This window comes from Lepidochelys kempii, chromosome 7 (assembly GCF_965140285.1).
Source record: "Lepidochelys kempii isolate rLepKem1 chromosome 7, rLepKem1.hap1, whole genome shotgun sequence".
Taxonomy (NCBI): domain Eukaryota; kingdom Metazoa; phylum Chordata; order Testudines; family Cheloniidae; genus Lepidochelys; species Lepidochelys kempii.
In genome coordinates this window covers 52,473,983-52,618,161 of record NC_136386.1, presented here as the reverse complement: position 1 = coordinate 52,618,161, position 144,179 = coordinate 52,473,983, and the positions used below count along the sequence as shown (strand labels likewise).

The following is a 144,179-nucleotide window of genomic DNA, read 5'->3' as shown; positions in this document are numbered from 1 at the left end:
GTTCTGGTCTCTAAGGCTAGATTGCAGCACACAGGATCTTCCCAAATGGAACATTCCCAATAAAGTTCAGAGTGAGGCCCCTCTAGGAAAGGGGACCTACATAAGCATAACGGGAGTTGCTGTGTGCTTGTCACTTTTGAAAATCTGACTCTTATGCAGGTACCTAAATGGGAACTTATAATATTTGAAAATCTGCCCCCTAATTGTTTAGAGCTATTTTCTGGTTTCAGAGTAACAGCCGTGTTAGTCTGTATTCGCAAAAAGAAAAGGAGTACTTGTGGCACCTTAGAGACTAACCAATTTATTTGAGCATGAGCTTTCGTGAGCTACAGCTCACTTCATCGGATGCATGCCGTGGAAACTGCAGCAGGCTTTATTTATACACAGAGAATATGAAAAAATACCTCCTCCCACCCCACTGTCCTGCTGGTAATAGCTTATCTAAAGTGATCATCAGGTGGGCCATTTTCTGGTGCAGTCTCTTCATCTAAACCTGCAGGAACTTGGGTTGTTTGGATAAAATGAAGTCTCAAATCAAACTAATTCTGATTTTGAAAAACCAAAGCACAATTAACCACGGTTTTGAAAAACCAAACCCATGTTCATGTACGGGGACCCTTGGCTCCTTACTAAAACTCAGTGAGGTTTTTTTTTAGGTTGGCTAGCTCCCAGTACCAAAAGAAAGGGGAAGGGTTGTTGGGAAATCAGGACCCTGAGACTGACAATCCCCAGGGGCAATGGGGAGAGGCCAGTGCTCCAGGTCAGCCTGATTGATAGGGCAGGCAGGCTAGTGAGGAAGTCAGGAGTCCAGGGGATGGGGGGTGAGGTCCTGTCCTCCTCTGTGTGAGCTGGAATTGCCTGAAACAGCCTGAAATTGAGCTAAGGAGAGAGCAGGGGCCTGAGTAGGATGGCCAGGTTTGGTTGGACATTTTCCTGGAGGTTTCATCACATGACATAATTGTTAATTAAAGATTAATCTTTAATTCCCTGGAGACTCCAGGACAATCCTAGTGGGTTGGCAAATCCCTGGGCCTGAGAGAGAGAGTGAGCCAGAAAAGCAGCCCAGGAAGCAGATCTATGCTGGGATGTGAGCTGCAGCAACCAGAGCCAGAAGTGCCAGAGAAGTAGCCCAGGGAGCCACACTGGGAGCAGAGCAGCAGTGGCAGAGTGGAGACACAGTGGAACTGGAGCTGGGGCTGGAGCAGTCTGGAGTCAGGTGCAGTGAGCAGCTGGGGAGAATGAGGGAGGGATCCTGGGCAGAGGGCTTAGCACAGTGAGACGCCCCAACCAAGATTTGGAGGGGGATCATAACCCTAACTGGGAGGGTGGGGGGAAGGGGCTGACGCTGGGAAGAAGAGTCCTACCAGCCACCTAGAGCCTGAGGGCGTGTGGCCATTGCCAGAGCAAGTGTTCGACCTGCAGCATCCCTGCAGCACAGACACGGCCTGAGGAGGCCTGGGATGTGTGAGGAAGAGACTGTGAACTGCCCTTACATTCCAGAGACAGCTGTTTGTGATGTCCCCATGCCACAGAACGGGGTTATAAGAACATAAGAACGGCCATACTGGGTCAGACCAAAGGTCAATCTAGCCAGTATCCTGTCTTCCACCAGTGGCCAGTGCCAGGTGCCCCAGAGGGAATGAACAGAGCAGGTAATCATCAAGTGATCCATCCCCTGATGCCCATTCCCAGCTTCTGGCAAACAGAGGCTAGGGGAACCATCCTGGCTAATAGCCATTGATGGGCCTATCCTCCATTAACTTATCTAGTTCTTTTTTGAACCCTGTTATAGTCTTGGCCTTCACAAAATCCTCTGGCAAAGAGTTCCACATACTGAATGTGTGTTGTGTGAAAAAATACCTCCTTTTGTTTGTTTTAAACCTGCTGCCTATTAATTTCATTTGGTGACCCCTAGTTCTTGTGTTATGAGAAGGATTAAATAACACTTCCTTATTTACTTTTTCCACACCTGTCATGATGTTATAGACCTCAATTATATCCCCCCTTAGTCATCTTTTCCAAGCTGAAAAGTCCCAGTCTTATTAATCGCTCCTTGTACAGAAGCCGTTCTATACCCCTAATAATTTTTGTTGCCCTTTTCTGAACCTTTTCCAATTCCAATATACCTTTTTTGAGATGGGGTGACCACATCTGCACACAGTATTCAAGATGTGGGTGTAGCATGGATTTATTTAGAGGCAATATGATATTTTCTGTCTTATTATCTACCCCTTTCTTAATGATTCCCAACATTCTGTTCGCTTTTTTGACTGCCGCTGCACATTGAGTGGATGTTTTCAGAGAACTATCCACAATGATGCCAAGATCTCTTTCTTGAGTGATAACATCTAATATAGACCCCATCGTTTTGTATGTATAGTTGGGATTATGTTTTCCAATGTGCATTACTTTGCATTTATCATCATTGAATTTCATCTGCCATTTTGTTGCCCAGTCACCCAGTTTTGTGAGATCCTTTTGTAGCTCTTCGCACTCTGCCTGGGTCTTAACTATCATGAGTAGTTTTGTAACATCTGCAAATTTTGCCACCTCACTGTTTACCCCTTTTCCCAGATCATTTATGAATATGTTGACTAGGACTGGTCCCAGTACAGACCCCTGGGAGAAAACACTATTTACCTCTCTCCATACTGAAAACTGACCATTTATTCCTACCCCTTGTTTCCTACCTTTTAACCAGTTACCTATCCATGAGAAGACCTTCCCTCTTACCCCATGACAGCTTACTTTGCTTAAGAGTCTTTGGTGAGGGACCTTGTCAAAGGCTTTCTGAAAATCTAAGTATGCTATATCCACTGAATCCCCCTTGTCCACATGCTTGTTGACCCCCTCAAAGAATTCTAGCAGATTGGTCAGCGTGGATTTGATTTAAATCAAATTGATTTAAATCACTAATCAGGAAGACTCGATTTAATCATGGTTTTCTACATAAAAATGCATTCTTGTTGGTTGTTATAACCTTAATACATATTCTTCACATCTCAGATATAGATGTAGGTTTCATTTTTAGAAGGTACATGCTATACATTTTTAAACAGTGATTTACTTTGAAAACTTTTCAGATTAGTTTTACAGTTATATCAGAAAATGAATGATTGTTTGGCTATTTCATTTACCAAAAGTAATTGAAGCAGATATTTATGAAGTCATTGGGAGGTGAACTATCTCCAATTGAACAGGTTAATCATTAATATTTGGAAGATTTTCTTGCCATGCTGTATTAGGAGGAGAACATCACCAGACAGACATTTAAATTGTCTTAATTTAATTTAATTTAATTAAGTTAACTAAAACAACAATGTTAAGTGTTCTGGATCTTTTTATTCAACGGCAAACATATAATATTTTAACAAAACAAGCATATGTCCCTCGCCTCTGACATTTATCTCCAGACTTCTTCTCCTTGTCCCAATCTATTCTGCCCCCAGCAATCTTCTATTCACTGAACTTTTTGAAACTTTGCACTTTTAGAGAAAGGTAAGGGATTGACTCTGGGTACACAAATTTGCAGAGGGACAATAGAGTTGAGGTCTGTTATTTCTCACCTCTTATATATTATTTATTTATTTAAAAACATTTTTTTGCGGTTAACAAGCATGAAGTCAGAACATTAGGGACAAAGTGAGAAAGGCCAAAAGCCATGTAGAGTTGGACCTTGCAAAGGGAATTAAAACCAATAGTACAAGATTCTATAGCCATATAAATAAGAAGAAAATAAAGAAAGAAGAAGTGGGACCGCTAAACACTGAGGATGGAGTGGAGGTTAAGGATAATCTAGGCATGGCCCAATATCTAAACAAATACTTTGCCTCAGTCTTTAATGAGGCTAATGAGGAGCTTAGGGATAATGGTAGGATGACAAATGGGAATGACGATATGGAGGTAGATATTACCACTTCTGAGGTAGAAGCCAAACTTGAACAGCTTAATGCGACTAAATCGGAGGACCCATCCAAGAATATTGAAGGAACTGGCACATGAAATTGTAAGCCCACTAGCAAGAATTTTTAATGAATCTGTAAACTCAGGTGTTGTACCGTATGACTGGAGAATTGCTAACATAGTTCCTATTTTTAAGAAAGGAAAAAAAAGTGATCTGGATAACTACAGGCCTGTTAGTGTGACATCTGTAGTATGCAAGGTCTTGGAAAAATTTTTGAAGGAGAAAGTAGTTAAGGACATTGAGGTTAATGGTAATTGGGACAAAGTACAACATGATTTTACAAAAGGTAGATCATGCCAAACCAACCTGATCTTCTTCTTTAAGAAGTTAACAGATTTTTTAGACAAAGGAAACGCAGTGGATCTAATTTACCTCAATTTGATATGGTTCCACATGGAGAATTATTGCTAAATTGGAAAAGATGGGGATCAATATGAAAACTGAAAGGTGGATAAGGAACTGGTTAAAGAAGAGACTACAACGGGTCATTCTGAAAGGTGAACTGTCAGGCTGGAAGGAGGTTACTAGTGGAGTTCCTCAGGGATTGGTTTTGGGAGCAATCTTACTTAATCTTTTTATTACTGACCTTGGCACAAAAAGTGGGAATGTGCTAATAAAGTTTGCAGATGACACGAAGCTGGGAGGTATTGCCAATACAGAGGGGGACAGGGATATCATTTTACAAGATCTGGATGACCTTGTTAACTGGAGTAATAGTAATAGGATGAAATTTAAGAGTGAAAAGTGCAAGGTCATGCATTTAGGGATTCATAACAAGAATTTTTGTTATAAACTGGGGACGCATCACTTGGAAATAACAGAGGAGGAGAAGGACCTCTGAGTATTGGTTGATCACAGAATGACTATGAGCTGCCAATGTGATATGGCTGTGAAAAAAGCTAATGCAGTCTTGGGATGCATCATGCGAGGTATTTCCAGTCAAGATAAGGAGATGTTAGTACCGTTATACGAGGCACTGGTGAGACCTCATCTGGAATATTGTGTGCAGTTCTGGTCTCCCATGTTTAAGAAGGATGAATTCAAACTGGAACAGGTACAGAGAAGGGCTACTAGGATGACCTGAGGAATGGAAAACCTGTCTTACGAAAGGAGACTCAAAGAGCTTGGCTTGTTTAGCCTAACCAAAAGAAGGTTGAGGGGAGATATGACTGCTCTCAATAAATATATCAGAGGGATAAATACCAGGGAGGGAGAGGAATTATTTAAGCTTAGTACCAATGTGGACACAAAAACAAATGGATATAAACTGGCCATCAGGAAGTTTAGACTTGAAATTAGATGAAGGTTTCTAACCATCAGAGGAGTGAAGTTCTGGAATAGCCTTCCAAGGGGAGCAATGGAGACAAAAGGCATATCTGGCTTCAGGAATAAGCTTGATAAGTTTATGGAGGTGTGGAAGTATAACATTGTATAAGTATAACGTTGTATAAGGGGACATGCTGGATACATTGTATACGAGAGGGCATGCCAAAACATGTTACAAAGTATCTGAGGGAGCACACGTAGGGACAGTTAGCTTTTGAATGGAGAAGCAATTAAGATAGAGCCAGCACGTCTAAGAAGCAGGCATCAGAATGGAAGGTGTGAAGGGCAATTAGTTAAGTTAACTGGAAGCTGTTAAAGGAGATTGTTAAGGGTGGCAGGTAATTGAAGATACGTGACTGGTCTCAGGGATCTCAAAGGGTGGTGACTAAAATCTTTTTCTTCTTTTGTCTGTAACTTCTCTGTAACTTGTTCTCCAGCAAGCTGTATAAATTAAGAGACACAAGCCCCACTCGGGGGGCTCACTTCTAAATGTATTAGCAGAGCAGCTTTGCTAATAAAACAGAGTGGTCTGATAAATTGTGAGTCTGAGTCAAACTTTGACAGAGGGGATGATATGATGGGATAGCCTAATTTTGGCAATTAATTGATCTTTGACTATTAGCAGTAAATATGTCCAATGGCCTGTGATGGGACGCTAGATAGGGTGGGATCTGAGTTACTACAGAGAATTCTTTCCTGGGTGTCTGGTTGGTGAGTCTTCCCCACATGCTCAGGGTTTAGCTGATCGCCATATTTGGGGTTGGGAAGGAATTTTCCTCCAGGATGGAGTGGCAGAGGCCCTGGGGGTTTTTCGCCTTCCTCTGTAGCATGGGGCATGGGTCACTAGCTGGAGGATTCTCTGCACCTTGAAGTCTTTAAACCATGATTTGAGGACTTCAATAGCTCAGACATAGGTCAGAGGTTTGTCACAGGAGTGGGTGCGTGAGATTCTGTGGCCTGCATTGTGCAGGAGGTCAGACTAGACGATCATAATGGTCCCTTCTGACCTTAAAGTCTATGATTCTATGGTTCTGTTACCTCTGGAGACACAAATCCACAGTTTGAGAACTGCAAAACTAAGCATCTCTGATGGTATCTTCTAGACTGAGCACTGAGTCCAATTGGGTAGATAGAAAGATTAACCTAAATAATCGATACAGAAGCCTGTGGAACCCCATAAGATTGGGTCCCTAATCCATGAATTATTGGAACTCATTTACAAAACTTTTCTTAAACATTACATGAATATTTTGTCTCATACTGTAGAATTAGAATTTAGAATCCCTATTCCATGATGAGATATCTTTGAGCTATAATGTACCTTAATTAAAACTAGATAGGTTTTTTTCCTCAAAAAGCATTATATATATAAAAAATCTGGTTTAAATTTAAAAAATCAGATTTTTTTAAAAAAATCATTGATTTTTATCCACCCTGAAATTGGTGAGGCATGATTTCCGTTTACAAAAACCATGTTGACTCTTCCCCAACAAATTATATTAATCTATGTGTCTGACAATTTTGTTCTTTACTATAGTTTTTAATATGTGTTTTCCTTTAACCTTTTCCATTTTTTCCTTATTTTTTTAAAAATTGATTGCTCTTGAATACATTGCATTTGCTTTGAACTGTAAGTAATGATCAGTAGGTCAGGGAAGTGTCCAGTGTAAAGAAAGCACCCCAGAGTGGGGACACCTTAGCCCCTGTCCTAAGTGATCATGACAAGGTTGGGGTTGAGCACCCCAGGAATCTTGGGCCCAGTCTTGTTGGAATTACGAGGACTTAGCCCAACACAGGAGAGTGGAAGGGGAGCCCTCAAGATCAGGCAGGTCTCTGGGTAAAGGAAGTGGGAGCGAGGACTGAGATCTTTTCGCTAGCCCATTTCACTGGGGTAATTTATAAGCCAGAAACGTTCCCCAATTTCGGGACCATTCCCCCCACTTACATTCATCTTCTCTTTCACTGTCCTTTGCCTTAGAACCAAAGAACTGGGAGTGAGGAAACGGTACTAGTGCAATTGCAAATCATTGAGAGTCAAAGCTGGGTCATTTGCAGGTCAATATTTTCTCTCTCTTTTTTTTTAAAGCATTGCCAGGAATTGTTTTGGAAGGCACTAAAGGAAGCTGTCCTGATGCAAATCCAGTTTAAAATACCACATATTTCAATTTCTTGTTATTTATTTTTTAAGTTGACACAGGAAAAGTGGCTGCCTTGAACATAGCAGTTATCTTATTGGCAGTGAATTTGGGTCACCTTGTAGGATCAATCTGTCACACCGACTATTTGTGTGCTACAGTGTTGTGGCACTGTGTTTGTGTATCACAAGGCAACGTCGTGCAGTGTTGCTTGTTCTTTTGGGATGTGTAAGTATCTCACCAGATGTGCATGTAAAATGGGTTTTTGGCATGAGTGAACTGGGAAGAGCCCAGAACAATCAGGATGAGTGGCAGCCCTAAATTAATAAGCACAATTAAGTTTAAACTAGAATAGCACAAACTGTCCCACTATTCCTACAGGAAATAGAACTATAAACCTAACTGCGCGCTGTTTTTCTAAGTAGAAGTTCGGAAGCACTATCAAGATGAGAGATCATACAGGACCAGATCTTAAAGCCTTTGAAGTCAGCGGGAGTTTTTCCCTTGCTTCACTGAGCTTTGCGTCAGGCCTGAATTGAGGGGCCAGCATTACTGATGCTAAGCTAAACCTGGCCCCTGAGAAGCCCCAGATGGTGGAAGCCATAATGTTACTTGATGACGAGCTAGCCAGGTTCCTTGGTTACATTGTTATGTGACAGGTTTCCCAATGCAACTCACATTGTTGTATTTACTGTACACTATCAACCCTCGTTTCCTAGTTTTTTTAATAGTGGATATATACCACTATAAGCCCCTAAGTCGGAGACAGTAAGTAGATCTACAAATACTGAAAGTAAGAGAATTAATAGTCCAATTAGGGTGAACTCTTAGCCCCATTAGAAGTCGATTGGAGTTTTGTCATTAATTTGGGCTTCACCCCGAGTCTCAGGTGATCAGTTATTAAACAATCACTATGACAATATCTTGCTATCATGATCCAATGTTCAGGAAATGTTTAGTTTACTCAAATCCAGTTAAGTTGCTACATAAGAAAAATATTTAGTTTTACTGATCTGTGTCCATGAGCTCAAGGGATAGCAATGCAAACTGGCCACAAGCTCATTCATTGGAATTTGTACTGCTTATTGGGCTATGCTCTGATGATGGGCTCATCTTTAGCATATCTGTGTGTACCAGACCTAATCTATCTTCTCCAAATGGTGAAACATGCAAAAGAAGATTCCCAAACAGAAACCGCATAATCTATAATTGGACAATTGAGGGAGAGTTTGCTAAATCGTGAAGTCTTAAATGGCATTTCCAACAAAACTATGCCTGCGATGTTCAAGCGGTAAAAAGCAAAGTAAAGGGTGTGCCCAGATACTTATATACTCCAACTTCTGTCTAATTGCAACTAATCTATTGAAATGTAAAAGTCAGACTCCACCCATCCCCTTTCACCAGTGCTGCAACCTCATTAAAACAATTTGTGGAGCTAAAGAATGGGAGAGAAACCAGAAGACTACATTAACCCTATACAGGCAGGGTAGTCTAATGGCTAGGATGCCTGGGTTCTATTACTGGGCTCTGCCACTGACCTCAGTGTGACCCTGAGCAAGTCACTTCTGCTCTGCTTCCCTTCCCCCACCCTTTGCGAATTAGCTCATATACTCTTTGGGGCAGGGGCTGTTGATTAATATATATTAGTGCAGTACTTAGTACCAGCGCTTTTCTAGGTGCTACAGTAATAACATGTTCACAGTGAGGGAAACATAAAAAGGAGAGTGAAGAGGATATTTTGGGGTGGGTAGATCAGGGAGCTGCCACTATGCAAGTCATTTTAAAGAATTCCTTCCTCTCAGGTACTGCTAGACAGTTATTATAGTTCCTTTGTCAGCTTTTCCCTAGTGATGGCATGGCAGGCTCCTTTATCCTCTCCTCACATCCTCTGACCCTTTCAGCATCTCGGTCAGATGCCATTGGCTTCCCATCTCATCCCAGCCTCCTGTTAATAACACTGAGCCACAGAGGTGTATGTAGTGTCTCCAGCATGGCCTGGCCAAGGCTCTGTAGAGGGGAATTATTATTATTTCTCCTGTTTTACACATGACACTGTCTATTGAGGTTCTATACTGTGCTCTCACCAGGGTGTCTGAGCACCTTCCTCCCTACCCTCCGTAGGTACATTCCATGCAGCAAATCACTCTTCTCTCAAAGACCTGACATGTAAGAGGCAGCCATATTTATTCTTTCAGACAGGAGGGGGTGTTTCAAAGGAGGTCCTCAGCTGCCCTTGAACTTCAGTGGGGGCTGGGCACCAACTCCCAGCTGCCCCTTTTGAAAATCCCAGCTGTGGTTTGCACACACTGCGCCTGTCTCTCAGTGCCAGGGGCAGCAGTAATTCACTTTTGAAGCACATTTGACAGGGAATATGCACTGTTCCCAGTCTATCCCCAAACCACCTTTGCAGCCTACAAACACTGTATGAGGCTCCCCAGTCAGCCACTCAGGCCCACTGAGGCCACCCCTCAGAAATAGCTTGGATAGGTAATTAGGTGTGTAACAGTACGTCTCCATTGCAATAAAAACACGCGGTTTCACATTTCAGAGCCCGAGTCAGCTGCCCTGGGCCAGCCGCAGCTGTGCCGTGGGGCTTTTACTGTAGTGCAGACATAGCCTTCCATGCTCTGAAGTTGCCAGACCAGGTGTCTGTCTAACCCAAATGCACAGAACAAAACCGTGATTTACAATGTCAGCCTGGGCTACTTGTACACATTGCAGCTGTAAGCTGCAGAGGCCAGGCTTCATCTTGCCTTAAGGCCTGTTTTGCTTTTAGGTTAGCTGCTACTACACTTTAACTGGGATTAAGAGCAGAGCAGGAAGGTTTCTGGGGCTCTGGTGTGCTTCACATTTGCTGCTGATACTGGCTGTCAGGAGATAACCATGGCTCAACAGTCACCTGCACAAAGAATCCCTCTGGTCAGAGTGCCGTGCGGCTATGATTTCCCTAGGATTAGCAGGCTGCCTGGTCTGTCTTTACCCCTGAGGATTAATAAGAGGACAGTTTGAGGGAAAATTCTCCCTGTGTTAGGCCCAGAGTCCACCCTCAGTAGTGGGGTGGAGGGGAGGTCTCTGAAAAGGGTCATGGGAGATGGCTGGGGGTTTAGTGGTCACACTGGTGTGCTGGAGGCAAGTTAGGATGTAATGGGCAGCTGTTGTGTAGGCCTAGGAGGCTGGAGTGGCTCGCACAGAGTAAATGCTTAGCATATCTATGAGGGATGGACTATTGTCCCTTTGTTTGTTTGTTAAGTTCTGTTTGGATGCACCAATAAGCCACCGGTGACCGAGGCAATGAGTATGACCAGCTCATTTCCTGCTAAACTGGAGCATCACCACAGCTACACATTATAATTAGAGCTGTGGAAGGCAGGGCCCTAAAGCATAAAGGTAAAGAGCTTAAAAGAAAAAAGTAGACACTTGTCTGAATAAGAGCAGCAGTTGCAGTCGCCCCGGTGAGGTTAGCATTATAAGGGCTATCAAGCTCAGAGTTCATAGAAACAGAGCTGGGGCAGAGAACAGACATTCCATTTCATAGAGGGGTTTGAGAGTTTGACGTTTATTTTTGTTCCAATGATGAATGAAATCTGAACATTTTGAAATTCTCTGCAAAAGAAAATTCCAGAAAAAAAAATTAGTTTCAGGTTGATCATAATGTTTCAGCAACAGCATTTCATTTCAAGTTCAGCGCCTTCATTTATATGTTAGAATACAAAAGTAAAACCAGTTTGAAATGAAAAGGTATTTCAAAAGGAAAGATCAAAACATGATGTCTGAAAATGTCACCATTTCACTATTGTCTCAGGCACTTTTGAAGAGCCCAATAAATGTCTAGCTGCATCTTTAAGTGCCTAAGTAACTTTAAAAATCTGGCCCTAAGTACTCGTTCCATTGATTTCAATGGCAGAACTCCCATCCGCATCAACAGGGACAGGATTCGTGCTCTTCTGAAAGGAGATCATGTCATGGACAAGGAAGGTGAGAGATTGGGTCAGAGGGCACCTGCTGAACAATAATCCATGCATTTATTTTATACCAGAAGCATGTTGAGAAATTGGTGAAAACCTGGAGAAGAACAAAAGGAAAAAATGCAAGGAGGACTTGACTGATGAGGAAAATGTATGTACAGTGCAGTGGTGGGAGAAGGTATTGCAAAGCAACAATAACTGTTCTCCCAGATCTGAAGGGTACAAACCTCCAGTTTTAAATTAATCCCAGAGCAGGCAATGGAGCTTTGCTGATCTCCACCATCTGAAAACCTCATCCATTGACTCTAGATAGAGACTAGAGGCCTCATTCCCCCACTCTATTATGGCAGTTTTAGGCCAGTAACAATCACTAGGGAGTTATAGTGGTACAAATCTGGAGGGATGGAGTGAAGAATCAGGCCTTAGGGATAGCTACTTGGGAGCATTAGAAATTGCACACAGGGAGCATAATTATGGTGCTACCTGCAGAAGCCGCTGTTTGCAAGGCAGGGAAAACACACACGTTTTACAATCAACTTGTTTCAACTCTTCAATTGCTCAAAGCTGTTCAGTATGGCATCTGACATGGAAACTGTCACATGGCAACGTGGGAATGCATGTATGCTCATACCATTCTCTATTGATTAAGATGGATCTGTCATTAGGCTTTTCTGGTAGAATCTTTTAAAAAGGTGGATTTAGCAGATCTTTTTAATGTAACCCTTCTGCCCGTCAGAGTTGGCAGCAACAAGGGCCAGGTTCAATATCTAGGGGATCCATTCCAATAACACAATGCAAAACCGGCTTGAGCCCCCACCCAGTGACCTGGGACAAATATATACCATCCCCACTGGGCGCCTCCAAGAGGCAATACTTCCCCTCTCGCAAGCACAGAGTCTGAGTGTAGCAAAAAGCCTTTTAATAACAGAGAGAAACAATGTGGCATTATGTTGGGGAAACACCACCAACAGGATTCATAACACAACCCATCAGCAAAAAAACCACCCCAAGCAAATTGGGTCGTGTCCTTTCCCTTTGGTTCTTGAGTCCAGCAACCCCAAATCACCCAAAGTCCCAAAAGTCCAATGACCCAAAAGTCTCTGTCCCTGGTCAGGGCAGCCCCAGAGTTTGAAAGTTTATCTGCGGAGCTTTACCTCCCAACCTGGGTGGAGATCAGGTGCGGGAAGAGAGGTAAGGGGCACCTTACATGATCTGACGCTGACTGCCCCGCAGCTCCATAGGGCTCCACCAGCTCCGTGTCCCACAAGCAGCTCCCGTCATCCCACAAACTGCTCCACCAGCCGGTCCACGAACTGCTCCGCTCCGCGTCCCACAAGCAGCTCCCACCGTCCCACGAACTGCTCCACCAGCCTGTCCACAAGGCACTCCAGCCGTCCTGCAAACTGCTCCACAATATATCTTCTGGCTCCTCCACTACTTAACACAACGCTCAGTGATTTCAGCTCTTAGGTGAATTCAGCTTGTAGTAGGGGAGCCTCAGTGCTGGTGCACCATTAGCCCAAAGTGAGCTCAGCAGCCTGTAACTAGACTCCTAATAGAATCAAAATTAGCTCTGATATACCACAGTGGAAAGAGAAGGCAGTATATAAGACCTTCACCAAGGGACCCATATCACTAAGTATTAATACTTGTCCCCAGTCTCTCTCAATTCACAGACTTTTGGAACCCATGACCCTTGCCTAGCGAGTGCTCTTTAGTTGATGGTGAGTCTCTCCATCATAACAAAAGGCCAAGTACAGTTCCAAGCACAGTTCCCATAATCAGGGTAATAACAATTTATTCTTCCTGCCCCAATAACAGAGACACTGGGGATCCCACAGCAGCCAAAGTGACCATTTGGGCAGCTATGGCCTCATTCTAGGTGGGGTGGGTGTGCCCATGCAAATGAGATCAGCCCCTGAAGTTCTTTTCCACAACTTGCCACACCTCACCACCAGATATCAGGGTGGAGCTCATCCTGACTCTGCTTACATTAACAAGGATCAGACTGGAAATCACTGATGGAATAACCCCTAATACTGAAAAGACTTTCAGGTTCAGATCCATCTACACTGACTCTTGTAAATATCCAAGAAACATGCTTCATGGAGCACTTCAAGGCTGTCTATAGAGCTGCTTATTCCACATTCATGAAGCAGCTCTCAGTCTTCAAGCAAGTTATATCCCAATCTAGGACTCTTTCAGTGCTTCGACAGGGTTTTTTGACCAATGTAACCAACCAAGCATTTCTCTGTACCTTGCATTTATTTCCAGGCCAAACATTCTGGAAAACTCAACTGTGATCAAATTTGCTGATGACTCTAAAATTGCTTGGGAGTGGCAAATGCACAGGGAGGACAGAACTAGTCTGCAAAGTGATCTGGAGAGAGTAGAGCCAAGGGATGCAGGCAGGTGAGTGGAACTTCAGCCCTAACAAATGTAAAGTCCTAGACTCAAGAGGAAATAAACATCACAAATACAAAACAGAGGGGCTCCAATTATAGCCAGTACTGATGGCTACAGAAGAAGGCTTCAGCCCATGATGGATCGAACTGTAATATGTGGCTGGAAAATTCCTTTCTGACCCCCAGCGTGGTGGTCAACTAGGACCCTGAAACATCTTGGTGGAGATCCTTTGTAGTTTTTATCCTAGCTAATGTAACGGCAAATAATATTCTCATCCCTTTCATGTTTCTCAAAGTATCAGATATGTTCAGGAAATGTATCTCTCTTGGAATCCAAACGCACCTGGTACATCACAACCTTCCCCTTATTCAAATGGATGTTCTATATGTAACCCTTCTGCCCACTGGAATTGGCAGCAACAAGGGCCGGGTTCAATATCTGTGGGTTTCTCTTCAACACTACAACACAAAACCAGCCCCCAGCCGGTAACTTGGGACAATTACATACCACCCCTTGGATGCCTCTAAGAGGCAATACATCCCCTCTGGCAAGCAAGTCTGAGTGTAGAAAAGAAACTTTTAATAAAAGGAGGGAAGTAACCCAGCATTAATTTGGGAAAACACTGCAAACAGCGTTAATAAACACAAACCATGAGCAACAGACCCACTCCCAAGTAAGTTGGGCAGTGTCTTTTTCCTCAGGTTCTTAAGTCCAGCAACCAAAAGTCCCTTTAATATGCCTGTCCCTTCTTTGCACCCCACTCACAGTCATTGTCCTTGGTCAGTGCAGACCCAGAGTCCAGAGGGGCATCTGCAGAGTTCACCTCCCACCCTGGGTAGAGGGGGGAGGTAAGAAGGCACTTTACTCACTCCACTGCCTGGGCACGCACTTGCTGTTCCCCTTCGCCAGCTGATTGGTGCTCCACACCTCTTCACCGGCCACCCTGCTAGCCCATCAGCACTTCACTTCTCTTCACCAGCTGCCCTACTGGCCGATCATCACACCTCCCTGCCAGCCACCCTGCTGACCAACCACTGCACCTCTCCACCATCCAATCTCTACACCTCTCTGCTGGCTGCCCTGCTAGCTGCTCAACAATCTGCTAGGATTATCTTCAGGTCCCACCATTTAACACAGCTCTCAGTGATTTCAGATGTTAGTAGGGGGAGCCTTACTGGTGGTGCACAGAGCACTCTCTCTTGTATCAGAGACACTGTCCCAAAGCAGGTCTAACACTTATACCTAGGTATCAGTGATTTCAGCTCTGTGGTGTGTAACAAGATTCTCAATTGAGTCTAAATTAGTTCTGTTATTAAACAGTGGACAAAGAAAGAGTCAAATCACATCTAGTGCCCTAAAACAACTCCCACACCACCAGGTACAAGTACCTACCTTCCTCACTCTCAACTTTGGAACCCATATCCCCTGCCTAGTCAGTGCCCTTTAGTTGAGGGTGAGTCCCTCAATTGGGCTATGCCAAGTACAGTTCTGCTGTCCTGGATTCACACAACAAGGATAACAACCCTTTATTACTCCTGCCAAATAACAAGGAGGCTGGGGCTCCAACACCAGCCAAAAGTGATTGTTTGGGCAAGCAATCCCATTGTGCTGAGCCCCTAGGCAGGGTGGGTGTTCCCATGCAAATGAGATCAGCTCCTGAAGTCCTCTTCCACAGTTCATCACTAGATGTAAGGGGAAAGCTCATTCAGACTCTGCTTACATATATATACACAATGACATAGTCTAGGAGGTGCCACTGTTTTGAGCAGGGGTGTTGCCAAGTTGTTTGTACTTGTTGCTTTGCCTGAAGATTGTGTTTGCGATCATAGGTGTGTGTATGGGGTGTGCCAGTGTGCCCAGGCACACCCTAATGCAGGGGTCGGCAACCTATGGCACGCGTGCCAAAGATGGCATGCAAGCCGATTTTTAATGGCGCGCTCCTGCCTGCTGGGTCCCAGCTGCCGGCCCTGCTCAGCCTGCTGCCGAACCCAGGCTGGCAGCAGGCTGAGTGGGACCTGCAGCTGGGACCCTGGCAGGCAGCAGCATGCCATTAAAAATCCTGCCCGCCCCAGCCTGCTCTTCTCCGCCTTCCCCCCCCCATGGGGGCAGGGTGAAGAAGCTTGGTCCTGCTGGCTGCTGCTGCAGGGCAGGCAAGCTCCCCCCACCCCCACCTCTTCCCCCATCGTGCTGGGTTCCTGCCTCTCCTCCTCTCCCTCCCTGCTGCCGATCTGCTGATGGCCTTTGCGAGGGAGGGGGAGAAGCGGAGCCTCAGCATGCTCGCTGCTCCGGGGAGGAGGTGGAGAAGAGGTGGGGACAGCGCCTTGGGGAAGAGGAGTGGAATCAGGGCATATCCCCTCCAGCCCCCTGCTGTGAGCAATGTTCCCACTAAGTTTTGACAGGCTGCGTGCGCAAAAAATTTCTTCTGTGCAAATAGTTGTGCTTCTGTGCAAATTTTTGTGTGCTGTGTTTCGCTGTGTGCACGGGGTTTAGGATCTGTGTGCGTGTGCACATGCGCACAGCTTAGAGGGAACACTGGCCGTGGGCCACTCTGGACAGGGGGCTGGGAGCACCCCCATGACCCTAGCCCACACCCCCAGCCCTCTGCCCTGACCCCTGCACCCCCCCACACATTCCAGCCCACCTGCCCGACCCCTGCACCCCCCACACACTCCCAGCCCTTTGCCCTGATCCCCCCCACACCCCCAGCCCTCTGCCCTGACCCCTGAACCTCCCTTACACACTCAGCCCTCTGCCCTGATCCCTGCACCCCCCCACGACCCCAGCCCTGACTCCAGCACCCCCCCACATACCCAGCCCCCCCACCCCATGCTCTGACTCTTGCACTCCCCACATTCCCACCCCCATTCTGAGCAGCGAACAGGAGCTCCTGTACCCCCCCCCGCCACATTCCCACCTGCACCCCTCGCACCAAATGGGAGCTGCCCAGGTAAGCACTCCACACCCAAACCTCCTGCCCCAACCCTGAGCCCCCTCCCTCATTCTAGTTCCTGGCCAGACCCTGCAGCCCAACCCCCAGCCAGCTCCTTCACCCCCAGCCCTGTGCTCACTGCACTCCCACCCTCAGCTCAGTGCAGAGAGAGAGGAACAGAATGGGCTAGAACCAGGATGAAGGTAGGTACCCACTCCATGTGGGCAGGGCCGGGACCCCAGACCGGCAGGGAGCTGAGCGGGGCTGGCAGCCGGGACCCTGGCAGGCAGGAGCCGGCGGCCAGAACCCCAGACCGGCAGCAGGCTGAGCGGGCTGGCGGCGTAAGATCAGCATTTTAATTTAATTTTAAATGAAGCTTCCTAAACATTTTGAAAACCTTGTTTACTTTACATACGACAATAGTTTAGTTATATAATATACAGACTTAGAGAAAGAGTCCTTCTACAAAATGTTAAAATGTATTACTGGCATGTGAAACCTTACATTAAAGTGAATAAATGAAGACTTGGCACACCTCTACAGAAAGGTTGCTGACCCCTGCCCATATGTCTAAAAAAAAAGTGGCTTTGCGTTTTAATTTAATCGCATGATATGCTCTTTTAGTTTTAAAGTATGGATTGTTGTATTGTGCAATAAGCGCCAAATTGTGTAATATAGAAGCTGTAGAAATGTATAGAAAGCCCACGTTCATTCGCAGCATGCGTCCCCACTACTGCGGCACTGAATTACCATTGGTGCTCCCCTCCCCCTCCAACTACTACTCTAGAAAATTCTTTGACCTATATAAGCGGCCGCATCAGGCGTGCACAGTGCAGTGTCTACAGTGTTTGTAATCTTTGTCATGTGTATTCAACTGAAATAGCATAACAAGCCTGTGGCTTTACGTTTTAATTCAATCATATGATACCCCCTTTTAATTTTAAAATATGGATTGGTTCGTTGTTAAAATAAGAAAAGGAGCAGACAAACTGAATTATAATGAATGTGCTGATAGTAGTGCAAATACCTCGGACTCCTAGGTTAAGAACTTACATGAAGATAATGCCCCCATCAGTTCCAGTGCATGCAATAAACTGAGTAATGACCAACAGAAACATATTTGTCTCTCAGCCCTGGTCTACACTAGGACTTTAGGTCGAATTTAGCAGCATTAAATCGATGTAAACCTGCACCCGTCCACACGATGAAGCCCTTTATTTCGACTTAAAGGGCTCTTAATATTGATTTCCTTACTTCACCTCTGACAAGTGGATTAGCGATTAAATCGGCCTTGCCGGCTCAAATTTGGAGTACTGTGGACACAATTCGATGGTATTGGCGTCCGGGAGCTATCCCAGAGTGCTTCATTGTGACCGCTCTGGACAGCACTCTCAACTCAGATGCGCTGGCCAAACAGGAAATGAGATTCAAAAGTTCGCGGTTCTTTTCCTGTCTACCTGGCCAGTGCATCTGAGTGCATCTGGCAAGCTGCAGGTGACCATGCAGAGCTCATCAGCAGAGGTGACCATGATAGAGTCCCAGAATCACAAAAGAGCTCCAGCATGGACCGAACGGGAGGTACGGGATCTGATCGCTGTATGGCGAGAGGAATCCGTGCTATCAGAACTCTGTTCCAGTTTTCGAAATGCCAAAACCTTTGTCAAAATCTCCCAGGGCATGAAGGACAGAGGCCATAACAGGGACCTGAACCAGTGCCGCGTGAAACTTAAGGAGCTGAGGCAAGCCTACCAGAAAACCGGAGAGACGAACGGCCTCTCCGGGTCAGAGCCCCAGACATGCTGCTTCTATGATGAGCTGCATGCCATTTTAGGGGGTTCAGCCACCACTACCCCAGCCGTGTTGTTTGACTCCTTCAATGGAGATGGAGGCAACACGGAAGCAGGTTTTGGGGACGAAGAAGATGATGATGACGATGATGAGGTTGTAGATAGCTCACAGCAAGCAAGGGGAGAAACCACTTTTCCCGACAGCCAGGAACTGTTTCCCACCCTGGACCTGGAGCCAGTATGCCCCGAACCCACCCAAGGCTGCCTCCTGGACCCGGCAGGCGGAGAAGGGACCTCCGGTGAGTGTACCTTTTAAAATACTATACATGGTTTAAAAGAAAGCATGTGAAAGGATTAATTTGCCCTGGCATTTGCGGCTCTCCTGGATGTACTCCCAAAGCCTTCACAAAAGGTTTCTGGGGAGGGCAGCCTTATTGCGTCCTCCATGGTAGGACACTTTACCACTCCAGCCAGTAACACGTACTCGGGAATCATTGTACAATAAAGCATTGCAGTGTATGTTTGCTGGCGTTCAAACAACGTCCATTCTTTATCTCTCTGTGTTATTCTCAAGAGAGTGAGATATCATTCATGGTCATCTGGTTGAAATAGGGTGCTTTTCTTCAGGGGACACTCAGAGGAGCCCGTTCCTGCTGGGCTGTTTGCCTGTGGCTGAACAGAAATGTTCCCCGCTGTTAACCACGGGGAGGGGGGAGGGTTGAGGGGGTAGCCACGCGGTGGGAGGAGGCAAAATGCGACCTTGTAACGAAAGCACATGTGCTATGTATGTAATGTTAACAGCAAGGTTTACCCTGAAAGAGTGTAGCCACTGTTTTATAAAATGTGTCTTTTTAAATACTGCTGTCCCTTTTTTTTCTCCACCAGCTGCATGTGTTTCAATGATCACAGAATCTTCTCCTTCCCAGAGGCTAGTGAAGATTAGAAAGAAAAAAAAACGCACTCGTGATGAAATATTCTCTCAGCTCATGCTGTCTACCCACACTGACAGAGCACACACGAATGCGTGGAGGCAAATAATGTCAGAGTGCAGGAAAGCACAAAATGACCGGGAGGAGAGGTGACAGGTTGAAGAGAGTAAGTGGCGGGCTGAAGACAGGGCTGAAGCTCAAATGTGGCGGCAGCGTGATGAGAGGAGGCAGGATTCAATGCTGAGGCTGCTGGAGGATCAAACCAGTATGCTCCAGTGTATGGCTGAGCTGCAGCAAAGGCAGCTGGAGCACAGACTGCCACTACAGCCCCTGTGTAACCAACTGCCCTCCTCCTCAAGTTCCATAGCCTCCACACCCAGATGCCCAAGAACGCAGTGGGGGGGCCACCGGCCAACCAGCCACTCTGCCACAGAGGATTGCCCAAAAAAAAAGAAGGCTGGCATTCAATAAATTTTAAAGTTGTAAACTTTTAAAGTGCTGTGTGGCCTTGTCCTTCCCTCCTCCACCACCCCTCCTGATGCTTCTCTCCTCCACCACCCCTCCTGGGCTACTTTGGTAGTTATCCCCCTATTTGTGTGACGAATTAATAAAGAATGCATGAATGTGAAGCAACAATGACTTTATTGCCTCTGCAAGCGGTGATCGAAGGGAGGAGGGGAGGGTAGTTAGCTTACAGGGAAGTAGAGTGAACCAAGGGGTGGGGGGTTTCATCAAGGAGAAACAAAGAGAACTTTCACACCATAGCCTGGCCAGTCATGAAACTGGTTTTCAAAGCTTCTCTGATGCATACCACGCCCTCCTGTGCTCTTCTAACCACCCTGGTGTCTGGCTGCGCGTAACCAGCAGCCAGGCAATTTGCCTCAACCTCCCACCCCGCCATAAACGTCTCCCCCTTACTCTCACAGATATTGTGGAGCACACAGCAAGCAGTAATAACAGTGGGAATATTGGTTTCGCTGAGGTCTAAGTGAGTCAGTAAACTGCGCCAGCGCGCCTTTAAACATCCAAATGCACATTCTACCACCATTCTGCACTTGCTCAGCCTGTAGTTGAACAGCTCCTGACTACTGTCCAGGCTGCCTGTGTACGGCTTCATGAGCCATGGCATTAAGGGGTAGGCTGGGTCCCCAAGGATACATATAGGCATTTCAACATCCCCAACAGTTATTTTCTGGTCTGGGAAGAAAGTCCCTTCCTGCCGCTTTTGAAACAGACCAGAGTTCCTGAAGATGCGAGCATCATGTACCTTTCCCGGCCATCCCACGTTGATGTTGGTGAAACGTCCGTTGTGATCCACCAGAGCTTGCAGCACTATTGAAAAGTACCCCTTGCGGTTTATGTAGTCGCCGGCTTGGTGCTCTGGTGCCAAGATAGGGATATGGGTTCCGTCTATGGCCCCACGACATTTAGGGAATCCCATTGCAGCAAAGCCATCCACTATGACCTGCACATTTCCCAGGGTCACCCTTGATATCAGCAGATCTTTGATTGCGTGGGCTACTTGCATCACAGCAGCCCCCACAGTAGATTTGCCCACTCCAAATTGATTCCCAACTGACCGGTAGCTGTCTGGCGTTGCAAGCTTCCACAGGGCTATCACCACTCGCTTCTCAACTGTGAGAGCTGCTCTCATCTTGGTATTCATGCGCTTCAGGGCAGGGGAAAGCAAGTCACAAAGTTCCATGAAAGTGCCCTTACACATGCGAAAGTTTCGCAGCCACTGGGAATTGTCCCAGACCTGCAACACTATGCGGTCCCACCAGTCTGTACTTGTTTCCCGAGCCCAGAATCGGCGTTCCACAGCATGAACTTGCCCCATTAGCACCAGCATGGATTCACCAAGGGAAGGTCATGCCTGACTAATCTAATCGCCTTTTATGATGAGATTACTGGTTCTGTGGATGAAGGGAAAGCAGTGGATGTATTGTTTCTTGACTTTAGCAAAGCTTTTGACACGGTCTCCCACAGTATTCTTGTCAGCAAGTTAAGGAAGTATGGGCTGGATGAATGCACTATAAGGTGGGTAGAAAGCTGGCTAGATTGTCGGGCTCAATGGGTAGTGATCAATGGCTCCATTTCTAGTTGGCAGCCGGTATCAAGTGGAGTGCCCCAAGGGTCGGTCCTGGGGCCGGTTTTGTTCAATATCTTCACAAATGGAGGATGCTGTGGATTGCACTCTCAGCAAATTTGCGGATGATACTAAACTGGGAGGAGTGGTAGATACGCTGGAGGGGAGGGATAGGATACAGAAGGACCTAGACAAATTGGAGGATTGGGCCAAAAGAAATCTGATGAGGTTCAACAAGGACAAGTGCAGGGTCCTGCACTTAGGATGGAAGAATCCAATGCACCGCTACAGACTAGGGACCGAATGGCTCGGCAGCAGTTCTGCGGAAAAGGACCTAGGGGTGACAGTGGACGAGAAGCTGGATATGAGTCAGCAGTGTGCCCTTGTTGCCAAGAAGGCCAATGGCATTTTGGGATGTATAAGTAGGGGCATAGCCAGCAGATCGAGGGACGTGATCGTCCCCCTCTATTCGACATTGGTGAGGCCTCATCTGGAGTACTGTGTCCAGTTTTGGGCCCCACACTACAAGAAGGATGTGGATAAATTGGAGAGAGTCCAGCGAAGGGCAACAAAAATGATTAGGGGTCTGGAACACATGACTTGTGAGGAGAGGCTGAGGGAACTGGGATTGTTTAGTCTGCAGAAGAGAAGAATGAGGGGGGATTTGATAGCTGCTTTCAACTACCTGAGAGGTGGTTCCAGAGAGGATGGTTCTAGACTGTTCTCAATGGTAGCAGATGACAGAACGAGGAGTAATGGTCTCAAGTTGCAGTGGGGGAGGTTTAGATTGGATATTAGGAAAAACTTTTTCACTAAGAGGGTGGTGAAACACTGGAATGCGTTACCTAGGGAGGTGGTAGAATCTCCTTCCTTAGAGGTTTTTAAGGTCAGGCTTGACAAAGCCCTGGCTGGGATGATTTAACTGGGAAGTGGTCCTGCTTCGAGCGGGGGGTTGGACTAGATGACCTTCAGGGGTCCCTTCCAACCCTGATATTCTATGATTCTATGATGCATGCATTGGCAGGGCCCATGCTTTCAGAGAAATCTGTGTCCATGTCCTGATCACTCACGTGACTGCGCTGACGTCGCCTCCTCGCCCGGTATTGCTCTGCCAGGTTCTGGTGCTGCATATACTGCTGGATAATGCATGTGGTGTTTAATGTGCTCCTCATTGCCAAAGTGAGCTGAGCGGCCTCCATGCTTGCCTTGGTATGGTGTCTGCACAGAAAAAAGGCGCGGAACGATTGTCTGCCATTGCTCTGACGGAGGGAGGGGCGACTGACGACATGGCGTACAGGGTTGACTTACAGGGAATTAAAATCAACAAAGGGGGTGGCTTTACATCAAGGAGTATTTCAGGCAGGACTTCACGGAGGGTTCCAATAAGAAATGGTGCACCTAAGTAATTGTTCTTATTGGAACAAGCAGGTTGGTCTGGCCTCTGATTGATACATGGGTAGATTTACCTCGCTGCACCTTCTCTGTGAGTGACTGCAGTGTGACCTAGAGGAATGAGTCCCCTAGACGGGGAAGGAGGGGAAGCAAATGAGTACAAAACAAATCTGGTCTATTTCTTGTTTTGATCCACTCCATCTATCTTTTACATCTTTGGCTGGCAGTAGACGGTGCAGAAGGACTGCAAGCCATCCACATCTCATGGCTGCCCGGCAGAAGATGATGCAATAGGACTGCTAGCAATCCATATCGCCTGCCTGCTCACCATAAGACGGTTCAATAGGACTGACTGCAGGACTAAAGAGAATGACCTGGTCAAGTCACTCCAAATTTAGTCCCTGCGCCCATGTCTGCCCAGGCGCTCCTGGCCGACGTGGCCAGGAGCACCTCGGACATGACAATGACGGCTACCAGTCATACTGTACCGTCTGCTGCCACAAGGCAATGGGTTGCTGCTACTGTGTAGCAATGCAGTACCATGTCTGCCAGCACCCAGGAGACATACGGTGATGGTTATCTGAGCGGGCTCCATGCTTGCCGTGGTATGGCGTCTGCACAGGTAATTCAGGAAAAAAGGCGCGAAACAATTGTCTACCCTTGGTTTCACGGAGGGAGGGAGGGAATGGGGGCCTGACGATATGTACCCAGAACCACCCGCGACAATGTTTTAGCCCCATCAGAGTGCTCCATTGTGACAGCTCTGGACAGCACTCTCAACTCAGATGCACGATTGTTTGCCGTTGCTCTGAGGCAGGGAGGGGCGACTGACGACACAGCTTACAGGGTTGGCTTCAGGGAGCTAAAATCAACAAAGGGGGTGGCTTTACATCAAGGAGTATTTCAGGCAGGACTTCACGGAGGGTTCCAATAAGAAATGGTGCACCTAAGTTATTGTTCTTATTGGAACAAGGAGGTTAGTCTGGCCTCTGATTGATACATGGCTAGATTTACCTCGCTGCACCTTCTCTGTGAGTGACTGCAGTGTGACCTAGAGGAATGAGTCCCCTAGACGGGGGGCGGGTTTGCAAATGAGTACAAAACAAATCTGGTCTATTTCTTGTTTTGATCCACTCCATCTATCTTTTACATCTTTGGCTGGCAGCAGACAGTGCAGAAGGACTGCATGCCATCCACATCTCATGGCTGCTCGGCAGAAGATGGTGCAATAGGACTGTTAGCCATCCTCATCTCTTGCCTGCCCGGCAGAAGATGATGCAATAGGACTGCTAGCAATCCGTATCACCTGCCTGCTCACCATAAGACGGTTCAATAGGACTGACTGCAGGACTAAAGAGAATGACTTGATCAAGTCACTCCAAATTTAGTCCCTGCGCCCATGTCTGCGCAGCCACTCCTGATCAACCTCACACAGGCGACCAGGAGCACCTCGGACATGATGATGACGGCTACCAGTCATATTGCACCATCTGCTGCCACAAGGCAATGGGTTGATGCTGCTGTGTAGCAATGCCGTACCGCGTCTGCCAGCACCCAGGAGACATAGGGTGACGGTTACCTGAGCGGGCTCCATGCTTGCCGTGGTATGGCGTCTGCACAGATAACTCAGGAAAAAAGGCGCGAAACGATTGTCTGCCCTTGCTTTCATGGAGGGAGGGAGGGAACGGGGGCCTGACGATATGTACCCAGAAGCACCCGCGACAATGTTTTAGCCCCATCAGGCGTTGGGATCTCAACCCAGAATTCCAATGGGCAGCGGAGACTGCAGGAACTGTGGGATAGCCACCCACAGTGCAACACTCCAGAAGTCGACCCTAGCCTTGGTACTGTGGAAGCACTCCGCCGAGTTAATGCACTTAGAGCATTTTCTGTGGGGACACACACACTCGAATATATAAAACCCATTTCTAAAAAACCGAATTCTATAAATTCGACCTAATTTCGTAGTGTAGACATACCCTCAGTTCAGGTCAGTGTAGTTCCTATTCAAAGCCATCAAACATTCCATCTGATGACCCGGTCTGTGCTATTCCAAAAAATAGATTAGAACGCCAGTCTCAATTATCTAGAGGTCCTTATCAGCCTAGATTGAGTATTTTTCCTAGAAGTAAAATAGGGAATAAACAAAGAAGTTTTCAGTCCAATTGGTATGAAAAGTATAGGTGGTTAGAATATAGCCCATCAAAGGATGCAGCATTTTGCTTTTACTGCCATTTCTTCTTCTCTAATGATGCAGCAAACAAAGGTCACACTGATCCAGCATTTATTGATAAGGGATTCAGAAACTGGCATAGGGCTAACAAATGTTTTAAAAACCACCGTCAAAATCTCATGTGTTGAGCTGTTCTTCATGGTCAAGTTTTAATGAAGGGAAACCTATTGATGTATTGTTGGATGAGGGCAAGCAGGCTTATCTGTCTAAACAAGAAGAAGAACGGTGCCATAACTGAAGTGTAATGGAGCAACTCATTGACATTGTTCTGTGTTTGGTGAAAGGTGGGAGACCATTCAGGGGTCACAATGAAAAAGCTGACAGTTTTGAGAAAGGTTTATTTCTAAATCTTGTCAATATGCTCCAAAAATATGATCCCATAATGGCAAAGCATGTGCGACAATCTCCTCGAAACACTACCTATCTGAGTAATCGCATCCAAAATGATTTAATTGTAGCCTTGCACAACGTTGTGCAACAAAAGATTGTGTCTTCACTAAACGGAAAAATGGTCTCAATAATTGCCGACGACACTACTGACTGTGGACACCATGAACAGATGTCCATTGTGGTGCGGTATTTTGACAATGAAAAACATAGTCCAGCTGAACATTTTGTGTCTGTTCAGAGACTATTAACAGTTGATGCTCAGTCTATTTTTGACCAGTTAAATGACGAAATTGGCATTCTTAACATTGACTGGTCATCAGTGATGTCTGTCTGTTTTGATGGTGCATCTACTATGTCTGGATGTACTGCAGGAGTTCAAATGAAATGTAAAGAAAGAAACAGTGAAATACTCTATGTACACTGCTATGCGCATTGCTTGAACCTCGTCCTAGAAGATGCATGCACTTCAAGTAAACAAAACAGAACTGTTTTTGATATTTTTGGTGTTATTCAGGCTCTTTATGCCTTCATGGAGGGGAGTCCTGTGCGACATGCAGTAATGGAGAAGATTTCACAAGAAGTAGGATCCCAGTTGAAGACTTTGAAGTCCCTGTCAAACGTAAGATGGGCATGCAGAGCAGAAGCAGTGGCTGCTGTAAAACAAAACTATTCCGTCATTTTACAAGCTTTACAAGAGATTATCAAAACAACTCGCCTTGCTGATGCTAAAATAAAAGCCAGGGGCCTTATCCATGAACTAAATTCATTCAAGTTAATCTTTGCCCTTCACATGATGCACCCTATTCTCCAGATGGTGGTAAAAGTGAGTAAGGCTCTTCAAGCTCCAGATCTCAACTTACTTACTGCAATGACAGGGGTGAAAAGCTTGTGTAACTCTTTGACTGTGATGAGAAGTGGCCCAGAATATTTTCAATCTATTTTCAATGACAGTGTGAAAATGTGTGTAGTGAATGATATATCGATTTCCCCAGTTAAGAAGAGAAAAACGTCCACTCATATTGATGACATGTTTGAGTCCCAGCATCACTTTGATACAAAAGAGGAGCAGGAGAGAATAACTTTATTTTACCACTCCTAGACTCAATGATTACTGGCATTGACCAGCGATTTGAACAGGAGACTTGTAAAATTGTGACTGCAATGGGAAAACTGCTGAGCTTAGACTTGGCAGGGACGATATGAGAATCATTGCCAACAAATTTAAAGTGTCCATGGATGAGTTGGAAGCTGAAGTCTGATTGTTGCGGGGTTATGACGGATCCGTTCCTAAAGGTAGCACTACGAACACCACCAGAGAGTGGCTTGATTGGCTAAAGGAATCGGATCGGTCTTCCATGTTCCAGGCCTTTTACAAATCTATGCAATTCTTTGCGGTCTTACCTGTTACAAGCTGTTCATGTGAAAGAGCCTTTTCGAAACTAGCACATGTAAAAAACAAACTAAGAAGTACAATGTCCCAACAGCGCCTCGACTCACTCATGATTTTGTACATTGAACAAGAATTGGCTTCGTCACTTAATTACAATGATGTGATTGAGGAATTTAAGTCCGTAACACCTGGTGAGCAATGTCTCATTCTCTAGGACAGGAAGATGAAGAAACCTAAATCTGTTTTTGTCAATTTGGGTTATCTCATTATCTGGTTAAAGATAAAGATCATGAAAATTGACTGTATCTTTGTATACGCCTGGTTATCACTCAACAAAAGTTTGGTATTTTGTGTCTCATTTTTTAAGTTTGTATTTTTTAGTAAAGTTTAGTTGTTAATTTTAAAAAAAGTTTAGTTAAGTTTTAGTTTCTTTCATTTGTTTGATGAATAAAAATAATGCCCTTTATGACTGAGTATTCAGTAAATGTTCGCCTTTGGAAAAAAAAAATTCCCTGGATGCGCACCCTCATGGAATGTGCTGCACACACCTATGTTTGTGGCCACAAACACTCACCAGTGGAGAAAGGAAACAGGGAGGCCAAAAGAAACGCTTTAAAGACACCTTCAGGATAAACATCGAGAGATGTGGCATCGACACTGCACACGGGGAGACAGCAGTCCAGGATAGGGATAACGGGCCAAGACTTGTCAGAGAGGGAACGTCCATTTTTGAGGAAAACCACCTTGCCCTGATCACAGAAAAATGCCAGAAAAGAAAGAAAAGACAATGGTCACGTAGCAATTGGGGCCCAACCCTGTCTTCCAACACCACCTGCAATGTCTGCCAATGAGCCTTTGGCTCAAGGATCGGACTCTTCAGTCACCAAAGGACCCATGAAAAATAAAACCTGTGAAAGAGATCATCCTCGACCTCGAGAGATTGCCGCCGCCAAAATATATTATAGTGACTAGGAATAGGGAAGTATTCCTCTAAGCAGGGGTTCTCAAACTGGGGGTTGGGACCCCTCAGGGAGTCAAGAGGTTATTATGTGGGGGGTCATGAGCTGTCAGCTTCTACCCCAAACCCCGCTTTGCCTCCAGCATTTATAATGGTGTTAAATATATAAAAAAGTGTTTTTAATTCATAAGTGGGGGGGTCGCAATCAGAGGCTTGCTATGTGAAAGGGGTCACCGGTACAAAAGTTTGAGAATCACTGCTCTAAGTCATGGGTGGGCAAACTTTTTGGCCTGAGGACCACATCTGGGTATAGAAATTGTATGGCGGGCCATGAATGCTCACAAAATTGGGGGTCGGGCTGTGTGGGGGGGTGAGGGCTCCAGCTGGGGGAGTGAGCTCTAGGGCGGGGCTTGGGATGAGGGATTTAGGGAGCAGGAAGGTGCTCCAGGCTGGGATGGAGGGGTTTGGAAGGCGAGAGGGGGGATCAGGGCTGGGGCAGGGGGCTGGGGTGTAGGGGGAGTTGAGGGCTCCAGCTGGGGAAGCAAGCTCTGGGGTGGGGATGAGGGGTTTGAGGTGTGAGAGGGTGCTCTGGGCTGGGACCAAGGGGTTCCAAGTGGGGGAGGGAGATCAGGGCTGGGGTAGATGGTTGGGGTGCAGGGGATGGGGGCTCAGGGGTGCAGGCTCCAAGAGTTGCTGAACCTCAAGCAGCTCCCAGAAGCAGGAGCATGTCCCCCCTCCGGCTCCTACACAGAGGTGCGGCACCAGCCAGGCAGTTCTGCACGCTGCCCTGTCCGCAGGTGCCGGCCCTGCAGCTCCCATTGGTCATGGTTCCCAGCCAATGGGAGCTGTGGGGGGTGGCACTTGGGGAGGGGGCAGCGTGCGGAGCCCCCTGGCTTCCCCTATGCATAGGAGCCGGAGGAGGGGCATGCCGCTGATTCCGGGAGCTGTGCTGAAAGCCCCTGACCCCGCTGCCCAGTGGGAGCTTGAGAGCTGGATTAAAAGTTCTGATGGGCCGGATGCGGCCCACAGGCCATAGTTTGCCCACCTCCGCTCTATGTTGTTTGTGAGCCCTCTAATGGTGCTTACTATGTTCTTTGTTCCAGAAACCAGCCAGAGCAGCAGTGTGTGTCTATTGTTAAGTCTTGTCTGTTGTATATATTTGGTAAGAATGGTTATTTGGATCCCTTATATAAATAGCAAAAGACACCATACATTGATTGAGACATGTAGAAATGAAGGGGTTAATGCTTTACAGCTACCAGACCTGAGATACTCACAGAAATCCCAGTGCTCTATTTTTTGCACTGTAAGTGGTTTGTAATAGAACAAACCTTCACCTAGGCATACTTTACAGTTGTGAGCCACTGCCAAGTTAGCAAGAGAACTAGTCCACAGGAAACCAATGTCTTCTGGAAACCTTTTGTTTACAGGAATGAATCCTCATTTTATTTCCTCTACAATTTTTTTTGGAAGTTGATCTTTGAGAGAGGCCACATGTCACCGCTCTGCCAAGCTCAATTGTTAGCTGAAGATATTTACAGTCATCCTGAGCTTTTTTTCCTAGATGCCCAATGGAGATTGCAGCTCCACTGCACTGGGCACTGTACGTACACATAGCGAGAGACAGTCCCTGCCCCAGAGAGATCACCATCTAAATAGACAAGACAGACAAAGGGTGGAGTGGATATGGGCACAGAGAGGGGAAGAGACTTGCCCAAGGTCACACAGCAGTTCAGTGGCAGAGCAAGTAAATGAAACAAAGTCTTTTACATCCCACTTCAGTGCTCCTTCCATCGGACTATACTGCATCTCTAGATCTATCATACATGCTTCACACTGAATGTGCTCAAAGAGTAGTTACCAGTGTTTCACTGTCAAACTGGAAAGGCATATCTAGTGGAATCTGGTCTGGTGCTGCCTCTGGTACTATTCAATATTTCCATTAATGACTTGGATAATGGAGTGTAGAGTATGCTTACAGAATCTGCAGATTTCACTAAGCTGGGAGAAGGTGGTTTGAAATCAACACTGAAATTAAACAAAGACAGGTGTAAAGTATTATACTTAGGCAGGAAAAATCAAATGTACATTTACAAAATGAGGAATAACTGGCTAGATGGTGGTACTGCTGAAAAGAATCTGGGGTTATAGTGGATCACAAATTGAATACGAGCCAATAATATGAAGCAGTTGTGAAAAAAGGCGGATACCATTCTGGAGTATATGAAGAGGAGTGTTGTGTGTAAGACATGGAGGGTAATTGTCCTGCTGTACTTGGCACTGGTGAGGCCTCAGACAGAGTACTGTGTCGGTTCTGGACACCACACTTTAGGAAAGACATGCACATATTGGAGAGAATCCAGAGGAGAGCAATAAAAATGATAAAAGGGTTAGAAAACTTGACCTTGGAGGAAGGTTAAAAAAAAACCTGGTATTTTTAGCCTTGAGAAAAGGAGACTGAGGGAAGACCTGAGAATAGTCTTCAGATATGTTAAGGGCTGTTATAATGAGGCTGAGGATGATTAATTGTTCTCTATGTCCACTGAAGGTAGGACAAGAAGCAATTGGCTTAATCTGCAGCAAGGGAGCAATAGGTTAGGCATTAGGAAAAACTTTCTAACTAACAGTAGTTAAGCTCTGGAACAGGCTTCCAAATGAGGTTGTAAGACCCCCCATTTTTAAGAAGAGGTTGGACAAACACCAGTCAGGGATGGTCTCAGGTTCTTTGGTCCTGCCTCAGTGCAGGGGGCTGGACTAGGTGACCTTTCCCTTCCATTCCTACATTTCTATGATTTCAATGACCTGCCACTACTGCATTCCCCACAGAAATCAATGAGCCATTATTGGCATGACAAACTGTACAGATGTTGTCAACATGTAAGAAAGAGACTGACCCCATCAGGTATTTGTCAGAGGCAGGTACAGCTGGCCCACAATGGAGTTACACAATGTTTGATCTCCCGTGTCTGTCCACTGCTGTCCATTCCCAGTCCTGTGGCAGGTTGCTCCATAACGTGATGTTGTCTCTGCCTTCTCTCATGTCAGGCATCATACTGATCCAAATTTAACAGTCTCATACAGAAGGCAGCTTTGCCTCGGGAAGAGGTTTTTGAGCAGAATGGTGAGAACACGTGTACAAGTTGAGTGGCTATGTAACAGACATATTGCTCTGAGTCACTCTCTCAGCCAGACCTTTACATTGCTCTGACCCATCACCCCCTGGGCTGGCCACAAAACTTTCAAAATAAAATTACTTCAAACACGAAATCTTGATAGTGAAAGTCTTTTCGGCCAGTATTCTTCTAGGAAGTGGGGGTGTTCCATTCCTCTGCTGAAGCCTGGGAAGGGGCCTCCCAGTCAGCCCTTTGGTCCCAGGGCCCACTGACAAACGTCCTTTGCTATTTCCCTCTCTTCTTGCAGAGTGTGAGCAAGGAGATCTTTGTGCTGTTTTTCCCCCAAGGGATTTTTATTGATTGATTGATGGGCAAGGCTCCCCTCTGTCCCAGCCCTACACTACAAGGTTTCTGGCTCTTAAAGAAATGGTTGTCTCTTCTCTCTGAGATAAGACTTCTCCTGGGACCATTTCCTCACTCCCACACCTGCCCACCCCTACTGTCCCCAGGGTCCTCATTCTGCTCAGACTACTTGGAATAGGGTAGCCTGGACCCCCGCCCCTCTTTTCCTTAAAAGATCAGTATACCCCATTATAGGTTGGTTGTCTATTGTGTTCAGGCTCCTTTATGACATGCTGGTGAAGTACAAAAACCAGCAGAAATGGCTCTTGGGGAATGCTCCTGCCTAAATCCTCTGGCACCCACAAGAGAGCTCAGCTCCAGCACAGGTACAAACCAGGTGCTAAGGCCCCCCGTGGTAAGTCCACCAAGAGAAGGGTACAGCTGTGCAAGCTGCCCATAAATCCAGTTCCACGAGATGAAGTGTGGCAAGCAGAGGTGACGTGAGTTGTCCAAGTGACTTGCACAGCGCACGACAGTGGTAGAAGCCCTTAGCCCACACTAGTAATGCTATATAAGTGTGGCTTTCCTACCATTACCATACAACAGGGCCCTGGGGCTTTTTCAAAGTGTAGACCACATTTTAATTCAGAGATTGTCCTGGATCACCCACCCTCATGTTTACAACTGTATAGCAGCCCTGTGGAAACAGCAATTGCCTGAACGGAAAAGCTTCAGGAAATAGTTAGCCATCCTCCTGCAGCGTAGACGATTGGAAAAAGGCAAATATAGTGCCCATCTTTAAAAAAGGGAAGAAGGAGAACCCGGGGAACTACAGACCGGTCAGCCTCACCTCAGTCCCCGGCAAAATCATGGAGCAGGTCCTCAAGGAATCCATTTTGAAGCACTTGGAGGAGAGGAAGATGATCAGGAACAGTCAACATGGATTTACCAAGGGCAAGTCATGCCTGACCAACCTGATTGCTTTCTGTGATGAGATAACTGGCTCTGTGGATATGGCGAAAGTGGTGGATGTGATATATCTTGACTTTAGCAAAGCTTTTGTATGGTCTCCCACAGTATTCTTGCCAGCAAGTTAAAAAGTATGGACTGGATGAATGGACTATAAGGTGGATAGAAAGCTGGCTAGATTGTTGGGCTCAATGGGTAGTGATCAACGGCTCGATGTCTAGATGGCAGCCGGTATCAAGTGGAGTGCACCAGGGGTTGGTCCTGGGGCTGGTTTTGTTCAAAACCATTAATGATCTGGACAATGGGATGGATTGCACCTTCAGCAAATTCACAGATGACACAAAGCTTGGGGGAGAGGTAGATATGCTGGAGGGTAGGGATAGGATCCAGAGTGACCTAGATAAATTGGAGGATTGGGCCATGGAGAAAGGCTGAGACTCAGCGGTGTGGCACCTCCAGCTGGTTGTCCTGGGAATTGGCTCTCCAGCCTCTGGAGCACCCTCTGCAGGCCAGTGTCCCACTTGCCTCAGGCCCGCACATCCCTCCTGGACCCCAGTGCCCCTTCCCTCAGGGTTCTGCCCTCTGCAGTCTCCGGGTCTCCCCGCCCCAGGGAATCCCCACCCTCTATCCCCACCTTGCCTCAGCAGCTACTGCCAGTCCTCATCTAGCCCCCGCACACTGTGGCAGACTGCAGTCTGTACCACTCATCATCTTCAAGGAGAGTTTGGACCTGCTGCCTTTGCCTAATCTTGGGCTGCCCCTCTGTAATCCCAGTACCTGCCTTAGGCCTTCAGGTTAGGCCTGAAGGGGGTTCCAAAGAAGATGGAGCTCGACTGTTCTCAGTGGTGGCAGATGACAGAACAAGAAGCAATGGTCTCAAGTTGCGGCGGGGGCGGTCTAGGTTGGATATTAGGAAACACTATTTCACTAGGAGGGTGGTGAAGCACTGAAATGGGTTACCCAGGGAGGTGGTGGACTCTCTAACCTTAGAGGTTTTTAAGACCCGGCTTGACAAAGCCCTGGCTGGGATGATTTAGTTGGGGATTGGTCCTGCTTTGAGCAGGGTGTTGGACTAGATGACCTCCTGAGGTCTCTTCCAATCCTAATCTTGTATGATTCTATGTAGGAGCTGGGAATAAGGAGGAACCTGCAGCAAGGCCTACATTTTCCAAAGTGGACACTAAAGTTAGATGCTTCATTTTTTGGATGCCCAGCTTGAGCCACCTTTGGGCCTGTGTAATATTGCTGGTTCTGGTGGGACCCAGCTGAGAGTGCCAGTTCAGGACCAGTTGCTTAAAGCAGGGCAGTTACTGCCCAAGGCTCGGGTTTTTCCACCTCTAAGGCAAACCAAACCAACCAAACAGAGAGGACTTTGGTTTTCCCCCCTGGCTAACCACAAGTCACACAAGCAATTCTCTTAGACACTCCAGTTTCCCAGGATCACCACCAGTGCCACTCGTTATGGGGATGAATGGTTATGAAAAGCAATACCCCAGTAAAAGAAAAAAGGTTCTCTTGATCCCAGAGGACCAAGCCCCAGATCCAGGTCAATATACAAATCAGATCTTACCCACAAATCATGCTGTTGCCAATCCTTTAGAATCTAAAATCTAAAGGTTTATTCATAAAAGGAAAAAGATATAGATGAGAGCTAAAATTGGTTAAATGGAAACAATTACATACAGTAATGGCAAAGTTCTTGGTTCAGGCTTGTAGCAGTGATGGAATAAGCTGCAGGTTCAAATCAAGTCTCTGGAGTACATCCACAAATGGGATGGGTCATCCGTTCTTTGTGTAGAGCTTCCCTTTGTAACAAAGTCCATCCAGAGGTAAGAAGCAGGATTGAAGACAAGATGGAGGAGCTGCAGCAGCTTTTTATAGTCTCTTGCCATGTGGTCTCTGCTTTCTTTGTCCCAAGGACAAGCTGTCCATAGGCATGTCCCTGCACACCTTGCTGAGTCACAAGGTGTGTCTGCCTTCTCTCAATGGGTCAGTTGTATAGCTGATGGTCCTTAATGGGCCATCAAGCAGGCTAGGCAGAGCTGACACCAACATGTCTGGGGTGTCACCCAGAAGCATAGCATAAGTTTGAAATACAGACGGTATAGAGCCAATATTCATAACTTCAACTACAAAAATGATACACATATACAGATAGCATAATCATAACCAGAAAACCATAATCTTGTCTTAGACACCTTATTTGACCCACTTTATACAAGATTTGGTGCCACTACAGGACTTTGGTTGCAACAATGATCTATACGGTTTCAGATTCTGTCAATAACGTTACAGTCTGATTTTCAGGTGTGCTGAGCACCCAAAAGGCCTATTAAAGTCAGCCAAAGCTGCAAGTGCTCCCTGCACCTCTGAAAATGAGGCCCAAAATTTTCAAATTGGGCACCCAAAACCCAAGGCACCCCATATTATAGCCGACTTTGGAAACCTTGGGTCTATGTGACTTGCCAGCTCTTTGCAGAACCCCAGCTAATGCTCCAAGGAGTACAGGCTGAGAATCCCTGCCAAAGAGGGTGTTTTATTTAAGTAGGGAAGTTTTGACTTCAGGAATGTCTGCTCTTGTGCTTGCTCCGTACTTGCCCCAAGTCACACAAAGGTGAAGAGAACAAGAGGATGCAGCTGTATACACAGGGGATACAGGAACACAACAATCTTCCGTGTTCAGTGGCCTCTCTGGGTGGAGGGCTTTCCCATGGCAGAGGAAACTGATGCATTCATCAGAAGTGCAGCAGGAGCTGACTAAGGTTTTTCCTCTTCCTGTTACATCCTGTGAGATCTAAGAGTGAATTTCCTGCCTGCTGTGGCATTCACAGAATTCATCAGCCAGCTATAGTCCAGAGGCTATGAAAGGAAAATATTTTAGGCTCAAGACCTGCTCTTACTAGTAGGAGCTCACTGGGAGTGGGATCTGGGAAAAAACAGTAGTGAGTTTACTCACCAGTATGTTCTAGTAACTGCAGCATGCTCTCTAAGTGGTTGGAAACTTGGCCACGTTCCTTAGCCAGCAGTTGACACCCTCTTGGGACCATCAGCTCAGGTAACTTCGTGCCCCTTATTGCTCTTTCTTGAGCAATCATTACATTCTCTTACCCTATGCACACCAATGTGTAAAGTTATGTTTACTTGCAGTGTATTACTCTACCACCAGATGTCGATATGTGTTGTGAAGAGTTTCAGGCGCAGTGTGGTGCCTGGGCAACAAAGAAAACAAAGCTGGGACTCAAAATGTGTGGGAACCTGTTTGTGTATATAGTTGTAGCTGTATCCCTTAATAAACACCTCAAGCTTCAGGAGATCTGTGATTCAAAAAATCATGGAATATTAGGGTTGGAAGAGACCTCAGGAGGTCATCCAGTCCAACCCCCTGCTCAAAGCAGGACCAACACCAACTAAATCATCCCAGACAGGGCTTTGTCAAGCCGGGCCTTAAAAACTTCTAAGGAAGGAGATTCCACCACCTTCCTAGGTAACCCATTCCAGTGCTTCACCACCCTCCTAGTGAAATAGTCTTTACTAATATACAACCTAGACCTCCCCCACTGCAACTTGAGACCATTGCTTCTTGTTCTGTCATCTGCCACCACTGAGAACAGCCTAGCTCCATCCTCTTTGGAACCCCTCTTCAGGTAGTTGAAGGCTGCTATCAAATCCCCCCTCATTCTTCTCTGCTGCAGACTAAACAATCCCAGTTCCCTCAGCCTCTCCTCATAAATCATGTGCCCCAGCCTCCTAATCATTTCCGTTGCCCTCCACTGGATTTGCTCCAATTTGTCCACATCCCTTCTGTAGTGGGGGGCCCAAAACTGGAAGCAATACTCCAGGTGTGGCCACACCAGTGCCGAACAGAGGGGAATAATCACTTCCCTCCATCTGCTGGCAATACTCCTTCTAATACAGCCCAATATGCCGTTGGCCTTGGCAACAAGGGCACACTGTTGACTCATATCCAGCTTCTTGTCCACTGTAATTCCCAGGTCCTTTTTCCCAGGTTTTCCCAGGTGCTGAATGAACTGTCCTGGAGAGGGAAGCTTTCCCTATGTTGTATGTGGATCTGTGTTATCAGAGGTTTGGTTACAGAGATGCTGTTGGGAGACTAAACAATAATGGACCAGATTGTGCTTCTTAGGATTGGAGGAGAGATGGAGCTGCCCCACAGGGAGCTATGGGACAGCACCAGTGCCTCAGGCACACACACCTCTCCAGCTCCTGGAAAATGCAGTGCCTCTGCAGCCCTAGAGGGGTGAACATTGTCTTCCCCACTTAGCTACATGGTTATGTTGTGACCCCACCTCCTTCTCTGCCTATACCAGTCCTTTTGCATTGGACAGCAGCACCCAGTGGAGCAGTAGGAAGGAGTGGGCCCTGGACTAAGAAGAGTGCAAGAACTGCAACTATGCCTTCCCTCTACAGTATTGCCAAACTCAAGTGTTTGAAAATCATGAGGCAGGCCCTGAAAATTATGAGATTTCATTCAAATAATAAATGTTTCCTTTTGATCTGCCTCCTGCGATTTAAGCCTTTAAGTGAACTTGTCTCTAGTGCTGGTTGGAAAATTGCTTGTCAAAATTTTCCACAGGAAAATAAACTTTTTAAAAAAAATTTCCTCAACATTTTCCAGGGAAAATTTTGAGTTTTCATCAGTATTTGTTGGCCAAAAGTGAAATATTTCAGCCAAATAATGATACTTTTTGGATGAAATATTGAAGGGTTTTTGGTTTTTTACAGAAAGCAGACACGCTTTGCAAAAAACCCAATTTTCTACTGAAAAACATTTTTTGATGGAAATTTTTCAACCACCTGTATATGCTTCAACATTTCCAGCTTTTCTCTGCAGCCAGGAGGGCTCAAAACTTGCCTTTAAAAAAAAATGAAAACAGATTCTCATGCAATCTCTTGAGTCTGGCAGCTTGTGCTTTAAGAAAACAAGCAATTATTGCAAAAGTCATAAAAAATTGTGGGACTCGGCAATACTATCTTTGCAAGGTTGTTGCACCACACCTCCCACTCCCTTGCAAAGACTGGCCCCATATATTTTATTACAAACCAGAAAGCACCTTTCCCAAAGTCAAGGACACCCGCAATGATTAAAAATGAAAGAATTTTTAATAATCTTTCTTTTTTGCACTTTACTCAACTTTGAAAAGAGGCAAGTCACCTTCAAGTTTGTTTGTAGGCTGTTTAGTTAAGAGCTGGACTCAGGACTTGTCTTCTACACTTAAAAGTTTTGGTCGTACCAGCATGGTTAAACCTAGTGTGGATGCAGTCGTGCCAGTATAAAGCTTAGAATGGTATAGATTATTCTGGTTTGGGAACCAAAAGTAGCTATATCAGTTTAAAGCTCCTTTATACTGGTGTAACCATGACTATATTAGGTCTATTATAGGTATAACTATGCCAGAAAAAAAATCACACTCCTACTTTGACCAATGTTGCACAGTATGTGCCAATAGATGGTGCTATTTATATTAAAGATCTTCATTTACACATACAGTAGGACTCAGAGTTATGAATACCAGAGTTACAAACTGACCAGTCAACCACACACCTCATTTGGAACTGGAAATGCACAATCAGGCAGCAGCAGAGAAAAAATAATAATAAAAAGCAAATACAGTACAGTACTGTGTTAAACATAAACTACTAAAAAAATAAAGGGAAAGCAGCATTTTTCTTCTGCCTAGTAAAGTTTCAAAGCTGTATTAAGTCAATGTTCAGTGGTAAACTTTTGAAAGAACAACCGTAACGTTTTGTTCAGAGTTTCAAACAACCTCCATTCCTGAGGTGTTTCTACCTGTGAGGTTCTACTGTGCATGTACCTTGGATATAAAACACTCCTGATAGTGTCTACGCATTTTCACTTTCAGGTTCGTATGCACTAGGTTAATGCTGAATTGTGTGGGTGGTCAGCACTGCAGAGAAATATTTATTGTTGTTTTGGTTTTTAAAACTTAGTGCCACTGGAATTTAGAAAAAAATGGAATAATTTCCCTTGATTGTGATGAGTTTCTTAGACATAAGGGGCAAATCATCAGGGCCAAGATTTTCAAAGATGATTAGGGATTCTGGGTTCCCAACCTGAGACATCTTAAAGGAGCCTGATTTCCACAAAGTGCTGAGCACCTGCCCTCAGCCAATCAGGAACATTGGTCTCAAACTGGGCACCCAACAACTGTGACACCCAAATCATGAGTCACTTTTGGATCTTGGCTGAGGTTCTTAGCACCTCTCCTATTTGGCCTTGAATTTGGGGCTAAATGTGACCTGAAAGAGTGTCTCTTTAAGAAGGGCCAGATGTGGCTTGGAGAACATTTGCAAGGGATGAAAATGGGCTTTTCTTCACTTACAGCGATGCAGTGAAGCAGAGTCTTTCCTATCAGTGCAGGTACTCCACCTCACCCAGAGGAGTAGCTATGTTGATGGGAGAAGCCCTCCCATTGACACAGCTGTGTGTGTAAACCGGGGGTTAGGTTGGTACAAGTATGTCACTCAGGGGGGTGACTTTCCATGCCACTGAGCGACGTACTGACATAAGTTGGTAGCATAGACCAAGCCTAAATATTATTAAAAAGGCAATATGCCATGCCAGGGTGTGGAACCATAATCACCTGCTGTGCTTATTGCCCATAGCCCTTTGAATCACAATCACAAATAGACGTCAGCACTGCGGCTCATTTTTCAAGCTAATTACTTTGAAAATAGGCCCCGAGGGTGTTCACATTGTGGAGGAAACAAATGAGCTTTATGAAGATATAAACAGAGTGAGTGAGTGAGTTGAGGAAAGGGGAGCTATGTGCCGTGATGGGGGGTCTTTGTTTCCAAAACTTGGCTGGCAGTAAACAATGCTGGTGATGTCATTCTCAGGCACCCTCCTCCCCTCCCCCTGCTGCCCCCGGAAGAGATACATCATCTTACTCAATGGAGTTCCCAGTAGGCTGCACCATTCTAAACCCTCTGTGCCATTCTGAGGGTCTGGCATCAACATAACATGTTTGGAGCCAGAGAACAGCCTTCAGAAAGCTGGCTAGTAATGTATTAAAGCACAGGCCAGTTTTTAAAACACATATAAGCCACTGTTTATTTCTAAAGTTTCAGAGTAACAGCCGTGTTAGTCTGTATTTGCAAAAAGAAAAGGAGTACTTGTGGCACCTTAGAGACTAACCAATTTATTTGAGCATAAGCTTTCGTGAGCTACAGCTCACTTCATCGGATGCATACTGTGGAAAGTGTAGAAGATTTTTTTATACACACAGCAGGAGAGTGGGGTGGGGGGAGGTATATTTTCATGCTTTGTGTGTATAAAAAGATCTTCTACACTTTCCACAGTATGCATCCAATGAAGTGAGCTGTAGCTCACGAAAGCTTATGCTCAGATAAATTGGTTAGTCTCTAAGGTGCCACAAGTACTCCTTTTCTTTTTGTTTATTTCTAAGTTCTCCCTTGTGAACTTCTATCTGGATCCAATGGGTCAGATCCTCAGCTGGCATAATCCGGGTAGCTCCATCAATGTTGGCTGAGCTCTGCTGATTTGCACCAGCTGAGGATCTGGCTTGGTAAATTATAACCTCTACTCACTGCTCAGGCAATTCTAACAACACTCCCCTGCATTATGTGATCCTTGGCAGGAATAGAGGAAAATTACTGAGCCCCACACCCAGCCCTCCTGCACCCCTCCAGAGAACCATCAGCAACGGCCAAATCACAGATCATTGGGTCATGTTTGTGCCCAAGGTCAGCCTCAGAGAGCACCCAGAAGAGCTGGGGTCAAGAGGAGCAGCCCCTGTACTGAGGCAGACCTAGAACAAGGTGAGCAGCTCAGTAGAGAGGCAGCTCTGCATTCACATGTTGTGTTGGGAGAAGGTCAGGAATAGATGTGAGAGGAGGGGAGCGGATTACTGTTTTGTGGAAAAGTCTGGGATTTCAAAAATGTTTCCATTTCAAAACAGAACAAAAAAAAAAAATCTAATTTTCCCAGGAAACACAATTTTAAAAAAAGTTTCATTTTGGGCTTATCAAAACATTTCAAAAAAAGAAAAGGAGTACTTGTGGCACCTTAGAGACTAACCAATTTATTTGAGCATAAGCTTTCGTGAGCTACAGCTCACTTCACATACAGTATGCATCCGATGAAGTGAGCTGTAGCTCACGAAAGCTTATGCTCAAATAAATTGGTTAGTCTCTAAGGTGCCGCAAGTACTCGTTTTCTTTTTGCGAATACAGACTAACACGGCTGTTACTCTGAAACAAAACATTTCAGTTCAGTACAATTTGTTCCAATTTTGAACTTTTAACATTTTAAAAAATTGTAATATAAAAATAATAAATTTTATTTCAAACTGTCATTGCAAAATGAAAATTCAAGACATTCCATTGCAAAAATGCCCAAATGGGGCATTCTGACATGATCAAAATACTTCATTTCTGGGGACAGGGGGATGGGGAGGAGTTCTAAACAAAATTTCATCCAAATGGATATGTTTGGATTTTGACAAAAACAATTTTTTGTTAAAAAAATGTTTTCATGAAAAATTTCCAAGCCACTCTAGCAGGGAGCCTGTGGGTGTGTACACTGCAATGTATGCTCAGGGTTCAAACTCAGGCTCAAGCCTACTCCCCCGCTTATGTCTACACACAAACTGTGCTAACCTAGGGCTCAGACCTATGATCCCAGGACCCACAGGGCTGGAGGGTCCAATCCTGAGTCAAGCCAGGACTAGAATTCAAGCCCTGTTGCTTTGCAATGTAGATGCAGCCCCACTGGACTCATCATGCTCTGGGAGTCTGCCAAAATTATTCCACAAGCCAACTTTCTTTGTCCTCTGACCAGTCAAATTTGTTTGCCAGTCAAGTTTTCCCACACTGCACAACAAACAAAGGGCTAGAGTGGCCACATTTGGGGAGGACATTAGAAAGTTTGGGATATGGGTGGTTGAACTTGGGCCTGCATAATGTGGTGTAGATGATGGAGTCCCACAGAAAGCCTGTGTAGTGCAGTGTGGACATGTTAGCATGGCTGTGAGACCTGGGTCCAGCAATTGTGAGCCCAGGTTTATGATGCAGTGTGGATGCTCAAACGTGGCTTATAAACACCTAGTCCACAAGCCTGGGTCCTCAGCGGTGGGTTTACAATGCAGTGGAGAAATACGCCTTATGAGAAGCAGGTCAACAGGAGGGATGGGATGGGCGGCAGATCCCAGCAGTTTGTGGGAGGAGTCTCCCCCAAAGACTCTGTAGGGCTGTGTAGCCTGTCGCCCAGAGGAAGGGAAGCTGTCCAAAGAGGGAGGCTGCACTAACAGCAGAGCAAGGCAACAGGGAGACAACACAGAGCGGGCTCCAGTCAACCACTATGACACCTGAGGATACACTTGTGGGATTGAGGGCCTAACACTCTCCCAACCGACAAGAGTGGGATGGTCCCCAAGGAGGCAGCTTTGAGATGTCTTTTGTAAAGGGACGTGATGAGTCACCAATCTATTAGCATTCTTTGAGGAGGTCAGCAGGCATGTGGACAAGGGTGATAGGGTGGATACAGTGTACTTGGACTGGCAGAAAGTCTTTGACAAGGTCCCTCACCAAAGGCTATTAAGCAAAGTAAGTTGTCATGGGATAAGATAGAAGGTCCTCTCATGGATTGGTAACTGGTTAAAAGTTAGGAAACAAAGCAGAGGAATAAATGGTCAGTTTTCACAGTAGAGAGAGGTAAATAGCGAGTATCTGTACTGGGACCAGGGCTGTTCAACATATTCATAAGTGAGCTAGAAAAAGGGGTAAACAGTGAAGAGGCAACATTTATAGATGATACAAAATTACTCAAGATAGTTAAGTCCAAAGCAGACTGTGAAGAGTTACAAAGGGCTCTCACAAAACTGGGTGACTGGGCAACAAAATGGCAGATGAAATTCAATGTTGATAAATGCAAAGTAATGCAGGTTGGAAAACATAATCCCAACTATACATATAAAATGATGGGATCAGTGGTACTGAAACATTTTTAATAGTGGGGGTGCTGAAAGCCAGTCCCTTTGTCCCTCCCTCCACCCCCCACCCCTCCCAAGCTGGGGCCAGGAGCAGGGCCGTGTCTGTGGTAGGGAGGGACCCAGACAGAGGCACGGGGGCCGAGGCTGGGGCCACAGCTGGGAGCGGGCGTAGGGCCAGGAGTGGAGCCCCGGGTGCGGGGCCAGCAGCCAGGACCCCGAATTAAACCTGGAGATGCTGCAGCAGCCCCCACTCCTCTACTTCCCGCGGATATGGATGGGATCTAAATTAGCTGTTACCACTCATTGTGGATAGTTCTCTGAAAAAATCCACTCAATGTGCAGAAGCAGTCAAAAAAGCCAACAGAATATTAGGAACCTTTAGGAAAGGGAGAGAAAAATAAGACAGAAAATATCATAAAGCCACTACATAAATCTATGGTATGCCAACATCTTGAATACTGCATGCAGTTCTGGTCATCCCATCTCACAAAATATATATTAGAATTAGAACAAGTGCAGAAAAGGGCAACAAAAATGATTAGGGGTATGGAAAGGCTTCTGTATGGGGAGAGACTAAGAGGACTGTTCAGCTTCGAAAAGAGAGGACTATGATCGAGGTCTATAAAATCATGAATGATATGGAGAAAAAGGATCACTTGATGAGTCAGCAGTGTGCCCTTGTTGCCAAGAAGGCCAATGGCATTTTGGGATGTATAAGTAGGGGCATAGCGAGCAGATCGAGGGACGTGATCGTTCCCCTCTATTCAACATTGGTGAGGCCTCATCTGGAGTACTGTGTCCAGTTTTGGGCCCCACACTTCAAGAAGGATGTGGATAAATTGGAGAGAGTCCAGCGAAGGGCAACAAAAATGATTAGGGTACTGGAACACATGAGTTATGAGGAGAGGCTGAGGGAGCTGGGATTGTTTAGCCTGCAGAAGAGAAGAATGAGGGGGGATTTGATAGCTGCTTTCAACTACCTGAAAGGGGGTTCCAAAGATGATGGCTCTAGACTGTTCTCAATGGTAGCAGATGACAGAACGAGGAGTAATGGTCTCAAGTTGCAGTGGGGGAGGTTTAGATTGGATATTAGGAAAAACTTTTTCACTAAGAGGGTGGTGAAACACTGGAATGCGTTACCTAGGGAGGTGGTAGAATCTCCTTCCTTAGAGGTTTTTAAGGTCAGGCTTGACAAAGCCCTGGCTGGGATGATTTAACTGGGAATTGGTCCTGCTTCGAGCAGGGGGTTGGACTAGATGACCTTCAGGGGTCCCTTCCAACCCTGATATTCTATGATTCTATGATTCTATGATTACCTGTTCTGTTCATTCCCTCTGGGGCACTTGGCATTGGCCACTGTCGGAAGACAGGATACTGGGCTAGATGGACCTTTGGTCTGACTAGTATGGCCGTTCTTATGTTCTAGAAAGTGAATAGGGAAGTGTTATTTACCCATTCACATAACACAAGAACCAGGGATCACCAGATGAAGTTAACAGGCAACAGGTTTAAAACAAACATAAGTTAGTACTTCTTCACACGACGCAAAGTCAACCTGTTGAACTCGTTGCCAGGGGATGTTGTGAAGGCCGAAACTATAACCAGGTTCAAAAAAGAATTAGCTAAGTTCATGGAGGGTAGGTCCATCAATGGCAATTAGCCATGATGGTCAGGGATGCAACCCTGTGCTCTGGGTGTCCCTAAACCTCTGACTTCCAGGAGCTGGGACTGGATGACAGGGGATGGATCATTCAATAGTTGCCCTGTTTCTGTTCATTCCCTCTGAAGCACCTGGCACTAGCCCCTATTGGAAGATTATGATACTGAGCTGGATGGACCATTAGTCTGATCCAATATGGCCATCCTTATATTCTTAAGAGACAGAGTGAAGGAGCCCAAGGGACAAGCCTAGCTCTGTTTGAGCTGCCCTAGGTGCAGATCATGGAAATTCTTTACTGTTGTAACTAATCTCTAGGCTATGCCTATACTGCACTTTTGTTGTTAAAACTTTTGTTGGTCAGGGGTGTATAAAAACACACCCCTGACCATCAAAAGTTTTAATGACAAAAAGCACCGGTGTGGACAACGCTTTGTCAGAGGGAGAGCGACTCCTGCCAACAAAGCTACCACCCCTCACTGGGGTGGGTGGGTATTTTGTTGGCAAGAGAGCTCTTCCCTACTGACAAAGAGCTGCTACACTGTGTGCCTTACACTGCAAGGCTTTAGTAGCACAGCTGTAGCACTGTAAGTTGCACAGTGTAGACATAACCTACGACTTGTGCCTAGGTTATTTGCTCCCTTTCCCTCCCACCTATGTAGAATGTTCCCATAGTTATGAGAAGAGAATGTGCCCATTAGTGCTGGGTGCACCTACACCACTTGCCTTCCATCCCATGGAGCACAGATCTTGTTGCCACAGATTTTAAAAGGGCCTGGTGTTAGCCGAGTGCTCCCAGTGACCCCCTGCAGTCGGGTCTGAGAGGCTAACCTAGTATCTGGGTGAGGAAGAAGGTGGTGCTGATTAATGGAGCTGTGACATTGATTTCAGAGCAATAATAATACTAAAATGAGACTTTCTTTGGTCTCTGCAATGGAAAGCAATTTTTGATTTCATGTAGTGCCCTCTTCAAAAATGTAGCTGGTGTAATCAACACAGCTCCACTGATTTCAATGGAGATAAGCTGATTTCCACTCGCAGAGGATCTGGCCCATGATGTTTATTTCAAAGGAAAGGGATAAAGAAAGGCATCTGGAGCAGAGGGGCATGAGAGCTGGGGGAAGCTGGACTAATCTGGCACCTGGGAAGGAGAAGGGGGAAAGCTGGACTGGATCTTTTCCAACACCTCCCCACCTATTTGATTTTTTTCCACTCATTTGCAACTATTAATTCATCTGAGTCCCCCAACCACACCCACCCCAAATTCAGCAACTGGAAAAACAACACCTAGCAACAGATCTTGTCTGGGTCTGGCCCCGGCAATTTTCATTCAGGCAAAACACCCATGGAAGGCAGTAGAGTTGCTACGATTTGACACTGGTGTAATGGCAGAATACATCCCAAAGGCTTTGAAGTCAATACAAATTTGGCCGGAGAGGGATGTGGATTGGGGCAATCTCTTAGCAAATATACAGGAGAGGCTTTGTTTGGATTGAGGTGGGTTTTAGGGTTTCCTTTCTTTGTGGTTTGTTTTGCACTGTCTTAACCTGGTTTCTGAGGCATGTACATGGACAACAGCAGGCCTGTACATATAGCTTTGGTTGGGTACAAATCACAGGGCCCTGCTCCCAGCTATGCAGTTCTCCAGGAAAGCTGTAGGTCAGCACTGTAACTGTTTGGTTATGACCTGAGCCCTTCAGCTCTGCTTGGAGTTTTATAACCATTCCAAACCATTGAGGTTTGCAGTGAACTCTCCAATCATAGCCAGTGGAACTGGAATTAATTTAGCTCTTGCTGCCTCTGCCCCTTTAATAGTGTCCTGTAGCCATGTTAAATCAAGGCAGGGATTTGTATAACTCAGGAACACACTTACTGTGGAGAAAAAAACCAAATCACATTCCATGCTTTCCCTCCCTGCTCTCCTCTTCGGAACCCACCGGAGATGTGAGTTGTTTGTTGCCCTTATGCAAGGGCTCAGGCATTTCTTTCCCGGGGGTGCTCTGGGATAGCGAAGGTATCAACCCCTCCAGGCACTGGCTTATCAGCCCGGGGAGATGGAAAGGGAGCAGCCTGTGGAATGTCAGGCCCTGCTGGCTGCGCGCCCATTTACAGTTCAGCAGCCTCGGCGAGAACAGCCCCTGGCTGCTGCTGCGGCTGCCACTCGAGTTATTTCCTCTGGGCTCAGCTGCAGCCTGCAGAGCTCTGCAAAGGGGAGGGGTTTCTTCGCTCCCTCCCTCCCTCCCGAGGGGGTTCCTGCGCCAGCCCAGCGATGGGAGTCAGGGCCAGCGTGGGGCCGGTTTAATTGAAAGCAAACCGTGGAGACTCCACGCGAGGCGAGAGCGCTGGCAGGATGCCTCGGGCTGGCGCCCCGGCTCCCAGCCGCTGCCAGTGAAGGAGCGAAGCTTCCTGCGGCCGCGATGTTCAGCTGGCACAAGAGCTTCACCCTGGGAGCTCCCTGGAGAAAAGGTGAGTCCCGGTCTGGCCCGCACCAGCCCCCGAAGGTCGGAGGAAAAGCCGATCGGGGCGCGCCCGGCTGGGGTTGTTGTGGCGGAGACAGCGGCTGTCTAGCCTAGCGACGCGGCAGAGAAAGACAGATTGGGGAGCGGGTCTGAGCGCCTGCGACCCCGCGGCTCAATTGCGCTCAGCACCTGGCCGAATTGGGTCGGAAAAGAAGCGAACTCCAGGCGTGTCCTTGAGTCAGAGAGCGGGTCCAGAGGCGCCCATCCCGCCCCAGCCGCCCCCTCCCCGCAGAGCTTGCACCAGCCCCTGGGGCCAGGGCGAACCTGGCCATTGACTGCACTGGGGGTTGGGTCAGGCTGACTGCCAGAGTCAGCACCAGCCTTTCACTCACATTTCTACAGAGTCGTGTCGTGACAAAGAGGATCCCAGCCCGCTAGTGGCTGATGACAATAAACCTTCTGGCTTCCCCATGAAACGCTGCACTGGCGGCGGCTTTGCGACTGGCTTTGGCCCAGCCTAGGTGAAGCATGGGCCGGTGCCGCAGCACCACCTGCATGACAAACATTTGCTCAGGGGTTTCCAACGCAATCGTAGGAACGTGAGCTCGTGAACCCTGGCCGGACACGAGCCGGCACTGGAGGGAAGTTTTTTTCTTTACAAAATAACTTGCCGAACAAAATTGGTGGACACCCCTTTCCCCCTCCCCAGGAAAAACCCAAAACCATTGGCCATTATAGGGCTGCGAGGGAGCAGGGGGGAGAAAGAAAAAAGCAAATGGTTGAGTTCAGACGCTTTGCAGCTCAAATTGAAATAACTTTCTGTCTCTGGAAGGGTTTTGCAACTAATGTTAAAACTAAAATGCAGTAGGTGATTAAGGTGGTTATATCACTCCAGCTGACTAAAGAACCCCCACCCCAAACAAACAGCGGCCTAGGGGGATAAAAATAAAGGACTAGAATCCAAACTGTCTTCCTCTGGATTTACGCTGGTGTAACTATATTGACTTACCACCATTTTGTGGCAATGTAACTCTGGTCCAAATCTGGCCCCAGTTACTCTACTGGGTGCCAACACTATCTATTTCTCCAGGGCGGCACTGCCTGATTGCTTGTGTGATACTTGCAGGGAATTCCAGAAGAGTCTATTCTCTCAGCCCCTCTGTTCAGTATATGTCAGGCATAATCTGGGGGAGACAGTTGTGGTACCATGACACTGCTTTAATGTCACCTTCACACAAAAAAGGTGCAGTTACCCGGATTTCACAGTGCTTTGGGACTCAGGTGAGATGGCCATGGCTGAGTCCAGGTGTGATGGATGTGGCATGGAGTTTGCCCAACATTTGTTACTGAATTTTGTTATCTTCAAGATCTACAAGTAAGATCCAGGGACAGAAATACTATTCCAGCCTCAGAGTAACAGCCGTGTTAGTCTGTATTCGCAAAAAGAAAAGGAGTACTTGTGACACCTTAGAGAATAAATTGGTTAGTCTCTAAGGTGCCACAAGTACTCCTTTTCTTATTCCAGCCTCATTTACCAGGAAACCCTGGGCTAAACCTGCATAGCTCCATTGAAATCAATAGATTGGGCAGATAGTAACTGACCTATTCCACTGATAAGGTGACACTTCTTTAGTCCCACCCATTGGGTGCTTTTCACCAGCACCAAAAGCCACCTCTTGTTAAAAATAAAGATGAAAGATAATGAAATTGTTTGAGGAAGTGGAAAAAGCAGATGTGGCTGTGGAGATAGGTTACCTGCATTTAAGTTATATGTTGTGCAAAAGCACTTGCAGGCTAGTAAGTCTAGTGTGACCTCTAGTCCCAGGCTGACTTACACTCTCTGAGAGCTGGCTCCATTCCTCTCCAACCCTAATGCAAGTTAGAACCCCAATGGGTGGTCAGGACTGCTGCTCTAATAAGCACTGGCGGATAATAGTTCCCTAGAGCAATTCTGCTAGCTAGGATTGCTGGAGCACATTGCTAGGCCACTGTACATTAGAGGTAGAGAAAGCTGTCTTGAAGAACTTCTAAAGCAAATGCTGGTGTTGCTGCTGGGAGAGAGATCCAAGTCCCACCCAGAAACCTGAAAAATGTGTGAATTGTTGCCACTTAGAGTGCTGTCTTTTTTGCTGTACCTTTTTTGCCTGGGGGTAATTTGGCCATAAACCAGATTTTCTTTCCCCAAACTATAGTGTGACCGTAACAGCAAAGTCTGCAGGAAGAGAATATTACTAATTCCCAAAGAAGTGCCACTCACCACATGGACACCAGTGCATGAGTGGGGGGAGATCCTGGGAGGAAAACAGACACCTCACACAGGGCATTGAAAGAGAAACCTGGTCAGAATTTCTGTGAGCTACAGATGGGGCCTGAGGTGTGGAGCTCACACCCAGGGTGAATTTCCCTAAGGCTTGGGGGATAGTGGTGATTTAGATTCAGTGCCCTGATTTGGGCCCCATCTCTGCCAAGAGCAGCCAAGAATTTGCTGTGTTTCTTGGAAGTTCTGTGGCAGGGCTATAAAGCCACATCTATGAGCGCAGCTTTGGAGAGAGAATGAAATCCAAACCTCTCCTTTGCTGCCTGCTGGTGTCATCTCTGCATGTCTAGTGCACCTGTCAGCAGCTAGATGCTGCTGGGTAAGAGAAAGTGAGCAAGGAACTTGGAGAGAAAAGTGAACGGGTGTGTGAGGAGCAGAGAATGACAGTGAAGGGAGGAAGGTAAAAGGCTTAAGCCAGGGATAGTCAGTTAGTTTTGATCAAGATCCAGATTTCTTGGTCAAGGTATAGTCAAGGTCCAGACTCCAGTGAAAATAATAAAAAAATAATAACAATAATGATAATAATAAGTAAATAAAAAGATTTTGGGGTCCATTCAAAAGCATCTGGAGGTCTGGATTTGGCCACAGTCCTGCTGACTCACCCTGCCTTAAGCCCTCAAACTCCTTAAAGCTGTGAAGAAAAGCGTGGACAGATCCAGCTACTCTCCAGCATACACCAGTCTCACTCTCAGTCATCATCACAACCATCCCTTTTCAAGAACAGACCCAGGGAAGCAGGCGGGGTGGCAGTAGTGATACTGGTGGTACGCCCCTCAGAAGGCAGTTTAAGACAATTTGCGGTGGTGACGTAGCTGTGTCGTCCTAGGATATTAAGAGACAAGGTGAGGAAGGTGTCCAATAGCCTCAGGCAACAATCCACTTTGTTCTCATGACAGCTGAGGGTCTGTCTCTTCTCTGCAGTAAGACACCACTCTGAGGTTCGGTCTGTACTAACTTTTACCATCTTATCACAGAATCACAGGGTTAGAAGGGACCTCAGGAGATCATCTAGTCCAACTCCCTGCTCAAAGCAGGACCAATCCCCAATTTTTGCCCCAGATCCCAAATGGCCCCCTCAAGGATTGAACTCACAACCCTGGGTTTAGCAGGCCAATGCTCAAACCACTGAGCTATCCCTCCCCTTAAACTTACCTCAGTATAACCACATTCAAACTTTTCGGTGCTTCCTTGACCTGAAGCCAAACTCCAAACGGCCCTGCCACAGGTCTAGTCCATCAGACACACAAGGCTGATTTCACTGCACAGCAAGGTTTGTGGGTAATAGGAGATGGAGTTTCAGAGTCCATTAATGGCTAACCTGCATGTTTAAGTAGAGTAACCATGACGCTGTGAGGAGGGAGTTGTAGGGTTCCTGTGACATGCCCAGTTAAGGAGACAGAACGTGTGCTTGCACTGATTTCCTATTTCTTTACCTTGAAAAGGCCCCTGCTCCCCTCTCTCATTTTATGGTGAATTCAGGAAGCTCTAGTCATACAGGACTGGAAATCAGAAAGACCTTCCAGATTGTCTAGCCCTGGCACCAAGCACAGAGTAAGAGTTTTATCTGTCCTAGTCCTTCTTGTGCTCCCTCTACCTTCCTCTGGCAATGGTGCCTCACCCACCTCTCTGGGCAGATTATTCCAGTGCCCCCCCTTCATAAGAAATTAAGAATGGCCATACTGGATCAGACCAAAGTTCCATTTAGCCCAGTATCCTGTCGTCCGACAGTGGCCAATGCCAGGTGCCCCAGAGGGAATGAACAGGTAATCATCAAGTGATCCATCCCCTGTTGCCCATTTTCAGCTTCTGGCAAACAGAGGTTAGGGACACCATCCCTACCCATCCTGGCTAAGAGCCATTGATGGACCTATCCTCCATGAATTTATCTAGTGCTTTTTTGAACCCTGTTATAGTCTTGGCCTTCACAATATCCTCTGGCAAGGAGTTCCCCAGGTTGACTGTATGTTGTGTGAAAAAATACTTCCTTTTGTTTGTTTTAAACCTGCTACCTATTCATTTCATTGGGTGACCCCTAGTTCTTGTGTTATGAGAAGGAGTTAATAACACTTCCTTATTTACTTTCTCCACGCCAGTCATGATTTTATAGACCTTTATCATATCCCCCCTTAGTCGTCTCTTTTCCAAGCTGAAGAGTCCCAGTCTTATTAATCTCGCCTCATATGGCAGCTGTTCCATGCTCCTAATCATTTTAGTTGCCCTTTTCCAATTCCAGTATATCTTTTTTGAGATGGGGTGACCACATCTGTATGCAGTATTCAAGATGTGGGCGTACCATGGATTTCTATGGAGACAAGATGAAATTTTCTGTCTTATTATCTATCCCTTTTTTAATCATTCCCAACATTCTGTTCACTTTTTTGACTGCTGCTGCACATTGAGTGGATGTTTTCAGAGAACTATCCACAACGACTCCAAGATCTCTTTCTTGAGTGATAAAAGTTCATTTAGACCCCATCATTTTATATGTATAGTTAGGATTACGTTTTCCAATGTGCATTACTTTGCATTGTGCATCACAATCCCTGTCCCCACCCCCAGTCCATTCTACCCATTTCCTTTGTTTAAATTAGCAAACCCTCCCCAGTGGAAATTCCACTAGGCTCCATGGTTGGAGAGGTCTGTGTACGTGCTTCCCACCACAGTGAATGGGAAGAAAGGAATTTTTGTGACTGGCTGGTTGGCTGAGCCCCTGGTTGAAGCTGTCATGATGCTGGCATTTCCATGTATGGGATAACAATGTGCTAGGGCACCTAGGAGTCTTTTTCATTATTATTTAGATCTAAATAAATAAATGAGTGATGGGCTTGATGCAGAAGTTATTGGGTGAGGTATTATGCTGGTGGTCAGATTAGATGATTGGACTAGGCCTTTCTGACTTTAAAAGCGATGACTCTATTAATCAATAAATTCGGATTTATTCCAGTAATAAATAGGATAATCTAGCTGAGCAGTGTTGGTTCCTGTGTGCACTGATGGCTTCAGCTAGAGGGTCAGTAACTCAACAGACCCATTGCCCTGCTCCAAGAAACTAGTTGGCCAGCTGAAAAACCTTAAGTGGGTTTTCCACTCAGGAAGCCATTTCCTCTTTTATCCCACTATCTATCTATGCCTATAAACTTTTCATTTCCCTTTCCCCAGTGTCACTGCCTCTCAAGTTTTTGTATACAGTGCTCACTCTCTCAGTCTCTTGTAAGCTGTACATGTTGTTAACTTAACACCTCATATGTAAAATCCCCTTATCATTTTTGTCATCCTTCACTAATTGAAATTAGGGGGGTGTTTGAATATAGAGGGGTGTTTGAATATACTGAAGGGGTGACGGTTGTCCTGATCACATAGCAGCCCCATTGCTGGTAGTGCCTCATTCTCCACTCAACTGTCGGTGTTTTATAAGACAGGCATCTGTAAAAGCTATGTAAAGGTTGAGTAGAATCCAAAAATTGCTGTTGTAGATTTGTAAGAATCAAATCTGTGTACTTTTTCAGCTGGCTTGACAAGTAGCATTTGTTCTCTTCACTTAAGGAGTCAATATTAAGTGCCTTAATTAGTCAACTTCTGAACTGAAATCCTTGCTTCTTCCAGTACATTTTCAATGGCTATCTCTCTGTTTGATCCAAGTGTAGCTTCTATTGCTGGACAAAGATCTACTACTGATGCCTGGACGGCATTGTTTAATGACCTAAGTGGTTTCAGCAGTAGACTTACGAGAGAGAATGGCAATAGTCTTCTCTGAATGTAGTAGCAAAAGTAGTCCACCAGCATTACTACTTAGATCCATCCGATCTAGGTAGATCCTTTCCAAAGCCAATAATAATGGTTGCAGTAATTTTTAAGACAACAGCCATGGGTCGTTTATGAGAAGGCCAGTGGCTTTTCCCAGTGGACTCATTTGAACTTTAAGATGTTGAGCCCTTTTAGATTCTTGCTGAAAAAAAGACTATAATGAAGAAATGACATTTATGGCTTTTAAAATGTCTTTTGAAGATTCTGCAGCTCGTACCCGTACTTGGAATAACAGAGACTTGGTGGGATAACTCACATGACTGGAGTACTGTCATGGATGGTTATAAACTGTTCAGGAAGGACAGGCAGGGCAGAAAAGGTGGGGGAGTAGCACTGTATGTAAGGGAGCAATATGACTGCTCAGAGCTCCGGTACGAAACTGCAGAAAAACCTGACTGTCTCTGGATTAAGTTTAGAAGTGTGAGCAACAAGAGTGATGTAGTGGTGGGAGTCTGCTATAGACCACCGGACCAGGGGGATGAGGTGGATGAAGCTTTCTTCCGGCAGCTCGCAGAAGCTACTAGATCGCACGCCCTGGTTCTCATGGGTGACTTTAATTTTCCTGATATCTGCTGGGAGAGCAATACAGCGGTGCACAGACAATCCAGGAAGTTTTTGGAAAGCGTAGGGGACAATTTCCTGGTGCAAGTGATAGAGGAGCCAACTGGGGGGGAGCTTTTCTTGACCTGCTGCTCACAAACCAGGAAGAATTAGTGGGGGAAGCAAAAGTGGATGGCAATCTGGGAGGCAGTGACCATGAGTTGGTTGAGTTCAGGATCCTGACACAGGGAAGAAAGGTAAGCAGCAGGATACGGACCCTGGACTTCAGGAAAGCAGACTTCGACTCCCTCAGGGAACCGATGGGTAGGATCCCCTGGGGGACTAACTTGAAGGGGAAAGGAGTCCAGGAGAGCTGGCTGTATTTCAAGGAATCCCTGTTGAGGTTACAGAGACAAACCATCCCGATGAGTCGAAAGAATAGTAAATATGGCAGGCGACCAGCTTGGCTTAATGGTGAAATCCTAGCGGATCTTAAACATAAAAAAGAAGCTTACAAGAAGTGGAAGGTTGGACTTATGACCAGGGAAGAGTATAAAAATATTGCTCGGGCATGTAGGAATGATATCAGGAGAGCCAAATCGCACCTGAGCTGCAGCTAGCCAGAGATGTCAAGAGTAACAAGAAGGGTTTCTTCAGGTATGTTGGCAACAAGAAGAAAGCCAAGGAATGTGTGGGCCCCTTACTGAATGAGGGAGGCAACCTAGTGACAAAGGATGTGGAAAAAGCTAATGTACTCAATGCTTTTTTTGCCTCTGTTTTCACTAATAAGGTCAGCTCCCAGACTGCTGCGCTGGGCATCACAAAATGGGGAAGAGATGGCCAGCCCTCTGTGGAGATAGAGGTGGTTAGGGACTATTTCGAAAAGCTGGACGTGCACAAGTCCATGGGGCCGGACGAGTTGCATCCGAGAGTGCTGAAGGAATTGGCGGCTGTGATTGCAGAGCCATTGGCCATTATCTTTGAAAACTCGTGGCGAACCGGGGAAGTCCCGGATGACTGGAAAAAGGCTAATGTAGTGCCAATCTTTAAAAAAGGGAAGAAGGAGGATCCTGGGAACTACAGGCCAGTCAGCCTCACCTCAGTCCCTGGAAAAATCATGGAGCAGGTCTTCAAAGAATCAATCCTGAAGCACTTGCATGAGAGGAAAGTGATCAGGAACAGCCAGCATGGATTCACCAAGGGAAGGTCATGCCTGACTAATCTAATCGCCTTTTATGATGAGATTACTGGTTCTGTGGATGAAGGGAAAGCAGTGGATGTATTGTTTCTTGACTTTAGCAAAGCTTTTGACACGGTCTCCCACAGTATTCTTGTCAGCAAGTTAAGGAAGTATGGGCTGGATGAATGCACTATAAGGTGGGTAGAAAGCTGGCTAGATTGTCGGGCTCAACGGGTAGTGATCAATGGCTCCATGTCTAGTTGGCAGCCGGTGTCAAGTGGAATGCCCCAAGGGTCGGTCCTGGGGCCGGTTTTGTTCAATATCTTCATAAATGATCTGGAGGATGGTGTGGATTGCACTCTCAGCAAATTTGCGGATGATACTAAACTGGGAGGAGTGGTAGATACGCTGGAGGGGAGGGATAGGATACAGAAGGACCTAGACAAATTGGAGGATTGGGCCAAAAGAAATCTGATGAGGTTCAATAAGGATAAGTGCAGGGTCCTGCACTTGGGACGGAAGAACCCAATGCACCGCTACAGACTAGGGACCGAATGGCTAGGCAGCAGTTCTGCGGAAAAGGACCTAGGGGTGACAGTGGACGAGAAGCTGGATATGAGTCAGCAGTGTGCCCTTGTTGCCAAGAAGGCCAATGGCATTTTGGGATGTATAAGTAGGGGCATAGCGAGCAGATCGAGGGACGTGATAGTTCCCCTCTATTCAACATTGGTGAGGCCTCATCTGGAGTACTGTGTCCAGTTTTGGGCCCCACACTTCAAGAAGGATGTGGATAAATTGGAGAGAGTCCAGCGAAGGGCAACAAAAATGATTAGGGTACTGGAACACATGAGTTATGAGGAGAGGCTGAGGGAGCTGGGATTGTTTAGCCTGCAGAAGAGAAGAATGAGGGGGGATTTGATAGCTGCTTTCAACTACCTGAAAGGGGGTTCCAAAGATGATGGCTCTAGACTGTTCTCAATGGTAGCAGATGACAGAACGAGGAGTAATGGTCTCAAGTTGCAGTGGGGGAGGTTTAGATTGGATATTAGGAAAAACTTTTTCACTAAGAGGGTGGTGAAACACTGGAATGCGTTACCTAGGGAGGTGGTAGAATCTCCTTCCTTAGAGGTTTTTAAGGTCAGGCTTGACAAAGCCCTGGCTGGGATGATTTAACTGGGAATTGGTCCTGCTTCGAGCAGGGGGTTGGACTAGATGACCTCCTGGGGTCCCTTCCAACCCTGATATTCTATGAGTACTAGATGGAATAGATGGCCTCTGCAGTGCATATAGGAGAGATTAGGGTTACACTTTTCTCTGAGCAAAGCTTGTACTCCACTGCGTTCCAGAGAGGTTGGCAACTTCATGAAATGCACAGCAGCCATCTCTTTAGGGTTCAGTCTACAAACATTTAACTCTTCTAAGACGTAGGTTGTCACAGATGCAGCTGATATGTCTTCTATAACCTGAACATCTAGAAATGCATCTACTGGCCTACCACTGACATCAAGATAACATACACAATGACTTAATACTTGATGCCCATTTACATTGGTGCATTCGTTGGCCATGTACGCAAATTTTCTGAATGCAGTGAGAGAGTTCTTCACTTTTTAAACTGCTGAGTCTTTCATTGTTGCACTATGCGCTTCTAACCAGTCAGTTGAGTTTCTCGCAGAAAGATAGTGAGCATTTGCTGGTCTTGGTCAGAACCAGTGTCCAACTTCAGGATTAACAACTGACAAGGCACTTAACAACATTGACCTCCAGTTTGTAGTATGTGGTATCTCTTGCTTAAATAGAAAGTATGATGTGACAGCCATGTTTGTTTGCATAAACTGTGTTTTGTCTCTAGAATTCTTAACAGCCTCATTAAGTACTTCTAAAATTGGCTTTGACAGTAACTGGCTTATAAAGTTTTCTGCATGTTGATGCAGTCCAAAGGTTTGGTGTTTTGCAGTCTTTTCACTGGTTTTCAGCATTGGTTTGCTGATCAGTCTGGCAAACCAAACTCCTCCACTTTTATTATATAAATCCATGGTATGCCCACATCTTGAATACTGTGTGCAGTTCTGATTGCCCCATCTCAAAAAAGATATATTGGAGTTGGAAAAGGTACACAGAGAACGGCAACTAAAATGATTAGGGGTATGGAACAGCTTCAATATGAGGAGAGATTAAAAAGACTGGGACTTTTCAGCTTGGAAAAGAGACAACTAAGAGGGGATATTATAGAGGTGGAGAAGGTGAATAAGGAAGTGTTATTTACTTATTTACTCCTTCAGATAACACAAGGATTAGGGGTCATGCAATGAAATTAATAGGCAGCAAGTTTAAAACAAACAAAAAGGAAGTACTTCTTCACACAACACACAGACAACCTGTGGAACTCGTTTCCAGAAGATGTTGTGAAGGCCAAAACTATAACAGGGTTCAAAAAAGAACTAGATAAGTTCATGGAGGATAGCTCCATTAATGGCTATTAGCAGGATGGGCAGGAATGCAATACTCCGAGTGCCCATAGCCTCTGTTTGCCAGAAGCTGGGAGTGGACAACAGGGGATGGATCACTTGATAATTGCCCTCTTCTGTTCATTCCCTTTGAAGCACCTGGCATTGGCCACTGTTAGAAGACAGGATCCTGGGCTAGATGGACCTTTGGTCTGACCCAGTATGGCCGTTCTTATGTTCTTATGTAAAAAGTAATTATAATATAATAAAAATGTTTAGTACAGAAACTCCCCAAGATAATGATCTCTCGAGATAGCGACAATGTGAGATAATGACCTTGGCAAATAATACATTTTAAAAATCTTGGCCCACTAGGAATGTATATTTATATAAGTTTCCTAGTCACAAATCTAGCATTCTAGACCTAAGTCACTAAAACATAGTCCAACAATGAAATGTTCCTTTAATATGCCTATCCTTCTCCCTCCACCCCACCCCACTCATAGTTGGTGTTCTGGGTCAGTGAAGACCCAGAGTTCAGAGGTGCTTTCACATGAGTTCATCTCCCACACTGGGAGGCGAAGGGGAGGGATGAAGGCACCTTGCTTGTTCCTCCAGCCACTCGCTGATTGCCACTCACTCTGGCCTCTTGCTCTGGCCACTGTTCATCATGCCACCATTCACTCCACTGCTCCATCGCTGATGGCCCTGTGCCATCACCTTCTGCTGCCACCTGCCACTGTGACCTTGGTGAGTCGGTCTATTGAGGTTCTACCCAGCTTTCAGTGATTTCAGCTCTCAGTGGGGGAACCTCACTGCTAGTGCAAGCTGGGCACCGACCTGATGATTATCAGTGATTTCAGCTCCAGTGGTCACTTCAAAAACAAAAGACTCTTTATGGTGCCTAATCATCTGTAATTTTAAACAAAGGATGGGGGCAGGTCAAATAGTGCCTGTGACTCTTAGGCTGAGCCCACGCCACCAAGAAAAACACCTGTCTCCACTCTCTCTCTCTCTCTCTCCCCACTATCCAAAACCCTTGAGTAGGGAGTGCAGTTCAATTGAGCATGATCAATGCTTAATTTGTAATGAAAGAGGTGCCAGGGCTCAAGCAAGTTTTTTTACTTTTATAACTGATGTGGCAAGTCCAGAGGTCCTGGGGCTATGAACACCAAGCCTAGATGTGCCAGGGCTCAGACTTGGCACAAATTAAGCACTGAAGGTGACCCCCTCAACCAGGACATGCTAAGTACAGTTTTGCTGCCCTTTACTCATACAGTAACAACATTTCATTACCCCTGCATTCAGTACTAAAGTGATTTGTAACCCAACACCAGGCAAAACTGATCTCTTGGGCAACACATCTCTGCTGGATACCAAGGCAAGATAGATAGGTTCATCTAAATACAGTCTGGTCCTGAAACCTCTCCCTCCTCCTCCCCCCCGCCCCCAGCTCATTACTTGCTGTCAGGAGAGAGCTCATTCAGACCTTGCTTACAAATCATAATTTGAAATTCTTAGGTTGGTCAACATCACAAAAAACGAATGCACCGACATTGTCATAAAAAAAACCCTGCTGTGTGAGGAAGCTAGTCTTTGTTCATACTTTTCAAACCTGTTATGCTTTTTCAAGTACAAGTATTTTATCATATACTGTACATGCTTTTAAAGTGTGTATTAATGTTTCAATTTCAATTCAAATTTCCAACCAATGACTAAACTGGCAACACTGTAAAGGTAGCTAGTTGACCACTGGAAGGCTGTTGGGGAAATTCAGGGGCAGTGTAGGGAAATCCCTGTTTCCCCCTCTAATTTATCAATGTCCATTTTACACTGAGTTTAACACTGTCCCCCCGAGTGTGTCTCTGTTGTGAACCAAGCGGCATCATTATGTCCCTGAACCTACAAGAAATAATATCTGCAATTCAGAGATCATCTTTCACCCCAAAGTGCTTTGTTACCTTTGCTGAGAGACCAACTTGTAACACTCTGAATTTCATCTGAAATTCACTCTGAATTAATCATTTAGTGAATTTCATCCTTCACCTCTGGTCCATAAATCAATCACCATCTTCTCAAAATGATTTATTCTGAATTTGAAGTTTGAGCTAATTTGACTGGACACCAGTCACATGGTATATCTCGGTTTCCTGATTAGATGAGCTAACTCTCACACTCAGGTTTCTGGTGTAAATGTTCACAATTATGAATCTGTAATTTGCGTCCTGCAAACATACTACACTATGTGGTTAAAATGCACTGTGGCAGTAAACACCATTATTAGGACAGTGGTTCTCAAACCTGCTCCCTGTCTCAGCACATACAGCAAAGGCAGTCAGAGGCAAAAAATGCCTTTTGGTTCAGAAAGGAAATGACCCTTTTAAAAAAAATTCTAGGAAATGCAAATCTCATTGTTTGGGGGCCAGGGTGGGGTGGGTGGGTGGGTGGGGGAGGGATTCCACCTTTTTTCTGATGAAAGGGCTTTTAATGAAGGGAAATGCCACCTGTGCCAAATCCTGACAGAGAAATTAAAGAAAACCTAACACATGACAGGGAACAAGAAGCTAAGGATAAGTGTTTAAAAGGAAAGGGAAATGGATGGGTGAGAGAATGGGAAATGGAAACTTTCACCTCTAGGTCATCTGCCTGAATCTAAGTCACTAGTGACTTAACATCCTCATCATCTGCAGACAGCTGTGCACAAGTGAGGCAGTGTGGCCTAGTGAAGAGCACCCTGGATGGGGACTTGGGAGACCCGGGTTCTAGTCTTAGCTCTGCCACCACTTTGCTGGATCACTTTCTCTCTTAGTATTCAGGATCCTTATTTGTAAAATGGAGATACTAATACTGAGGTCCCTTGTGAAGTAGTTTGAAATCTGCTGAGGGGGAAGCTAGGTATGATTATTATTTATTTACTGTGGTACCTGGGATGTGATCAGAGGCAGATTAAGGTTTCCTGGGGTCCTAGGCCAGAGCAAGTGGGGGGCCACTTTCTGCCTGTGGCCCAGCCCACTGCCCCTTCCTTGGGGCCTGCCCCTGTTCCACCCAGGGTCCCCCCATCCCAGCTCCACAACCCCTTTTGCTCCGTTCTCCCACCCAAACTGCAGCCCCAAGACTGGAGAAGCTCTGTCCCTGAGTTTTGACCTGGGACACAGCAGGAAGTGAGAGCTCCTCCAGTCCCAGGGCTGCAGCAGGGGTCCAGGTGTTGAGGCTTCCCCCGCTCCTTTCACTTCTGCGGGGGAGCAGGGTTGGACGCTGGGGCTTTTCCTGTCCTGCCTCTGCAGTGTTTCTGCTGGCAAGTGGGGTTGGGCATGGGGGTTTCCCCTGCCACCCCGTGGCTTCTGTCTTGAATGGGTGGGGGCTCTGGGGCTTCCCCCACCTGGGGCTTCTGCTGGGGATGGGGTCAGGGGCTGCTGGGGGGTGCTACTGGATGTGATAGATGGAGTTAAGGGGTCTTAGTAGGCAACAGCCACATCACAGGATGTGCCTTTGATGGCAGCATCAGCATCATGGCCAAGGACTGAAGCAGCCCCTCACTCCTAGGGTAGGTGCCTCCGGGAAAGGTATGAGGCATACAGTAGGACAGCACGTGGGAAGCTAGCAATGCCGTCCTTGCTCTGTAGCTAAGATGAGTGCGTCACTCTAGGGTGGTGATTATTAGTGCTATTTATTTAGTTGTATTACGGTAACACCTGCAGGGCCCGGTCAGGGATCGGGTCCCTTAGAGCGCTAGCCACTGTACACATACAAGGAAAAGCTGGTCCCTGTCCCAAAGCACTTGCATGCGGTGTAATGAGAGACAGCGGATGGACACAGCAAACAGGTGGGGTGCGCACAAGGCACAAGGGAGATGATTATGAACACAGGTCACGGCACACCAGTTGGCTACCCACTGGTGTGCTGCCACCACTGCTTATGGTACTTATCAGACTGCCCGTCGGGCACCTTTCGCCAGGGCAGAACGCACACCTATACCAAGTGGAGTGCTGAACACTCAGCTCTGTGAGACTCCGGTACTGTCATTTCTACATATATAGGATGGCAACATTTCAGGAAGAACAGAACCTTAAAGGAAGGTAAAAATATTGGGGTCCCAAAGAAGAAGTACCCAAATCAAGCTGAAGTGTATGGATTCTAATGTGGTGACCCCAGCCCTACACAGATGCCTACTCTATCCAGACATTTAAAAATAGTGGAGGGATTTTATAGTTTGTGAGATAAGCTCTGAGTTTTTGCATCAGGGGCCAAATATTGTTCTCAGCTCCCCTAGTGGAACCCCATTAGCTTTACTGGGGTTGCACTGGTGTAACTGGGCACAGAATTTGGCCTTTATTTTTTTTCCTCTAGAGACAGACTGAAGGTGTACACTTTGGATCTGGTTTATGAACACTCCCAAGTTTGTGGATTTCAATGTGGGTTCTGGCTTGGCCCAGAATAAAGTTGGAGGCCATTTGCAAGAGTTGGATCTGGATGTGGATTCTGAGTGCCTTGGTGCCAGCAGACTGGGGGTGGGAGGTGGGGAGGGAGGAGGAGGAGCAGGGTATTCAGGCCCAGGAGTCATTTCCCCCTAGGTTTGAAGAAACAAAGAAAACAGCTTGATAGTGATTGCCTACTTAGACGTGTAGGAATATCATTGTTCCTTTTCTCAGACTGCACCCAATGCACTTGGGTTTGGTTCTGCCCCAACTGTCACTAGTTATTGTTTAAGAGGGAAAAATGTGCTTGGAAAAGGAGGCTAAGGTCTTGTCTACACTATCAAGTTTTGTCGACAAAAGTGATGTCGACACATAAAAATTGGCATAATAAAAATCAGAATGTCATGTTCACACTTGCTCCCTCTGTCAGCAGAGTGTGTCCACAGTTGGGGCACTATCATTGACAGTGTGAGCAATGCACTGTGGTTACCCATCCCACAGTCCAGCTCAACACCTTCTGTCGGTAGGTGTTGAGGGAAGGTGGAGTGGTACATGGCGCATCTTGGAACCAGGCTCAATGTCCCACGCAGCATTGCTTTCTGTCCCAGCACTCCATGGGTTGTCGGCTTTCTTTTGTGGCATTTTTCAATGGCCCTTCTTTGCTGTGCACCCTGGCATCTCTGTGTGAAGGGATGGATCCAGCCCTGCTCCCCTATGCTCTGTTAACTCTCATGAAGACACTGCGGATGGCAGTGCAGTTAATCGTGACGTTCCTAACTAAAGAAGACTCCCAGGTGCCTGACATTCTGTGTGATCCGGATAGGAGCAACTTTAGATTGCTTTTGGCATTCACAGAGCAGGTGTATAGGGTGGACCGTCGCTTTTGGGCTCAGGAAACAAGCACAGAATGGTGGGATCGTATCCACATGCAGGTGTGGGATGATGAGCAGTAGCTACAGAACTTTCAGATGCGGAAAGCCACCTTGCTGCAACTGTGTGTGGAGCTCGCCCCAGCACTGCGGTGCAAGGACACCAGAATGAGAGCTGCCCTATTGATGTAGAAGCATGTGGCAATTGCTGTTTGGAAGCTAGTGACTCCAGACTGCCACTGGTTGGTCGCAAATCAATTTGGAGTTGGGAAGTAGACTGCTGGGGATGCGTTAATGAAAGTGTGCAGGGCAATTAATTGCATCCCGCTACGAAGGATTGCGTGTGAAATAGTGGATGACTTTGCAAAAATGAGTTTCCCTAACTGTGGAGGGTCAATAGATGGCACACATATTCCAATTTTGGCACCAGATCACCTTGTGACTGAGTACATCAATAGGAAGGGATACTTCTCCATGGTGTTCCAGGCGCATGTGGATGACCATGGGTGTTTTACTAACATCAACGCAGGGTGGTCTGGGAAGGTGCATGATGCACGCATCTTCAGGAACACTGGCTTATATAGAAAGCTAGAAGTGGGGACTTCCTTTCCAAACCAGAAGATTTCAGTGGGAGATGTTGAAATGCCCATAGTGATCCTGGGAGACCCTGTGTACTCCTTACAGCCATGGCTCATGAAACCTTACATGGGAAACCTGGACAGCAGTAAGGAGCAGTTCAACAACAGCCTGAGTAGGTGACAGATGACAGTGGAATACGCCTTTGGCAGATTAAAGGTGCGCTGGTGATGCCTTTATGGCAGGTTAGACCATAATGAGAATAATAATCCCATGGTCATACCTGTGTGTTGTATGTTGCATAATATTTGTGAAGCTAAGGGTGAAAGGTTTGCTCAGGGGTAGAGTGTTGAGGCAGATCTCTTGGCTGCTGATTTTCAGCAGCGAGACACCAGGGCTATCACAGGAGCCCAGAAGGGGGTAATTTGAATCAGGGAGGCTTTGAGACACCACTTTGAAAATGAGAACCAGTAATGTGTATCTCTGTGATTGGTGCTGCAATGTTACATTACATGTAGTTTTCCTAAGAAGTAATGGTGACATCTGGGGCCTTACATTCCAGTAAGCAAATGATTAAACGGCCTGTGTATGTATTGGTAGTACCGGCTATCTGAATTTGTAGGAAACAACTGAAGATGAGTTACCATTCAAAAACTTTGCTTTTATTGCACAAGAAACAACACACACACAGATGGTTTGTAGGTAAGGAGGTACCAGGGAAGGGCAGATTTTCAGAGCTATGTGTAGGTCTGTCACAAGGTACACACAGGCTTCGACCTTCTCATACCTGTGCCCTATGTTGGCCGGCCAAATAAAGAGTCCCAACACCTTCTTTAGTGCTTCACCCTTGTGTCTTTATTTATAGTGCAACTGTGTAGTCCCTTTTATTCCCCCAACAGCTATCCCCATTCAGATCCTACCCAGGGTCTCCTGGCCCGTGAGGTTCCTTGCCTTTGGTGAGGCGACAGAGCTATAAACCTCCTATCCCCTCCTAGCCTCCTGATTGAGCTTTCTCCAGGGCTTTTATAGCCCTTCCCTTCCTCAGCTCCGCTGCCACTACTTAGCTCAAGTCATTGCTGTGAGCTGCAGCTGGACTCTCTGCTGGCTGCCTGGGCCCCTGCACTTGAAAGAAAGCAGGGCTTAGCCAGCATTTTGGCAGGGCATTCAAGGGGTTTTACCTCTGCCCTGCCACAAGGTCCATTTATTATTTTGAAAGTTGTCCAAGGGGGTGGAGTGAAGGGGAAACTGAGAATTCCCAGAAAGTGGAAAGGACTGTGCGGGTGGAGTTGAGGGAGAGGCACGGAAAAGAGTTCTGAACATGGGTGGCCTGTGACCTGCTCCCCTTCTGCCCGAGACCCTGCCCCTCCCCTTCCCCCCCCAACAGGAGCCCAAATCACCCCCACTGTGGCCCCCCAACCCCAGCGCCGGATAGTCAGGGGCAGGGGGGCGAGGCCCCAGCCCCCCACAGCCTCAGTGCCCACAGCCCCTGGTCGGTGTGGCCACCATGCCCCCCAGCCCCAGTGCTCAGGCAGCCAGCCCTGGAGTGCCAGGCAGGCAGTGCAGCCCAGCACCAGCCACCCCGGCAGCCCCGAGTCCCTTCAGGAGGCATGCTGGCTGGGGGGCGGGGCTACAGTACAGAGAGCACAAGTTACACTGAGACAATACTTGCCTAGGAGCTCCCCAAGGAAAGTCATCCCTGCAAGAAGTGGTATCAGTAACTAAGTAGGTACAGACAATATTCTGTCATTATTGGTTGGATTCTCTCTAGCAGTGTCGAATCAATGCCACAGCCTCCTGGTAGAAGGCTGTGTGTGTCTGGCAAAGCCATCTCTCAGATGGGATCTGAAACCAAGACCTCTTGGCAGCTTTCACAGGGAGTGTTGATCGTGGTAGCCTGGCCAAATCCAACAGGGGTAAACATGTTCTACCACTGTTAATTTGCTTTGTAGCACTAACTGTCGGTCCTGGGGCCGGTTTTGTTCAATATCTTCATAAATGATCTGGAGGATGGTGTGGATTGCACTCTCAGCAAATTTGCAGATGATACTAAACTAGATACGCTGGAGGGCAGGGATAGGATACAGAGGGACCTAGACAAATTAGAGGATTGGGCCAAAAGAAATCTGATGAGGTTCAACAAGGATAAGTGCAGGGTCCTGCACTTAGGATGGAAGAACCCAATGCAAACCGCTACAGACTAGGGACCGAATGGCTAGGCAGCAGTTCTGCGGAAAAGGACTTAGGGGTGACAGTGGACGAGAAGCTGGATATGAGTCAACAGTGTGCCCTTGTTGCCAAGAAGGCCAATGGCATTTTGGGATGTATAAGTAGGGGCATAGCCAGCAGATCGAGGGACGTGATCATTCCCCTCTATTCAACATTGGTGAGGCCTCATCTGGAGTACTGTGTCCAGTTTTGGGCCCTGCACTACAAGAAGGATGTGGATAAACTGGAGAGAGTCCAGCGAAGGGCAACAAAAATGATTAGGGGTCTGGAACACATGACTTATGAGGAGAGGCTGAGGGAACTGGGATTGTTTAGTCTGCAGAAGAGAAGAATGAGGGGGGATTTGATAGCTGCTTTCAACTACCTGAGAGGTGGTTCCAGAGAGGATGGTTCTAGACTATTCTCAGTGGTAGAAGAGGACAGGACAAGGAGTAATGGTCTCAAGTTGCAGTGGGGGAGGTTCAGGTTGGATATTAGGAAAAACTTTTTCACTAGGAGGGTGGTGAAACACTGGAATGCGTTACCTAGGGAGGTGGTAGAATCTCCTTCCTTAGAAGTTTTTAAGGTCAGGCTTGACAAAGCCCTGGCTGGGATGATTTAATTGGGGATGATTTAATTGCTGCTTTGAGCAGGGGGTTAGACTAGATGACCTCCTGAGGTCCCTTCTAACCCTGATATTCTATGATTCTATGAACTGGAGAAGTTATGCTTCACGTCTGTGTTTAAAAACCTTTGTGCAGTGTGGTTGCTTTATTCTGTCCCAGAGGTGCATTGCTACAGAGGTAGGTAATGATCCATCTTCTCTACTTGACTTTGGAGTTGTAGTGGGCCAGATTATCAGCTGGTGTTAACTACCACAGCTCCATTGACTTCAATAGAATGATGTTAATTTACACCAGCTGAAGATCTGGCCCTTTGCTAATATTCAGACATATGAGCTGTGATTGTACCACTCTTGTAATCATTGCTTAAAAGCTCTGAGAAGCAGAAAAGTCTGCATGGCTCTCTTCACTCTTGGCAAATTGGAGTGGCTCCTTGGAAGGATGAGGTTTTCAGGCTCAGAACCATTAAGTGAAAATGAAAAAGAAATTGTTCCTTCAGAAAGGAGAAACAGGAAGATCTTGTGGTTGAGGTGCTAGCCTGAAATGCATGAGACTTGGGGTAAATTCCTGCCTCTATGGAGGGATTTCCTGTGGGACCTTGGGCATGTTACTGAGGCTATGTACACACCACAGCTTACGGCGGTATAAATTATGTTGCTCAGGGATGTGAATAAGCTATCCTCATGCATGTCGTAAGTTGCACCGTCCTAAGCGCTGGTGTGGACAGTGCTATGGTAGCAGATACCTTCTCCCGCTGATGTAGCTACTGCTGCTCACGGGGTCTGGAGTAATTACGTCAACGGAAGAGCTCTCTCTCGTCTGTGTAGAGCATCTGCACTAGCATTGCTGCAGCTGCGCCGCTGTAAGCTCTGTCCTGCAGCTATAGCCTGAGTCTCTGTCCTGCATCTGTAAAATGGGGATAGCATCCTCCTAGCTCTGAGGGGTATTGAAGGAAAATCCATTCGAGATTTTGAGGTGCTCAGGCTCAGGTTCTATGGTGACAGGAGCCCCATGAGCACCCTAGATGGTCAGATTTCATCTTCTGTATTTGTTCATTTGCTTCTGCCACCACCAGCCTGTCTACACTACACAGTGTTTTTAGAGTCATTTAACATTACGAATCAGCTCATCTGACAGCAACTTTGGTATCAAGGGAGATCTCAATTTATTATGGCGCGTCCCCATTTCCGACAAAAATGTTTGTGCGTAGGCTAGGGGGAAAGTTCAGCAAGAAATAAGGAACACATTGAAAGACCATGAGGGACTTTCCAGTGAAGCAAATCATGGCCTGATTAACAGTCAGATGCAATTCAGAAGCCTATTGGAAAGGAATGTTATTGTCCATAATTACTCTTTCTCTCTGGTGGAAAGATGATGGCTGCATAATTTGTTCTTAAAAATAAAACCCAGCACTAACTTTCCTCTCTTCCTGATTCTAACTTGGTTTTTATGTGCGGTTTCAGGTGCCATTCGGCATAGTGCTGCCATCAATTATGCCCACTATCCTTTTATTTCACATGCGATAATGGTGCAATGTCATTGGGTCAGTAAAGAGGAGGTTGTGGTTGAGAAGGTGGCATGCTTTCGACTCAGCAGTGAATCAACCTTCCCCAGCTCAGCGGTGTGAGGCACTCTGTTGCTGGAAGTGCTTTTATTTGAGTGAAATATAAAACTTAGTTCCTGATCCCTTGTGGTCAGTTACATTCTTGGGGCATTTGTGACAAGAGTAAGGGTGTTAGCTCAGCTCAGGTAGCTCCCTAGTTAAGTTTCCCCTGGAGTTTCAATAGGATATGGCATTCCTCTTGTCCTAAACCACTGTGTAGTGTTGCTGTACATTGCTGCATAGGTGCCAGGCTCCATCCCAGAGCTAGCTGCATTTCAGTGGCAAGTGAGAGAAATTCCTGTAAAGACAGGGACAAGTGGCAAAACCTCCATTGCCTTCAATGGGTATAGGTTCAGTTCCTTTGTTGATAATACCGACATCTTCATAGAGGACTAGAGTTAAGTACCCAATTTCTCCTGAATGTCAATGGGTTTTGGACCCCATACTCCCTAAAACACCTTTGAAAATCTCAGTCTGAAGTGACCGAACCTGCTACTATATATACAATATCAGATGATGTTATTAAACTGGAGCAGGGAATCCTGATGGAAGGCACATCAGTTAAACTGAAAAAAGTTTTTGTAATATCCAGCTTGGCCTTATTGAGGCCCAGTGACTCTGTTAGCAAGGAAAGCTGGAGCAATGGGACAAAGCAGCAGGAGGAGGAACAAACGAGAGCAGGGTGCTGAGACGGGTCTCTGGGTCATTCTGAGACGTGTCTATGCTACTGAACTCCCCTCCTTCTAGCTGTAGTTTTTTCTTCCCTTCCTTCCTAGTGAAGAACCATCACATCATCAGGAAATGCAGTCTGACGTGGATGATAGTTTGTGAAAAAAGGAAGGAAGAGAGTACAGGGAATGGAAGGAAATGAAACAGGATGTAAAATGTCAGGTGTATATATGTGCGGCCTGGGGTATTGTAGCCCCTCTCTGTGCTGTGTCACAGTGACCTAAACATTATATTTCAATGAGTGATGGCCCCAAGAGGCAAAGTTCAGTGACAGATGCAGGATCTGGGCTTTTGCAGAGTTCACCAGGGATTGGACCGGGGCTTTAGTTTGCATCCATCTTGGATTGAAATGGGCATTTTGGGTTGTAAAATGTTAGCTGGAAAGACACAAAAGAAATGGAGGTTCAGATCCTCAGCTGGTGCAAGTCAGCCTGGCTCCCAGGAAAGCTATGTCTATTTGCACCAGCGGGGGCCTGGTGCAGAGGGAAAGTGAAAAGTGAGCGAATTCTAGACTGTGACAAACATTTCATTTTCTCCTCCAGCCACTGTTTGCTATAGTTATCACTGTTTATTATTGGTATTGTACTACAAGGAGCCCCAGTCATGGCCCAAGATCCCATTGCTCTCGGCCCTGTACAAACACAGAATAAAAGATTGTCAGCTCTTTGGTGCAGGGACTATCTTAGTGACCTCTTCATTACACACTTGGGACCTGACTGCCTTCTCATTTACAGTGAGGTAAATCTGGAGCAAAGTGAGAGGAGAATCAAGCCCTGAATGTCACTGACTGGCATTAAGAGGTATTGTTCCCACTGTAAAACAGCAACTGGTATCAAAGGCAAATGGATATTGCCAATTGCCAGAGGCCATTCACCAAAGACACTGTGATACCCCAACACTGATTAGAAAAGCAATTTGTGATGTGTGGTCCAATGCAGTGTACATGGAAGTATCACAACCTGACCCCATGTCTGGAAACAACTTCCCTCACTTCCAAGGGCAATGTTGGGGGCTCTGATCTGAAGGTGCTCTTTATGTGGCACTGGATGCATGAACCATGGGTTTTCTGGCTTTCCCTTACCCTGTCCTCTCATGTGGGAGGAGATTACACGTTCTCCTCCACAGCCTGCGGGCCCTCACACCAATGAAAATTGCCCTAAGGCAGTGACCTATTCCCACTTGCTCAAAGATCCCTCCTTCTATTTCTATCTGGATCCTTCTGAGTATCCTCCAAGGGTTAATACTTCTGGTCTGCCATTGGAGAGGTTGGAAAACTGCCCTAGACATAGCTGGCGATCATTTACCTGTTCATGCTTCAGTGCAATGCCCAGAGAGGGTATAAAAGCATGTAAAGTTAGGATCCCTTATGTCAACAAATGGGTTTAACTGAATGTAAGGGAGCCTAAACTGGCATAGTGTTCTTCAATATATTTCCTAGCATTTGGCCTGGTCTATTTTGAAATGACTCCTGTGATGGGTTTCCAGCATGGTCCTCAGGAGACAATTCCACAATCCAATAAATCCTGCTGCTAGGATGTTCTCACTCTATGAAACATTCTCCATGAAAGCAAAGCTTCTTCATTCATATGCAAACACTGATGGTCAAGACTGCTCCCATGTCATTTCTCTTTAAATGAACTACTCTCACTTCTGGGGAGAACTTCATACCTAAACCATACAGAGAGTAGCAAGCACCCAAAGTGCATGGTTCATATTCCAAGTCACTGCCTGTTACTATGGCTATCCATACTGCAACCCAAATAGAATGCAAATTATTCATTTTAACCCAAAATACATGTGAGTGGCCAGAAGAACCAGATTTGGTTTTGCTCATTCCTGCTTTTAGGGCGTGACAAAGACAGGCGAATAGGAGGAAAAATTCTGAGTTTAAGTTAATGCTGATCTTACCTTAAATTACTTGGGCTCTTCATCATCTGCATGTGTATAATCACTAAGGGATTGTCTGATTACATGAATTTTTTTCAGGTTTCAGAGTAACAGCCGTGTTAGTCTGTATTCGCAAAAAGAAAAGGAGGACTTGTGGCACCTTAGAGACTAACCAATTTATTTGAGCATGAGCTTTCGTGAGCTACAGCTCACTTCATCGGATGCATACCGTGGAAACTGCAGAAGACATTATATACACACAGAGACCATGAAACAATACCTCCTCCCACCCCACTGTCCTGCTGGTAATAGCTTATCTAAAGTGATCATCAAGGTGGGCCATTTCCAGCACAAATCCAGGTTTTCTCACCCTCCCCCCCCCCCCCACACACACAAACTCACTCTTCTGCTGGTAATAGCCCATCCAAAGTGACAACTCTCTACACAATGTGCATGATAATCAAGGTGGGCCATTTCCTGCACAAATCCAGGTTCTCTCACCCCCTCACACCCCTCCAAAAAACACACACACAAACTCACTATCCTGCTGGTAATAGCTCATCCAAAGTGACCACTCTCCCTACAATGTGCATGATGACCAAGGTGGGCCATTTCCAGCACAAATCCAGGTTTTCTCACCCCCCCACCCCCATACACACACAAACTCACTCTCCTGCTGGTAATAGCTCATCCAAAAAGTGACCACTCTCCCTACAATGTGCATGGTAATCAAGGTGGGCCATGTCCAGCACAAATCCAGGCTTTCTCACCCCATCCCCCCCCTTTTTTTTCCCCGGGGACACACACACACACACAAACTCACTCTCCTGCTGGCAATAGCTCATCCAAACTGACCACTCTCCAAGTTTAAATCCAAGTTTAACCAGAATGTCTGGGGCGTGGGGGGGGGGGGGTAGGAAAAAACAAGGGGAAATAGGCTACCTTGCATAATGACTTAGCCACTCCCAGTCTCTATTTAAGCCTAAATTAATAGTATCCAATTTGCAAATGAATTCCAATTCAGCAGTTTCTCGCTGGAGTCTGGATTTGAAGTTTTTTGTTTTAAGATAGCGACCTTCATGTCTGTGATTGCGTGACCAGAGAGATTGAAGTGTTCTCCGACTGGTTTATGAATGTTATAATTCTTGACATCTGATTTGTGTCCATTTATTCTTTTACGTAGAGACTGTCCAGTTTGACCAATGTAAATGGCAGAGGGGCATTGCTGGCACATGATGGCATATATCACATTGGTGGATGTGCAGGTGAACGAGCCTCTGATAGTGTGGCTGATGTTATTAGGCCCTGTGATGGTGTCCCCTGAATAGATATGTGGGCACAGTTGGCAACGGGCTTTGTTGCAAGGATAAGTTCCTGGGTTAATGGTTCTGTTGTGTGGTATGTGGTTGTTGGTGAGTATTTGCTTCAGGTTGCAGGGCTGTCTGTAGGCAAGGACTGGCCTGTCTCCCAAGATTTGTGAGAGTGTTGGGTCATCCTTTAGGATAGGTTGTAGATCCTTAATAATGCGTTGGAGGGGTTTTAGTTGGGGGCTGAAGGTGACGGCTAGTGGCGTTCTGTTATTTTCTTCGTTAGGCCTGTCCTGTAGTAGGTAACTTCTGGGAACTCTTCTGGCTCTATCAATCTGTTTCTTCACTTCTGCAGGTGGGTATTGTAGTTGTAAGAAAGCTTGATAGAGATCTTGTAGGTGTTTGTCTCTGTCTGAGGGGTTGGAGCAAATGTGGTTGTATCGCAGAGCTTGGCTGTAGACGATGGATCGTGTGGTGTGGTCAGGGTGAAAGCTGGAGGCATGTAGGTAGGAATAGCGGTCAGTAGGTTTCCGGTATAGGGTGGTGTTTATGTGACCATTGTTTATTAGCACTGTAGTATCCAGGAAGTGGATCTCTTGTGTGGACTGGACCAGGCTGAGGTTGATGGTGGGATGGAAGTTGTTGAAATCATGTGGAATTCCTCAAGGGCTTCTTTTCCATGGGTCCAGATGATGAAGATGTCATCAGTATAGCGCAAGTAGAGTAGGGGCTTTAGGAGACGAGAGCTGAGGAAGCGTTGTTCTAAATCAGCCATAAAAATGTTGGCATACTGTGGGGCCATGCGGGTACCCATAGCAGTGCCGCTGATCTGAAGGTATACATTGTCCCCAAATGTAAAATAGTTATGGGTAAGGACAAAGTCACAAAGTTCAGCTACCAGGTTAGCCGTGACATTATCGGGGATAGTGTTCTTGACGGCTTGTAGTCCATCTTTGTGTGGAATGTTGGTGTAGGGGGCTTCTACATCCATAGTGGCCAGGATGGTGTTATCAGGAAGATCACCGATGGATTGAAGTTTCCTCAGGAAGTCAGTGGTGTCTCGAAGGTGGCTGGGAGTGCTGGTAGCGTAGGGCCTGAGGAGGGAGTCTACATAGCCAGACAATCCTGCTGTCAGGGTGCCAATGCCTGAGATGATGGGGCGCCCAGGATTTCCAGGTTTATGGATCTTGTGTAGTAGATAGAATATCCCAGGTCGGGGTTCCAGGGGTGTGTCTGTGCGGATTTGATCTTGTGCTTTTTCAGGAAGTTTCTTGAGCAAATGCTGTAGTTGCTTTTGGTAACTCTCAGTGGGATCATAGGGTAATGGCTTGTAGAAACTTGTGTTGGAGAGCTGCCGAGCTGCCTCTTGTTCATATTCCGACCTATTCATGATGACAACAGCACCTCCTTTGTCAGCCTTTTTGATTATGATGTCAGAGTTGTTTCTGAGGCTGTGGATGACATTGCGTTCTGCATGGCTGAGGTTATGGGGCAAGTGATGCTGCTTTTCCACAATTTCAGCCCGTGCACGTCGGCGGAAGCACTCTATGTAGAAGTCCAGTCTGCTGTTTCGACCTTCAGGAGGAGTCCACCTAGAATCCTTCTTTCTGTAGTGTTGGTAGGGAGGCCTCTGTGGATTAGTATGTTGTTCAGTGGATTAGTATGTTGTTGTCTCTACGTAAAAGAATAAATGGACACAAATCAGATGTCAAGAATTATAACATTCATAAACCAGTCGGAGAACACTTCAATCTCTCTGGTCACGCAATCACAGACATGAAGGTCACTATCTTAAAACAAAAAAACTTCAAATCCAGACTCCAGTGAGAAACTGCTGAATTGGAATTCATTTGCAAATTGGATACTATTAATTTAGGCTTAAATAGAGACTGGGAGTGGCTAAGTCATTATGCATGGTAGCCTATTTCCCCTTGTTTTTTCCTACCCCCCCACCCCCCAGACGTTCTGGTTAAACTTGGATTTAAATTTGGAGAGTGGTCAGTTTGGATGAGCTATTGCCAGCAGGAGAGTGAGTTTGTGTGTGTGTGTGTGTGTGTGTCCCCGGGAAAAAAAGGGTGGGGTGGGGTGAGAAAGCCTGGATTTGTGCTGGAAATGGCCCACCTTGATTACCATGCACATTGTAGGGAGAGTGGTCACTTTTTGGATGAGCTATTACCAGCAGGAGAGTGAGTTTGTGTGTGTATGGGGGTGGGGGGGTGAGAAAACCTGGATTTGTGCTGGAAATGGCCCACCTTGGTCATCATGCACATTGTAGGGAGAGTGGTCACTTTGGATGAGCTATTACCAGCAGGATAGTGAGTTTGTGTGTGTGTTTTTTGGAGGGGTGTGAGGGGGTGAGAGAACCTGGATTTGTGCAGGAAATGGCCCACCTTGATTATCATGCACATTGTGTAGAGAGTTGTCACTTTGGATGGGCTATTACCAGCAGGAGAGTGAGTTTGTGTGTGTGTGGGGGGGGGGGGGGAGGGTGAGAAAACCTGGATTTGTGCTGGAAATGGCCCACCTTGATGATCACTTTAGATAAGCTATTACCAGCAGGACAGTGGGGTGGGAGGAGGTATTGTTTTATGATCTCTGTGTGTATATAAAGTCTGCTGCAGTTTCCACGGTATGCATCCGATGAAGTGAGCTGTAGCTCACGAAAGCTCATGCTCAAATAAATTGGTTAGTCTCTAAGGTGCCACAAGTACTCCTTTTCTTTTTGTCTTTTTTTCACAACTGTCAGCTAAGTCCTATACCCACATGAAAAATTCAGCATTCGGGAACATTATGTGCAATTATGACTCTCCCTGAAGGATACTGTGTCCATAAAACACAAGACTGCTGATGTACTAGGTCTATAAGAAACTTGCTTATAGGATCTAGGTACACAGACCTGTGCTGCCCCTAATACTGCGTTGCTGTGGAGAGCCTTTCGTTGCATACTAATAACCTGTATTTGTGGCAGGAGACATTTTCTCTCTGTATATAATAGAATTTGCTGGGAAAAGGCACCTTCCCTCCCTCCCTCCCTCCCTCACACACACAATCTATTGAAACTTACTCTCAGGCATCTGAAGTTTGTCTAACGCCTGCACAAGCCATGAATGTAACAAACAGCTGTGCCACATTCTGAAGCTGTAACTTCCAGAATAAGTGTTGCCCACGATTGATTTGTTTTGAAAGAGTGTAAGGAGATGATTTGCCATTTCTTCCCCACAGTGGAAGCTTTATGGAGCAGACTGAATTTTGCAATTCTTTGTGACTGTCAGCTTGCTTGTGTTTTAGCAGGCAAGATGAACCCACCATCCAAGGGCAAGGTAGTGCTGACCAACATGAAGATACTGAGCAACGAAGGGAGTCAAACCCAGGGGCTGACACGAGAGCCACCTGCAGCCATGGACTTTGCAGCGGAATCCAGGCTTCCCAAAGTCGACATCCTATTAGAATGCCAGGGAAATCTGGGCACAAGTGACACCTCTGCAAAACCAGAATATGTGGCCACCCTGTCTGACCTCAGCACCTTAGAGTCTAAGTGCCAGCTTCACAGATTCTCCAAATTTGAATCAGAGGATTCTGGGGTTGAATTGCCAAGTGGAGCTAATTCTCCGTCTACACCAACGGGCTCTGAGAAGAGCTTTGTGCTTCACACCAGAGACTCATCTTGTGACTCCGGAGTGCTTAGCACCTCTTCTTCTCCAGGAACTGACCATGTCACAATGAGAAAGTGTAAAGACATCAGAGAAGCCAGCCAGTGTGCTTCAGAGAGTGAAAAGCAAGTTGAATATTACAGCCAGGCAGCAGACGTGGTGCAGATCCCTACAGCTTCCCTGGAAGTTTTCAGGGACTGTCAGGAGGGAGAAAGTCCTAATAAACTTTTTGGCCAAAGTGAAGGACAATATTTGGAAGAGAAACCCAGGAAAGAGATAGACCTTTCCATTAAAGTCACTCCTCCAGCTGCTGCCCCCATAGAAAAGCAAAGGCCAACTACCAACCATTACAAAGAGACCTTTGGGAGCATGCAAGATCTTCAGCTCCATGGACATCAGCTCAAAAAATATCCCACAAGCGACAGCCTGGATGAGTACATGGATGAGTGCTGTCGATTAAGTGAGGTAAGAAACCACACATGCAAGTTGGAATGCTACAGGTGGGATTTTCAAATTAGTCTAAGCTGCATAAGTAAAAATCCCATTGACTTCAATGGGAGCAGAGTTAGGCCAACTCTGAGTGCTTTGTAAACCCCCACTCTAAAGTATTATGGTCTGCAGAGAACTGCAGTTGATTTTAAGGGCCTGTAATTTACATGAAATGACATTTTTGAGGAACTTATGAGCATAAGGGCCAGAGCCTCAGCTGGTGAAGATCAACACAGAGTGAATAGCGCTAGGCCAATTTACACCAGCTGAGGCTCTGGCTCAGAGAGTCTTGTGCTGAAGGGTAGAGATGCTGCTACTATTAAAACCACACACATTTTGAAGGGTGGGGGAGTGGTGAGCATGCTAGCCCATCTCATGGTATAGCACCACCTGGGTTACTATGAGGTGGAGGTCACAGGCCTAGAAATTTGATAATACAGTGCACCTTCAGGGCCAGGTCATCCCTATTACTGGAAACAGTATATAGTGAGTGAACGCGGGCTAAATGCATGAGAGGAATACTGCAGGGCTGCTTGCATTCATGCTTTAAGACAAAGATCCCATTTTAAGTAGCAAATATCACACAAGAGCAGCAGAAACCTAAGTGCTTTGAGATCAGTAGGTGGAAGGTGCTGCATATGCATAGAGCATTCTTCTCCTCGAAAGCTTGGCCAGTTTCACGGACTTATTTGCTTCTCCATCCCAGCGTAGAATGTGCACCCGCTGAGTCTGAAATGCAGCTAGAAAAGTGTTTCAGTCACTGAGTATAAGAAGACTTTTTCTGCTGCTGCTCTTTGTTGGCATGAGTTTGCTCTAGTGCTTTGCTTCATGTGCTGACAGACTACTGACTTGCTACCTTATGCATCTGCTTTCAAGATCCAGCAATGAGAAAATATAATCAAGTAATTAATTCTTGAGAGAGAGACCAAAGTGTACTGTGATCAAAAGGAAGGAGCTATACGGCCTTGTCAAACAATCCTGCAAACACACTGAACATGCTGAAAGATGCACAATGGTGAAACTCTTCTACTGATGCCCTTCTCCCCCGACAATAGCTCATCTATTATGCCTGGTCTACACTATGCGGTTAGGTTGATGTATGCTGCCTTGTGCCAGCTTAGCCGTGGAAGTGTCTTCGCTTGAATTTGGCTCTTGCTGACTTACGTGCCTCTCTCGCTGATTTAATAATACCTCCTCCCTGAGCGGCATAGAGTCACAGTTGATGTAGTTAGGTCAATGCAGTGTCAGTGTACACACTACGTTTTGTACGTCGACTTGTTACTAGCCTTCAGGAGCCGTCCCGCAATGTCCCACATTGACAATACAATCGATAAAAGCGTTCCTGGTGAGGACGTGCACCGCCAACACAAGAAGCCAAAGTGTACACACACAAGTGATTTAATAACTGCGGTGGCTGTAAGTTAGGTAGACAATTTTATATTGTAGACATAGCTTTAGACAAGCACCAGAGCAGTGCGAAGGCCTGCCATTTGCCTAATTCTCATTGATTCTAGTGAGGGTTGGGTCTCTAAATCCCTTTGAGATCTGGGTTTAAGCACCCACACCAAGATTTTCAAATGTGACTAGTGGTTCTGGGTGCCTCCATTTTTGGGGGGTTCAAATTGAGACAGAAAGTGCTGTGCACCCACTCTGTCAAAATTCAGCCCCAGGAGGTGTCCCATGTTGGGCACCCTAAATCACTAATCAATTTGTGGGAATCTTAGTCTTTAAACTTAGATTGTGAGTCTTTGGGGCAGTCTTCTCATGATGTGTGTGTGCAGAACCTAGCACAATGGGGCCTCCAATAAACAGACTACATTTAAAATGAAAGGTAGTGATGGATCATGGCCTTAGCTTACACCCACACTTTCCCCACCACGCTGTACACATACATCATAAATATACTTTATTTGGAACCCTCATAAAGATATTGTCTGTTGATCGCTAAGATCTGTACTCAAACCTCCTAGCTATCTCCTGTCTCCATACTGAGCCAGACAGTCCTGAACATTGAGGAAGTTCATAACAGACTGACCCACAGGATCCAGCTATGTTCATGGCATACTTGCAGGGAAGTCAAATAAAAATATCAAATACTGCTAATGGGAGGTTGCACTGTAACACTACTTTATTTTTTAGAATCCAGAAGAACAACACACAGTAATCGAAAGCAGAGAAACAAAGCTGGATGCTTCCTGAGGCAGAGAGGCACAGCTCTCCCCATCTTATTCTAGGCTGACTGCCTGCTTGCTTCAGCTCCCTAGCCGGCAGGTAGATCAGGAAACAGCCCCCCACCCCTGCCCACTTTTAAAGTGACAACTTGCAATTCCAACAGTCCTCAGTACAAGACAGGTTCTCCTCTTTGACGTACACAGCAAACATGCCATGTTGTAGGACTGAACAGCCCCTTGCTCCCTGTAGCTAACTGCCTTCTCTGACAAGCCACCAATATAAAAACACATTAAGCAATATTTTCTAAAGTAACAGAGATTTGATAGAAATTTGGTTGGGTGGACCTTTCAAAAGGGGCTGGCACAGGCCAGCTTGGGGGCAAGGAGTTGAGGGGCGGCTCCAAGAGCAGGAGAGTTCTGCAGAAACTGGGGTGGTGACCCCATCAGACAACCACATTTATTGCCTGAAAAGTACTTTAAATACTTTGTGAAATGGAGCCTCAGTTTCCCACTAAAGGGAGCATTGACATAAACCCAAGAGTAAATTCTAAAGAGGCTTAAGAGGAAATGAAGCTGCCTCTGTGGTTTGTTCTTCCTTTTTAATATCCTCACTGGCTGAATTGTGAAGCTCTAAGTCAATGCCAAGAAGCTAATTTTTTTGTAGCTGTACTAATGCAGCAGTGATTTATGCTAGAAGAGGGTACAGTGCATATTAATGGAGTAGATAAATAACGCAGCATGTCAAGAACAGCAGCTACTAGAACTAGCATGATGCAAGATAAAGACTCTATGTTAGGCCATAAGGAAGGTTTTGTACAACAAATGGAGGATGGATTGAAAACCTTTTAAAAGCCGTGGCCCAGATGTTCAGCTGCTGTAAGTAATGTACTCCCATTGAAGTGATTATATTTACAACAACTGAGCCTGTGGCTCCCGACCTCTGTTTTGTTGATCAAGGCGCCCTGGATACAACATGGAGCTCAGGATCCAAACTCCACTCTAGATCCAGACTCACCTTAAGGGCCCAAATGTCCTTTAAATGCAATCTCCTTGTTACACTGGAATGCCCCCTAGTGGTATCTTTCTATCCTGATCTGCTTGGCTAGCTTGGCAAAGTGAGCCCCCTATTGTCCAGCCAATTCTAAATAGAATGGGGGGGTTGGTTTGGTTTTTCCATTTCATGCTGGTGAAAAGTGCCAGGATGACAGTCCTGCATCTCCATGTAGCTACAGGACAAACATAGTCTGGGTAGCAGCAGCCCAAGAGTCCTCTCTTCTGCAAATCTTCCTTGGAGGGGCCACCTGTCTCCATGGCCTGTTCATTCATGGCCTTTCTACTGCAACTGCCAAGATAGGGGGTAGCTGTGGTGGCAGCGTTTGTGATGTGGACACTTGTCCACTGAGAAGTGAGCTGCAAGCCATCAAACAGCCATATCAGATGGTGATAAATTTTGACTTTGGCTGGATTCATCTCATCAACTCAAGCTGATTACATTGTTACCAATCCCCTGACTCAACCCAGTCCCTTGGAATATTTCTCTTTAGACACTGGTATGGTACAGGACAGAAGGAGAAAGCCACAGGAGGGCATCACAGTCAAGTACCACTTCCATAGTGTGGGTGTGCCACTCAGGGGAAGCTGCAGGCTATCAGTGAGCATGGCTGTTCCTGGAAAGCAAAGTAAAATACAGGGTGGGGAAGATTAGAAAAGTACAGAATGAGTCCTCTGTTTCCTGTTATTCAGGAGTCTTAACAAAGCCGTCAGCTTCCACTGACAAGTGTTTTCCACTCAGCCTATGACATCACTAATTGAGTATTCCAAGCCCAGGATGTGCTGTTTGCAATAACATTCCAGAGCTGTTGAAATGTTGCCTTGCACATTCTTTGGGATCCTGGAGCGCTGTGGGTAAAAGAGCCACACGCAATAGAAAGGGGTGAGCCGAGCAAGGTGCAGAGGAGAACCAAAGCCTGTAGTAAGAGCACAGCCTCCAAGCTAATCCTGCCTGAGAGTAGGAGCAAGACGACACCTATTATTACGTTAGTACCTCATGACCCTGAACTTGATTGGGGCCCTACTGTACTGTGTGCTGTACAGATCCCAAGGATGGACATTCCATACCCAAAGAGCTTACAGTCCCAAAAGACAAGAACGGCAATGGGTGGCAGAGCCAGGATTAGAATCCAAGTGTCCTGACTCCCCGTGCAGTTCAACGCCCTATCTGCTGTACCCAAACTGCTTTCCCAGAGGGCTACAAACTCATTGCTTTTACTATCTTCAGACACACCCACATATTTGACTCTGTTCTCTGGGAAGTAAGAGAGCAGAAGCACTACAGCTCACTCTAGTGGATGGTGCCTAGCACTTGACTTTGCTTGCATCCATGTGTGCATCCATGAGTGCATCCTTCACTCACATTCATCCTAACACGCAACACACCGTGCAAAGTTTACAAGATTATGGTCTGATCCTGAGTTCAGTGGGAGTTCGGAGGTGAGTGGGTGAAGGGGTCCAAGCCTCTCGGGGCACTCAGCACCTTTTCTGGGAAGCTTTTAATAAGCCTAAGCCTTGTGTGAACTTTATTTGTGTGGCTCAGGACTCCAGAACATCCTCCCACTGGAGACCAGGAAAAGCCTCCCCATGCCAACTTCAGATCATGCCATAAGATCCAGCTCTTCCCCACAGCACTCTCCAAAGAGCCATAATGGAAGAAAATCCCAGGGTATGCACCAAACTAACAGCCCATGGTAGAGCCCAGAGCAGGACAGAGCATTGATGAGATGCTCACAATCACGAGTCCTGATTACATCTAGATTAGGCAAGGGAGGTCCTTGTCCCCTGGCAGCACCAACTGCACTTAAACCTCTTGCAGCACCTATATACCAGCCACAGGTGGTAGGCAAATAGCTAGAGACTGAGGGACAGATTTGCAGCTAGTGTAGCTCCACCAATGTCCAAAGAGCTAGGGTGAGTTGCACCCAACCCGCTGAAGATCTTGCCCAGAGACTGTAGCTACAATTTTAAACGTTTCCCCTGTGGATGCTCAGGCCTGCATTTTCAGATATTTATAATTTTAAAAACAAGGGCCAGGTCCAAAGGGCTATGCTGATTCACACTAGCTGAGGATCAGGCACCCAAATGTTTAGGGCTTGGTCGGTGAGGAGGTCTAGGCCAGCTTCTGTTCTCAGTTACATCAATCTGGAGTAATGCCTTGAATTCACCATAGAGTTGCTGGGTTGGATCTTCAGCTGGTGTAAATCAGCATAGCTCTGCTGAAGTCAATGGAGCCATGTTGATTTACACCAGCATGGGATCTGGCCCACTCAGTATTTAAGCCAATGGATCTGACAGCAGGATCTCGTCCCCCCTAAATTCCCAAAACTCAGCTGTTTTTTATTTTGCTCCTCGTCTGTCCATCCCTGTCTCCTCCATCCCAGAACAGCAGTGGATATATTTTTTTACTGCTATATATTTATCATGATGTCAAAAATGGCTTTTGCTCAAACATTATTAAAAATAATCACCTTCAGGTAGGAATAATGGAAAATTTCAGCTCTGATGATGAACATTTCAAGGAAGCTACAGTCATATGGAATTGGAAGGAATGGGACTTGCAATGGAATCTGTTTTGTAATTGTACAGTGGCACAACAGCAAGCTAGCCTAGCTCTCTCTCTAGCCTTTAGAAAGATTGACCCCAGGACGTCGTACAGCAGGTTCCGAGCAGCATGCTGCATGAGCCAGATGATGATATTTAGGGAGTGCTGCTTAAATATTTCCAGTCTATTGAAAGAAATTCCTGGAAAGGCCACATGGCGTCTCTTGCTGAGCAATCATTAGGGAGGCAATTTGCTCTATTACCGAATCAAAAACTTTCTGTGCTTGACATCAGCTCTGTCAGTTTCAGGCACATCAAAAATTAACTGAGACATAACCCTAATCCAAATCAGATGTATTGCACCAGCAGTGCAGTGAAGGTACCCATTTCCAGGTATATCCCCCACTGCTGAAGGACAGAGGCAATGAACTTGCATTGTAACTGCAGGGCAGTTGCAGTACATTTTAGGACTTGCCTGATGCTTAAAATCCTTCAGTCCTCATTTTCTCCTCTAGTATGATGAACAAATGTTTTGGAGCTCTGGGAGCTATTAGCAAAGAGAGGCACTGAAAAGTAAAGGCCTGTTCAAAGCCCCTTAAAGAAAGCCTTCTAATAATTTCAAAGGGCTTTGGCTCAGACCTTAAATACCCATAAAAGCAGAATGTTTAATTTTTGCTGGCGGGAGCAGCAGGCCCTGTGTATTAGGTATTAGATAAATCATCTTTTCTTCATTTGCATTTGCTAGGATAGCTATAGGATGATGCTAATCACTTAAATTGAAGATTACCCAAGAGGATAACTCAGATTACCTGCACTCTGAAGAATTGTTTGGGAATCTGAGTGGCCAGCATGCCAGCCCAGTTAGATCTTTAATCTGATTTAGATCGTCAGCTGGGTTATCACCCTAACTCCATGGACCTCTTGGGCATGGCTAGAGCACACTGCACTGCAGGTATTCTTTCCTTCCGAGGGCCAATGAGGGCTCCTAGGCAGAAGAGCGTTAGTTTTAGCACCCTAAGGGTGCTGCCATAAGGTCACCATCTCAGAGCGCCCCCCACCCCTTGGCTTCCCCATTACCAGTGCTCCGTTAGACTAAGAAAACCTACTAATATGCAGATCTCAGATCACAAAATAAAGTTCAATGCCATAACTCAAAAGATTCTGGCTCCTCCCCTTTCTGTGACTCCAGGTTCTTCATGAGTCTCAATCATCCTTCAGCCTGGAGGGCTCAGCCCCAGAAGCCCCTGCTAGAGTTCAAATGGGCCAAAGGAAGGATCCACATAAATAGCGTCCACCCACCCTGTGCTTATTGTTATTATCACAACCCTCCTGGGATATCTCCCCATTTCCCTGGGCATTCCTCTGGCACTGACAATCATCCGGGCCTCCCTTCACCTGGCCTACTCTTCTCCTTCTTGGCTCCCAAGATCCTTTATCTATCTCTTGAGTAGGGTTGCCAACACTCCAGGATTGTCCTGGAGTCATCAGGAATTAAAGATTAATCTTTACTTAAAGATTATGTCATGTGATGAAATCTCCAGGAATTCGTCCAACCAAAGTTGGCAGACCTACTCTTGAGCCGAGGTGCTACCCTGCCTGCTAATTGGGCCTAGCCAGGGCACAACTGCTCATTCACAGAAGGACTGAGATCCTCTCCCTTAAAGGGGCGCAATCACCCTGGGACAGTTGGTCTGACTTGCATTGAGGGCCAGGTAGGCCCCTGGCTGCCCCATAGCATAAGGCGCACAAATGCACAGCTTCCCGTAAGCCCAGGAAAGGAGAGAATAGCTGTAGTGCAGTGTGCTCCAGCCACACCCCCGTAGGTCAATGGAGGTAGGGCAATTTACCCCAGCTGAGAATCTAAGCCAGATGACTCCTGATCCCTTCCTGCCCCAAGTACACAGTATGTGAGCATCAGGGTTTTCTTTCCTCTTTTTTTCCCTTAATGATTTTACAAACAAAAAAAAACAATAATAGAATATTTCAACTGACATATTATGCACTACTACTGATATGGTAGGAAATAAATATAAAAATGGGGGGAAAGTCAAAGAAGTTTTTCAGAAATTCCAATTTGCAGGAAATTTCAGTTATATTTGGTTTTGTCCTGATTCAGACCAAAACCTGTTTTCAGAATGTTAAAATTTTGTGCAAACTACAAATTTCAAGTGTCAAACAGGTCTAGTGCCCAGCAATTTTGAGGAGCCCATCTTGAGGCAGTTTAAAGGGGACTGATTTCAGAGGGTGAGTGCTCAGAACTTTCTGAAAATTGGGTGTCTCAAGTTGGGCACCCAAAAATCACTAGTCATTTTTGAAAATTGTGGCTAGAGTTCATAGAACACAGGGTTTTTTCTTTTTTTCTAAAAGGAACACATTGATTCTCTGTTCTCTGAATGCTCCTGGATCCCTGTCTCCCTTCTGCTACACTGATGTTTTAAACATACATTTTTTATATTAGATCAAAATCCATCCTGACTCCTTTTTTAATAGTTCTGCCCACAAAAGAGTGCAACCAATCATAAGGAAAGTGAGCTAATATTCCTGATTTATGCAGTGTCACATTATTTAATACGATTTCACAGGATTTACGTCACAGACTCAGACCTAAAACCATTTGAACATAAGAACAGATTTTATAAATAACATTGTATCATTGTTTATTTAAAAATAATCCTGATGCTGATTAGTTTTTGAACCCACCAAGAACTTTTTGACATAATGGAAAGACAGGAAGAGACCCGAGGTTTGTATTTCCCCAAAAAATGTGTACTGCTGTGAGAAAGGACACAGAGTGAACTTCCCACTTTTGTAGAGGCAACTAACTTTCTGACGTAAGATAAACTTTAGAGCAGAGGCTTTTGTAAAAATCTGGGTTTATTTTACTTACTCATATCACGTGCCCATCGACAGGCAGAGCCAATGTGTAAATGAGCTTCTGTGTGTATTTGTTAGTGGGATGTTCAACAGATTATTACAATAAAGAAGACTAATGTGTTTGCCAGACAAGGCAGCCAGATGCAGAAAATGCAACTGGACAAAATTGTTGCCTTTCTTCTGACACCAGCTTCTCACGCTGGCACCAGAGTGGCCCCTCTGCTGAGTGACAGTGGAATTGTGGGGCCTTCCAAGTCAGCTTCCCAGTGGAAGAGAAATCAGTAATGCAGAATCAGGTTATAGTCGGAAGCTATTTTGCTACATAGTGTGGAATAGAGGCAGTCACAAACAGCATGCAGGCAATCCCCTCTTCCAGAAGTTACAGCTCACCCACCAACGCTTGCTTCAAGTTGCTCTGTCCCAAGAATTGCCACCAAATATAGAGAATAAAGCAGAGGGCAAACCTTTGCTATTGGTCATGGTGTCTCCCAAAGGACAACAGCAAAACAAAACCTAACAACAATACAGTATTTCTTCCGAAGACTGAACATTTACTCTCATGCTAAGAAATGGAACATGTAAGTCTATGTGTATGTCAAAGGGTGTGCCTCCTCTGCAGTGACCCCCTATTGGCCAAATGTGGCTCTGCAGCCCATTGCCTCAGTTTCTCTTTCAAAGTCCCAGAAATAATCCACAGAGATTTATATACAATAACAAACCTCTTTCTTGGGGACTGGTTTGTTAACATATAAAGTAAAGTAAACCCAAAGCAAAGTCTCTTCCATCTATTCCTTTCACAGTTTTCCACTGGGCACAGCCCCTTCCTCTCCCTGAGGTCTGGCTGGCTCCAAGCCTCTCCTCCAGGCACACTTTTGAGTCATCTCAGGGCTCTATCCCTCAACGTACCCTAGATGCATCCATTCCCAGACTGTAGTCTCTCCTCTTTGCAGTCAGGGTGTTGCACAGGACTCTTTGGGCCAGTGTTTCTGGACTCTCAGCCACTCCTCCAGCAGCTTCCTTCAGGAGCCCTCTTCAGCAGCTCCCACAGCTGCTGTCTTTCCCTTCATGAAGCCAAGGTGCCTTCCCTTAAGCCCAGTTGCGTGGCAGGTAATTAGTCACAGATGCACTGCCTCCAACCCCCATTAAACGGGCCAGTCACCCTGTGACAGTGGAATAGACTCATCTAATTCTTGCCATAACCATATAGGGGGCCTAATCCTGCATACTTTCCTCAAGACAAACACCCATCGCCACCTGGGTAAGGAACTCAGGGGACCTGATCCAAAGCCTGCTGGAGCCAATGGAAAGACTCCCGTTGACTTCAGTGGCTTGGGTTAGGCCCAGAATGAAGTTCACTGCCTAACTGGTGACATGAGGCTAAATCAGCAGTGATGTAGATGTTGGCATAGGTTGCACACCTAGAGCCTGGTTCTCTGTCGCCTTCGACATTGTGTCCTTGTGTCATTGTGTACATACACCTATGCCATGCCACCCAATCAGACTTCCCTACTCACTTACACTGGGGTAGTGTCTTCCACTCACTCTGCATAGCTGCAAATGACTCTGCAAGGTGCAAAGGCAGCAGAGATCTTGTGCCCCAGACTAGGTTAGTCCCAGAGTGGCAAAGCACTGTAGCTTGCACTGGCTAAGCAGTAATTCTGCAGAAAAGGACCTGGGGATTACAGTGGGTGAGAAGCTGGGTATGAGTCAGCAGTGTGCCCTTGTTGCCAAGAAGGCTAATGGCATATTGGGCTGCATTAGTAAGAGCATTGCCAGCAGATTGAGGGAAATGATTATTACCCTCTATTCGGCACTGGTAAGGCCACATCTGGAGTACTGCGTCCAGTTTTGGGCCCCCCTCTACAGAAAGAATGTGGACAAACTGGAGAGAGTCCAGCAGAGGGCAACAAAAATGATCAGGGGGCTTGGGCACATGCCTTACGAGCAGAGGCTGAGGGAACTGGGCTTGTTTAGTCTGCAGAAGAGAAGAGTGAGGGGGGATTTGATAGCAGCCTTCAATTACCTGAAGGGGGTTTCAAAGAGGATGGAGCTCAGCTGTTCTCAGTGGTGGCAGGTGACAGAACAAGGAGCAATGGTCTCAAGTTGCTGTGTGGGAGATCTAGGTTGGATATTAGGAAACACTATTGCACTAGGAGGGTGGTGAAGCACTGGAATGGGTTACCTAGGAAGGTGGTGGAATCTTGATCCTTAGAGGTTTTTAAGGCCTGGCTTGACAAAGCCCTGGCTGGGATGATTTAGTTGGGATTGGTCCTGCTTTGAGCAGGGGGTTGGACTAGATGACCTCCTGAGGTCTCTTCCAACCCTAATATTCTATGATTCTATGATCAGACATTTAGAGAGGCCCAAAATCAGCCCTGATGCAGACAGATGCAACTCACATTGATGTCAATGGGCTAAATTCCTCCAGGGTGCAGCTCCATTGATTTCAGTGGAGCTACATCAGGGATGAATTTGGACCCAGGAGTGTGACTGCATACGTTCTAGGCCCAGATTCTCACTTATGCTATGGGACTTTTACACCACTCTGGAAGGATAGCTGTGGGTGTAAATGAAATATATGGAGATGAGCACCTAGTAGTTTGGCTGCCCACTGGAATCTGCTCCATCTGAATCTTGAGCCTGAAGGGTTGGGCTGGAAATAGCCTCTCTCCCTGCTCTTCCAGTTCATGCAGCAATGCCATAAGACATTGGGGCATCTTGGGGCTATCATAAGGTGAAATTTCATTTTACTGGGACTCCTTAGGTTGCACTGAAAACTTTAGCACTGCTGGTTCTGACTGGAGACAGATGGGGGTGCAGCGTGGGCTGAAAAAAGTGAACGAAACAGACTTTTTCTAACCTCAAAGATAAGGTTTGGGGTTGGGATAAAGGCCTGGGCTAGTTCTCATTTTAACCACACTGCTCGCCCGGTGTATTTTTGGTGGCCTGTGAAACTGTAACAGGGGAGGTAGGGCAATAGCTGCTCAGAATGATTTTGCCACTGTTGGTCTGTGCTCTGAATGGCTTTGTCATTGCAGGTGAACCAAGGGAACACCAAGGCTCTCAGCTCTGGCCTTGGGTATCTGGAACACATCTGTCAGCTGATAGAGAAGATTGGGCAGCTGCAGGAACACAATCTACGACTCCAAAAGCAAGTGTGTGGTTTGCAGAAGGAGCGGAAGATGAGCCAGATAAAGGAGGTAAGAACAGGTAATTAGGTGCTCTCTGGGTTATGGGAAAATGCTGCCAACCTCAGCCCTAGCATGAGGGTACAAAACCGCAAAGCAGGATTTATAGCCCCCGCATTCCAACTGCAGTTACCGGGGTTTTTCCTTATTTACTTCAGGATAATAATATTATTAATATTATATAATATTATTATTATTTTGTTGAAACTTTTATTTTTGGGTGGCAAGTATGGCTTTTTGACTTAGTGGAAATTGGAAAACATTTCTGTTTTTGTCAAAAATATTAGGGTTGTCATCCAACCCCCGTCCCCTCCCCAAAAACACCCCTCCTACTACTCCCAAATGTTTGGTTTTAAACCTAATCATTTTGTTTTTAGTTGCTGAAAACTGAAGATTTTTTTGGTGTTTGGCTGCCAAACAAAAATGAAACATGTTCTTTTTCATCAGTTTGTTTGGCCAGGGGGTGGGGGTTGAAACATTATTTCACAACCAGCTGTATCACTGGGTGCTTTTCTCTGAGAATCTCAGTGTGATTTACAAATGGTAATAAATTAAGCTTCACAACTCCCCTGTGAGGCAGGCTAGCATTATCTTCCCCACTTTAAATAGAGGGAAACTGAGGTACAGAGATGACATGACCTGTCCAGGGTCTCACAGGAAGGTAGCATCAGAACTGGGAACAGACCCCAGATCCGCTGACTTCCAGTCTCATGCTTTAGCCATACAATCATCCTTCCACGTTTTTTTTTTAACCTATCACCATCAACTCAATAGGAGGGGTTTGTGAGACTCAGCGCTCAGCAATTTGGTTTTTTTGGGGGGTGGGGGTGAGCAGGGGAGGAGGAGGATTCCTTTGTTCTTTTGACTACATTCTCCCCCCCCACACACACACCCCGTGCTTCTCACCCACCTGCTTGGGCTGCTACTGGAATAGGTGACTTGCCCCCTTTCAGAAACAAAGCCAATGTGGCATTGTGAGTCAGCAAAACGGCACATCCAGTAATCTCCTTGTGCCCAGCTCTCTCCCTCAGAGCAATGCTGCCTCCTACACAGGGCCTGGGAATGGTTAGCACATTTCCTGAAAGCTTAACAATTGTGAGTCATTGTTTGCAGCAACCCTTACCATCTGCATTACCAGGGCCAAATCTTCAGCATAGCCTCTCCATTGACATTAAAGGAGCTACCCCGATTTATACCAGCTGAGGATCTGGCCCTACATTTTTAACCTACATGCATTTTGTATTTTTAAAGATCCCTTGGCAGAATCTCCCTATCTGCAAATGTAATGCACCCACCACTGGGGTATCTAGTTCACAGTAGTAATATGCTCTTTGCATTTTCAAAGCACTTTACAAACACTAACTAATTACCTGCCCTTGGTATTTAAGAGACCTCCCCAACATCATAACATCTCACCATCCTCAATGTATTAATCCTCACAACCCTTCTGTGATGTAGGAAATACTGTTATCCCCAACTGCAAAAGGACCAGCTCCTCAAAGGTATTTAGACGCCTAACTCCCATTTCTTTGAGGATCTGGGCCAGGGAGACTAAGGGTAACATTTTCAAAAGCACCCAAGTGATTTAGGAATCTATGTCCTATTGAAGTCAACAGAACTCTGCTGATTTATTAGGTTCTGCTGGGAGTTGAGGGTGCTCAGCAGCTCACAACATTGGATCCTAAGTGCACAAGAGATCTGACAGGAAAGCCCCCTTTTAATCATAAGGCTTCTAAGCTCTTCCTACCCAGAGAGTCCTTTAATCCTTTGGAAAGTACCAAGAGATGAAAAAGCAAAACATCAGTTAGAGGACACATGGACTCCTGGAGAAAGAGAGCTGTATCTCCCAGTGCAGTATCAAAGGGTGGCAGAATGCTACCTGCACCACCTTCTCCTAGGATCCTAGCAGATCTCTTCAGCTGAGTAGCCACAAACAGTGCTTGGGAGAGATGTGTCCAAGGAATATCCACAGCAGATGCTTCAGGGGTGCTGTTTGAGCTGGGATTTCCAAAGGGGGCTAAGGGAATTAGGCACCCAACTCCCACTGACTTGCAAGGGATTCCTTTAAGCCCCAGTGAAAAATCCCAGTCTAAGAAGGTGGCACTCTTCCCTCTGCTCTGCAAAGCAGCATCCCAGCCTGGAGGCATTATAGAGCACTATACTGTTGGGTAAACAGCTTTCAGACGAGAGGGTTAACTTAGGGTTAACGTGACTGCTTGTGGTTCTTAAAAGGAGCTTACCCTGGTGTCCTGGTCAAATGCCAACACCAGTAAGGATCTATTTCTACCTAGTTACATTCCCCTGCAGTTGCAAATAGATAAAGCACTCTTCATGTCTTGTCCTAAACTCTTGTGTAGCATTCCTGGGCATTGTTAAACAACCACCGCATTCCACACACGTGACAAGATTAATCTACAAATTATGGAGAAAACGATATTGAATTTAAAATCACAGTTCACTTAGGTGCAAAACGGCCTTACGCTGATACATGAAACTTCTTCACAGAGTCAGTTACAAGCAATCAAGATGTCACTGCTTTGGCAAGTAACTGAATACCACCTACAGCATATTTGTTTAGCAACATTTTATCTGACTCTGGCATCCCGGCTATAAAAACACAAGATACTATTGTTTGTGCATTTTCCTACAGAAATAATATTATCTTAAATTGTGAGTCACTTTTATAGTGGGATGTGTTTATTTACACACACAGTGTCTTGGTTGAGCAGCTGTGAATATGGAAATGTGAATTCAGTTTCTTTTTGGAAGAGATGTTAAAATATGTTGACTATCAGTCAATGTCTATAAGTTTTCAGCAGGATGCTGATGCAGGGATCAAAATATTAATTGCTAACAACTACGCTTACACCTGACAGGCCGTTAGTACAAAGCACTATTTCCAAAGCACTCAGAATCTTTAGGGATCAGCTGCTAGAGAAAACATGGAATAATCCTGGACATCTCTAGTTTGGAATCCTTACAATTTGTCCGCAATATCTCCCTGCCCCAGTTATCTTGTAACAGCCTGCATACCTTCTCTTCGTCTGGTGTAGGAGTATTTTCTGCAGCACTGTTCCTGTGGAGCTGCCAGCATCTTGCTCAACTCGTACCAGGAGGTGAAGAAATTTTTTACTGGGAGGAGCAGACCGCACAGTCTCTTGATTCAGAGTGGAAACCAGTCCGACCTTTCAATCATCCCAGAAAGAGGTGGGTTTCGGTATTGGTGTTGATGTCTCATGGCCCTGATTCACTCCCACCCTGCAACTTGTGTTGTCATCTACACCTGTGCCAAGTGGGGGTAAAATGCTACTAAATCAGGTGAGTGGGGTTTTGCACTGCTTTTGCACAGGTGTAAATGACTGCACAAGACAATGGAGAATCAGGCCCAAAGGGCTCAATCCTGCCTTCATGCTCAAATGGGATTATCTGAAATTTATAGAAGTTAGAGGTTCCTGAATCTGTGGCTTTATTTTCACTAGGCAAAATGGTGTAATTTTTACCTGGGTTATCCCACATTAAAATCCTAGTTCAGTGCTTCCCAAACCTTTTACTGCCAAGGACCCCTTTGGCATCTAACTTATTGGCCTAGACTCCAACAAGTTTCATGTTACTATTATTCTGTTAGTCACTATCTGTACTTCTGTTTTTTTCTAAACGGGGGCATTACTTTCCTATCTTGTAGAAGTGTTGTGAGTCTTGACACCTTCTAACCCCTCACAGAGAGCATGTAGTCTTGAATAGGCAAGTTCTGATACTACCCGAATGCCCATGCCAATGTGGGAATACCCTTACCAGCTTGACCTCTTACATCTAGTACATGTGAAATCAAACTGCATATAGGATGCCATTTTGAGAACAAAATGGAGCCTCCATGGGGCAAAAGTGCCAGAACATTGTTCTGACATGTTCTGGCCCTGGCTCAAGGGACAGACCCAGTGGTAAGCTGGAGCCGGTTCACACCAGTTCACTGGAACCAGTTATTAAATTTAGAAGCCCTTTTAGAACCGGTTGTCCCGTGATGTCCCTCACGGGACAACCAGTTCTAAAAGGGCTTCTAAATTTAACAACCGGCCAAAAGTGGCGCCTTAAGCGCTGACTCCGGGGGTGCTCCGGGGGTGGAGCACCCACGGGGAAAATTTGGTGGGCGCAGAGCACCCACCAGCAGCTCCCTGCCCCGCCCCAGCTCACCTCACCTCCGCTCCGCCTCCGCCTCCTCCCCTGAACCCGCTGCCCCGCTCTGCTTCTCTGCCCCCCTGGCTTCCCGCGAATGAGCTGTTCGCGCGGGAAGCCTGGGAGGGCTGAGAAGCAAGCGGTGGCTTTGCGCTCAGGCCCAGGGAGGCGGGGAGGGGGGGCAAGGAGGGCCGCCCGCGCCGCAGCAGGTAACCCGGGGGGTGGGGTGGGGGAAGTGCACAGGGGAACTGCTCCCCGCCCCAGCTCACCTCCGCCTCCCTGGGCCTGAGCGCAAAGCTGCCGCTTGCGTCTCAGCCCTCCCCGGCTTCCCGGCGAACAGCTGATTCGCAGGAAGCCGGGAGGGCGGGGGACGGAGAGGCAGAGTGGGGCAGCGCGTTCAGGGGAGGAAGCAGAGGCGGAGCAGAGGTGAGGTGAGCTGGGGCCAGGCGGGGAGCTGCCGGTGGGTGCTGTGCACCCACCAAATTTTCCCCGTGGGTGCTCCAGCCCCGGAGCACCCATGGAGTTGGTTGCTCCCCCTGCTCCCCCCCAGCTTCGCTACCCCGCCCCTAGGAGCCTGAAGGACCTGCTGGATCCTTCCTGGGAGCCGCCTCAGGTAAGTTCCGCAGGGACTCCCCACCTCGCCCCCCAGCAGGTCCCTCTGGCCACTACAGTGGCCCACGAGACCCTTCTGCCTGGTTCCAGGGGCAGTCAGGGGACAGGGGAGGGGGGTGGATGGGGCGGGGTGGCATCAAGTAACGCGGGGGGTTGGATGGGGCAGGAGTCCCCGGGGGCAGGCCACGACCCCCTCGTAGGGTGAGGAGGGAACCGGTTGTTAAGATTTTGGCAGCTCATCACTGGACAGACCCCCCACCCCATAGCCCCCGGCAGATCCCCAGGGGCTGGGGACCCCACTTTGGGAACCACTCTCCTAGTGTACACAAGGCCCGGTGTAGTTTTACCATATTAGCTGGTTGGGGTCAATCCTATGGGGTAACCCAGGATGTTACCTTGACCAGCTAACATTTTAAAAACAATTGCCTTGTCTACACTAGGATTTTAATATGGGTTAGCTAACCTGTAGACATGGTGAGAGAAGGTAAGGGAAGTGCACTCACTAAACTGTCCTTTCAAGGAACTCAACATTCCTTAGCCCGTGTGTTAGGTTAGTTCTTCACTGGCACCTTAAGATACCCAAAACAAGATGTGATTTGACCTAATGTGGGAAGCCTTAGCCCCGTGCCCCAGTTATGAGCATCCTACCATCTCAAACAGGCACAGAGCACATGCTAGCTGAGACAGAGCTAAGCCCTACCTGTGCAATTTGGATTCCAATGCAAACTTTCCCACAGGTTTGGAGGGACTGGGCTCAGCCTGTTATGAAGAACACAGCCAGCAGGGAAGTTTGGATCCATAGGAGGATCTGAACTAACCCAAATTCTGAGGCTGTTTGGTTTCACTGTGAAGTTTGGGCTCAGGCCCATCTCTCAGACTATGACACCACTGCCAGTCATCCCCTGCACACAACAGACATGAGCCTTCTCAGATGTATTCAGACAGAGAGGAGAGCCCTTTTAAGCAAGCTCTGCTCTGCTCCCCTGGTTTGGAAGGATGCTTGTCTAGATTAACACCACAGGGGTTTGAATCAGTTTGGAAACAACTGAGAAATCTCCCAAACCCTGACTTATTTCTAGAACAAAACTTGAACTCAACATTCTGAAGCCAGGATGGGCCCGAGACAGAACATGTAGATCTAGGGGATGTTTTATCTGCGGTTTTGGTCCAGCCCATCTCCAGTTTTAAGGTTCTGAAATGCTCCAGTATTTCCCTCCCTCCCACACACACACTTGTGGTTTCTGAACACTGAAGTCAATGGGAGCTTTGTCATTGATTTAAACAGAGCCAGGATTTCATGCTTTATATCCAAGTGAATTCCAAAATCCTCTGAGGGTGGGGAGGAGCTATCCAGATCTATCCTACCTTAGAACAGTACCTTGTTCCATAGGGGGCTGCAGCAGCAAAGCTTGGACATTTCTTGTTTCTTGTAAGACAAGGAACTCAGGCACTTAAAGAGGGAAGAATGTCTCCAGCGTTCTCTTTCCAAGGCTAGTAGTTCACAGCCTGCTGATAACACTGCCCATAGGGACCCTACTGGGCCATTTGTGCGAATAAATCTGACCATTGAATTGCAGGAAGTGACACACACCTGGAATCAGGAGATAGACAGCTGGTGCTGGGGCTCAGGAAGACCTGGCGTAAAAGGAGCAATGAGGAGAATGACCTCAGAGATGCCTATAATCTGACTGATGGCCAAGCTTTCCTGCTAAAGGACCCAACGACGAAAAAGGTGACTGATAAGCTAACACTCAGAGAGACTGACAAAGCTGTGATGACAGTGCTGAGACAGCAAGGGAAGCAACCATCAGCCAAATGCAAGGGGATCAAAGTGGGGTTTTGGAGACTACAAAATTAGGGACCGAGAAAAATCTGCTGAGAAATGGGAGTCAATAAGAGCTGTGGCCAGGTGCTCAGCGCCAGGCCTGAAATCAATACACTTGATGTGAGGCTTGGAATGTGGTGGTGTAACAACAAGCCTCCAGCCCAAATGCAAACCCAACCCATGCTGACGTGAAGCCCTTGTGAAGCCAAAGAAACTCTGGGCGGGTGTTTTTCCTCTCCAGCACTTTTCCATTGTTTACACCATCTCTGCACTTTCAGGTTCCAGTGGGGATCAGAAGTGCTGGGATGCTGGGCGAGAGGCTGTAATCACAGTGTTACCGCTTCACAGGAGAGAGGAAGCAGTGGGAATCTTACAGGAAAGTCTGCCTGTAGGAAGTTTCCAGCCAATGTTGCACACCTAAGTGGTTCAGATTGTTTGCATGAGCTTCAGAGACACATTCAAGGCTTGATCCTGAAAGGTGCTGTGCGCTCTGGCCCTGACCCAGCAAAGCATTTAAGCACAACCTTAACATTAAGCACATGAGTAGCCCTTGTGATTTCAGTGGGCTGCAGGATCAAGCTCTCACAATTTAGGTGCCTATTGAAACAGAACTGTTTGGAGATCCTACTATTATTGACATGTGGATGCCATTAAAACACAATCAGCATTTTCCACACCATCGCATTTCACCTTTCTATGGTCTCCATGGGATACCCAGCAATCAGAATAGGAAATGCAGCATTAAATGTAACTGAAGATGGTAAATGCTGATCTTTGTCAGTCAGTCAGTACTTCATCCTCAATCTAAGTGAAAGTAAAGCAAAAAATCCGAGCTAGGATACACTTACATTAGTGTAGTTATGTCAGCAGGGCCTGGTGGAGCCAACCAAGATGTGCTAGGCGCTGTATACGTGAGTTTACAGTCCTAATAGACATGAAAGACAAAGGGTGGGAGTAAGGAAGGTGTATGATCCCCATTTTACTGATGGAGGACAGAGAGATGGATTGACTTGACCATGGTGAAGCAGGGAGTGTGTGGCAGAGCTGGGGAACTGAGCCCAGATTAGTGCCCTTTCCACAAGATCAGCCCTCGCTCCGGCTAATTCTGATTTTTCTTTTGCCTTTGTTTTCAGGGGGCTGACCTCGGTAAGAGTATCCCCGTAAGTAATGATGTTGTTACATGCATTTCCCTTCCACATACTATTTATGTGTGTTATCAGTCATAGTGCCTACCAGCCTCAGTCATGGCCCAGGAGCCCATGGTGCTAGGTGCCGTACACACACGGAACAAAAAAGATGATCCTTGTCCCCAAAAGTTTACAACCGAGTAATAGAGCCAATAATACCACAGTCCCATCTGCTGATTGTTACCCCTTCTGAGTGTTCTTCACTGGAGTTGCCTCAGCTGTCCTCCATCTTCACTACAGATAACCCAATTGTGCAACGCATCCTTCACAAGGAAAGAGATTGAACAATTTGTATTGGGACTTTCTTTAATGTAGACAGTTTAAGCTTTTCTGAGCAGAGGCTGTCATATACTCTATGTTTGCACAGCACCTGACACAATGGGCCCCAACCTAGCTGAGGCCTTCAGACCCTACTGCAATATAAATAAATAATAATAAATATAGTGATTTTCTATTTTAGCTATTATCCTGGCCTCACTTAAGGAAAGTTAATTTGGTATCAATGAAATTAATATTTCAGTCTTCATCTGAGCCTACAACAGATGGTATGAAACTTAGTAGGCCCTGAATAAGATTAACAGTGATAAAGTCTCCTCTCCTGAACTTATTGTGCAGCACTGGGATGTGCTGGTGAATAGTTGTCTGATTCCACTCCAGAGGTGGCTGCAATTCAGTGCTTTCTTCACTCAATTACGTAGCATATTAAACCACTTCAGGAGCCTTTCAATTAACATGGGAAACATTTTTCTTCGGTTCCAAAGGTTTCCCAGCAATGGCTCTGGGAATTTTATAACAAGGTAGTGTTGGATATCAAGGCTTTTGAAACTGGAATAACAAAAGCAGTACCCCATATGAACTTAGGAGAAGTTCAGCCCCAGACAGAACATTAGAAAACTGTTAACAAGAGGCCTTGATGTGTTAAAAATAAAACCAGATTGTAATTAGCATTTAGAAATGACGTTTTGAATTGGTGTTGGTTGCTGATATGAAAGGAAAAAAATCTGGGCCTGATTCTCATCTCATTTACATCAGGATAAACCAAGAGCAGCTCTACTGAAACCAGTTGAGTTACACCAGTGTAACCAACACTAGTGTAAATGATACAGGAGTCAGGCTGTGATTTTTAGGATGATTTTTTTGTAAAGCCTCCCTGGGTAGGTGTAAGTGGGCAAGGAACCAAATCAGTTGAACTAATTTTGTCCTTCATAGAGTTAAACAATGAGGTGAAATGTGCCCTAAGGCAGATCCCCAGCACCACCCACCAACCACCAAATACCTTTCACTCTCTAAAACATTAACTTGGAAAGCTCTATCATGGGCACAGCAATGTAACTGAGGGAAAATGGCAGTAGTAGAAATTTATTGGAGGCTACAGGAACCTCTGCTTCCATGTCATGTTCAAGCCACACTACATAATGGTCATAACTGCAGACTGAATACCAAGGGTGGGGGGAAATTGCTAACTATAAAGTCTGTGGAATAATCTCCCAAGGACTATTATAATCAATTTGTTTGACCTGAAACTAGATAACTAATTTTTCTGAAGAAAGAACAGTTCTGTATTGGCACCAAGAGGGACAATAACTCTGATGTTCTGGTTAAGTTAGTATTTTAAGCAGAAATCTCCCCTATAAATCAGTCGTCCTGGAAGCACCCTTTAGTACTTCCCACTAGACAGGGAATTTTCTCTCGGTATCAGCCTAAGTTGTGACTTGGTTTGTACTGCCCAGGGTGAAAGCCACGCTTGGGGCAGAATGAAGGATCTCATGAAGACCAGGCTGAGAAACCAAAGCAAGTTGGGGCTGTCATCGGCAGCTCTGAAGAGGTCCTGTCCACAACTCTACAGGTAATACCTGCCAGGACTGGGATGTTCATGGGAGTCTTTGGTTTGTAATTGAGAGGATGCAGTGAGGGGGCTTAATTAATATTTCTCTATGACTGCTCTGGCAGGAGAGTACTTTTCTGAACCAGACAACTCCCTCCTCATCTCTAGCCATTGCAGTTTGCTGCTAGTTCTGGTAAAAGTACAAGCTATTTGTGTCTTCTCTTGTCCAGTCGATTTAAGTTTCCACCTGGCCTGTAAAGATTTCCTGCTGTGCTGGGTGAATGCCATTGGATAACATTGAAGTGCTGTAAAACAGATCCATTTTCCTAGCATGGCAGAGGAACCTTCAGACTTCTGGACAGTTCACCCGAGACATACAGCGTGTAACTAGCCATGGCCAATTCAAATCCAGCTCATATACCAATTTTTATTCCAAATCCTTTTGAGCTATATGCTGCCGTCAATCCCCCAATGTGTTTCCCTTCAAGGGGAATGGTAACCCCATGTTGTACCCAATCTAGTTTGGAGATACATGGTGGAAAAATCAGAATTGGTGTAAAGATTTCCATTCAACTGAGATGCAGAAAATCATTTGCTGATTGTGTGTGTACTTGGATGGTTTCTATTCATTGTTATGGTTGGGTAATTGAGCAGAAAGCAGAGCATCCCACCTCTGCTAGATAACCTGTGCTGGTTACTTGGATGGGCACTAATAACACATTTATATTGCATGGTCTATCTCTACATATCATCATGTTATATGGGTGAGTCAAATACAATGACACCACTGCCAGTCATCCCCTGCGTGGATATTCCTTTAGTTTTCCAAGCTCTCTCATCTGTTCCAACAAATCTCTGTTGATTTGTGTATGTAACTGGGTAACAGGAAAAGCCTGGATATCTTACTCACAAGAGCGGGAGGATTACATGGCACTATGCAACGCTCCCGTGTTTTTTCAGCTGGGGACTCAGTAGTATTGATAGCAATTGCTGCAAAGAATGCAGGCTATTTTCAATTTTCAGCTGGCAGAACAGCTGTTTAATTCAGGAATGTCCCAGTGTTCCGGGAGGTAAGGTGCACCTACATTATGAAGACACATTTGAATTAGGCTCCATGTAGTTACAGCTGGAAAATCCTCTAATGGTTCACAGAATGTCTTTCCCAGCTGGAAAAAACTTGGTATGGGACCAAATCCACGCAACAGGCAAGCTTCCTGCTATTGTTTGGGAAACTGAAACAAATACAAAGCAGAAAGAGATCAAAGAGCTTTAGCTACAATATATGGCATGGGCAAATCAGCCAGGGAGAAAACACAACCCATCCTGAACCTTTGCTCCAAGCTTGAATTGGACCCAAACTGCATTTAGGGTTCAAAAGACTTCTGGCTACATCTGTCTCTTTCTGACTGTAAAATCCTACCTGGTCTTTGCCCTGCTCTGTGTAGTGCTGAGAATATCACCAGTGCTCCATAAATAAGAATTATGCTGGTGTACATCAGCATAGCTCCATTGAAGGCAAGGGGACCAGCTGAGGACTAGGTCCCATAGCTCTTTATACAATTGTTTTATCACTGCTATACTTACTGGTCCCAGCTGGGACCCAATGGAAATGCTGGGATACCCCAAGAACAGACAGTACGTCTCATCTGGATGGAACAGGGAAGCACCAGAAATATGTTGATTTTCCACTCCTGTTCCCAAACCTTGTAACCCTTTTTGACTTTCCTTCCATTAAATCCCTCTCCCCACTCCAAGCCCACTGTCAACCCCTTTCCTTCCCATTTCCAGCTCCCCCTCCACTCTCAGACCTTCACCCCCACCTCCCCTCACTGTACTCACACAGCTCTCCTGTGCTCTTTGGGGATGCACTCCCTGCAACCACTGATGGAGGTGGTGACATGGCACAGCAAGAAGAGATGGCTTGGCTAGATTCAGCAGCAAAGGTAGAGCACCCCCTGCTGGTGGAAGTGCAGGGGTTATGCCTGACCAGCATTTACGAACAACACAAGTCTTTTTATATTTTTAAAATCTGGGGGCAATGGCTCTTTTACAAATGCCTGGGGTTTGGCCCCCAACCCAGTCTCCACTGGGACCACAGCTATGGGAAATGGAGCATTAGACCGTTATTCCATTTGTAAATATGTGAAACTGTGATGATCTAATCTTCACTTATCGTAACTTCCCCAGCATCTGAAATAGGGTCAGGTCCCCTGTGATATTGAACTGAAGTGAGCTAGACCTTAATTTCCTCTACTAACAGATAGCTCCCAGGGAAGTGAAGACTGGTAGCTTTTTACACATAGTCACACTTGAGTTATTCAGGCAAATAGGGAAAGTCACTTTGTTTTTGTTTTTCCACCTAGGTCAAAGCAAATCCACTTTCATGGGCCCATTCTGGTTATGATGTATGATCTGCTCTGAGGTGTTTTCACATCCACAGAAGAATTCATAGAATCATAGAATATCAGGGTTGGAAGGGACCTCAGGAGGTCATCTAGTCCAACCCCCTGCTCAAAAGCAGGACCCATACCCAATTAAATCATCCCAGCCAGGGCTTTGTCAAGCCTGACCTTAAAAACTTCTAAGGAAGGAGATTCCACCACCTCCCTAGGCAACGCATTCCAGTGTTTCACCACCCTCCTAGTGAAAAAGTTTTTCCTAATATCCAACCTGAACCTCCCCCACTGCAACTTGTGACCATTACGCCTTGTCTTGTCCTCTTCCACCACTGAGAATAGTCTAGAACCATCCTCTCTGGAACCACCTCTCAGGTAGTTGAAAGCAGCTATCAAATCCCCCCTCATTCTTCTCTTCTGCAGACTAAACAATCCCAGTTCCCTCAGCCTCTCCTCATAAGTCATGTGTTCCAGACCCCTAATCATTTTTGTTGCCCTTCGCTGGACTCTCTCCAATTTATCCACATCCTTCTTGTAGTGTGGGGCCCAAAACTGGACACAGTACTCCAGATGAGGCCTCACCAATGTCGAATAGAGGGGGACGATCACATCCCTCGATCTGCTCGCTATGCCCCTACTGATACATCCCAAAATGCCATTGGCCTTTTTGGCAACAAGGGCACACTGCTGGCTCATATCCAGCTTCTTGTCCACTGTCACCCCTAGGTCCTTTTCCGCAGAACTGCTGCCTAGCCATTCAGTCCCTAGTCTGTAGCTGTGCATTGGGTTCTTCCGTCCTAAGTGCAGGACCCTGCACTTATCCTTACTGAACCTCATCGGATTTCTTTTGGCCCAATCCTCCAATTTGTCTAGGTCCCTCTGTATCCTATCCTTGCCCTCCAGCGTATCTACCACTCCTCCCAGTTTAGTATCATCCACAAATTTGCTGAGAGTGCAATCCACACCATCCTCCAGATCATTTATGAAGATATTGAACAAAACCGGCCCCAGGACCGACCCCTGGGGCACTCCACTTGACACCGGCTGCAAACTAGACATGGAGCCATTGATCACTACCCGTTGAGCCCGACAATCTAGCCAACTTTCTACCCACCTTATGGTGCATTCATCCAGCCCATACTTCCTTACCTTGCTGACAAGAATACTGTGGGAGACCGTGTCAATTCTCCTATTAGAAAAGGAACCCTTTGCTTAATATAGCAAGAGATGGGCTCCCATGGCCACAAGCAATGTGGTGTGCCTCAAAATGTCCAAAACAGACTAATTTTTGAATTTGCAGTTCTCATATTGATTCTTTACTCACATAGGGCGAAATTCCCCCCTGTGCACATAGCTTATCCGTCACTAGGGAACTCAAGTGGTGCACAGACCTGGGTCTGGTCCTCAGCAAAGGAATGAAGGGATAACTTAGTGGTCCATCCAGTCAAGGAGAGCAACTTATTCGAGCCCAGGTGCCCCCTGAGAGGAGAGATCCTTCCTCATCCCTTTCTCTTTGGCTGGTTTATTGGATTTAAGATGTTCTAAAGTAATGTGTGAACTTCACACAATCAAATATTTGCTCCAGACAAATAGCTAAACATTGGTGCTTCTTCCAACATTTTGGGGAGAATCCAATCTTAGGCGTGGAAAGCTGGACTGGAAATCTGCCTTGGTATTTTTACTGCACCCATCACCAAGGTATCTGAGCACCATATAATACCATAAAGCCCGTAGGAGTAGTCTATGATTTGATCTGAATAGTCACCTCTTCTAGGGTGACCAGACAGCAAGTGTGAAATATGGGGACAGGGGGTGGGAGGTAATAGGCACCTATATAAGACAAAGCCCCGAATATCTGGATTGTTCTGACAAAATCAGGACATCTGGTCACCCTAACCTCTTCCCCCACTCCAGGGGCAAGTATGGTTCCATAGCACGACTGCTTTCTATCCTGATCTTTCTTAGCCTACTGAGGATAGGCAGAGTGGCAGAATAGGCTCTCACAGCATTGCCAAATACTTCCTGATTCTGGGAGAGCTACAAATACAGCAAGAGCAGCTTCTCTCAGGGCTAGAGCCCAGAAGCAGCCATGAAAATTGAAAGCAATGGAATCCTCCTAGCTATTTTCAGGGGCATCCAAGTTTTTCTGAAGCAAGCCCACAAGCCTTTAGAGGTGCACTCCTCACTAATCCTGTCTAGAGCTGGATCTGAGCTGTGACGTTTTGGGGAGGGACGGGACCCCACTCACTATTGATTTTTCTGTCTATGTACGTATAGAAAGGTAGCATTAATGGAGTTGGGTAGGAGTAAGCTGTCCAGGGGGTTGTTAGGCCTTCTTTCATTGCTAGGATGTCAGTCTGAATTCAGCGCAGGTTGATAGCAACTGAAAGTTGCTACTACTTGATAGCTGTTCTGTGGCCAATAGGATTTGTTGCGGGGCCTGGTATCAGTTCAGTTCCTAATAAATGGGTGACCACAGCACAAAAGCAATTCTTCTAACTGGGGCCTGTGTTGACACAAAGCCCAAGGATAGAAAGAGTCCTGGAGCCAGAACCTTTTTGCCTGCAGAGCAGGATCTATGCGCTGCTCATGTGGTACTGTTCTGGGAGGGTATGTCTATGCTGCTGTCACAGAGTATGACTGGAGCTCAGGCAGACATACCTCAGCTAGCTTTAGTATTGGAGCAGCGAAGCTGCGGCTGCAGGCACTTCAGCATGGGTTAGCTGTGTGACTTCAGGGGGTTGGGTGGGTTTATACAGCTTAAGCTGCCACAGCTTCTCTGCCCTAGGACCCAAGATAGCAGGATTAAAAGTAGCTCAGGGATGTCTGCATGAGCACACCCCGTGACTGTACTACAGGAATATCCTGAGAGCACTCCATGCCCCAGAGCAGCAATTGGTTACTACATTAAAAATACCCACATTTGGGAAGAGATTCCATTGCTTTCATTTTGAAGAGTTTGAAACTGATTGAGTGACTGTTTTCACTAACAAGGTCAGCTCCCAGACTGCTGCACTGGGCATCACAAAATGGGGAAGAGATGGCCAGCCCTCTGTGGAGATAGAGGTGGTTAGGGACTATTTAGAAAAGCTGGACGTGCACAAGTCCATGGGGCCGGACGAGTTGCATCCGAGAGTGCTGAAGGAATTGGCGGCTGTGATTGCAGAGCCATTGGCCATTATCTTTGAAAACTCATGGCGAACCGGGGAAGTCCCGGATGACTGGAAAAAGGCTAATGTAGTGTCAATCTTTAAAAAAGGGAAGAAGGAGGATCCTGGGAACTACAGGCCAGTCAGCCTCACCTCAGTCCCTGGAAAAATCATGGAGCAGGTCCTCAAAGAATCAATCCTGAAGCACTTACATGAGAGGAAAGTGATCAGGAACAGCCAGCATAGATTCACCAAGGGAAGGTCATGCCTGACTAATCTAATCGCCTTTTATTATGAGATTACTGGTTCTGTGGATGAAGGGAAAGCAGTGGATGTATTGTTTCTTGACTTTAGCAAAGCTTTTGACACGGTCTCCCACAGTATTCTTGTCAGCAAGTTAAGGAAGTATGGGCTGGATGAATGCACTATAAGGTGGGTAGAAAGCTGGCTAAATTGTCGGGCTCAACGGGTAGTGATCAATGGCTCCATGTCTAGTTTGCAGCCGGTGTCAAGTGGAGTGCCCCAGGGGTCGGTCCTGGGGCCGGTTTTGTTCAATATCTTCATAAATGATCTGGAGGATGGTGTGGATTGCACTCTCAGCAAATTTGTGGATGATACTAAACTGGGAGGAGTGGTAGATACGCTGGAGGGGAGGGATAGGATACAGAAGGACCTAGACAAATTGGAGGATTGGGCCAAAAGAAATCTGATGAGGTTCAATAAGGATAAGTGCAGGGTCCTGCACTTAGGATGGAAGAACCCAATGCACAGCTACAGACTAGGGACCGAATGGCTAGGCAGCAGTTCTGCGGAAAAGGACCTAGGGGTGACAGTGGACGAGAAGCTGGATATGAGTCAGCAGTGTGCCCTTGTTGCCAAGAAGGCCAATGGTATTTTGGGATGTATAAGTAGGGGCATAGCGAGCAGCTCGAGGGACATGATCGTTCCCCTCTATTCGACATTGGTGAGGCCTCATCTGGAGTATTGTGTCCAGTTTTGGGCCCCACACTACAAGAAGGATGTGGATAAATTGGAGAGAGTCCAGCGAAGGGCAACAAAAATGATTAGGGGTCTGGAACACATGACTTATGAGGAGAGGCTGAGGGAGCTGGGATTGTTTAGCCTGCAGAAGAGAAGAATGAGGGGGGATTTGATAGCTGCTTTCAACTACCTGAAAGGGGGTTCCAAAGAGGATGGCTCTAGACTGTTCTCAATGGTAGCAGATGACAGAACGAGGAGTAATGGTCTCAAGTTGCAGTGGGGGAGGTTTAGATTGGATATTAGGAAAAACTTTTTCACTAAGAGGGTGGTGAAACACTGGAATGCGTTACCTAGGGAGGTGGTAGAATCTCCTTCCTTAGAGGTTTTTAAGGTCAGGCTTGACAAAGCCCTGGCTGGGGTGATTTAACTGGGAATTAGTCCTGCTTTGAGCAGGGGGTTGGACTAGATGACCTTCTGGGGTCCTTTCCAACCCTGATATTCTATGATTCTATGATTCTATGATTCATTTTACATAACTGTTCATCATTTTAAAGCAAAATTGTACCAAAATGGTGGCTTTGGGTAACAAAAAATGTCTATAACCACTTTGATAATTATTTTGAGTTAAAAAGTCATATTTATGTCAAAAAATTTCATGAACATTTTCAATTTCCAAAAAGGCTTTAAAAAAAGTTCAAAAAATTTCAGCTGGCTCAGCTTCGATCTTTCACCAGCCCACTGTGTCTGATCCAAAGCCCATTAAAATCAAAGGGAATCTTTATGATGACTTCAATGGGCCCTTCAATCAGGCTGTACACACATCAAAAATCTGAAGCCAAGACTCATCCAAACAGCATTTTTCTGCCCACCAAAAGAACTGGATTTTTAAAGGTGAAACTTCCCAGTAATAGGGTTGATTTGATATTTTCTGCCTGTCATTCCCCACCCCCCATGTGGGGACATACTGCATATTTTCCTGCAGATAGTATGTGTGCCAGCCTGTTTGTTATGCTGGGACTCACTGCCAAGCAAAAATGTTTTATAGCCTCCATTTTTGGATGCTGCCACAAATATTTTGATGGCATATGTTTTGGAAATTTAGGCTGGAGCTGGAGAAAATAACAGATCTGGATGCAGCTCAGATGTGTGCATGCAGGCCCAGTGAAATATGTGCAAAAACACAACCTGTGTTCTGAGTCCTATAAACATTGATAGCATTTTCCCATTGGTTTAGGCCAGATGTTATGACTTCGGATCAGAGGAAGACGGAGAGGAACTCCATGATTGTTCTGGGACAAAGCACAAAGAATGAAAAAATCTGGTCTTTCTGAGCATCTGAATCCAATGGACCAAGGTAAAAGACTTATCAGGGAGGAGGTTTTTCCTTCCTCCAGCAGAGAAATGATTTTGCATCCCATTACCAAGCTATGTTTCCATGGGCAAAGACTTGGGTAAGGTCTGATTGCTGTAAGTAGCCCCAGTAACTAAGCCCACAGAACTACTGTCATTTACAAGAGCTGAGGATCTGGCCCATGTATATTTGTTTTAAAATGAAGACTAATTTGGGGTAAAACTACCTAGTTTTTTAAGGCCAGAAAGAAACAACAGGTAGTGATCAACGCCTCAATGTCTAGTTGGCAGCCGGTATCAAGAGGAGTGCCCCAGGAATCGGTCCTAGGGATGGTTTTGTTCAACATCTTCATTAATGATCTGGATGATGGGATGGATTGCACTTCAGCAAGTTTGCAGATGACACTAAGCTGTGAGGAGTGGTAGATTTGCTGGAGGATAGGGATAGGGTCCAGAGCGACCTAGACAAATTGGAGGACTGGGCTAAAAGAAATCTGATGAGGTTCAACAAGGACAAGTGCAGAGTCCTGCACTTAGGACAGAAGAATCCCATGCACTGCTACAGGCTGGGGACCAACTGGCTAAGCGGCAGTTCTGAAGAACAGGACCTGGGAATTACAGTGGACAAGAAGCTGGATATGAGTCAACAGTGTGCCCTTGTTGCCAAGAAGGCTAATGGCATACTGGGCTGCATTAGTAGGAGCTTTGCCAGGAGATTAAGGGAAGTGATTATTCCCCTCTATTTGGTACTGATGAGGCCAAATCTGGAGTATTGTGTCCAATTTTGGGCCCCCCACTACCGAAAGAATGTGGACAAATTGGAGAGAGTCCAGCAGAGGGCAACAAAAATGATTAGGGTGCTGGGACACATGACTTATGAGGAGAGGCTGAGGGAACTTTACTTATTTAGTCTGCAGAAGAGAAGAGTGAGGGGGAATTTGAGAGCAGCCTTCAACTACCTGAAGGGGAGTTCCAAAGAAGATGGAGCTTGGCTGTTCTCAGTGGTGGCAGATGACAGAACAAGGAGCAATGGTCTCAAGTTGCAGTGGGGGAGGTCTAGGTTGGATATTAGGAAACAGTATTTCACTAGGAGGGTAGTGAAGCACTGGAACGGGTTACCTGGGAAGGTGGTGGAATCTCCATCCTTAGAGGTTTTTAAGGCCCGGCTTGACAAAGCCCTTGCTGGGATGATTTAGTTGGGGTTGGTCCTGCTTTGAGCAGGGGGTTGGAGTAGATGACCTCCTGAGGTCTCTTCCAACCCTAATCTTCTATGATTCTATGTACATTCTGATCATATTGTCTGCCCTCCTGTACAACTCAGGCCTGAGATACTCACCCAGCAATCCTTGCATTAAATGCACTAACTTGCCATTGATCTAGAGCATATATTTTAGAGTGACATCCAGTCTTGCTTGAAAGATTCCAAGTGATGGAGAATCCACCCCATCCCTCAGCACTTGAGAGCATCCCATAATCAAATCTGAATAGAAACAGATTCAGCCCATCCTCTAGGTAGGTCTGTGATGGAAAAGCAATTGACTGTGTAAGGGAGAAGAGTGCCTCCCTCATTCCACAGCCTACGTTCTTGTTTCAGAGATAAATGAGCTGGGGCGCTCCTGGTCATGAAATTGAAAACCATGAGGCTACATTGTGCATACTACGCTCTACAGCAGGATCAACATCAAGGCAGTGGGGAGGGAGGAGAGGTAAAAGAAAGATTTGCTGAAGGGTGGGGTGCTCACCTGTACTAGAGTTTACTTTTGACATGAATGTAAAAGTGAACTTAAAATACTGCTATATACCAGGAATATAGTTACCATCTCAGCAATAATAACCAAGCAGGTTTGATACAATTTCATAAACAAGCTACCTTAAGTTCTCCTGCTTATGAAGTATTATTGATCTCCCGGGCTTTATTCAGCAGAAATAGGCTAGACCCTAATGGAACACCAGTGCCTTAATGAAAAACAAAGACTGTAAGACTACATGTAGTAGACATTGCTGGGTGTGGGCAGCAGTGCAAGACTCAAGGGATTTTTGATATCTCCACTTGTGGGTATTACAAACAAGTCTGCACATTTTGAAGATGTCTCCACCCACCAGTGCCTGGCTGGGGAGTTTTACTGAGCTCCCATGCAATGGCCAAGTCATAGAATATCAGGGTTTGAAGGGACCTCAGGAGGTCATCTAGTCCAACCCCCTGCTCAAAGCAGGACCAATCCCCAATTTTTGGCTCAGATCCCTAAATGGCCCCCTCAAAGAGGGAACTCACAACCCTGGGTTTAGCAGGCCAATGCTCAAACCACTGAGCTATCCCTCTCCCCTGCCAATCAAAGCCACCTGCCAAGATTTTCTAAAGCTGGATTTGTAAGTGCATGGTTAGGTCCCAGCCTTGTGTGGTTGTCCCCCTTTGCCCATCTGTAGCTTCACTGAGCTCAGTGGGTCCCCATGCAGACAGAGGGTTATAGCCATGCAGAGATTATTGCAGGATACTGGGGCCTTCAGCCGTTCAGCACCTAATAAGTGGCCTGATTTTTAAAAGTGCTGAGTGAGCTGCCCACCCAGGTCCTTGGTTTCACCGGGCACTCAGGACTTTGGAAGCCAGGCCACTTTATTAGGAGCAAAACGCAGGCTCCTGTTTTTAAAGTTTATGGCAACGTTGGGTGAAGGCTCCTGTTCTGCTGTTTGGCTACCTGTCCATCACCATGTGCCATAGGATTTAAGAGGAAAAAAAGCCAGATGAACTTAAACCTATGGCTGTGGATCAAGTGCTGGATTGGGGCTCCCTCTGCTGGGAAAGTTAAAATAATAGGGAGATTGGGGATGGAAAGGAAAGTTTTAAGTCTCTATTACAAGCCAGGGTAGTTCTTTTTCCAGCTCAGATCTATAGGCCTGCCCTCTGTTATCTACTAGATAGCTTTAAAGCTATGCCCAGCTGTTTGGAGGCTGCACTGTTGCCACTCATCCATTGCCCATCTTTAACAGATTCAGAGGACACAGACCATGGTTAAAAAGGTCCCACTGAAGCCATGACTACAGCAGCATCTCTGTGCATGTGCCATAAGCCCACTTCTTCTTCTTCTTTTTTTTTTTTTGCTACAAGCTCAGAATCCAAGGACTCACCCACATGGAGTGAAAACTAGCCTTTGCCTATTGGGGGAAGGGAATTCTGTCTGTTAAATTGGAATGAGACAGCTGAGCTGTTTAGCTAACAAAGTCCACAGACTCAAGTTACTGCTGACTAAAGCCTTAACTTCACATATATCCGGAACCTTAGGACACTCTCAGAAACTAACAGGCAAACTTCAAAAGATTCAGAGTTTGAATAACTCTCCAAAACCTTAAGTGAATTTCCTCTGCTCATCTGGGCTATCAGGAACCTATTGGTTCTACAGAACCGGGTTAGAACTCTCTGGAGGACAGGATCTCTCAGGATACCGCCAGTATTGCTGCCCAAGTGCAGAGCCAAAAGTGTAAATAAAGTAGGCTAGCCAAGCTAGAGCTGGACCCAAACTGCAAAAGTCAGAGCAGGATCCAGACTTGGGGAGGAAGAGGATGTTAAATCCAGGCAGCTTTAGAACCCTGTAACAAAATTCAGATCTGGATCCAAACTTACTCCACATTTTTGGCTGGTTTTGGCCCATTTCTAATACAAACACTTGAGAATATTTTATAAAGAATTTTGTTCTCATGACAGACAATGACCTGAGATGAAACAGCTGTTATTTATCAGAACCTCTTTGGACATACAGGCCAAAAATACCAAGAATGTTCTCTAATTTGGGGGGGTGCGAGGAGAGGAGCATCTTGAGACACCTTCAAAGGTGCTGAGCACCTACAACTCCAAAGGAACTCATATGAAGCTATGGGAAGCTCAGTACCTCTGAAAATTGGGCCCAAACTGTCTCAGATTGAGCATCCAAAAATGAAAGCACCCCAGAAAAGGTGCTCTGATAGATCTTTCAGCAACAAACTCGGCTGCCACTCTGGTTTTCAGTTAAGTCAGTGTATGTCCTGCCAGCTTTATCCAGAGCTGGGGAGGTTTTATCTTGATTATTCTGTGAATAATCATTGTGTCTTCATTAATGCAGTGGGCCAAATCCTACATTAATTTACAGCCTCTGTAATCTCATTGACTCCAGGCAGAATTGGGCCATACGTGTTATGATAAACAGTATCATGAACTGGTATTTTTACACTTAAATAACTTTATGTATAGTTTTTATAAAATGAATTATCACTCTTTTGTTATGATGTTATATGAAATATATTCCTACATTTTCAGCAATAAATATATTTATTCCCTGCAACATACTGTGTATTTCCCCATCCTAGGATGCAAACGTAAGGAGCTTAATAAAAGCATCACTATTATGGAATACATTTGATCATAGCATTTTTAAGAGAGACAAATAGGAACAGGGTGAAAGGGTTGGGAAGCTGAAGGATACATTTTCTAATTCTGAGCCTCATCTGAGACACCCACCTTGGACATGCTTTTCAAAAATATGAAACATCCATAATTCCAATGGGAATGATGGATGCAGCTGCACATTTCTGAAAACAAGGCTCAAGACATCTTACAGGGGAACCCAGAAATGCAGACTCTCAAAATTAAAAGCTACTTTTGAAAGTTTTGATGCTATTGCTCAGCTCTGGAACAGCCTTTTACAGCAAGAGATGAGACAAGAACCAATAGTCTCATTTTCTGTTGACTGATGTCACAATACCCTTTCTGAGTTATAAAAAAAGGAGGACTTGTGGCACCTTAGAGACTAACCAATTTATTTGAGCATAAGCTTTCGTGGGCTACAGCTCACTTCAACCCATGTTGATACATGGGTTACATGAAGGCCGCTTCCCTCATCCACCAATACACCTTCTCCACTTTTACCCATTCACCCTCATCCACCCATCCAGCCATATTTCCATTTATCCCTTCACCACCAGTTCATGAAAATGCTTCATTATAACCAAGCCACAAGTCACTCCTGATTGTCAGGGGGACAAATTTCTCAGATATTCATCATTGGAAATTATTTAGCCATCTCTCCTGACAATACAGACATGATAGATTCGTGAAAATTCTTCATTAAAAACAAAAAAGAAATCCCTGCTGATCCTTCAGGGCAGCAAAGTTCTAAGAGAACTCATTGCAAAGCAATTAGGAATCTCTCCTGACAATTCAGATGATGTCTGTCGTGAAAGTTCTTCATTGCAACCAAGCAATCTTTCGCTGGTGATCACCCATTTGAAATGCTCTCAATCTTTATTGCAAAGCATTAAGATGCTCTCCTGATATTTCAGTGGATATTGGTTCATGAAAGTTCTTCATTGCAACTAAGCAACCATTGAGGGCCAAAAAGTCCTCAGCGAACCTACATTGCAAATCAGTTAGGAATCTCTCCTGACTATTCAGGGGTGATCTCTCTTCAAAATTCTTTACTTCAACCAAGCACTACTGATAGTTTAGGATGACAAAGTTGCTGGAAAATCTGAGTATGAGGGTAAGGGTCGGGGATTGCGGATGAGTGGTTGGATGGATTGATGGGGAAGGGTGGTTTGGGGGATCAGTGGGGAGGGTGGATGGATGCGGATGAGTGGATGGGTTGGGGAGGGGTTATGGGTGTATGCCTGGGGAAGGTGGGTAGATGGGTAGCAGAGCATGCATGGGTGGGTACATATTGGTGCTGGTGGATGTGTGGATGGCTGGGTGAGGGTGGCTTGGTGAAAGGGCGGGGAGTATGCATAGGTGACTAAGTGGATGGGTGGGGAAGGGTGGATGGATGGTTGCATTGGGAGTTGGTGGATAGGTCAATGGGTGGGGGAGCATGGATTGGTGGGTTGGTAGATGGGTGGGGGAGGGTGTATATTTTGATGGCTTTATTGTGTATGAGTGGATGGGTGTGGATGGGTGGGTGGGAGGAGATGTGGATAGGTGAGGGAGTGTGTATGGGTAGGGGAGGGTGTATGGTTGTGGGAGAGAATATTGGTGCATGGGTGGATGAGGATCTTTGGGTCAATGGGTATATGGTGGATGGTGGGAGAGGGTGGCTAGGTGGAAGAGTGGATGGGTTTGATAGGGTGTATGGGGATTGATGGGTGGAAGGGGAAGGTACATACATCAGGGATGGTGTAAGGAGCAGGGTGGCTGGGTGGGGAAGGGTGTATTGGGAATGGGAGGATGAGTGAAGAGTGTTGATGGGGATTGATGGGATAATGAGGGAGGGTGTATGGGGTGGTGTATGGGTGTGGGCAAGTGTATTCATGGGGAAGAGTGTATAGGGCTGGGAGGATTGGTGAGGAATGTGTATTGGGATGTGGGGGAGGGTGGGTGATGATGGTTGGGGCAAGGTGTATGTGTATTGAGGAGGGTGAATGGTGGGGGATAGGTGGATGGGTGGATGTATGGCAATGGTGGATGAATGTAATGGGTGGAGGAGGCTCCATGGCTGTATGGGTGGGCGAAGGTGTATTGTGGGGTGGGTGAGGGAGGGTGTATGGTAGTATGACTTGGGGAGGGTAAATTGGTGGAGGAGTGGATGGGTGTGGAAGGATGCATGGGTGGATGGATGGATGTGTGGGGGAGGGTGGATGGGTGGGGAAGTTGGATTGGCGGATGGGTGGATGAGTGAGGGAAGGTGGATAGGTGGGTGAGGGTCTATGGGTGTATGTGTGGGGCTGGGTAAATATGTGAATGTGTGGGGCGGTTGGATGGGTCAATGTGTGGAGAAGGTGGATAGGTTGGGGAGGGGGGAAGGGTGTATTTGTGTATGAGTGGGGAAAGGTGAAATGGTGTACTGGTGGTGGAGGGTGCATGGGTTGATTAGTGTGTGGGGTGGCTCGTGCAGGCTGGCTTCACACGCCCTGCAAAGAATGGGAGCTGGCGGCAGCTTTCCTGGGCACAGGGCAGGGAATTGCCACCAGATCAGCTGGGAGCAGCCGGCCAAGCCAGCCAAACCCTCCCCCTGCAGCCAGGGGGGCACCGCTCGGGGGTGAGGGAATGGAAAGGTCTCTCTTGCCTTTTGTCCAAGTAGTGGCCTCTGAAGGAGCAGGGGCTGGGGCCCAGGAAGGGGCATCTTGGCCAGGCTGGGGTCTCTGCACTGAAGCAGCGGAAATGTTACTGCTCACCACTCCTGGCAGCAGCCAGGGCTTCAGGATCCCCAGCAGCAGCCCCCGGGACTCGGGCATCTTGCAAGAAATATGGCATCCCCACAGCATCCCACAGACACTGCAGGGAATGAGATTGACTTCCTGCTGCTGGGACTGAGTGACCCCAGCCATCGCTCCCAGAGCCACATCCCAGTTGCTCCTGGGTCCCAACGATCAACTGGTTGCACTGCAGCCCTCTGCCCCAGACCCTGCCTCCTGGGGGCCCCATGTCCCCTGGGCACGGGCAGCTTCTCTCAGCATTAAGGGGGAATTGTGCATTGAAGCCAACATGTCAATGGGTGCACTCAAAGGAAACGTTGCCAAGTCTCACGAGAATAAAAAATGGCAGTGCCTTTCAAAATTAGCCCAGAACAAGCCCAACCCCTTTCAAGCAAGCCAAAAACAAGCCCAGCCCTTTCCACAGGGAGTGGAGTGGGGGTGTTGATACAAATTCCATTTTTTTAGTAATAATGTAAGTACGCACAAATGTATTATTTTCATATTTTTAATATGTAGCTAAATGTTGTGTGCAGCAAAAACTAGAACTAGAACAAAAAAGGTCATCCTTGCTCTCCCCATTCTCCGTGGTCTCGGTAGCCTCAGTGTGGTACATTCCCCTACTGAACGGTTTCAGAGTAGCAGCCGTGTTAGTCTGTATCCGCAAAAAGAAAAGGAGGACTTGTGGCACCTTAGAGACTAACCAATTTATTTGAGCATAAGCTTTTGTGAGCTACAGCTCACTTCATCAGATGGAAGTGAGCTGTAGCTCACGAAAGCTTACACTCAAATAAATTTGTTAGTCTCTAAGGTGCCACAAGTACTCCTTTTCTTTTTCCCCTAATGAAGCTTCTCTCTGTGCAGGACAAAATCCTTACAACAAATTCCCAGTCTTCTTAACCCATAGCAAACATGCAGTAAACTGCTCAGAGTCTGGTGATCCACCCTTTTCCAGTGCTTGGACTTCACATTGTTCATCTGAGAGAACACTTGTTCCACATCAGCATTACTCAGAGGCATGGCGAGTAGGGAAAGTGGGCTAGTTCTTTAAAGAACCGTTCACCGCTACTGTCTTGAAATTTGTATACTTCCACCCAGAACTGCTCTGCATTTTTGTCATCCATGCTCTTCCATTACCGGAAGTTGATGGCTTGATACTGTGCATCCAAGGCCCCCAAGTAACCTTTGAAAATTTTCAGCATGGAGATGGTCATTAGCTGAGCGAGAACAGCTGACGGACTGAACACTGACCTAGATTTCCACAGATTAATATTTGCTGAAAATCTTGACTGCACTTGTTTAGCAGCTTCAAGAAGGAAGTCTCAGCATCTATTAGCTTCAACAGCATTGTCAAGCTTTGCATCTCCTAAAGCAACAGTAAACAGTATGCCAAAATTAACAGCACACAGTGGCAAGTGGCTCCATGGGTCACACAAATTGACTTCAAGGAGTTTACCATCAGCTAAAGTGATCCTTTCTGAAAGTGACACTCTTGATGTAAGAGTACGAAAGAAAGACTGGAGGCAGTCCAGCATTTTGAAGGCATTACCACCAGATTCGAGTTGGAACAGTTTGTTGATTCTGGCAAATTTCTGCAGAACTGGTGTTAGAAACTGTTAATACAGTTTATTAGCAGGGTCACAATACATCTGATACAGAACTTCTGCATCATAGCATTGTTGTTCATCTTTGTTCACTTGAAAATGCAACTTTAACTTGTCCCAATGATCTAGTACAGTGGTTTTCAAACTTTTTTTCTGGGGACCCAGCTGAAGAAAATTGTTGATGCCCATGACCCAACAAAGCTGGGGATGCGGGGTTTGAGGTGTGGGAGGGGCTCAGGGCTGGGGCAGAGGGTTGGGGTGCGGCGGTAAGGGCTGTGGGGCGGGGCCAGGAATGAGGGTTTCAGGATGTAGGAGGGGGCTCTGGGCTGGGGCAAGGGGTTGGGGTGCAGGAGGGGGTCAGGGCTCTGGGCTGGGGCCGGGGATGAGGGGTGTGGGATGCAGGAAGGACTTCAGATTGGGGGTGGGGGACTCGGGGCTGGGGCAGAGGGTTGGGGTGTGAGCGGGGGTCAGGGCTCTGGGCTGGGGATGCAGGCTCTGGTGTGGGGGTGGGGCTGAGAGATGTGGGGTGCAGGAAGGGGTTCTGGGTTTGGGAGGGGCTCAGGGCTAGGGCAGGAGATTGGGTTGCAGGGTTGGGGTGCAAACTTACCTCCCATGGCTCCTGGTCAGTGGCACAGCTGGGGTGCAGAGGCAGGCTTCCCACCTGTCCTGGCACCACAGACCATGATGTGCCCCAGAATTGCCAGCACCAGGTCCGGCTCCTAGGCGGAGGCAAGCAAGCACCTCTGCACAGCTCTTGCCCGCAGGCACCACCCTCAGAGTGCAGAGCCGGTGCTCAGGGCAGGAGCAGTGCGTGGAGCCTCGTTGCCCCCCTGCCTAGAAGCTGGGTCTGCTGCTGGCCGCTTACGGGGCACAGCATGGTATCGGAGCAGGTAGGCACTAGCCTGCCTTAGCTGGCCAGCACCGACAACGGGACTTTTAACCTCCCAGTCAGCGGTGTTGACCAGAGCGACCCAGTGCCTTACATGCAGTGACCGAGTATTGAGTCGTAACCTGAATGTTGAAAAACGCTGATCTAGTATGTGCACACGACAATCATAAATGGAGAGCCATCTAGTGGCTGATAGCTGAACGAGCTTCAGTGGCATGTTACTGTGATTTATCTTTGCATATTCACACTGTCTCAGAGGCCTGTGAAAAAAACAGCTTTAGGAATGGGAGGCTAAAAGCTCTAGATTGCATGATAGTGTTTCTACAGCTTTACTGGCACACACCTGGTTTGTGTGACATACACATTTGATCAGCCTAAGATTCTCATTCCTTTGGAGGAGATGTATGTAGATGGAATTTTCCTTCCCAACCATGATGTTACAGCCATCAGTCCCAATCTCAATACACTTGCTGAAATCCAGACCAACACTGTCAAGAAACTGAATCAGTGCTGTAGCAATTGCTTCTGCTGTTTCACTTTCCAAAATGACTAGTCCCAAAAATGTAGACTCAATTTTCTTTAAGGAGGAGCTGAAGTAGCGCAATGCTCCTTTACTGCAGCAACATCTGTGCTCTCATCTATAACCAGTGAATACTGAGACTCACAACTGTCTTTGATGAGGTCAGAGAACATGCAGGGAGCACTAAGATTGTTTATTAACACTGTGCATTTTGTGTGATGCAGACTAACAGCTCTTGAAAGCTGATCCAAGAAGTTCCCCGAGGTGATTCACGGAACTAACCGCTGAGTGGCAGGCAATGTAGCAGGCCAGTTTTAGCTCCACTTGGTGCATCATGATTGACGGTTTCGGTACTGTAAAACCAACATCTGTCAGGTGCATAGAAGAAAATGGCGTTGTATTTCTTTAAGGTTTGTCAGTTCCTGCATAAGGTCTGCATGATGTGCCCAGATCCCCCCTTTTCTTTTTCCCATGCTTTTCTGTATTTTTCCATACTTTGCCCATTTTGTTGGCGACATACTGGTCTTTCACTGGGTTAGCCTCAAAATGGCATCCAAGCCTGCCTAAATTGGAACACGATAGGATGTGTCAAGTGGCTTGGCCAGAAAGTTGACGAATTTGCCCCCCACCCACAAAGGAGCTCAGGGAGTGGGATTTTTTATTATTCCTTGATGTCCACCCCGTGGACTGTCATGGTACTGTTCAAAGAATTATAGGGCTTGTTTCATGGTGTGCACAACAACAATCTTTCTTCCTTTGGCAGAATGGGAAAGCACAGAATGGAAAAGTGTCCCCTCTGATAATCAGAGAAGATGGAGATGTGGTGATGACATCAACTGTTATGCTTAAGCAATTATCAAATATTTTCAAAGTCATAGACTCATTATAAGGCATACACGTTTACAAGATATCTGAATACAGAATGGGTCGTCCAGCCTTTGGTAAGGGGGAGGGAGAAGGGAAGGGTTCAGTATATGACTCTAAGTAGATGTTAAAAAAAATAAAATAAACTAGAAGTCATTGCTTAAGGACTGTTGTTGTTTGTAGGATACAGTGGATAATGTACTTGAGAAATAAAGATAAATGTTACGCTTTTTTGGTAATATTTATATTTTGTCATGTAACTGAGAAATACATTGTTACACTGCCTACATATGTAGGCAAAGGAGATTTTCTTGGAAATGTGAAGAAAACTAATCCTGGTCCCAGTGAAGGTAAATTTAACACTTAAAATAATCCCAGTGTTGGGGGATCAGGATCATCATGTATATGCTGAAGATTCCATTGTGTTCTGTGTCTTTATTACGTGAGAAAAAGAATTGCTTACCTTCCAAAGAAAAGTTGGCAGCAACTCAACTCAGGTTAAGTCTGCCTGCTTTATTCATTCCTTCAGGATATGTGTTGCTCCTCTTATATGTCAGACCTTTGCAATTTTTTCCTCAGAAGATTTCACTAAGCATTGATCACAGAAGAGAACTTTACACACTGTTAACATTCACAAAATTACAGACATAAAATATCTATGCTTATAATAATCAGCGTTTATGTTGTAGGTATGACATGAAAATTGCAGACATATAAGCAGGGAAAGCCAAACTCCACAAACTCCACAATGCCGCATCATTCATCGGCCAATCACAAGGGCTAAATATGCTTATGCTCAAATAAATTGGTTAGTCTCTAAGGTGCCACAAGTACTCCTTTTCTTTTTGCAAGGGCTAAATAAATACATTTGAGCTATGTGCATAAGTTCCAAGTATTTCTGGCTTACAAAGTCTGGCACTATTTGATCCATGGAAATCACATTTCATTTGAAATAATGAGATCACCTGTAACATTTTAACAAAGTAAAATCATAGTAACTCAGGATAAGAAATATAACTGCACAAGAATGTGAATTTAAAAAAAAGCACAAGCAGGGGTATTTGCAGACACTGTTTAATATGTTCAGAAATCAACAGAATATGTATATGGAAACCCTCTTCTTACCTGCCTTATATGGCATACTTATGTTTATTACAGGGAGTTTCTTTCCTATTCAAGGTTTTTTTTGAAAAATCAGTTTTCTGAAATTCTGAAGAATCTGAAATATATAAACCCATATAACACACACATCTATGTATCATGATGATAACAGGCATGAAAAACCTTTAAAAAGCAAAAGTAAGCATTTGTACAAAAAAATCTCAATCATATGAGAATTCTTAATTAGGGGGTGTCATAAATATAAAGGAAAGGGTAAACACCTTTAAAATCCCTCCTGGCCAGAGGAAAAATCCTTTCACCTGTAAAGGGTTAAGAAGCTAGGATAACCTCGCTGGCACCTGACCAAAATGACCAATGAGGAGACAAGATACTTTCAAAAGCTGGGAGGAGGGAGAAAAACAAAGGGTCTCTGTCTGTCTGTGTGATGCTTTTGCGGGAACAGAACAGGAATGGAGTCTTAGAATTTAGTAAGTAATCTAGCTAGATATGCGTTAGATTATGATTTCTTTAAATGGCTGAGAAAATAGCTGTGATGAATAGAATGAATATTCCTGTCTGTGTGTCTTTTTTGTAACTTAAGGTTTTGCCTAGAGGGATTCTCTATGTTTTGAATCTAATTACCCTGTAAGGTATCTACCATCCTGATTTTACAGAGGTGATTTCTTTACTTCTATTTACTTCTATTAAAATCCTTCTTTTCAGAAACTGAATGCTTTTTCATTGTTCTTAAGACCCAAAGGTTTGGGTCTGTGGTCACCTATGCAAATTGGTCAGGATTTTTACCAAACCTTCCCCAGGAAGTGGGGTGCAAGGGTTGGGAGGATTTTGGGGGGAAAGATGTTTCCAAACAACACTTTCCTAATGAATAAACCTAGCTAAACGTTTGGTGGTGGCAGTGGAAGTCCAAGGACAAAGGGTAAAATAGTTTGTACCTTGGGGAAGTTTTAACCTAAGATGGTAAAAGTAAGCTTAGGAGGTTTTCATGCAGGTCCCCACATCTGTACCCTAGAGTTCAGAGTGGGGAAGGAACCTTGACAGGGGGGTTGAGGATCAGAGTGTCACAGCCTTATGTGCATGATGTTTATTACTCAAGAAATCATAAGTGACACTTTATCTGTATGAGAAGATGCTTAGGCAACATTCTCACAGTACCTATTAGATAACACTTGATACCAATCAAATTTTTGGAATAGAGCCCACATTCCTATCTTTTCAGGACTGTTTAAAACACATTTTGCAAGTGGAATTTCAACGCTATTGCATGAAAAACCCTTAATGAAAGTCTGAGCATTTAAAAAGAAATCTTTTATTAGTCCCTTTCCACTGCATAGTAAGTCATAGTCTATTAGTAAAGAAAAATTGAATGCACACAAAACATTGAGAGTAGTGAAAAGCATTATAAATAGTACTTGAAATACTTATGAATTCCTTTTTGAAAGCAAGCTTATAGGCAGAAAATCTGCCATTGTTTTTTATACAGACTTCCACTTTTGCCACTGTTACACATATATGGAGCAACAAGGTAGAACCATAAAAATTACACTCAGAACCATGGTGCTCACATGCCGCCTCACTGCTGTCTGATTTAATTTTTGAGGCATTTTCTTGAGCCTTTTCCCTCACTGTTAAAACTTAATTTCTCTTGTCTTGTTTTCAATAGTTTTTTATCAGTGAGGAAAAGGCCTGTGTCTATATAATGTAGACATAACATATACTGTACATACCTAGATTCTTCAGTGATTGATAATGTCAGATCCTTCTCCTTCTCAGTATCCTGATCTGTATCACAACAGTGGTACCCCTAACTCACCCAGCAATATCGTCAATCTATCCAGCTACACACTCAGCCCGGCAGAAGAGTCTGTCCTATCTTGAGGACTCTCTTTCTGCCCTGCCACCCCCACAAACATGATACAGTTCTGTGGTGATCTGGAAGCTCACTTTCACCTGACTCAAAGAATACTTTCAAGATAACACTGATCAGAACACTGATACACAGATACCCTCCCACCAACAGCACAAGAAGAAGAACTCCACATGGCCTCCTCCTGAGAGTCGAAACGACAGTCTGGACCTATACATAGGATGCTTCTGCCAACGTGCACAGGCAGAAATTGTGGAAAAACAACATCGCTTGCCTCATAACCTAAGTCATGAAGAACGCAATGCCATCCACGGCCTCAGAAACAACCCTGACATTATAATCAAAGAGGCTGATAAAGGAGGTGCTGTTGTCATTATGAACAGGTCTGAAAACCGAAAGGAGGATGCCAGACAACTCTCCAATACCAAATTCTACATGCCACTTTCCTCAGATCCCACTGAGGAATACACTAAGAAACTGCACCATTTACTCAGGACACTCTCTACACTAACACAGGAACAAATCAACATAGCCTTAAAACCCCGACCGGGGTTATTCTATCAACTACCCAAGATCCACAAACCCGGAAATCCTGGATGCCCCATCATCTCAGGCATTGGCACTCTCACTGAAGGACTGTCTGGATATGTGGACTCTCTACTCAGACCTTACGCCACCAGCACTCCCAGCTATCTCCATGACACCACTGATTTCCTGAGAAAACTACAATGCATTGGTGATCTTCCAGAAAACACCATCCTAGCCACCATGGATTTAGAGGCTCTTTACACAAACATCCTACACAGACGGAATACAAGCTGTCAGGAATAGTATCCCTGATGATGCCACAGCACAACTGGTTGCTGAGCTCTGTGACTTCATCCTCACACACAATTATTTCAAATTTGGTGACAATATATACCTTCAGACCAGTGGCACTGCTATGGGCACCCGCATGGCCCCACCATATACCAACATTTTTATGGCTGACCTGGAACAACACTTCCTCAGCTCTTGTCCACTCACGCCCCTTCTCTACCTACACTACATTGATGACATCTTCATCATCTGGACCCATGGGAAGGAAACCCTGGAAGAATTCCACCACGATTTCAATAGCTTCCACCTCACCATCAACCTCAGCCTTGGCACGGGAGGTCCATTTCCTAGACACCACAGTGCCAATAAGTGACGGTCACATTAACACCATCCTATACCAAAAACCCACCGACCGCTATGCCTACCTTCATGCCTCCAACTTCCATCCCGGACACACCACACGATCCATTGTCTACAGCCAAGTGCTGAGGTACAATCTCATTTGCTCCAACCCCTCAGACAGAGACCAATACCTACAAGATCTTCACCAAGCATTCTCAAAACTACGATACCCACACGAGGAAGTAAGGAAACAGATCAACAGAGTCAGATGTGTACCCAGAAGCCTCCTGCTGCAAGACAAGCCCAACAAAGAAACCAACAGAACTCCACTGGCCATTACATACAGTCCTCAGCTAAAACTTCTCCAACGCATCATCAGTGATCTACAACCCATCCTGGACAACAATTCCTCACTTTCACAGGCCTTGGGAGGCAGGCCAGTCCTCGCCCACAGACAATCCGCCAACCTGAAGCATATTCTCACCAGCAACTACACACCGAACCATAGTAACTCTAACTCAGGAACCAATCCATGCAACAAACCTTGATGCCAACTCTGCCCACATATCTACACCAGTGACACCATCACAGGACCTAACCAGATCAGCCACACCATCACCGGTTCATTCACCTGCACGTCCACCAATGTAATATACGCCATCATGTGCCAGCAATGCCCCTCTGCTATGTACATTGGCCAGACCGGAAAGTCCCTATGTAAAAGGATAAATGGACACAAATCAGATATTAGGAATGTCAATATACAAAAACCTGTTGGAGAACACTTCAACGTCCCTGGACACACAATAGCAGATTTAAAGGTAGCTATCCTGCAGCAAAAAAACTTCAGGACCAGACTTCAAAGAGAAACTGCTGAGCTTCTGTTCATTTGCAAATTTGACACCATCAGCTCAGGATTAAATGAAGACTGTGAATGGCTAGCCAACTACAAAAGCAGCTTCTCCTCCCTTGGTGTTCACACCTCAACTGCTAGAAGAGGGCCTCATCCTTCCTGACTGAACTAACCTCGTTATCCTAGCCTGATACTTGCTTGCATATTTATACCTGCCTCTGGAAATTTCTCCTACATGCATCCGATGAAGTGGGTATTCACCCACGAAAGCTTATGCTCCAATACATCTGTTAGTATATAAGGTGCTACAGGACTCTTTGATGCTTTTACAGATCTAGACTAACATGGCTACCCCTCTGATCTGAAGTGTTTGTCTTCCCAGTATCCAGGTTGCTTCCAGCAAACGTAGGTGAAGATATTGAGGAAATGCATGAGCTTAAGTACATATGCCTGGAAAATACTTGCCCAGACAGGTGCTGATTGGATTTGCAGAGTGAAATTATTCATAAATACCCCTGGTACGGTCTGTCATTGAATTGGAAATCCACTGATTACAACTCCCATTGACAAGTAATGGCTGGCAACGATCATTCAGTGCCCACCCGTCTGTACATTTCCTCTTTTGTTGTCACTGGAGAGCAATTCCCAAATTTACTTCAGTAACAACCATATTTCAGTAACAAACATGCAGCAAAATTTCATAACTTCTGTTAGAGGGCTTTCCCTTCACCCTCTCACTTCCCTGATTTTTGTCATGCAGACAGTAAGCAGCAAAAGACCAGAAGTCCGAAGCGCAGGCAATGCGATGTTTATTGGGGATAGTTTCTGTCACAACAGGGTTGGCTGGGCCTTCTCTCCTCTCAGCTGCCCTCTGACCCCCTCTGGCTGGAACCAGCTAGTCAGGTCACCGGGATCCTCTCTCCGCAGTGCATTGTCTTTCCACTGGCCAGAAACGGCTGTGACTCCCAAGCTGAGTCTCCCGGTCACCAGGTCACCAGTCGCTGGGGTATCCATTCTCCAGGCCATTGGCTGGGGTCCCAAGTTCCCTTGCTAGTCCTCTGTAACAACAAACTCCCTCTCCCATCGTTAAACCAGTAACACCCAGGGAAACAGTCCCACGTCCTCTGCATGCAAACCATTGAAAAAAACAAGAAAACCCCCCACTTTGCGACAGTTTCCAAGCAGGCATATTCTGAAGCCCGTAAGGCTTATCTCTGTATGCCAGTATAGTCTGTTCCTCAGTGTTCCATTCCCAGCTCTGACGCCGCAGAGCGTTTACTCCATGTCCCCCTTCCCAGCTCTGACGCCGCAGAGCCTTGCCTGTGTCCCTGTTCCCTATTCACTGTTCCCGTACCCTCTCCCCAGCTTAGCAAGCATGATTCCAATTTCCCTTCCACTTCCAGTTTGACCCCAGTTTATATAGTAATATTCTCAGTGAGCTGTAGCTCACGAAAGCTTATGCTCAAATAAATTGGTTAGTCTCTAAGGTGCCACAAGTACTCCTTTTCTTTTTGTGAATACAGACTAACACGGCTGTTACTCTGAAACTCAGCTATACCATAACCAATCATTTAACTGAAATTTAACTAACCAATCCTAACATATTGTAACATAATTCTCTAACCAATTATATCCCACTACCCTAATTAACTTACACCTAGCAAAATTAATTATACAGCAGACAGAAACAATTAGAGAACCAGACAGATTAACAATAGAAAAGTGGGGGCCATAAAGATAAAACAATACACAAATGAGGGTTTCACAACCACAACCATAGATAAGTGATTTCTTGCCAGATAGGATGCTATCAAACTAAGTTTTCTTTAACCATCTTAAGATCTGTTTCTTTAGCTGGTGGTGATGGGCACTATCAGGACAGGATTGTCTTCCTAGCAGCCCAATACCACCTTATTTCAATGTGAATGGTTTTGGATGTGAGGATGTGACCATACGCTTCCCAGCTTATGGCTGCCCCTGCTGCTTGGCCAAAGGCCTTAGCCTAAGAACCAGGCCTCCTAGTGAGAGAAGGCTCATACACAAGTGGACTTGTGACTTTGATTCTTTGTTTTATACCTCTATAACTAGCTAAGTGATAAAAATACACCTACATTTTTAAATTATAAGCCTTTACAGACAGGCCTGAATATCTATATTCTAACAACTTCATACGCACTAATGATACACATACTCTGACAGAACAATGGGTTTCAGCAGATCCTGACATTCTTTGTATGAAATATAGCATATTTCTGTGTGAGATGGCAGACAGTGAGGCGGGCCAGGCAGCTTTGTGGGTTTAGAAAAGAACATGCAAAGTTATGTATAAGTTTACATATGGCATACATATAAAATTAGGGGATGGTTAACAATGCATTATAGGAAGTTGATCCCATGATCACAATCACCCCTGTGCGATCTGTTTGGGCCCCAGCATACAATGCCAAACCAAAGCTTCACAAAATATAGTGCAGTGGACAGTGATGAATTGCACAGTGGATATCTATTCATGGTGCACCTCACTCTGAATCGATACAAGTGCTTCTGGTGAGTATCCTCACTGCCAAAACAAGGAGTCCAGTTAGGCATGCGCACAGGTGATACAGTAGCTGTAGCGAGCCTATGCTGACATAACTTGAGTTAACGTAAGCTTGTAGTGTTGATATAGCCTTAGGTATATGAAATCTTTAAAAAAGGGAAGGAGGAGGATCCTGGGAACTACAGGCCAGTCAGCCTCACCTCAGTCCCTGGAAAAATCATGGAGCAGGTCCTCAAAGAATCAATTCTGAAGCACTTGCATGAGAGGAAAGTGATCAGGAACAGCCAGCATGGATTCACCAAGGGAAGGTCATGCCTGACTAATCTAATCGCCTTTTATGATGAGATAACTGGTTCTGTGGATGAAGGGAAAGCAGTGGATGTATTGTTTCTTGACTTTAGCAAAGCTTTTGACACGGTCTCCCATAGTATTCTTGTCAGCAAGTTAAAGAAGTATGGGCTGGATGAATGCACTATAAGGTGGGTAGAAAGCTGGCTAGATTGTCGGGCTCAACGGGTAGTGATCAATGGCTCCATGTCTAGTTTGCAGCCGGTATCAAGTGGAGTGCCCCAAGGGTCGGTCCTGGGGCCGGTTTTGTTCAATATCTTCATAAATGATCTGGAGGATGGTGTGGATTGCACTCTCAGTAAATTTGCGGATGATACTAAACTGGGAGGAGTGGTAGATACGCTGGAGGGAAGGGATAGGATACAGAAGGACCTAGACAAATTGGAGGATTGGGCCAAAAGAAATCTGATGAGATTCAATAAGGATAAGTGCAGGGTCCTGCACTTAGGACGGAAGAACCCAATGCACAGCTACAGACTAGGGACCGAATGGCTAGGCAGCAGTTCTGCGGAAAAGGACCTAGGGGTGACAGTGGACGAGAAGCTGGATATGAGTCAGCAGTGTGCCCTTGTTGCCAAGAAGGCCAATGGCATTTTGGGATGTATAAGTAGGGGCATAGCGAGCAGATCGAGGGACGTGATCGTTCCCCTCTATTCGACATTGGTGAGGCCTCATCTGGAGTACTGTGTCCAGTTTTCGGCCCCACACTACAAGAAGGATGTGGATAAATTGGAGAGAGTCCAGCGAAGGGCAACAAAAATGATTAGGGGACTGGAACACATGAGTTATGAGGAGAGGCTGAGGGAACTGGGATTGTTTAGCCTGCAGAAGAGAAGAATGAGGGGGGATTTGATAGCTGCTTTCAACTACCTGAAAGGGGGTTCCAAAGAGGATGGCTCTAGACTGCTCTCAATGGTAGCAGATGACAGAACGAGGAGTAATGGTCTCAAGTTGCAGTGGGGGAGGTTTAGATTGGATATTAGGAAAAACTTTTTCACTAAGAGGGTGGTGAAACACTGGAATGCGTTACCTAGGGAGGTGGTAGAATCTCCTTCCTTAGAGGTTTTTAAGGTCAGGCTTGACAAAGCCCTGGCTGGGATGATTTAACTGGGAATTGGTCCTGCTTCGAGCAGGGGGTTGGACTAGATGACCTTCTGGGGTCCCTTCCAACCCTGATATTCTATGATTCTATGAAATGTTTGGGAAAGGTAACAGGAAAAGTGTTAGGGTAGACCAAAAGATTCATTCAGGTGTTTAGGCTCCAGGTTTTGTGGAACTGGCCTTACTGCATCCTAAAGGCTCAGGAACAAAGAGGCACATAAGAACAAAATATCATGTATCTATTAAAATTTCTTGACTTCAGGGTGTATAACTCATGTTTTTAGAATTCTTGTGGTTGTCAAGCTATCTTGGGGCTGCAGATGTGTATTCATTATGTTTTGAAGGCTTGGAGAGTGGACAGTGGGATGGTTCACTAAGTGATTGCCTGTTCTGTTCATTCACTCTGAAGGACCTGGCACTGGCCACTGTCAGAAGGCAGGATACTGGACTAAACGGACTATTGGTCTGACCTGCTATGGCAGTTCTAATGTTCAAAAAAATTACAATAGATTTTTGCCTTTGAGAAGGATGTTACATGAGATAGTATACTGCCTTTATTGAATATTTGAGAATCAAGTTCTACACAATGGCATGCAGAAAAACACTAAGGATTGGATTGAGAGGCAAAATAACAGTTGCAAAAGGCAATCACCATTGGTGGATTGAATGAAAACAAAGTTTTGAGACCAGGCCAGAAATTCAGTCAGTCTGGAAGTCAGATGATTCAACAGAATAAACTTCTCCTCTAAAAATAAGAAGAAAAAGTTTGAATTAAAAATTCCAAATTAGAAATCACAGTAAAAAACATAGCAAGTGCCATATGAGAAACGCAGATGTCATTGCTAAAACTACTAGCTAAAACTACTTACTTATATGTATTGTCAATGAGTATTTGCTGTTAAAATATAAATTAAATAGCACAATGACATGCAGCTGCACAATAACAAAGCTAAATGATGAAGTGCTAAAAGTAATTCAGGGAATGAGGGAATTCAGGGAATCCTAGCAGCAGATATGACAAATTTGTGAACTGCTATGAGACTTTATGCAGTCAGATACACTGATAAGAGATTCTTTGTTTCTGAGGGGGTATATGTAAAATATTTCACTGAATTAAGTCTCGTGTAGCACCTCAGTAGGTCACATCAGACAAAGAGGAGCTGCAGTGGCTAGGCACTGGGATGCCTGTGCCTTTAAGAACCCAGCCCTGGGAAGGCCATGCTGAGAGGTACTGACTGTGAGAGGGGAAATAAAAAAGCTCCTCTGCCTCCCTCACCCCACCCACAATCTTTTGCAAACACTGGTGTCTCAGTCCACAGGGACTGTTACCCCCTCTGCCCCTGCCTGTGCCAGGGTTTTGCCCTCTGGTAGCGCCTCGCCCCTAGGCTTAACTCAAGCTCCTTCCCCCCACAATTCCTGATTTTGCCCCTCAGCCCCTATCCTAAATCTGCCTCCAGCTGCTTCACCCCCAAGGCCAATCAATTACCCTCCCACCCCCTGCTCAGACCCTGGCCACACTTCTCCTCTGATTTGCCCCCTTTGCCCCTTTTTAATCCGTGTAAAAAGAAGTCAGCAGAATTTTATGCCTAGTAAGGGCAAGGTGAAGGGCAGTGGCTTCAGCAGATGTTACTGAACATACTCAGTTCTTGTGAGCATGCTCAGTACACCGTAAGTAGCAAATTCCTACAGGTAGCAGTTTCTCTCTGCACTACAGCCCTAGTAGCCCCCTCCCTACACCCTGTGCTGCCCCCTCCCTGCACCCTGAGCTATTTCCCTGTCCACACACAGCCCCTAGCTACCTCCTCCCTACAACCTGAGCTACCCCCTGCCCATGCATAGCCCCTAGCTAAACTCCTGTCTGCACTCTAAGCTGTTTTCAACCTTTTTGAGTTGAGCCCCCCACCTTTGAGTTATAATTTTTGGTTTTGCCTCCCCCCTAACCAAGACAGGCTGTGTGGCCTCCTGAGTGAGTCAGGGGGTGGAGGTGGCACTCCCTCCCTGGACCCTGCCGTGTAGAGCTGGCTAGAGCCCTGCAGGCCCCTGCTCCCCCAAAATAGAAGTAAAACTATGACTATGCCCAAGGGCCTTGCCCTGAGGCCCCCCGCCCCCACTGGGCCTTGGAGATTTTATAGCATGTTGGGGGGTGCCTCAGAAAGAAAAAGGTTCAGAACCCCCTCTGACATGCTATAAAATGAGGAATATGGGGGTTACAGGGGGAGCATCCTGTAACCCCCATATTCCTCATTTATATATAATTGTGATATTGCATATAAAGCAGGCCGTGTGAGATATCAGGGGAAAGGTTATGATCTGCTGAAAGTTATTTTTCTATTTAAATATGTATATCATTAATGCATATGAAGTTATGAGAATGTGTTGTATGGTTGTTATTAAAATATACTGTGGGCTTGGGAGGCTCCCAGATACTAGCTCTCCAGAGACAATGACAAGGGAGGTAACCAACACCTGGGTGGGTGCTAAACAGACATCAACAGCCATTGTCCAGCAGAGGAATTACAATGCAATTGTTGCCGGCACCCAGTGCCGAGAGGCTGAACAACAGCTTGAGTTGGTTCGCTACCCGGTGTGCTACACCCAATAATCACAACGGGGTGGAGAAGCAGAAAAGTTTATCTGAAGCTTCAAAAAGGTACAGGGAGATTTGAATCTCAAATCCTGTACCCAGAGCAGGAAGTTACACAGGCTTTTATACATTCTTTTTTTTAGCATACTTATTTAATAGCAAGCTGCCCTAAGTATCCATATAGCTAGCCAATCCAGTTCCCAGCTAGTTCCCTGTTTTTTATATTATTTGTTAAACTATACACAAAGCTGCTTTATTCAGCATTGTTTTTTTATATTTTTTCTGTGTGGCCTTGCTTAGTTTTAGGCAGTCTTACTCTGCAACATAGTGTTGCAGATTCTCAGCATAACTGCTGTGTGTGCCTCCAGGCAGGGGGGCCAAGGACATTTGGGCCTAGTACGCAGAGCTGCTGCGAGTGCCTCCAGGCCGGGGCGGGGGGGGGGGGGGGGCAAGGACACCTGGGCCTAGTGCGAGGGGGCTTCATCGACACTCGTGGTCTTCCATCCCCTCGAGTTACCCAGTGTCCATACCCCAGTGTCCCCAACAACTTCCCCCTTTGAGAACACTTAACAACCTTGGCTTTGAGTTTTTTTATTTGGGCTAATTATTTTTTTATAATAGGACTTTGCATAAGCACTTTGTGATAGCCCTGAAGAGAATGACTTATTAATTTCTGCAAAAGGGCCCTAACACATGATACTGCACAGCATAATACCAGTAATACAAGCAATACAGGAAAGAGAAATCTTAATAGCAGGCTAAATAAACCACCAAGCCAAGATGACAAACCCTAGCCTGAAAACAAGGTTTGCAACCAATCGCTCTCGGGGGCAGTATAGGCAACCTGTGCTCCGGCTCGGGCATGGGCCTCAGCCTGTACCACCTTTTTATAGATTTTATAACTGCTATTATTTACATATATATAACATTGGGGCCCGATGAGAGCACAAACCCCTCCTTGGGATGCCAAGAGATAGTCCAAAGCCAGCCTGTTTTGGAGGGAAAACGTCCTGAGCTGTTGTACCTTTTTATTTAATGGTTTATTGCTGACTTTTAAATTACTAACCGAGTTCTTTAATTTTAAGGCTACTTTTTTAAGTACCATTTGCAGCCTTACAGTATAGCGGCCTACGCATGCCATGGCTGGCCCAGAAAACAGTGGCGCTATTCCCAGTACAGAGCACCCTACAAGCTTCTCGGTTGTGAGGGAATTTTTCATATTGCCCTCCAATGCTGTAGTCAGTCGCCGCAGGGTCTTTTTTTGTGACTCAACAGAGGTGTCTTGGGCATTTCTAATTTTTTTTTTGGGCAGTGTGGCAGTTATGGAAAGATGAGGAACTCCATGAGCTATATAACAGCTACCTGTCCAGTTGGCTGGCAGCACCTTGTAAGCCTCTCGGCCACATACAAAATAGTGACCCTGTAGGGCCCAGTAAGGACTGTTTCTTAAGGGGATTCCTGGGATATTTAAGGCTGCTTTTTAAAACAGTTTTTATGCCCCTAAGGGGGCATCTTATCCTCCTGATTGGGTACAAGTGGGGGCGTTTTTAATTGTGCCATTCAAATTACACTCGCCATAGGGACCACTACAAACCCACCATTGGCTTGTTACATTGGAGATATTAACTGGATGGCAAGTTATATTTCCAAACCCCTCTTTTATGGTAAGATTATTTGTAAGAATTTTTCTAAAAGGGGAGGAATCATTACACCCACACTGTTGGCCTCCCCTGTTGGTCTTTATTTAATACTTATTAGCCCACTGTGTAATAACACAGGAGCTTTTTCCCACAGGACGCCCATAGTGATCAGATTGGTTTCGGGTAAAACATAGCACTCCCTCAGTGAGTACTGCAACTGAATACTCCCGGTCCTGATAGGTGGCTTGCTGTAAAGAGGTCTTATTCCAGAACGGCGAGCCCGTTCTTTCCTGCTCTTTGGTGGTGGCTAATTCTGCTAGGGTCAAGGGCAGCATGTCAAGGGGCATTCCCGTTTTGGGGGACAGTGGAGTTGGAGCACATACCCAGCAATCAATCTGGTTTGTTAAAGTAGCAACATGGTGCGCAAGCGAAACAAAGGAGTTATGCTCCCGATATGCACAATTTGGAAATACTAATACAGAGAATAACAACGTTACCCAATTAATTATTACCAGAGTTTTTTTAACCCAGGGCCTCCAGTACCTGGGTGGGCCCATTTTAGCATTAAGGTGCCTGCTATTTGTGTCTTTTAAACAGTAGCTTTAGCCCGAGATCGTCACTAGATGAGGAGTCAGCAGGTTGGATGGTCCACTGTCCTGCTGACGAGGGGGCGGTTACTGCCTTCAGACGAGAGTGATGGATTCAGTTTTTGTGTCCCTTGATCTTTGCCGCTGTATGGGAGATCAGCAGGACGGTATAGGGTCCTTTTCACTTTTCCTGGAGAGGCTCGTCTTTCCAGGTGCGAACAAGCACAGAGTCACCAGGCTGTAAGGAGTGGATGGGAGTGTCCAAGGGGAGAGGCTGGGAATCCTTGGTATACCTGTGAAGAGACAAGAGAACAGCAGACAGGGAACACATATACTGTGACAAAAAACCATTACCCAACTCCCATTCCCCTGACAGAACCGGGGTTCCATTCATAGGCCATGCCCTTCTAAACATAATTTTAAAGGGACTGAGCCCTAATTTACCCTTTGGGAGAACGTGGATACGGAGTAGGACGAGGGGCAAAGCATAAGGCCATCGCAGTGAGGCTTCTTGGCAAACTTTTCAGAGATGCCGTTTAAGGGTCTGATTGATATGCTCCTCTACACCACTGGCTTGTGGTCTCCAGGGCGTATGGAGTTTCCAGGGGATCTGTAAGGCATGTGAGATGCTTTGAATGATTTTTGACGTGAAGTGTGTCCCATTGTCAGATTCCATCCACAGGGGGAGTCCAAAGCGAGGACTGATCTCCTTAACAAACTTGAGGGCCACTGTTCTGGCAGTGCAGTTACGGCATGGGAAGGCTTCTGGCCATCCGCTGAACCGATCCACTATGACAAGGAGATATTTGAACCCTTGGGTCCGGGGAAACTCAGTAAAGTCTATTTGCCACACTTGTCCAGGACCCGGAGTGGGTTCTAGGGCAGCTGGTGGCACAGGATGTCCCGGTCGGGGGTTATTCTTTTGGCAGACTAAGCAGTCTGCTTGTACCTGGGCAGCCAGGGGTCGGAGTCCGGAAGTGATAAAGTATTTTCCCATTAGTTGGATAAGTGCTTCCCTGCCAACATGAGTGGTTTGATGTAGTTTCTGCAGCACTGGCCGGATTAGGCCCTTTGGTAAGAGGACCTTCCCTTCTGGGGAATGGAGCCATCCCTTCTTTTCCCGGAGACCGAGTTTGTCAGTTAACTGTCTCTCCTCCCCAGAGTACTGAGGGGTTGGAAGCTCCCCTACTGATGGGATAAGGGCATGCATATGGGCATTCTCAGTCTGAGGGGATGGCAGAGTGGCAGCATGCTTAGCCTCTCTATCTGCCCGGGCATTACCTCTGGCCACATCTTGATCCTCCCTTTGATGGGCTTTACAGTGTACCACCGCCACTTCCGAGGGAAGTTGTACGGCTTCTAGGAGCCGGAGGATTTGGGGCCCGTACTTGACTGGGGAGCCTTGGGCTGTCAGCATTCCCCTTTGCTTCTATAGGCCAGCATGAGCATGCAGCACACCAAAAGCATACTTTGAATCAGTAAAACTGTTGACCCACTTTTCTTTTGACAGTTCGAGTGCACGGGTCAGGGCTATTAGTTCGTCAAGCTGGGCAGAGGTCCCAGCAGGCAAACCTTCAGCTTCCACAGTGTCATGGAGGGTCACAACAGCATAACCCGCCCTCCTTTGTCCATCTATTACAGTACCATCAGTGTACCACTCATAATCTGCATTTGGGAGGGGTACATCATTTAAATCCGGACGGCTGGAGTACTGAACATTTATGATTTCTAAACAGTTATGTTTCTGTTCCTCTGCTTCTGGCAAGAGAGTGGCTGGGTTAAGGGAGGGGCAAGGCTGTAAGGTGACTTCAGAGTTCTCTAACAGCTTAGCCTGGTACCGAGCAATTCAAGCGTGGGTGAGCCAAAGCCCTCCCTTCGCATTCAATAAGGCTCAGACCATATGGGGAGTATAGATTTGCATAACCCCTCCTAATGTTAGCTTCTCGGCTTCCTCAAGCACTAGGGCAGTAGCTGCGACCGCCTGTAAACATGCCGGCCAACCCTTTGCAACCTGATCCAATTGCTTAGAAAAATAAGCCACGGGATGTCTCCATGCTCCTAACAGCTGTGTAAGCACTCCTAGGGCCACCGCCCTTCGTTCATGTACAACTGAAACGGCTTAGAGAGATCCGGCAGATCCAGAGCCGGGGCTTCCATCAGTTTTCTTTTCAGGATTTTAAATGCCCTGTCAGCCTCTGGGGTCCAATAGAAGGGGTCATGATCTTCTCCTTTTACACAGTCATACAGGGGTTTAGCCCACAGTCCAAACTCTGGGATCCAGATCCTGCAAAAGCCTGCCATACCCAGAAATGCCCTGAGCCGCTTACGATTACTTAGGGTAGGAACTTGACAGATAGCTTCCTTTCTTTTGCTTGAAAGCTGACACTCCCCTTGCCTTAGCGGTAACTTGATTCCTTTACCTTAGACAACAGAGTTTTCAGGAGGATATTACAGTTGTCCCGATCCGGCTTGTGACTATTGAGGCACTCCTCAAAGACTGATATAAACCTGCTTGGGTTTGTTGAGAATCCCCCAGCCTGTGTTTTAAAAGCTGCTAAGTCTATTGGATTGAATGGCACATGGGTGTAAACTTGCATAGTGGTAGCCTGACGTCCGTCTGCCCCTGGGCAAGCCACAACAGTCTCGGTAAGCAAAGGATAGAGTCCCACCGAGGGGGCAATTTCTGTAACCCAAGGCATCCTACCCTTATAAGGTGGGGGTGTGGGGGCCAAAGTGGACTCCAGCTCTGCCATTACAGTGGGGGTGGGGGTCTGGGGACTAACATTAGCTGCTACCAAACCAGTCAGAGTCAGATTACAGTGCTGTAAAATATCTGGTCGAGTACATAAAGTCAGAAACAAATGCGCATACATATGTTCATTCCATTTTTTTGTTTTTTGACAGAACAGGAGTAACTGAAGGATCATGTTGTAATTAATTGACCCTCCTGGTGGCCACCACTCATAGAATCATAGAATATCAGGGTTGGAAGGGACCTCAGAAGGTCATCTAGTCCAACCCCCTGCTCGAAGCAGGACCAATTCCCAGTTAAATCATCCCAGCCAGGGCTTTGTCAAGCCTGACCTTAAAAACCTCTAAGGAAGGAGATTCTACCACCTCCCTAGGTAACGCATTCCAGTGTTTCACCACCCTCATAGTGAAAAAGTTTTTCCTAATATCCAATCTAAACCTCCCCCAAACTCCCCTAAACTCCTGGTCCTCTAGTTGATATTGATGCCAGTCAACTGTACAGAATTGTTTTAATTGGCTTTTAGTCATTGGATCCGCACCAAATACCTTCCAGTTTGCTAGAATGCACTCTAGGGGCGTACACCGTGCCCTAACCCCTGAGCTCTGTCCCTGTCCCATACCTACAGGGTAACTCTGGGCGTCCCCAGGTTCCAACAGAGCATACAATCCGGATTTCAAAAGATTCCTACCTTATTCAAGGGACCAGTTCTTCACCGACGTCCACAACTGCAAGGGACCAGTTCTTTACTGTCGTCCACCACAACTGCTTCTCCACTATATGAGTGCGTTGCACCGTTGTGCCCTCCGGGGTCGATCAAATCACGTCTCCTCCGAGGCCCCCGATGAACTCACCAGTGCGCGCTGGGCGTTGGTTCTTGCCGCAATTCTTGACCTCCAGGAGGGGTCTGGGCAAGGCTAAATTGCAGCCTCTGCCCACCCAGGGACGCCAAAAGCTGTTGCCAGCACCCAGTGCCGAGAGGCTGAACAACAGCTTGAGTTGGTTCGCTACCCGGTGTGCTACACCCAATAATCACAATGGGGTGGAGAAGCAGAAAAGTTTATTTGAAGCTTCAAAAAGGTTCAGGGAGATTTGAATCTCAAATCCTGTACCCAGAGCAGGAAGTTACACAGGCTTTTATATATTCTTTTTTTTAGCATACTTATTTAATAGCAAGCTGCCCTAAGTATCCATATAGCTAGCCAATCCAGTTCCTAGCTAGTTCCCTGGTTTTTTGTATTATTTGTTAAACTATACACAAAGCTGCTTTATTCAGCATTGTTTTTTTATATTTTTTCTGTGTGGCCTTGCTTAGTTTTAGGCAGTTTGACTCTGCAACATAATGTTGCAGATTCTCAGCATAACTGCTGTGTGTGCCTCCAGGCGGGGGGGCCAAGGACACTTGGGCCTAGTACGCAGAGCTGCTGCGAGTGCCTCCAGGCGGGGGGGGGGGGGGTGCCAAGGACACCTGGGCCTAGTGCGAGGGGGCTTCATCGACACTCGTGGTCTTCCATCCCCTCGAGTTACCCAGTGGCCATGCCCCAGTGTCCCCAACACAATGACTCACTTGCACAAGGCCACACCAGGGGAATTGCTCAACCTTGCCTGGGGACTCAGCAATGCCCACCAGACATGCCTAGACTTGTGTTCTCCAAGCACATGGGACTGAGGGTATAAAACAGAACACAGGGGCCCCATGCTCCATGCTGGGTTTACAATGGCTCCAGTGGCTCCAGGGAGCTGGGCCCATGCTGAGAAGGGGCCCTGGCCTGCTCCGCTTGCACTGCACCCTGAGACCCCGCTGGCTCCCCCCAACCCCACTGTTTCCTCTTGGCCTGCCTGCCGGCTGGCTGAGAACTCATCTCTGCCCCCTAACTGCTCCACCCCCTGCTCCTCTCAGCCCCCTGGCTGGACTCCAGCACCTCCGGCTCTGGGCAGTCTCTGCTTCCCACCACCTGTGGGGCCCCACCTGTCTCCCTGGAGCTGAGCCACCTGACACTGGTGCAGAAGCCTGGCCAGTCTTGGCCAGGTGTGGGGGGAGACAGTGCAGAGGGCTTGGCTGGGCACCTCCAGGCAAGTGCGTCTTGAGGGAGCCCGGCCGGGGCTGGCCCTGGTCTGGCTGATCGTGCCACTCCAGAGGGGCCAGAGCGATTCCAGGCCCTGGGACCAGCCCCAGCTGTGCTGCCAGCTCAGCCCTGCATACACAGTCACCTCCCAGCAAGGCCAGTGAGTGTGGCCAGAAGACAGGGCTTGGGGGATAGGGTCTGTGGGGACTATGGCGGCGTGCTGGGTTGTGAAGGGCTGAGGAGGATCTGTGTGTGTTGGGGCACTAGGGAGTGGGGTTCTGTAAGGGATGCTGGGCAGTTGTGGTGGGGCTGTGGGCAGGGGTGGTGTTGTGCATGGTGCTGTGCATTTGTGGGTGGCTCTGGGGGAGCACTGGGCATAGTGGGTCTGGGAGGCCTCTGGCCATAGGGAGTTGGGGAGTGTTGGGTGGGAGGGCTGCATTGCGTGGGCCTGTCCCTGAGGGGAAGGGGCATCCTTGCAGCACAGGGCCTGGGAGGCCACTGTGCGTCTGGCAACTGCCAGTTTGTAAACAGTGCCCTCACATTGGGTGGAGCAGGGCCGCCCCTCCCATGCCATGCCTCATTGTCTCTGGCTGGCCCCTCGCTCCGGGGACTGACTTCCCCGTGCCATGCTCCATTGCCTCCACTGGGGTCCACAAATATGTTTGGAGGTAGGCCGACAAAAGGTTAATCCGGCCCTGCCTATGCTTGGTCTTTCTCCTGCCCCCACCTGTGTTGCAAGCAACAAAGACACTCAGAAGACTGAAGACTCCAACAGAGGAGACTGGCCCAGGTTTAAGGGACAAACCTGTATATTAAGGACTGCAAAATTCAGTGGGGTGAGAAAAACTGCTTAATCTAGATGTTGCCCAGTCTAATAGGGTTGAGAGTTTAGATTCCATGCTTTATATTTTATTTTATTTTGGTAACTAAGGGTATGTCTACACTTGCAGAGTTTTTGCACTGTAAGTTTCACTGGTGATAGGGAACCGGTGAAAGTAAAGCGCTGGTTTGTGTACTCACTTAATTCCTCAGGTGTCAGAGAGTGTTTACATTAGCAGCACTTCTATCCCCAATGAAAGTGGCGCTCTAAGGCAGCTATCCCACATTGCAGCTCTTTCCATTTTGATGGTCTTGTGGGAAGGTGGATGTGTGATTGCAGGGCATCCTGGGCCCCTGCACAGCCTCCTCTCCCCAAACACTGATCAGCTCCAGTAGCTCAGCATTGCTCCAAGCAGGGGATCGTTTGCTCTGTGGAATAGGCATTGTCACCTGGCCAGATGATAAATGAGTACTTGCCAAGAAAACAGGAAGGGGAATTTCAAAGTTCCTGAGGCTTTACAGGGGGAGGGGCAGATGTCTGTTTACCTGGCATCAGAGCAGTAGAATTGCTAGTCAGAGTGGTCACCTAGGCACTGTAGGATATCCTCAGGAGGCTGAAAGCTGTGTAAACAGGAAGAACATGTCTTCACTTATACATCACCGCAAAAGCATCACTGGTAAGAGCTGTACGCCTCTCATGGAGGTGGTCATTGCCAAGTGTAGATGCTCCCATGGTTTTTGGACAAAAAAAGGGACTTTTTCTGCTTTAAATGGCAAGTGTAGACATGCCCAAACTCTGACTTTTTGCCTATCACTTATCATAGAATCATAGAATATCATGGTTGGAAGGGACCTCAGGAGGTCATCTAGTCCAACCCCCTGCTCAAAGCAGGACCAATCCCCAATTTTTGGCCCAGATCCCTAAATACCCCCCTCAAGGATTGAACTCACAACTTTGGGTGTAGTAGGCCAATGCTCAAACCACTGAGCTATCTGTTAGGGGGCTTATTCCTTCACCCACTTACTTCCCTGGTCCTTCTCGCATGAACAGAGAGCAACAATACCCGAAGTCCGAAGGTGCAAACAATTCGATGTTTATTGGGGTGAACTTCCAGCAAGCTTAAATACAAGTTCCTTTTTTCCTTATTTTCGAATCCCAACTTACTTCCTGTTTGCCCCTAATTTATATAGTAATATTCTTAGCTATACCTTAACCAATCATTCTACTAAAATTTAACTAACCAATCCTAACATGGATTAGCTAACCAATTATATCCCACCACCTTAATTAGTTTACACCCAGCAAAATTAATTATACAGCAGACAGAAGCAATCACAGAACCAGACAGAGACCATGCCAATAAACAATAGCGAAGTGGGAACTATAATGACAAAACAATACAGAAGTGAGGATTTCACAACTACATCTGTAAAGACATAAGAGTTTCCCAGCTATGTCTATTGATAAGTGAGTTCTTACCAGACAGAAAACTATCAACCTCAATTTCCTTTTACAGCTTCTAGGCACTTCCCTTTCTCTGGAGGTGATAGGCACTATAAGGACAGGATTAAATTCCTAACAGCCCAATAGCACCTTATTTCAATGTGACTAGTTTGGAATGTGAGGATGTGACCATTCACTTCCCAGCTTATGGCTGCCTCTGTCGCTTAGCCAAAGGCCTTAGCCTAAGAACAGGGCCTCAGACTGTCACAGTAAGAGAAGGCCCTTACACTGGCAGACAGTGATTTTGATTCTTTCTTTTATACCTCTAACTAGCCAAGTGATAGGAATACACCTAAATTCTTAGAGTATAGGCCTTTACAGACAGGCCTGAATATCTATATCCTAACACTATCCCTCCCCCCTTTTTTATAAAAAGTGATTTTATAATCACTTAAAATCTATCTTTTGTAGTCAATACATTTGTTTTACTGTTTATCTTTACCAGTGAGTTTGCCTGAAGTGTGTGATAAATCTGCTCAAGTTTGCAAAGTCTAGTGTATATTGACTTTCGATTGATGAAGTGGTGAACCAATTAATAAATTTGCACTGCTCATCAATAGAGAAGTGGGGACCATAAAGACAAAACAATAAAGATTTCACACCCACAACTATTGATAAGTGATTCCTTGCCAGACAGAATGCCATCAAACAATGTTTTCTTTCAGAGTAACAGCCGTGTTAGTCTGTATTCGCAAAAAGAAAAGGAGGACTTGTGGCACCTTAGAGACTAACCAATTTATTAGAGCATAAGCTTTCGTGAGCTACAGCTCACTTCCTCAGATGCATATCGTGGAAACTGCAGCAGGCTTTATATATACACAGAGAATATGAAACAATACCTCCTCCCACCCCACTGTCCTGCTGGTAATAGCTTATCTAAAGTGATTTCCAGCACAAATCCAGGTTTTCTCACCCTCCACCCCCCCACACAAATTCACTCTCCTGCTGGTGATAGCCCATCCAAAGTGACAACTCTTTACACAATGTGCATGACAATCAAGCTGGGCTATTTCCTGCATAAATCCAGGTTCTCACATCCCCCCCACCCCCATACACACACAAACTCACTCTCCTGCTGGTAATAGCTCATCCAAACTGACCACTCTTCAAGTTAAAATCCAAGTTAAACCAGAACATCTGGGGGGGGGGGGTAGGAAAAAACAAGAGGAAACAGGCTACCTTGCATAATGACTTAGCCACTCCAAGTCTCTATTTAAGCCTAAATTAATAGTATCCAATTTGCAAATGAATTCCAATTCAGCAGTTTCTCGCTGGAGTCTGGATTTGAAGTTTTTTTGTTTTAAGATAGCGACCTTCATGTCTGTGATCGCGTGACCAGAGAGATTGAAGTGTTCTCCGACTGGTTTATGAATGTTATAATTCTTGACATCTGATTTGTGTCCATTTATTCTTTTACGTAGAGACTGTCCAGTTTGACCAATGTACATGGCAGAGGGGCATTGCTGGCACATGATGGCATATATCACATTGGTGGATGTGCAGGTGAACGAGCCTCTGATAGTGTGGCTGATGTTATTAGGCCCTGTGATGGTGTCCCCTGAATAGATATGTGGGCACAGTTGGCAACGGGCTTTGTTGCAAGGATAAGTTCCTGGGTTAGTGGTTCTGTTGTGTGGTATGTGGTTGTTGGTGAGTATTTGCTTCAGGTTGCGGGGCTGTCTGTAGGCAAGGACTGGCCTGTCTCCCAAGATTTGTGAGAGTGTTGGGTCATCCTTTAGGATAGGTTGTAGATCCTTAATAATGCGTTGGAGGGGTTTTAGTTGGGGGCTGAAGGTGACGGCTAGTGGCGTTCTGTTATTTTCTTTGTTAGGCCTGTCCTGTAGTAGGTAACTTCTGGGAACTCTTCTGGCTCTATCAATCTGTTTCTTTACTTCTGCAGGTGGGTATTGTAGTTGTAAGAAAGCTTGACAGAGATCTTGTAGGTGTTTGTCTCTGTCTGAGGGGTTGGAGCAAATGCGGTTGTATCGCAGAGCTTGGCTGTAGACGATGGATCGTGTGGTGTGGTCAGGGTGAAAGCTGGAGGCATGCAGGTAGGAATAGCGGTCAGTAGGTTTCCGGTATAGGGTGGTGTTTATGTGACCATTGTTTATTAGCACTGTAGTGTATTGTGTGGTGTGGTCAGGGTGAAAGCTGGAGGCATGCAGGTAGGAATAGCGGTCAGTAGGTTTCCGGTATCTTAAGATCTGTTTTTTTATCTGGTGATGGTGGGTGCTATTAGGACAGGATCACCTTCTTAACAGCCCAATATTACATTGTTTTACTGTATTTTAGATGGAACGTGAGGATATGACTTTGTGCTTCTTCGGTCATGGCTGGTGCTCTCCTAATACGGCTGCAGGAAAAGGCCTCACCCTTACAGTATAATGTGGACATAATATACTGTACACACCTGGCTTCTTCAGTTGTTATAACAACATCAGCTCCTCCTTCTTTGCAAAATACAGCAGTGTTGTCACCAAATTAAGCCTTCTCAGCAGACATGTGCTTATTCCTGCAGGGAAGAAGAGCCACTGGGTGAGCTGGCTGTGTTAAGATGACTGATTTCTTACATTTCCCTGCCTTGCAACCTGGTTGGCTCAGCTATCAAATGACTACACAGGAATGATCTGGAAGATGGATTGCCCACAACAAGAACTGCCTATGCAAAAAAAAAAAAAAAAAAGAAAGGCATGAGTATTAACTGCCATCACCCTACAGTTTCTGGAAAACTGATAGCTCTGCACATGTGCAGACACACAGCATCACAGAGTTATGAGTTGCAAACATCTTTCTTGCAGCCTTTCAGAATGTGTCCTCCAACCTTTGAGGCTATCACAATCATCAACTCATAAATATTGCTAAGGAAACTTAAGAAAGTTGTAAGAGACAATAGTCTGAAACCCACTAACAGTGCTTTGTTGTTCTGTGACTGAAGAGGTGTTAACAGGCCACTGAACATGAAAGGGTCTCTTACAATATGTGCAAAAAGAAAAGGAGTACTTGTGGCACCTTAGAGACTAACCAATTTATTTGAGCATGAGCTTTCGTGAGCTACAGCTCATTTCATCGATGCATACCGTGGAAACTGCAGAAGACATTATATACACACAGAGACCATGAAACAATACCTCCTCCCACCCCACTGTCCTGCTGGTAATAGCTTATCTAAAGTGATCATCAAGTTGGGCCATTTCCAGCACAAATCCAGGTTTTCTCACCCTCCGCCCCAAACTCACTCTCCTGCTGGTAATAGCCCATCCAAAGTGACCACTCTCTTCATAATGTGTATGATAATCAAGGTGGGCCATTTCCAACACAAATCCAGGTTTTCTCACCCCCCACCCCCCTCCAAAAACCACACACACAAACTCACTCTCCTGCTGGTAATAGCTCATCCAAAGTGACCACTCTCCCTACAATGTGCATGGTAATCAAGGTGGGCCATTTCCAGCACAAATCCAGGCTTTCTCACCCATCCCCCGCCCCGGAAACACACACACACACACACAAACTCTCCTGCTGGCAATAGCTCATCCAAACTGACCACTCTCCAAGTTTAAATCCAAGTTTAACCAGAAAGTCTGGGGGAGGGGAGGTTAGGAAAAAACAAGGGGAAATAGGCTACTTTGCATAATGACTTAGCCACTCCCAGTCTCTATTTAAGCCTAAATTAATAGTATCCAATTTGCAAATGAATTCCAATTCAGCAGTTTCTCGCTGGAGTCTGGATTTGAAGTTTTTTGTTTTAAGATAGCGACCTTCATGTCTGTGATTGCGTGACCAGAGAGATTGAAGTGTTCTCCGACTGGTTTATGAATGTTACAATTCTTGATGATATCTGATTTGTGTCCATTTATTCTTTTACGTAGAGACTGTCCAGTTTGACCAATGTAAATGGCAGAGGGGCATTGCTGGCACATGATGGCATATATCACATTGGTGGATGTGCAGGTGAACGAGCCTCTGATAGTGTGGCTGATGTTATTAGGCCCTGTGATGGTGTCCCCTGAATAGATATGTGGGCACAGTTGGCAACGGGCTTTGTTGCAAGGATAGGTTCCTGGGTTAGTGGTTCTGTTGTGTGGTATGTGGTTGTTGGTGAGTATTTGCTTCAGGTTGCGGGGCTGTCTGTAAGCAAGGACTGGCCTGTCTCCCAAGATTTGTGAGAGTGTTGGGTCATCCTTCAGGGTAGGTTGTAGATCCTTAATAATGCGTTGGAGGGGTTTTAGTTGGGGGCTGAAGGTGATGGCTAGTGGCGTTCTGTTATTTTCTTTGTTGGGCCTGTTCTGTAGTAGGTGACTTCTGGGAACTCTTCTGGCTCTGTCAATCTGTTTCTTCACTTCCGCAGGTGGGTATTGTAGTTGTAAGAAAGCTTGACAGAGATCTTGTAGGTGTTTGTCTCTGTCTGAGGGGTTGGAGCAAATGCGGTTGTATCGCAGAGCTTGGCTGTAGACGATGGATCGTGTGGTGTGGTCAGGGTGAAAGCTGGAGGCATGTAGGTAGGAATAGCGGTCAGTAGGTTTCCGGTATAGGGTGGTGTTTATGTGACCATTGTTTATTAGCACTGTAGTGTCCAGGAAGTGGATCTCTTGTGTGGACTGGACCAGGCTGAGGTTGATGGTGGGATGGAAATTGTTGAAATTATGGTGGAATTCCTCAAGGGCTTCTTTTCCATGGGTCCAGATGATGACGATGTCATCAATATAGCGCAAGTAGAATAGGGGCTTTAGGGGACGAGAGCTGAGGAAGCGTTGTTCTAAATCAGCCATAAAAATGTTGGCATACTGTGGGGCCATGCGGGTACCCATAGCAGTGCCGCTGATCTGAAGGTATACATTGTCCCCAAATGTAAAATAGTTATGGGTAAGGACAAAGTCACAACGTTCAGCCACGAGGTTAGCTGTGACATTATCGGGGATAGCGTTCTTGATGGCTTGTAGTCCATCTTTGTGTGGAATGTTGGTGTAGAGGGCTTCTACATCCATAGTGGCCAGGATGGTGTTATCAGGAAGACCACCGATGGATTGAAGTTTCCTCAGGAAGTCAGTGGTGTCTCGAAGGTAGCTGGGAGTGCTGGTAGCGTAGGGCCTGAGGAGGGAGTCTACATAGCCAGACAATCCTGCTGTCAGGGTGCCAATGCCTGAGATGATGGGGCGCCCAGGATTTCCAGGTTTATGGATCTTGTGTAGTAGATAGAATATCCCAGGTCGGGGTTCCAGGGGTGTGTCTGTGCGGATTTGATCTTGTGCTTTTTCAGGAAGTTTCTTGAGCAAATGCTGTAGTTGCTTTTGGTAACTCTCAGTGGGATCATAGGGTAATGGCTTGTAGAAACTTGTGTTGGAGAGCTGCCGAGCTGCCTCTTGTTCATATTCCGACCTATTCATGATGACAACAGCACCTCCTTTGTCAGCCTTTTTGATTATGATGTCAGAGTTGTTTCTGAGGCTGTGGATGGCATTGTGTTCCGCACGGCTGAGGTTATGGGGCAAGTGATGCTGCTTTTCCACAATTTCAGCCCGTGCATGTCTGCAGAAGCACTCTATGTAGAAGTCCAGTCTGCTGTTTCCAACTATACTCTCAGCCCAGCAGAAGCAGCTGTCCTATCTCGGGGCCTCTCCTTCTGCCCCTCCACCCCCACGAACATGATACAGTTCTGTGGTGACCTAGAATCCTATTTTCGACGTCTCCGACTCAAGGAATATTTCCAAAATACCTCTGAACAACATACTAATCCACAGAGGCCTCCCTACCAACACTACAAAAAGAAGGATTCTAGGTGGACTCCTCCTGAAGGAAATGGCCCACCTTTATTATCATACACATTGTGAAGAGAGTGGTCACTTTGGATGGGCTATTACCAGCAGGAGAGTGAGTTTTTGTGTGGGGGGGTGGAGGGTGAGAAAACCTGGATTTGTGCTGGAAATGGCCCAACTTGATGATCACTTTAGATAAGCTATTACCAGCAGGACAGTGGGGTGGGAGGAGGTATTGTTTCATGGTCTCTGTGTGTATATAATGTCTTCTGCAGTTTCCACGGTATGCATCGATGAAGTGAGCTGTAGCTCACGAAAGCTCATGCTCAAATAAATTGGTTAGTCTCTAAGGTGCCACAAGTACTCCTTTTCTTTTTGCGAATACAGACTAACACGGCTGTTACTCTGAAACCTGTTACAATATGTGCTAACTACTTATTTACAATAAAGAAATCCATTCTACCTTGTGTTTAGTAGAGAGACCTCCGACTGACCGATAGCAATCTGGTGTTGCAAGTTCCCATAGTGCAATCTATATTCGCTTCTCCACTGTCAGTGCAGCTTTCATTTTGGCAAGTTTGGCACACAGATCCAGGAATGTGGCCTTGTCCATCCAAAAGTTCTGCAGCCACTGCTCATCATCCCAAACCTGCATTACAATGTGATCCCATCAGTTGGTACTGGTTTCTCGGACCCAGAACTGGAGATCCACCATCTGCAGCTGCTCCGTGAATGCCACCAACAATTTTGAATTGGTTGTTGCTATATCCCACAGCAATCTGTTCTGGATGGAAATATCTCCACCATGTATATTCTTGCGGCTCAGTAAATACTGCAGGATCCTGCATCCTGGGCTTGCAATGCTCATGACAATAGTGCAGAGCCATGCAGGTTGCATGCTTCTGTCAGAGATGGCAGAGCATGAGGAGGGCCACATGGGTTTGTGGGATTTAGGAAAAAAGGTGCAAAAATTATGTATAATTGTACGTATGTGATACGTATAAAATTAGGGGATGGTGAACATTGCACTATGTAAAGTTGATCCCTTTGTGACCCATTTTGGCCCCAGCATGCATTGCCAAATCTCAAAAAATACAGTATGGTGACGAGTTGCACAGTGGGATACTTACACTATGCACCACACTGTGGATTGATACAAACTTTTCTGGTGAGTATGCTCAGCGCTGACACTAGGAGTCAAGTAGGCATGCACACATGTGACATACTAACTGTGGTGATTCTATAGTGATGTAAGTAAGTTTGTAGTTTGGATATGGTCTTAGCTATATGAAATATTTGGGAGAGGTAACAGGAAAAGTATGAGGATAGTCCAAGATTCACTCAGATGTTTAGGCTCCTGCTTTTGTGGAACTGGGCCTACTACACCTAAAGGCTCAGGAACAAAGAGGCACATAAAAAGAACCCAATATCATTTATTTCTTTATATATATATATATATAATTTAATGACTTGTGGGTGTATAACTCATGATTTTCAAATTCTTGTGGTTGTCAAGCTATCTTGGGGTTATAGATGTGTGTTCATTATGTTACGAGGACCAAAACTGTAACTGGGTTCAAAAAAGAATTAGATCAGTTCCTCACACTAGGTCCATCAATGGTTATTAGCCAAGATGATGAGGGATGCAACCCCATTCTCTGGATGTTCCTAATCACCCAATGATTGCCTGTTCTGGTCATTCCCTCTGGGGCACCTGGCAATGGCCACTGTAGGAAGACAGGATACTGGGCTAGATGGACCATTGGTCTTATCCACTGTCGCCGTTGTTATGTTCAGCAAAAGTTGTAGAAGATTTTTGCCCTTGGGAAGGATGTAACATGAGACAGTATAATGCTCTTATTGGATATTTGAGAATCAAGTTCTACACACAAGCAATGACATGTGAAAAAGCACTAAGGTCTGGATTGAGAGGCAAGATAACTGTAGCAAAAGGCAATCCCCATTGGTGGATCAAATGCAAACAAAGTTTTGACAACAGGTAAGGAAATCAGTCATACTGGAAGTCACATGACCCAACAGAATAAAAGTGTGCTATAAAAAAAAAAGAAAAAAAG

General features: G+C 46.1%; 1 protein-coding gene across 6 annotated transcripts; it reads left to right on the top strand.

Annotated features, from left to right (window-relative positions):
- The first annotated feature begins 46,039 nt into the window (after positions 1–46,039).
- LOC140914586 (uncharacterized) lies at positions 46,040–139,327 on the top strand. 6 transcript variants are annotated; one of them, XR_012159904.2, is made up of 10 exons: positions 46,041–46,432; positions 74,216–75,042; positions 86,744–86,905; positions 89,947–90,100; positions 93,253–93,407; positions 94,634–94,660; positions 96,418–96,533; positions 104,273–104,392; positions 114,775–114,960; positions 115,314–117,170. XR_012159904.2 is itself a non-coding variant. In XM_073352745.2 (9 exons), the coding sequence occupies exons 1-8, from the start codon at positions 46,384–46,386 to the stop codon at positions 104,367–104,369; spliced, it is 1,584 nt and encodes a 527-aa protein (XP_073208846.1). In that variant the 5' UTR covers positions 46,040–46,383; the 3' UTR covers positions 104,370–104,392; positions 114,775–117,171. The 6 variants fall into 6 exon arrangements, 5 of the variants coding, with proteins under 5 accessions (XP_073208846.1, XP_073208843.1, XP_073208844.1 ...); XM_073352745.2 differs by having other exon boundaries at positions 46,040–46,432; positions 74,219–75,042; positions 114,775–117,171; XM_073352742.2 differs by lacking the exons at positions 114,775–114,960; positions 115,314–117,170 and adding an exon at positions 138,644–139,327.
- The last annotated feature ends 4,852 nt before the right edge of the window (positions 139,328–144,179 follow it).

What these genes read in the sequence shown, in the direction of transcription:
- LOC140914586 (XM_073352742.2), top strand. Translation starts at nt 46,384, where the DNA reads ATGTTCAGCTGGCACAAGAGCTTCACCCTGGGAGCTCCCTGGAGAAAA. An exon ending in AGTGCTGTCGATTAAGTGAG is followed by an intron (nt 75,043 to 86,743) that starts GTAAGAAACCAC and finishes TTGTCATTGCAG; the next exon opens with GTGAACCAAGGGAACACCAA. An exon ending in TTCAATCATCCCAGAAAGAG is followed by an intron (nt 90,101 to 93,252) that starts GTGGGTTTCGGT and finishes ATTGAATTGCAG; the next exon opens with GAAGTGACACACACCTGGAA.